This window comes from Ornithorhynchus anatinus, chromosome X2, assembly GCF_004115215.2.
Source record: "Ornithorhynchus anatinus isolate Pmale09 chromosome X2, mOrnAna1.pri.v4, whole genome shotgun sequence".
Classification (NCBI taxonomy): domain Eukaryota; kingdom Metazoa; phylum Chordata; class Mammalia; order Monotremata; family Ornithorhynchidae; genus Ornithorhynchus; species Ornithorhynchus anatinus.
In genome coordinates this window covers 21,965,497-22,105,176 of record NC_041750.1, presented here as the reverse complement: position 1 = coordinate 22,105,176, position 139,680 = coordinate 21,965,497, and the positions used below count along the sequence as shown (strand labels likewise).

The 139,680-nt window shown below is 43.9% G+C and overlaps 3 protein-coding genes across 4 annotated transcripts; 1 reads left to right on the top strand and 2 right to left on the bottom strand.

Moving 5' to 3' along the window:
- Window positions 1-9,363: 9,363 nt before the first annotated feature.
- SMIM13 (small integral membrane protein 13) lies at window positions 9,364-29,671 on the bottom strand. The gene is made up of 2 exons (XM_029052917.2): window positions 29,180-29,671; window positions 9,364-13,204 (listed from the first exon to the last, which is right to left on the bottom strand). Exons 1-2 carry the CDS (start codon window positions 29,253-29,255, stop codon window positions 13,011-13,013), a joined length of 270 nt encoding a protein of 89 aa, XP_028908750.1. The 5' UTR covers window positions 29,256-29,671; the 3' UTR covers window positions 9,364-13,010.
- Window positions 29,672-72,050: 42,379 nt separating this feature from the next.
- ELOVL2 (ELOVL fatty acid elongase 2) lies at window positions 72,051-91,128 on the top strand. Of its 2 annotated transcripts, none has more exons than XM_029053170.2 (7): window positions 72,051-72,112; window positions 75,628-75,815; window positions 79,154-79,231; window positions 81,318-81,489; window positions 84,896-85,020; window positions 85,919-86,053; window positions 88,131-91,128. In XM_029053170.2, the coding sequence occupies exons 2-7, from the start codon at window positions 75,651-75,653 to the stop codon at window positions 88,254-88,256; spliced, it is 801 nt and encodes a 266-aa protein (XP_028909003.2). In that variant the 5' UTR covers window positions 72,051-72,112; window positions 75,628-75,650; the 3' UTR covers window positions 88,257-91,128. The 2 variants fall into 2 exon arrangements, with proteins under 2 accessions (XP_028909003.2, XP_028909004.1); XM_029053171.2 differs by lacking the exon at window positions 72,051-72,112 and adding an exon at window positions 72,453-72,528.
- A 4,360-nt stretch (window positions 91,129-95,488) lies between these two features.
- Window positions 95,489-139,328, bottom strand: SYCP2L (synaptonemal complex protein 2 like). The gene is made up of 36 exons (XM_007670596.2): window positions 139,245-139,328; window positions 138,037-138,111; window positions 137,152-137,289; window positions 136,938-137,057; window positions 135,860-135,964; window positions 134,576-134,600; window positions 133,702-133,787; window positions 133,509-133,597; window positions 132,683-132,717; window positions 132,010-132,152; window positions 129,830-129,882; window positions 126,730-126,775; window positions 125,326-125,418; window positions 125,181-125,241; window positions 123,682-123,830; window positions 122,548-122,614; window positions 120,644-120,759; window positions 118,984-119,056; window positions 118,832-118,886; window positions 118,412-118,469; window positions 116,780-116,841; window positions 115,985-116,036; window positions 114,675-114,730; window positions 114,023-114,059; window positions 113,005-113,155; window positions 112,521-112,570; window positions 110,891-111,014; window positions 110,553-110,644; window positions 108,382-108,448; window positions 104,323-104,448; window positions 103,317-103,435; window positions 101,415-101,506; window positions 100,657-100,756; window positions 100,511-100,569; window positions 98,655-98,715; window positions 95,489-96,434 (listed from the first exon to the last, which is right to left on the bottom strand). Exons 1-36 carry the CDS (start codon window positions 139,251-139,253, stop codon window positions 96,366-96,368), a joined length of 2,913 nt encoding a protein of 970 aa, XP_007668786.2. The 5' UTR covers window positions 139,254-139,328; the 3' UTR covers window positions 95,489-96,365.
- Between the last annotated feature and the right edge of the window lie 352 nt (window positions 139,329-139,680).

Here is a 139,680-nt window from a genome sequence, read left to right as displayed (position 1 = left end):
CCCAGAAAAAAGCTCTTCTCAAACGATAGAACTTTGAATCATTTGTTCCCAGAAGTGGACCAAAGAGTGTTAAGAACAGTGCTTGACACAAATAAGGACCTAACAAACACCAGAAATATAAATAAATAATGAAGTGGAGCACATGGATACCTTTCTTCCTTTCACAGCCTGAATCTGGGAGAGGGTTAGGCACCGGAAACCCGGGGCTGTTGGAAGCAAAGGGATAAGAGCCATGTTCTTGGGAGAGATAGGGTCATGGGTCACCAAGAATATATTTCCACGTGACTGCAAGCTCTTTGAGGGGATTGTGTCTACCCACTGTCCTGTACTCTTCCAAATGCTTAGTATGTCTTTCAAACAGTAAGTGTTCAATAAATACCACTGATTGATCGACTGATATTCACAGGCTCTGGGCTCTTAGCTGGGCCACCTAATTTAGATTTGTCAAGTCCAGGTGGTCTCCGGGAGGAAATCCAGTGAAATGGTATTTGTTAAGCACTTACTATGTGCCAGGCACTGTACTAAGCACTGGAGTGAAGACAAGAAAATCGAGTTGGACACATTCCCTGTCCCATGTGGGGTACACAGTCTCAATCCCCATTTTACAATTGAGGTAACTGAGCCCCAGAGAAGTGAAGTGACTTGCCCAAGGTCACACAGCAGACAAGTGGTGGAGGCAGGATTAGAACCCATGACCTTCTGATTCTCAGGCCCATGATCTATCGACTACACCTTGCTGAGTGTCACAATTGTGATTTCCCACCTTTCATCTTTCAATCAACAAAAGTTCAAATCTTATCTTGAGCTCAGAATGATTCTTTGGAAGTTGGATAAAGTCTACCAACAGGAACAGAATTCATGATCAACTCTGACCCACAGCCAACGTCATCACACAATGGCAGTAAAATTAGTATATGGGCCAGTGGATAGACCACAGGCCTGAACTCAGAAGGACACGAGTTCCAATCCTGGCTCCGCCACGTGTCTGCTGTGTGACCTAGGGCAAGTCATTTTACTTCTCTGTGTTTCAGTTAATTCATCTGTAAAATGGGGATTATAACTGTGAGCTCCGTGTGGGACAGGGACTTTGTCCAATCTGATTACCTTGTACCTACCCCAGGGCTCAGAACAATGCTTAGCATATAGCAAGCACTTAAATACCATAATAATTATTATTATTTCCCTGGAACATGAGAAAGAACCATAACTATCCAGGTCTTGACTTGATTGTTATTACACAACCACTGCTCCAGACATCTCAACTTTAGCAGAGTGGGCAGTCAGGCTCTTAGCCACATCCCCTGAGTCTAAAATCTATTGTTTGGCCTAGACTCTTTCTACTGCTCGGGTAACAAAGAAAGTATTATAGTCTTCTTGACTTTTGCCCTTATTTTATTCTTTCAACTGACCTTTCCTTCATATGAGAACTCAATCATAAAAAGGAAAATCACTGCCTGCAAACAGGAACCGGGATGGAGGCTGGATCGAACATTGAAAAGGTAGCAGGTTGCAGGAAATCAGCTTGAGTGACAACAGATTGAAACTTCATAATGAGAAGGTGGAGGGGAGCTTAGTGTAAAACCCCAGGGAAAGACAGTCCACCAGAAGCCCCTTCTAATCAGCCCCCAACTTTTTAAGGATTACGTTGCAATCACTTGGGTTTTGTTTATTTGTATACTTAGGTCTTTGTGTTTGTTCTGTCTTCTAGTCTGAATGGTGAGATTCTCCTGATCAGGGTCTGAGTTTTGTTCTTCTTTTGTGAGTCCCCTCAGTCCATACTCAATTCTGGGGGAGGATGCGATGCCCTGAAATAGTGGTAGAAGATACAAAGAATACACGCATGGCAACTTTGACTTCTACACCAAGTAAATCTGTCACGGTGCCCTATGCTGACATCCTTGGCAGAAGCTCTAGTGTGGGTCTTTTCCTGACCCCTCTTTCTCTCTCCCCTCCGCCTCCCAGCCCGGTGTGGATCATTTTGTTGAGCTGCCCTCGTTGCCCTGCTGTGGCCAATTCCTGTTCCCTCCGGAAGCTCGGATGCCCTGGGCCATCAAAACGTCAGTTACGGGGGTTAGGTTGGAACGGGACGGGGAAAGATTTATGCATGTATATCAGTGTCCGATCTAAAATAAGCTTGCAATCAATCCATCTGACAATGACTGATTGATTGCTGTAAAAAAATCCCTTCCAGACCTCCTTCCCAATGTGACCAGACCAGTCTTTCCTGCTCTGGGGGGTGGTCCCCAAAAGTAGGGGTTTGCAAGTCAGGGAGAGAGCTGGCCACAACTGTGAAGCAAGAACTTGGGGGTGGGGAATGACCAGGAAGGGGGGGGGCAGATTATTTTAAAGGACAGTGATGAGAATGGTGGGGATGAGAAGTGAGGGGAATTTACCAGGTCACCAACTAAAGAGGACACAGCAAGGGATAACTGGACATATTCAGCTCATGTAAAAGTCATAGTCACCTCACTACCAAGGAACTGACTTAAGCCTGGGACCAATCTGATTTCAATAGCTCAACAGAAATGAAGAAATGACACTTCTTCAAACAGAGAACGAGGGGTTTTCTGTCACTTTCCCTTTTCTTTCCTTAAGGATCACATCCTCTGACCTACACTAAAATGGACAAGGCTTTCTTTCCAGGAAATTGTTCTGCAAACCACATTACTGTCAGTCAGAAGGAATAATAATAATTTTAGCATTTGTTAAAAGCTTACTATGTGCCAGCATTGCACTATGCACTGGGGGAGATACAAGCAAATTCATTCATTCAGTAGCATTTATTGAGCACTATGTGCAGAGCACTGTACTAAGCGCTTAGAATGTACAATTCGGCAACAGATAGAGACAATCCCTGCCCAGTGACGGGCTCATCGGGTTGGACACAATCCCTGTCCCTCCTGGGGATCACGGTCTTAATCCCCATTTTACAGTTGAGGGAACGGAAGCACAGAAAAGTTAAGTAACTCCCCCAAAGTCACACAGTAGACAAGTGCCAGAACTGGGAATAGAATCCAGGTCCTTCTGACTCCCAGGTCTGGGCTTTATCCCCTAAGCCATGCTGCTTCTCCAAGGAAAGATGTGGAAGAGCCTGGGTGGCCTGATCTTTGGGCACCAGCACCTCGTCATTAATCTAGGGCTCGGAAGAGGATTTGGGCTTAATCGATCAATGGTATTAAGCGCTTGGGAGAGTACTACACAATAGAACTGGTAGACATATTTCCTGTCCACAAAGAGCTTTCAGTCTAGAGGGGAGACAGACATTGAAATAAATTACAGTCAGTGGAAATAGCAGGGTATAAGAATAGATCCATAAAGTGCTCGGGGTCAAGGGAGGGGTGAATAACAAAGTACTTAAGAGGGCCAGACCCAAGTGTGTAGATAACACAGATGGGAAGGTGCATAGGATGGGGAAATGAGCAGTTATTCTGGGAAAGCTTCTTGGAGATATGATTTTAGTAAGACTTTGAAGATGGGGGAGGGTGGTGGTCTGTCAGATATGGAGGGGGAGGGAGTTCCAAGTAGAAGGGAGGATGTAAGCGAGGAGCTGATGGTGAGAGAGATTATATCGAGGTACAGTAAGTAGGTTGGTCTTAAAAGAGGGAAGCGTGTGGGCCGGGTCGCAGTTGGAGACAAACAAGGTGAGGTAGTACGAGGAGAGCTGACTGAGTGCCTTAAATGCCAACGGTCAGGAGTTTCCGTTAGCTATGGAGATGGATGGGCAACCATTGGAGGTTTCTGAGGAGCAGGGGAATGTGTACAGAATTTATTTTTTTTAGAAAAATGAACCAGGTAGCAGAGTGAAATATGGGCTAGAGGGGGGGAGAGGCTGGAGTCAGGAAGGTCGGCGAGAAGACATGCAGGAGGTGAAGTAGAAAATGACATTGCTCACTTAACCCTCATTTCCCTTCATCTTGCCAGAAACGTAGTCGAAGACACACTCTGTCTCTGTGTCATTCTTTCTCCTTCTCCCGCTTTTCAAGTCAGTAAACAAGGGGAGAACCGCCATCTGTAGGATGTCACATTTCCTCCAGGAAGCCTTCCCTGAGTAATCTCTAGTTTTCCCACCTCGTAACCCCATCCGACACTTTGGCCTTTAGCGTCTCCTCAGCACTCTTACCGAGACCCCTCCCGTTGCAATTCTGTTTATATCTTACATATTCCATTAATCCCCCCAAATTGTAATTTATTTTAATGTCTCCCTCTTTTGACTCTAAGTTACTTGAGGGCAGGGATAATGCCTAACTTTCTGTGAACTCCCAAACGCCTAGAATAGTGGTCCGCACACTGTAGGCACACAAAATCATTACTGACTATGGTGACGGTGATAATGATAGTATTTGTTAACCCTTACTAGTGCCAAGCACTGTGCTAACGACTGGGTAGATACAAGACAATCAGGTTCGACACAATCCATGTCCCACATGGAGCTCATAGTCTAAGGAGGAGGGACAACAGGTACTGAATCCCTCATTTTACAGATGAAGAAACTGAGGCACAGAGAAGTTATGTGACATGCCCAAGGTGACATAGCAAGCGAGTGCAGACCTCTAAGTCCCAGGTCCATGCTCTTTAGGTAGGTCACGGTGCTTCTCATGATACTGATGGATGCATGACCAATCCCTCAAATTCTCTGGGTGTTCCTTTGTCCAACTACTTACTTTCATTCATACGTATGGGCTTGGAGGGTTTTGAGCAGAGGGGAGAAGTGAGAGAAGCGATGCTTCAAGAAGTTGACAAAAAAGAGCTTAGAGAAAAACGATGAGAAAGTAAGCACATAAATGCATCTATTTAGCAGTCTATTTTCAAGACAGTACAGGAGCAGGAGTAGTAACTAAGCATCCACTTGGTGTGTGCACTACATTAGGCTCTTGAGAGGCACAAACCATAATGAAATGTTCCTTGCTATCGGGCGGAGACGACATAAAATTGTTTACAGCTAGAGTGGCCAAAATAAGCAATTTGAGCATACGCCTCTATAGGAGTGCCGAGGGTATAAGCTAATTCACAACAGTGAGCTCCTGCCCATTCGCGTGAGAGTGCTGGGTGAGACCCAATGTGCGAACGACACACCCTTTCGCAGTATTTGCTTGTGTAGATTGTCTATTATCACCGTTCAGCAAGGTTAGAGTTCACAAGGCGCAGCGCTCTGGGGAGCCGGTTTTGAGTGTGATGAGAGGAGCAGCGTGGTCCGGTGGTAGGAGCACGGATCTGGGAGCCAGAGGACCTGGGTTCCAATCCCGGCTACTCTACCTGCCGTGTGACCTTGAGCAAGTCCCTTCACTAGGCCTCAGTAATAGCATCTGGAAATCGATCAGTCAGTGGTATTTACTGAGTGCCTATTATGTGCAGACCACTGTACTAAGCGCTTGAGAGAGTACAACAGAATTAACAGATTCCCGGCCCATAACGGGTTTATAGGCTAAAGGGGATGGGGATGACGGAAATGGGGATTAAGACCGCGAACCCCGCGGGGGACGACCTGATGAGCTGGGGAGTCGCAGGACATGGGTTCAAATCCCGGGTCCACCATCTGTCTGCTTGTGGGCAAGCCACTTAGCTTCTCTGTGCCTCAGTGACCTCATCTGTAAAATGGGGATTACCACCGTGAACCCCACGCGGGACAATCTGATGACCCTGTATCTACCCCAGCGCTTAGAACGGTGCTCGGCACATAGTAAGCGCTTAACAGAGACCGTAATTATTATTACTGTTATCGTCCGAACGGGCAAGGCTTCAGAGTGAGGTCGAAAAAGGCAGCAACGCTGCGGACGGGTGCCTGGCTTTCTCAACTAGGAGATAGACATTGTGCCATGTGGATCGCCATAGATCACCTTAGATTCCAAGCATGAGAGGAACATCCGAATAACACAGTAATTACAATAATAATCCCTCCACAAACCAAACCCTATCCGCCCGGGCAGAAAAGGGAAGGATGCGCAGGATGGGTCAAAACTTAGAACCAAATGCCATCTAGTGGACCAAAAACTCATAAGGCGGTTCTAATCAGCTGCTACTCTGCAGGGACAAGTCCGAGAGAAATCAGGAAAATGCCAGGCCTTTCAATCAATCGGAAAACAATAAATCGGTCCGAGCTTTGGCACCGATTAATGGAAAAAGTGGAGACGTTCGCCGGGGAAGCATGTCACGGGGAAGGCGGTCTGGAGCCCCGCAGAGCGGTTACGGTAGGCGGCCCATTGAGTGTCTTACTCCTTGACCTCCACTCACCTATCCTGACCTGGAACAGAGCGTGACCCTGTGGCCAGTCATTTGACTTTTCTGTGCACGGGGTCCGTTACCCCTTGCGGATCATTCCCTCGCCCTCGAGAAGTCCGGTGGGGAACAGGCTAGATCCTGAAAATTTAGTTCCGCCCAACCGATCCTCCTCGCTGGGCCTCAGTCACAATTCTCCCGCCTCCGATCCCTGGCCAAAACCATTCTTTCTGCCCAGAATTCCTTCCTCTAACTGTGCCATCTTCAAAGTACTCTTCAAATCCCACCTCCTCCGGGAGGCATTTCCTGTTTTCCTTGACTCCAGTCATTTTCTCCCAACTATCACTTCAGCACTCGTGTCCTCACTGCAACCCATCGTATTTTGGTTGATATTGATTCGCATGTTCTACGTAAGTACTTACCCATCCCCTTCCATTATCTCTCCTCTAAATTTATCTTGTGCTACATTCCCCGTTTCCCTCTCAGGGTCGCACCCGGAGAGTTCCCAGTACTCTACCGGTCTCGCCTATGGAACGGGGAGTCAAGCGGGGGCCTACCCATTCCTAGCTTGGGCAGCGGCTAACGAGTGGAAGGCAATCCGCTACAAGTCAAAACTCACCTGTGCTGGGTAGCAGCGGCACGGGACGGAGTCAAGGGCGGAGACTCCAGTTTACTGCATGGAAGGAGGCAACGGTAAACCACTTCCGTATTTTTACCAAGAAAACTCTCCGGACCCATTACCGGAAAGATTGCAGATGGAAGTGGGGCTTCCTGGGAGACGAGCGTCCACGCTGTCGCTATGGGTCGGAGACGACTCGACGGCATAAGACAAGATATTCCCTGTTAGATTGTAAGATACCTGTGGGAAGAGATTGGGTCTTCTCTCTATCGCTACTGAATTGTACTTTCCAAGTGCTTAGTAGTGCTCTGCTCTCAGTGAGCACTCAAAAATACGATTGAATGAATAGCTATTATAATTGGTAAGTACATACTATGTCAACCCCGTTCTAAGTGCTATGGTAGATGCATATTAATCAAGTGAGACATACTTCCTATCCCAGGGGAACCCCAGTCTAAGTGGGAGACAGAACAGCCACACTTCATTTCTCAGTGCCTCAGTTACCTCATCTGTAAAATGGAATTGAGACTGTGAGCCCCGCATCAGACAGGGACTGCGTCCATCTACCCCACCGCTTAGTACAGTGCCTGGCACATAGCGCTTAATAAATACCATCGTTATCATTTCACAGATGAGGGAAATGAGGCTGAGGGAAGTTAGATGATTTGCCCAAACTTATAGAGCGGGCAACTGGCAGAATGAAGATTAGAACCCAGGTCCTCTGACTCCCAGGCCCGTGCTCTTTCCACTAGTGACCCTGTTCCTCCAGTTTCCTGGGCCATACACTCGGTTCAGTGCTCTAAACACTACAGGGGTTGATCAATCATATTTATCGAGCACTTATTGTGTGCTTTTGGGCACTAATTGATTGGAAGGGTGGCTCCCTCTGAACCTGTTTCTTGGCAATTTGGGGGACACCCTACAATACTAACTCCACCTCTGCCACCCATTCTTGGAAGGAGGTTTGTGGGGGAGAAAGGAAGGGAGAGAGGAAGTGGCCTTGGGGGCAGGGAACTTGTTTGCCAACTCTGCTGCATTGTACTCTCCCACGCATTTGGTACTGTGCTCTACATAAAGTGCTCACTAATTACAATTGATCGACCGATTGCGCGTCCCAAGCTGGGGTCATCCGAGAGCGCTCATACCAACCCACTGTAGAGCTCAGTTGCCTCGGACAGTGCCAAATTGTCATAGAACTGCATCTTTTAGCTCTCATGATAATAATGGCATGTGTAAGTGCTTACTACGTGTCAAGCACTGTGCTAAACACCGGAGGTGGATAAAACACAGTCCGATCAGGCACTCTTCTCCTATTCCTCATCTAATGTCTGTCTAACCCTTTGGACTGTAAGTTCCTTGTGGGCAAGGATCATGTCTACCGACACTAACCCATTGTGCTTTCCCAAGCGTTGAGTACAGTGCTCTGCTCACAGCTTGTGCTCAATTAAAACTACTGATGGACTGATTCTCTGTCCCATCGAATCCCCATTTTACAGGTGAGGAAACTGAGGTCACACAAAGTCACACAGCAGGCAAGTGGCGCAAAGCGGGAGTTAGAAGCCAGGTCCTCTCGTTCCCAAGCCCGTGCCTTTTCCATTAGGTCACGCTGCTTCTCCCAGATTCACGCTAGAGTTATGGCAGCGAAATGTCTGTGTTCAGAACCCAGGCAACTTCAGACACTTAAGTTGTGGGTGTCTCACTGATCAGGTCAGCCAAAATCTCTAGTTGCCCAGCTGATCAAATAGATAACACAGGAGCAGCTTTGGTCTCAAGTAGGTCAGATCATCTGTTTTCTATTGCCCGTCTCTGGACCCAGAAATGGGTTTCTGGACCTGCAGTTCAAGCTGTAGACCCTGGAATCGGTGCCCACCATTTCCACCTTTGCCCTTACTTACTGTCCTATCCAAATACAAACGCAAAAGGCAAAACAATCCGCCACTTCAGCTGACAGGAAACCCTTGCAAAATTCCTTTACTTGTGCAAGCGATAATCCAAAAAGTAAACAGTGAAGATGCCCTAAGGAATCCTAGCAGCTCCAACAATACACGATGTCAGGTAGGCGAGAATCAAAATCATTGTGCATGTGGGCTTTAAGAAGATGGCTACTTGATTCTTCCTTCAAAACTGAGAAGCTTGATCTTACAATAAAGTTTTATCAAAACTCCAAATCATTTTAAGCCCATATTTCTATTTCTTAAAGTTATTAAGTAAAAGATGTAACGCACCACTGAGTAGAACTGCAGGCCTCTTTCTAGCAGAAATACAATATTACTAAGAATAACTAAAACACTTGTTACCAGAAAGAACCAGCTGCACACTGATGCTGCACTCTGAGGTTAATCCAATTTCTTTGCCTTCTGGTAAAACTCAATTATCAGCACCTGGTCCCCCAATCATTAGTGCCTATTAGTAAACTTCTACCGCACAAGGCAGAAAAGGTAAACAGATTAAGCTAAGGGAGCTTTAAGATTATTCTAGAGGCCACCGCACCCTTAGGATATAAAAAGAAAAGAATTACGCACAACAGCTCATAACTTTTGGGGTTTTTTTATTTTTTAGTATCTGTGCAGTCAGTTTAAAACGAAACAGTTAAAACATGATGATACAGACAAACCACAGAAGCATTAGGTACAGTATCTAACAGCTTGGTTTTTGTTTTGTTTTTAACACTGAAGAGGCAAATGATCACTTACACGCATTCCTCGTCATCTCCGAACAACTTCACATCTTTTTGAACATAAGAACTGTCGGACACATACAAATCTAATTCAGTGTAAACCTAATGTTTAAGCAGCATGTTGACGGATGTTTTGCAGCACGGCCCACGGAATTTACTGGTAAGTAGCTACAGCAGCAATAGTAGAATGAACTGCATAGAATTAACTTGATGGGTAAATGTTATACATCCACCATTATAATACAGAAGGAAATCAGCAAGTCCCTCATAACAGAAACAAATAATGTAATCTCTATTAAAATAGAGTTTTGAAAAGGATGCAACTTCATTTTTCCTAGGTTTTAAACCATAATTTACTATTATTTCAACACAGACAGAAGTCTGTGCTTATGCTAATCTCTTCAGCACAATCTCCCCTTCCTGCTTTATACAGGACCCACTGGGATTTTTGTTTATTCATTTTTCAAGTCAACTTCAAGTAAATGATAAGTATTTGAAGTTAACAAAGACAAAAATATATACTTTTATTCTCCAGACAAGTTGCAACACTAAGGCATACCTTTTAAGACAAATGCAATTCTAAAAAAGATCGTATCATTGATTTAAATGATTTCTATTTAGGAATTTCTTTTCTTTAGTTGAAAAAAAAACCTGTGAATTACACTTCAAATCTCTGAGCCGTGTTTGGTGAAGAAAAAAAAAACCTCTAAACAATGTGACCCCGCAAACTTCTGGGAAACCTGAAACCTGTTTGAAGTCTCCCAAACCTTCCTAGATAAAGCCTTGAGATTTTAACTGAGCCCAGCAGTCCATTTTTGAAAAGTGCTCCTTGAAACACCTGCAATTCTTCTCGTCTGAATAGCTCAATCTCCTGGTGCCCATCCTCATCCAGATGAATTTAAAAATTACTAATAGGAAACCCATGATTTGATTACAATAAGGATTAGGAATCCAATTTTCAGTAACAACAAAATTTAGTGTTATTGGTATCTAGGTTAGAGCAGCATTATCCCTCGAATGCAATCGGCTAAACCTTCAAAAAACGTCCCTTCGCTTCTCCTACAGAGAAGCTCAGAACCTTTGACGCAGCTTGAAAAGGAGAGCAGTGTTTGAGAATGGGCAGTGTTTAGAAGGGTTGAGTGGGAAAATAGGAACACGCACAAACTTCCCAGAGATGGGTACTCTTCGGGTTATTTTCCAGAGAGCTTCACTGTTTATTCAAATGCATTTTCAGTTCTTAGAAAGCAGCAGCTTGCTTGTACAGCCTTAAGTATAGTTCAAAGTCACTGCCTCACTCTGATACTCAAGCCCTCAGATTATGAACATATGCTCCAATGTACAGATTTTCCAAGCTTTAGAGCTATACCCATTATATCTCTTGAGATCATCAATGGGGCATTCCAACTGGATGCATTTCTGCTGCATTTCACAATATATGAAGCATCTCTATAGTAGAAAAATCCCTTGAACATCTACGATTTAGTAGACTGCTCTTCCTTTTCCCCCCATATGGCCACAGAAGGCACAGTCAAAAGAAAATAAGTTTATTTACAATAGGAAGAGGGGAAATTGACTCCTGACTGGGGTAGTCTGGGAAGCAAGGTGCACTAAACAAGAATTTGGGGCACAAAAATCCAACACCTATCACCACTAAATGAAGAAAGGATTTGATGCTTGTCAGTTTATATCTAGAGACACTTAATGACCTTAGCATTTTTCTCCCGCAAGGGAGATGGTTAATGGCTAGAGGCAGAGTGAGCTGGTCAGTCTTTATGACTTTGCGGGTATTTTACAATACCGAATGGTGGGCTAAAGTGACTCTGTACTTTTCCTGAAAACTAGAACCCGGCCAACATGAAACACGCTCATGACAATTAGGCCAATAAACAAGGCTGGACCTATATCTTTGTAAAGGAAGCATTCGTGTTGGGGAGAATTTTCAGAGGAGGGTCGATAGCCATTTAATTTCAATGGGTAATGATGTAGCTGTAAAGACAGCAAGCTGTCTACCATGTCATTCGGGGAGACTCCTGGCAGCATTACATCTCAAGTCTTACGTTCTGAAGCCCCACCTTCAGCAAACACTTGGTGGTTAAGACCGTACAAATGTGCAACTTATTCTTCCCCCATAATCAAGAACCTAGTCAAACATTACACAGAAAAGTAACCCAGCTGATCAATCCAGCTACCGTTTCCATGGGTTCTTCATAAAAGTCAGTTCTGTAGATGCCACAATTAGAGTTCAGCTATTGGGGGAGCTATAAGAGTTTCGGGAACTCACTTTAATCTGTTCTAGAAACACCTTTTGTTAATGACTTAAAAACTTCAGCAAAATGGAATCCAGCAGCTAAAATTAGATACCCACTGACTCCTTTCTCCTCACATCTTGGGTTAAACATTAAAAGGGATGTTCTTTGGATTCATTTTTACTACCTCAATTCAGCTCTCAGGCAGGATTTTGATTTTAGTCGCTCTGGGCAGTGGGGAGATGATTTTAGTAAGATGAGGTACCAAACATCACATCGCACCCTAAAGCAGGTAGCAGTGGTCTGCACCAAGTTTGTGAAAACTTTAAATTAGCTACTTCTAGAGAAACAAATAAAACCTCTGGTACCAAACAGGATATGAAAATAGTTAGGCTTTTTAATGTGAGCTAGGTGTGGGATTAGTACCTGAACAAAGTAGGTAACAGAGGAAACTCAATAGTGAGGTTTCTTGACCCATATGCCTCTTTACCGCTAATAAATACTGAATCTGAAGATCAGTCAAACAAGATGAACATCACCACGAGTCACCTTCCAGTTAAACTGGTACTTTCCACCATCTCTCACTCCGTGTTTCTCTCACAAGCAAGAACCTTAGAGGTCTTTTCACTCTAATTTTTGTGTGTGAAGTATTATCGCCTCCACACGGCAAGTGTCTTTAGCACACAGACTTCCCATTGAAAGGGAGGAGAAACAACCCCAGTCTAAAGCCGGTATCTGAGAAATATTTCTCAAGTTCGCATGGGTTCTTCAACAGTTGGCAGATAAAAACAGGTGCTTGATTAAAGGAAAATGATTTTAACAACAACACAAAGGTCAAACAACTCCCTTATAAATAACTGCTGGATTGTAATGAAAAAAAAAAAACGACGACGACAAGAATACAAACCATTTCAAGTCTGTAATGATCACCACGTTCAGACCAGTGCAAGGAGGGAAATAGATCAAAAGGCCAGGGACTGGCCTACGCTGACTAAGCACGCTAGAGAAGCACACAAGCATCTTTAACCTTGCAGTGGCCTCGCTTGGTTTTTATTCCCTTTATTTCTATATGGCTTAGACTCAAGCCCCTTCCGAACCCCTCGGGGTGTTCTGCATTGGCATCCCAAGAGTACGGATTCACAGCAATTTTGTTTGCTAAGTCAGCATTTTAGGATGAAAACCATTGAGTCATACAGTGCGGATAGAGGCTCCCTACAGCCTCAAGAAGATTGCCCTCTGGCCCCAAAGTGCTCTGTTAAGTCGCTTCTTCTGCAGGGGTTCTCCGCTGCCGGACGGATTTGGGCCTAGCCCTCTGGGGAGTAGCCGGGATGTCCTGTTCTGCTTCAGATTCTGAAGGCTCATTATCTCCCTGCTGGGATCCTGTGTCTCCTATGAGCTCTCTGAGGAACTTGAACTTGGACAAAAACAGATGCCAAACGACATACCAACCTGAAAGGAGACAAACGACATCCATTAGGTTATTTCACAAGATGTTAACGGAAGCGAACACACACGAGATCGGATACAACCCATGGGCCTGTGGCCGAGGTGCCAGACCACAAAGATGGGACCTGACATGCGACCTGGGCCTCAGTTCTACTATCTGTGAAATGGGGAAAAGATACATGCTTCCTCATCTCCTTAGATTGTGAGCCCCAGGTGGGACAGGGATTTTGCCGAATCGGACGATCCTGTCTCTACACGTAGCACAGTGGGCTGGCACTTAGTAAACACTTGAAACCATAATAATAATTATAAACAGCAGCGAGACATTGATGTTTTAAAACTGGTGGAAACTACAATACACGATACAACCTCATGAAAAAGAATATGGCCGCAGTTTGCATATCTCTTTCCTTAAAAAAAATCACAACTGTAACGCAGCTTCCTAACAGGACTTTTCCTTCCCACCAGATGGTTTAATTTCACTTGGAAGACTTGGAGTTGAAGAGTATGTTAGAATTAATTTCTCCTACAACAGGAAGTTGAAAATTGTCTCAGAATAGCTACTACTCACCATAGTGGATAGAGTAGATATTCGATTTTTCAGAGGACTAAATCTTTGTCATAAAGGTTGCTTCAAACTTTAAATCTGGCCAGTAGAGTCCTGATGGTAAGGAGTTTGTTTGATGTGGAGGTGTATGGGTAACCACTAGAGGTTGTTGAGGAGTGGGGAAACACGGGCTGAATGGTTTTGTTTACAAAATGATCCAGGCAGCAAAGTGTAGTATGGACTGGAGTGGGGAGATACAGGAGGCAGGGAGGTCAGGATGGAGGCTGATACAGTAATCAAGGTGGGATATGGTTAACTTGGTAGCAATTTGGAAGGACAGAAAAGGGTGGATTCTGGCGAAGGTTGAACTGATAGGATTTAGCGACAGAATGAACATCTGGGATGAATGAGAGAGATGAGTCAAGGATAATGCCAAGGTTACGAGCCGGTGAGACAGGAAGGATGGTGGTACTGTCTGCAAGTGATGGGAAAGTTAAAGGGAGGACAGGGTTTGGGTGGGAAGATAAGGAGTTCTGTTTTGGACACATTATGTTTGAGGTGTCAACGGGACATCCAAGTAGACATGTCTTGATGGCAGGAGGAAATGCAAGACTGCAGAGAGGGAGAGAAATCAGAGCTAATAATAATAATAATAATAATAATGTTGGTATTTGTTAAGCGCTTACTATGTGCAGAGCACTGTTCTAAGCGCTGGGGTAGACACAGGGGAATCTGGTTGTCCCACGTGGGGCTCACAGTCTTAATCCCCATTTTACAGATGAGGCAACTGAGGCACAGAGAAGTGAAGTGACTTGCCCACAGTCACACAGCTGACAAGTGGCAGAGCCGGGATTCAAACCCATGACCTCTGACTCCAAAGCCCAGGTTCTTTCCACTGAGCCACGCTGCTTCTCCAGCTGAGAGATGCAGATTTGGGAATCATCCGCATATAGGTAGAAGCTGAAGCCATGGGAGCAAATGAGTTCTCCACGGGAGTGGATGCAGATGGAGAATAGAAGGGGACCCAGAACTGATTTATCGTATTTGTTTAATCTACTTATTTAATGTCTGTCTCCCCTTCTAAACTGTAAGCTCATTGTGGGCAAGAATGCGTCTGTTTCTTGTTACATTGTATTCTCCCAAGCACTTAGTATGAATGAATGAAACTCGAGGGACTCCCACAGCCCCTCAATAATAAGTGTGGTATTTTTTTAAGTACTTACTATTGTGCCAGGCACCGTACTGAGCTCCAGGGTGGATACAAGTGGTGCCGACTTGTTCATTCCAAGCGCTTAGTACAGTGCTCTGCACATAGTAAGCGCTCAATAAATACTATTGAATGAATGAATGAATACAAGCAAATCAGGTTGGACATGCTCTCTGCTCCATGTGGGGCTCACAGTCCCTATCCCCATTTTACAGATCAGATAACTGAAGCCCAGAGAAGTGAAGGGACTTACACAAGGTCACAGCAGACAAGTGGAGAAGCTGGGATTAGAACCCATGACCCTCTGACTCCCAGATCTGTGCTCTATCCATTACGCCATGCAAGCTAACCTACTCATTGTGTCTCCTTCTCTCCCCTCTCTCCCCACTGACCTCTTGCTCACACCTTTCCTCCCTTCAAATCCGACAGCTCTCCCCATCTTCCGGAAGAAATGTGGCCTGAGAGTCAAAGGACCTGGGTTCTAATCCCAGCTCCGCCACTTGGCTGCTGTGAGACCTTGGACAAGTCACTTAACTTTCTTGGGCCTCAGTTCCCTCAACTGCAAAATGTAGATCCAATACCTGCTCTCCCTCCAATTTAGACTGTAAGCCCCATGAGGGACCTGATTATTTTGTATCTACCTCAGAAACTTAGTACAGAAACTTGACAGGGAGTAAGCACTTATATATCACAATCATTATTATCTTCAAAATGTTTCTGAAATATCACCTCTTTCAAGAGACCTTCCCTGACTAATACCTGAACTCTCCAAATTATATCTCCAACTCAACTGCCTCTTCTGCCCCTTCTAGGGACTCAGGTACTCACAACTGCCCAAAGCACTACTGTGCATATCTTATTTTATACCGTATTACTTAACCACTGACTCTGATGCATATCCCTTTTTCCTTCTTCCTCTATCTGTAAATTACTTCAGTTGACTGTCTACTCCCCTGGATTGCAAACTCCTTGAGGGCATGGATCAGGTCTACTGTCCGACTCCCTCATGCGCCTCTGATACAGTAGGCGCTCAATAAACCCTACTGATTGATCAACAACGATGATGGGTGTTACCACCCCCTTCACTTTACCCTCTCCCCTTTTAACTCTCCTCAGCAATCAGGCTGCCCCCAGACCATTGGCTTGGGGGGGCTCTCTAGCTCTCTCTTTCTCCCACCCCTGCTCTTAGGTGGCAGCCAATCAAGCCGAGCACCTGCAATCGCCACCAAAGGTGGATCGGGTAACTGGTGTCATTCCCCCGAAGTAAAGAATCAGTCTGGTTTTGATCATGAGAAAAATCCAGGCTGCTTTCTCCAAAGGCTCAGGCCTGGGCAGTGAAATCTGGGAGCAGATGGGGTATTTCCCAGTCCTCAGCACTGGCTTAGTTCCTTGGAGAGAGGGATGGGGGTAGTGGGGTACATTTTTTTTGTGTGTGTGTGCGCGCACAGGCATGCACACCATCTGCTATTTCAGCTTAGCATATGTAGTAGAGTGTTTGAATTACTCCAGTGTTTTTAACCTTCCTCCCACAGCTGAAAATTTGGAAAACGCGCCAGAAGCTCAGGATTGAAAATGTTCATGTCCCAATTACAAATGAACACTGAAACGGTGAACTGCGCAGGAAAGACACTTCAACGACGATTTGTTTTAGAAACTGAATGTAGGTCAAGCCATATGCCATCTATCAAAAGTTCACTAAGAATCATTTTGCTAAGCATATATATGCCAATGCTTGACTCCACTAAAACAAATATGCCTTATGATAGCAAGGTTGTTGTATAGTAATTAATTTTGTTTATTCGAGTATGCCTTTTAAAAAAATATCCAAGGGGTAAGTGAGGCTCAACCAGAATGAGTTTTTTCCCCACACTTAAATTGAGCAGTTTTAATGAGGGTGCATTTGGCACAAGAGGGAAGAAGAAAGATGGAGCAAGATACTAATCAGAAAAGGCAGAGACTGTGGCTGTCTGCATTACAAATTTGGGGCACAAATGTCAATTGGTGGGGCTCTCCCTCTTGGCCTATCTACAGCTAGGAAAGAGCCAAAAAAAGAAATATGTTAAATGCAAAAATCATAGGAGCTCAAGAAATGTTCTCCTGGGCTGGAAACGAGGTCCATCCACATCCGCATTCTGTCCTTCTCAAAAACACACACCCTCACTTCTGCCAGAGCAAGCGTATCCTAACTACGTGTTATGACGGGAGCACTGTTAGGGAAATACCACACGTTGTTCTAACAACTACAGCATGGCTCAGACACACTGCATCATCGAAGAAATCATATGTGCACAGGCACCTGATATCAGATGCGTGACTACTACAGCTGTCTTCTCCAATGTGGGGTTTGGCTTGCTGTGTGGCCTTGGGCAAGTCACTTCATTCTTCTGTGCCTCAGTTCCCTCATCTGCGAAATGAGGATTCAATACCTGTTCTCCCTCTTATTTGAACTGTGAGCCCCATGTGGGACCTATCTTGTATCTACCCCAGAGCTAAGTACAGTGCTTGGCACACAGTAAATGCTTAATAAATACAAGAACTATTACTACTGGCTGTGCTCCAGGTGGAAGCACCTGACAGGTTACTGGCAGTTGGAACAATTGATCTCCCCTAAGGGAGGGGTCCCAGAAGTGAGTTTCTGCTTCCTCCTCTGCTTTGAGTTTCTCTTCTCCCTTGCTCTGAAAGTTGGGCTAGCATGGGTGTCTACCACACCCACTTGGAAAGGCCAAATACAAGGAGAGCAAACTGGGTCTTTTGACAAGGAATTCATACTTTGAGGTATTAATGACCTGGAGTGATAATGTAAGGGATGATTCCCTAGTGACCTGAAAGAATAAATAGGCCTCTAGATAGAGGCTTCATGTGGGGGGACCAAAATGCTAGACCAAGTATTAGAATCAAAGCCCCTGATTATAGCCTTGTGTTAATTTTTTTCTTCAGTTCTGCCTAGCTTTCCAGATTCCTGCCTAGATTCCCAAAATTAGAGATGAGTTGATTGCAAATGTACTGAGGCTGAATATTCATTAAGCCAACAAATCTCTTCTGAGTATCAAAAAATAAAAAAAAACATGCGTTTTTCATAAGCAAAAGCAAAACCTACAAGAAATACAATCACTGAGCTCGAGGGACAGAAGTGCGAGGATGGAGCTGGCCCAGCAATGGACCCGTGGGCTCCGGTGGAGCTGCCCAAACCGGAGTTTAGATACGGAGGATCCCAGGCACTCCAGAAGAGAAGAGAGTCAACCAGAAGCTAGAAAGTAAAACCACATATTATTGCTTAGTAATAGTGAAGCCAGCCCCATCCTGGAAGGGAAGTAACTAAGGGGGCGGTGGGGGGGGCAGAAATAGTGGGGGAGAAGAAACTGGAATGAATGAAGGAAGCTGGATGCAAAAGGGAGAAATAGAATGGGCATGAAAAAAAAAGGGAGGTAGGCTAGGAAATGGACAAGGAGGGAGATAGGAGGAGATTTAAGAACGAAAATTCCATGCTAGCTTCCAAGTAATTTGGTTAACACCAGTTGGTTTAGCTTGTGCTAAACCAGTTTAAGTCACAGAATCTAGTATTATCATATCGCTATGTTTGTTCATCTGGTCTTCACCCAAAGTGGCATATATTACAAATTATTTATTTGCAGTAACAAAATGAAAAGACATCAAAGAGTTACAGGAAAAGAAAAAGGATCTGCAAGCAAGAAGTTATTCTTTTTTTCAAAAAAAGCCATGTAACAGAAAATGCACAATATTGGAAGAATATTGCAGGATATAGGAAAAGGTTCACAAAATGATGCCATATGTCATGACTTTTGAGGGGTCTAGAAAATCAGATGGTTTGCCTTGTCTAAAACTCCTGCAACTTTACTCTAGTTAACTGTAGTTTTGAAGATACTCATTATGTGCAGGTTAAAGTTAGAGCTGTTATTTGACTTGCAATTTTAGAGATATGGTGTTTACCCAAGCACCTAACTACAATTTATATGAAATGCAAAAATGTCAGTGCTTCATACTAAGCTTAACTGAAGGGGATAGCAGTAAAAATATGGTAAACTTAAAAAGTAATCTTATGTCTTAACTATTTTAATTTGAAAAGAATAGCTGCATGCAAGAAAAAATGCCAAAAAAAAAAAAGGCACAATATAGAAGCAAAAGGGAATGCCGCTTTTGATTTGGGCACTGACTCACAATATCAGAATCCAGTGTAGATGAGTGTTCTGTAGCACTGGACTAATTTCAGTGCTGAGTCCAGGGTACAAAATATGGATGTGCTGGTAATTGCTACTGTTACTCTTAAGTGAAAATAATAATAATAATAATGGTTTTTGTTAAGCACTTACTATACGCCAGGCACCATACTAAGCTCTGGAATATATTTCAAAGCAGGTGATGCCGAAACCACCACTGAGCTACTGATGGATTTTTTTTTTTCCAAACCAAACAAAATTACAGGTTGCTCTGTCCCCACAGGCATATATAAAAGTTGAGTCATCCAAAACCTGTTGTGTGGGCATGGAGTCCTTCACAAGGCTGAGGTAGAAGACCCAACAGCTCAAAAAGGATCCTTAGGCTCTGTCCAAAACCAAAAATTGGGGTCAGTCACTTGCAGCACCAGCAAGCCCAGAAACTGGCCAAATGAAGGTCATATGGCTAACAACAAAGATGCTATAGTTGCTCAGTTCCCTACCCACAAGGCGCTTACTGTCTCGGTGGGGCTCGGGGGGAAGGCATGAATATAAGTAAAAGATACATACTTAAGTGCTCAGATGACCTACAACAATCACTGGTATTTACTGAGCACTTGCTGTGTTCAGAGCACTGTACTCACTGCTTGGGAGAGTACGATACGAGTTGGTAGGCATGATCCCTGCCCACAAGGAGGGTACAGTCTAGCTGAGGAGACAGATATTAAAATAAATTAGAGAGGGTTGAAATAGCAGGGTATAAGGCTAGATACAAAAGAGTTGTGAGGTTGAGGTGAATATCAAGTGTCGACGGGGTTGCCAAGTGCAGAGGCAACGCAGAAGAGAGAGCGAGAAAGAGAAATGAAGGCTTAGTCAGGGAAGGGCTTCTGGAGGAGATGAGATATAAGTGAGCTACCCAAGTTGCCGGAACTTCCATTTTGGGGCCCCAGAAAAGTCAGGGTGTTTCAGAAGCTAGAGGAAGGCTTCTGATTGCTTTGTGGAACAGTGGACTTGAAAAGAAGCCCATCTGCTGCCACTTTATAAGGGATGGGTGGAGCAAAACTATTCTCTGCTGGGTTGAGCAGTATGACACCTAAAGTAGGGAAGGTGGAAGTTAGGAGTGTGTGGGCGTGGGGTGTGGTGTGTGCATGGAAGGGAAGTGTCAGGGCCAATCAAACAATGGCTTTATTGTACGCTTACTGTGTGCGCCGCCCTATAAGAGGCATTTGGAGGAGAACAACAGTCACGCTGATACACATGTTCCCTGCCCACGAGGAGCTTACAGTCAAGTGGGGTGGAGCAAGGTAAGTAGAGGTGACATACAACGTACGGTGAATGCGGTCCTGCGATTTTTCAACATACTACATTTTTAACTATTTCATTCATTCATTCATTCAATAGTATTTATTGAGCGCTTACTATGTGCAGAGCACTGTACTAAGCACTTGGAATGAACAAGTCGGCAACAGATAGAGACAGTCCCTGCCGTTTGACGGGCTTACGGTCTAATCGGGGGAGATGGACAGACGAGAACAATGGCAATAAATAGAGTCGAGGGGAAGAACATCTCGTAAAAACAATGGCAACTAAATAGAATCAAGGCGATGTACAATTCATTAACAAAATAAATAGGGTAATGAAAATATATACAGTTGAGCGGACGAGTACGGCGCTGTGGGGATGGGAAGGGAGAGGTGGAGGAGCAGAGGGAAAAGGGGAAAAAGAGGGTTTAGCTGCGGAGAGGTAAAGGGGGGGTGGCAGAGGGAGTAGAGGGAGAAGAGGAGCTCAGTCTGGGAAGGTCTCTCGGAGGAGGTGAGTTTTAAGTAGGGTTTTGAAGAGGGGAAGAGAATCAGTTTGGCGGAGGTGAGGAGGGAGGGCGTTCCGGGACCGCGGGAGGACGTGGCCCGGGGGTCGACGGCGGGATGGGCGAGACCGAGGGACGGTGAGGAGGTGGGCGGCGGAGGAGCGGAGCGTGCGGGGTGGGCGGTAGAAAGAGAGAAGGGAGGAGAGGTAGGAAGGGGCAAGGTGACGGAGAGCCTCGAAGCCTAGAGTGAGGAGTTTTTGTTTGGAGCGGAGGTCGATAGGCAACCACTGGAGTTGTTTAAGAAGGGGAGTGACGTGCCCAGATCGTTTCTGCAGGAAGATGAACCGGGCAGCGGAGTGAAGAATAGACCAGAGCGGGGCGAGAGAGGAGGAAGGGAGGTCAGAGAGAAGGCTGACACAGTAGTCTAGCCGGGATATAACGAGAGCCCCTAACAGTAAGGTAGCCGTTTGGGTGGAGAGGAAAGGGCGGATCTTGGCGATATCATAAAGGTGAAACCGGCAGGTCTCGGCAACGGATAGGATGCGTGGGGTGAACGAGAGAGATGAGTCAAGGATGACACCGAGATCGTGCCATCGACGGTGACAGAGAAGTCTGGGAGGGGACCGGGTTTGGGAGGGAAGATGAGGAGCTCAGTCTTGCTCATTGATTTATATCCAGATGATTGGGAATGTGACTACCTACTCTGTTACACTGCACTCTCCCAAGCACTTAGTACAGTGCTCTGCACACAGTAAGCGCTCAATATAATTGACTGCTATTTACAATATAAAATACATTAGCATAGCTATATCACCCATCTAGAGTTGATTTTACGATGCAAAAACACTAGTTTTTCACAAGTTTGTCATAGCATCAAACCTTCAAACATGACCATCAAAAAAAAAACCACCCAGATCCTCTAGAAATCTGTTCTCTTGCACATGTGTGGCACACGTGCATTCCCTATCCAACAAAGCTCAAAGTAATCATGTTAATGGATAAATCATCCTACTGAGATGGGAACAGGACTCTTCTTTTCTCCCCCCAAATAAATGGTCCTCTGGAAGGTTACATTTTAGAAAGATTTTATTAGGTTTTTTGGTTGAAAATAAAATGGTTTGAAGTTGCAGCTTAGCGGCCCAAGTTTTAAATGGTGCTGCCAAAATTTGAGTTGATCGCTGCATTATTAGTACCAGAAAAATATTCTTTGAGAAGCACTGATCTACTCCAAATGTTCTCGGAGAACTTCTGAAGATGTGACAACCCTAAAATTTATTCCGAAAATCCACCAAAATGTGGTCTAGGCTAGACTAACTCCAACCGACTAGACTAGAAATAGGCAATGCAAAACAGCTGACTTGTTCCAGTCTGAAAAATAAAAAGGAGACATCTACCCTTGGGGCCTTGTTCTTATCTCTTTGGCCACTGACCTCTTGCTCACACCATCTCTCCCACCTGGAACACCCTGCCCCCTTCATATCTAACTGACCATGGCTCTCCCCAGTTTCAAAGCCCCTCTAAAATGACAACTCCTCCAGAAGATCTTCCCCACTTAACTCCCATCTGCCCACCTTATACCCCCCAACTTCATCTGCACTTCCATGTCACTTTAGGACTTGGGGACTCAAACTCCTCCAGAGCATCTGCAGAAGTATCTTATGTACTCTATTACTTCCACTTATCTCTAAGGTGTTTAACGGTCAACCTTGCCTCCTAGACTGTAAGCTGCTCGAGGGCAGAGATGGCGTCTACTAACGCCACAGTATTCTCCTATGTATTTGGTGCAGTGCTCTGTCCATAAAAGGGGCTCAATAAATACAATTGTTTAATGGGGCCATCCACGGGGACGTGGATGTCGTGCAGTTACAGATCAGTTTATCGATGCCCCTGTGCATCCGTGTGCCATTTCAGAAAGATCTGGTACGAGACAAACACAAACTCCTTACCACTGACTTAAAGGCGGTCAATCAGCTCTCCTCCACCTTCCACAAGCCAGCCCTCCCACTTAGCTCCTCAAATGCCAATCTACTCACTGTAACCTCACTCTCGTCTCTCTCACCACCAACCCCTCGCTCACGTCCTCCCTCTGGCCTAGAACTCCCTCCCCCTTCACATCCAACAAAGCACCGTTCTTCCCATTTTCAAAGGCCTCCTAAAAATCACATCTCTTCCAAGAAGCCTTCCCTAAGCCCTCATTACTCCTATTTGCCCTTCCCTCTGCATCACCTATGCACTGAATCTATAACCCTTAAGCATTTGGTATTCACCCAACCTTCAGCTCCACATCACTTAAATACACATCCTCAAACGCTGCCACATCCGCTTTAGGTAATTTTTTAAAAATGCCCTCTAGATCATAAGCTTCTTGTGGGCAGATAACGACTCTACAATATTGCACTCTCCCAAGGGCTTGGTATAATGTTCTGCACACAGTAAGCACTCAATAAATGCCACGGCTTGATTGATACTTATCGAACACTTTATTAAGAAATGGAAAACATTTTCCCTATCCTAAGGACCTCATTCAGGAGCTAACAGGTCAGAAGAGCAGGAGCTCCAGGGTAATGTCAGGAATCTCCAGAGCAGATATTCCAAATCTGGAAACATTTACTGATCCTATCGATCAACGGTAACCACTGAGCGCCGTGTGCTTGGGAGAATACAGTACAATGGAGTTGGTAGGCACAACTCCTTTCCCACAAGCGGCTATGTGCTTGTGTGTCACCCCTGGGGCCTATGCTGGGAGCTAGTGATCTAAGCAGCACTAGAAGCCAGTAGTGTCGCTCACAACACAATCACTTTCCTGAAGGGACCTGTACTTTCACTGCATGTTTTGGCCAGATCACGACAGCAGAAATATGGAGCATCCTTCTGTCAATTCAAGGCTGATGGATGGAGCCTACACAGTCCTAAGAAACGGTTTTTGCGCGTGGCCTTGGGCACGGTGGGAGCCCCACCAACGTGAGTTTTCTTGGGACTCTGCAAGAATGCAATACCTTCATTGTACAACTAGCTGTACTTATTTAAAGGTTGTGCCACAACTCCAGGCTTCTGAGATCACTCTAACCACTTAAGAAGTTTCACTATGAATGCAAGGAGGGAGAATGCAAATGGATAGAACCATGGGCTCTCAAAAATGCTTCATTTTACTGCCAACAGTGACTTATTCTAAAGAGATCATCCAATGTGTAGTAGAAATAGAATTTTTTGTTTTCCTTTCCTTCTTTTGCTGATGGCTACTAAGCAATTTCTGTGCTTACTAGCACCTTTCATCAGTGGTGGTAGAGGCAAGACAAACTCATGAATCACTTTTACTCCTTTTCCAAAACAGCTCTGGCAAAGAGAGGTTTTTTGGGGGGGAGGGGTGGAGGTGGTAAAACTTGCAGCTCTTGGCCAAAATGAGATTTTTTTCATTCTATTTTCGTCTCATTGCCATGGATAAACAAGTTATTTATATCTAGGTCTACATCTCTATTCTTCTATACCCTGTCAAAAAACAAGAACTGGAAGCAGTTCAAGAAATGTGGTGCGAGGATCTATATTTTTATAGGAGTGTCTAAACATGTTACTGCCTGTGTCACTCCACTCCTGAAAAGAATCCATACTTGGTGAGCACTCATGGGAATAGCAGGAGATTTTAAGAGCTCTCTCCTGGTAGTGGAAAAGGTGATTTATACACAAACTTCGCTGCAATTTAAACACCCAACTGCTCGCACACCTGGCATATTTAATCCCAGCCAGTGGAGTATTCTCTGGATTGTTGGGGATGAACGAGGCGAATTCCATCTCCCTCCAAGCACACCCACAAGTTCCCACACATAAAGCCAAAATGACCTACTTCTAGGCCACGGCTTCAAATCCCAGGAGGAGGGTACCTTCCTTGACCGCTCGGATCCCTAGATATTTAGGGATTCCAGAAAATGGCTAGGCATTTGCCTAGGTCTGGCAGAGAGGCACGGTCCCAAAGAGGGATGTAAATCCCTCACCTGCCCTCATCGGTGAAGTTGGCATCGCCTCACCTGCTCTCCTCAGTCCACAGATGTGATAAACAAGGGAGTATCCCATTCAGTTTGTTAGTTAATACTTTTTATTGAGTGCCTACTGGGTGCAAAGGACTAGAACACAGCAGAATTAGTAGACCAGTTCCCTGCCCTCAAAGAGTTGGCGATCTATCTCATGATGGGTGAGGAGGAGATGAAAGAACTACTGATCAACTGATGGTCTTTTCTGAGGTCTTACTGTGTGCAAAGCAATGAATTGAGTGCTTGGGAGACTACAATAGAGTTGGTAGACAAGATCTGCACCCACAGAGTTTACCATCTAGTGGCAGCACGGGACTCTATGCTCTAGTGGAAAAGACACTGAACTGAGAATCATGAGACCTGAGTTTCACTACTTGCCTTTTCTGGGCCTGTTTCCTTACCTGTAAAATGGGGATTAAACACTGCCTGGAACAGAGACTGTGTCTGTTCTGATTTCACACTACCTACCTCAAGGCTCAGTACAGTACTTAACAAATATCACAATTATTACTATCATGTGGAAGAGACAGTAGAAGACAATGGGTGATGTTGGCAGTGTCACAGCAAAAGCATTACCACACCTGGCCTACTTATCAGGAGCTCCTTCAGCCAAAGGAGGCTTCAAAATGGGAGCCCTGAGACACCCTGCCCTACTTTTCCACTGTCCAAGCCCAAACAGGCCCATGCAGGATTTCTACTACTAGGTAGGACTGAGTGGATCCCTATATCAGACAATTTTTTACATCACCCTTTTAGCATCTTGAGTGGTTTAAACACAAAATGGAGTGGGGAAAAAAACCCCACTTTAATGGCCGTTTTGAAGAGAAATTAAAGATCCCCAATTTGAATTCCAGATTCCAGAGTAAGAAAAATCGGCATCCACAGAACTTTCCATGGAAAAACTACACAATAGTTCATTTATGCCACCCCTAAAGAAATGGGATTTTTCTTTCATAAAAAATAATCATGTTGCCTGTTGACAATTCTCTACTAGCACTACAAAATTATTTTAAAATATTACATATCGCACAAGGGCAAAATCAATTACCTGATTCTCAATCATCTGAATGACAGATTACCTGACTTGAAAATTACTTAAATAATTCCCTCCCTCCAAAAACAGTTTGACAATTAAACAAAACTGGTCAAACACCTCCGCACTTTAAAAAAAAAAATGGGGTCTGGCTAAATAAACTCTCAATTATTTATACTAACCTTAGTCCCAAAGGGTACAAACTTATTACCAAGCTACGTTATTAATTGGAATTATCTGAACAACTCTCAAATTCTTCATCAGATTTGCTCCTCCATAGATAAGATACAATTTAATGGAAGTCTGAAGAGGAATTTGAGTTTCGTTCTGATAAGTGTGAGGAAACTAATTCTTCATTCTTACTCTAAAAATCCCAGCGGCAAACAATTTGAACCAATTCTGGGGAAAATGAACGAAAAATTGTATCACCCTGATTCGAAAATGCGTCGTAGGCTCAGAAATTTCAACAGTCTATTCTCCAACCAACAGTATTTATGGAGCACTTACGCTGTGCAGAGCACTGTTCACAATCTTGCTGTGGTTGTGTTTATATGACAAATTCTGCAAAACCATCTTTTCTGGGGAGAGTCCCTTGGTACTGGTCACTAAATTATAGATTTGAAGAATAGCCCAAATGTCCTATTCTTCTTTTAATATGTTTTCGATGTTCCCCAAATCTGTTTAGTTTGTACATACATATTTTTCCAAGGTTGTGTTCATTAAATAATTTCTGGCACTTTAGAACAATTTACTATTACTAAAAAACTTTCACCTTCACTCGTGCAAATCTAGCAAGCGACTGAGTGCAGGCACCATGCATCCATCCTTACACAATGATTTTTCTATTCTTCAGTGCTCCACCTGTCTTTGCTAAAGAATTCGTGTCTCCAATATCAGTCTTATAAAAAGGAGTCTACCCTTGTCTGAAATTGAGCTAATATTGCCCTGAGACAAGTTTCTTCCAGCGCCAAGATGAAAATATCTGAAACAATACCGAGATTCTAGCCCTGGGAGCTAAACCTATTTTCTTACAAGGTGACTTAATCTCACCTTCATTTTCAATATCTGACCGCTAATATGGACCTCGACTTGAGTCTACATTCAAAGGCTTCGCCATCATGCTAAAACTGATTTAAAAGCAATTTAAAAGATAACTAACCAGAAGTCCAATGTAAATAAGCTTGCTCTGAATTTGTAAGAAACGACTGGGAGAGATAATCGCTTTAAGCTTTAGAAAATAGTTCATGGTTTAAAAAAAAATGTGCATGGACTCTGGCAGACTGAAGGAGTGGACAGCTACTGGTAATTTGGGCAGGGACTAGAGGCAGCCATGGCCCAATTATAGATTTCCTCCTGACAGTCTGTCCACCAGATGGTCACTTCCCTCGCCTCAACGGCAGATAATGCTATGTCTCACCTGGAATGGAAGAAATCACTTTCTTTTTTTGACATGACTTAATTTAGCCTTGGAAGCCGCATTGGCCTAGTAAAAAAAAAAAAAAAAAGCACAGGGCTGGGAATCAGGAGACCTGGGTTCTAATCCCGGCTTCACTACTGCCTGCTGGGTGACCTTGGACAAGTCAAACAACTTCTCTGTGCCTCCTTATCCTCAACTGTAAAACTGGGGATTAGCTACCTGTTCTCTCTCCGTCTTACATTTTGCGCCCACCTGGGGAAGGATCCGTGTCTGGTTGCATGTTACCTTACCCCAGTGTTGAGCACAGTGTTTGCATGGTGGAGCGAACAGAGCATGGGCCTAGAAGTCAGAAAGTCACGGGTTCTAATCCCGGCTGCTGTGTGACCTTGATCGAGTCGCTTCACTGTGCCTCAGTTACTTCATCTGTAAAATGGGGATTGAGACCGTGAGCCCCCCAGAGGACAGGGAAGTGCGCCCAACCTGATTTGCTTGTATCCACCCCAGCGCTTAGTGCAGTGCTTGGCACACAGTAAGCACTCAAATACCACAATTAGTATTACAGAGGATGAGCTGAACAAGTACCATCCTTATAATAATAATAATGATGATGATGGTATCTGTTCATCACTTATGCAACTGACAAGTGGCAGAGCAGGATTAGAACCCACATCCTCTGACTCCCAAGCCCGGGCTCTTTCCACTGAGCCACGTTGCTCGCCGAGACTTCCAATCTAGTACTACCTTTCCCCCCAACAATATTCCTATTAGTAACCCGGCACCTTCGAGGGCAGAAAAAAACCCGATTTACTGCAAAATGCCAGGTCGCTGGGGGCAGTTTCCACCCACCCGTCCTGCCCGTGGTTTCTGGGGGCAAACCCCAAAGGCAGAAAGTGGGGGGTGGGGGACGTAGGGGTTTGGGGGCTGCGGTGGGGGGGATGAAGACTTTGGGGGTGCAGTGGGAGAAGGCGGGGGTTTGGAGGGTACAATGCGGGTGGAAAGGGTTTTGAGGGTGCTGTGGGGGGTGGAGGAGAGTTTGGGGGTGTGGTGGAGAGGATAAGGGTTTGGGGGGTGTGATGGGGTGCAGGAAGTGGGGTTTGGGGGTGCTGTAGGGAGTGGAGGGGGTTTGAGAGTGTAATCGGGGTGGAGGGGGTTTGGGGCGTGCAGTGGGGGTGGGGGGAGACTTTGGGGTGTGGTGGGGGATAGAGGGAGTTTTGAGGGTGCACTGGGGATGGAAGGGGGCTTGGGGGTGCAGTGGGGATGGAAGGGGGTTTAGGATGCAATGGGGATGGAAGGGGATTTGGGGGTGCAGTGGGGATGGAAGGGGGTGCAGTGGGGCTGGAAAGGGGATTGGGGGTGCAGTAGGGAGTGGAGGGGAATTTGGGGGTGCGGTGGGAGAAGGAAGGGTTTTGGGGGATGAAGTGGGGGAGGGAAATGGGTTTTGTGGGTACGGTGGGGGGCGGAGGAGGGGTTGGGGGTGCGGTGGGGGGGTGGAGGGGAGTTGGGGTTTGGGGGGTGAGGTGGGGGATAGAGAAAGGGCCGTTTTGGGGGTGCAGTGAGGGTGGAGGGAGACTTTGGGGATGCGCTGTGGGATGGGGGGGGGGTTGAGGGTGCGGGGGGTGGTGGTGGAAGGAGTTTGAGGGTGCGGTGGAGGGGATGAGGGGTTTGGGGTGTGATGGGGGTGGAGGAAGTGGGGTTTGTGGGGGTGCGGTAGGGAGCGGAGGGGAGTTTTGGGGGGGGGTTCATCGGGGATGCCCCGGGGCGGGGGGCGGCACTCACCGCACAGCATGAAGAGGAGGACGCAGAGCAGCGTGGCCACGATCACCAGCAGGGTCAGCCCCACGCTCTGCCACATTTTGGGGGGGCGAAGGCGGGGGACGGGACGGCGGACGGGCCCCGCGTCTCCGCGGGCTGCCGCCCTACAGGGTCCTCGGGCCTGTCCCGGGGCTGCCTCGGGCGGAGGGAAGGAGGGAGGCAGGACGAGAGGGCGAGAGGGAGAGAGAGAGGGAGGGAGGGAGGGAGGGAGGGAGGGAGGGAGGCCCGCGGGCCCGCAGGCCCCTACCCTCCCGCCCGGGGCAGGCTGGGGACAGCCCGGGGCCCCGACGCCCGACAAGGCGCCATGGAGGGGGGCGGCTGCACGGAGGAAAGAAGAAGGAAAGAAAGAAGGGGGAAGCGGCGGCGGCGGGGGGCAGGACAGGACGTTAAGGGGGCGGCGGGCGAGCGGACAGAAGGAGCCCCCCTTCCCCGTCCCTCCCCGGCTCCGCCGCGGCAGGGACTGCGCCCGCCGCTGCCGCCGCTCCTCCTCCTCCTCCTCCCCACCCCCCCCCGCGGCCGCGCCGCCCGCCGGGAGTTGTAGTCCTCCGCCCCGACGACCCCCCTCCTCTCCCGGCGGCCCCCGCGCCGCGCGGACTACGACTCCCAGGAGGCCGCGCGCCGCCCCCTCCCAGCCCCCGCCCTCACCCGGCGGCCGTCCGCGCGCGCCCTGCCAGCGCGCCTGCGCCGGGACCTTTCCCAGCCTGAGGCTGCTTGCTCTGCACGCCTCGGCCTGAGAGTGATAGTGATGTTGCTATGTGTTAAGCGCCTACTCTGTGCAGAGCACTGTTCTAAGCGCTGGGGGAGAGGCAGGGTCATCAGGTGGTCCCACGTGGGGCTCCCAGTCTTCATCCCCACTTTTTAATGATAATGTTGGTATTTGTTAAGCGCCTACTCTGTGCAGAGCACTGTTCTAAGCGCTGGGGGAGAGGCAGGGTCATCAGGTGGTCCCACGTGGGGCTCCCAGTCTTCATCCCCACTTTTATAATAATGTTGGTATTTGTTAAGTGCTTACTATTTGTTAAGTGCTTGCAGCGTGGTTCAGTGGAAAGAGCCTGGGCTTTGGAGTCAGAGGTCATGGGTTCGAATTCCGGCTCTGCCACTTGTCAGCTGGGTGACTGTGGCCGAGTCACTTCACTTCTCTGGGCCTCAGTTTCCTCATCTGTAAAATGAGGATTAAGACCGGGAGCCCCACGTGGGACAACTTGATTCTCTTGTGTGTACCCCAGCGCTTAGAATAGTGCTCTGCACATAGTAAGCGCTTAACAAATACCAACATTATTACCATCTGCAGAGCACTGTTCTAAGCGCTGGGGGAGATACAGGGTCATCAGGTTGTCCCACGGGAGGCTCACAGTCTTCATCCCCATTTTACAGATGAGGCAGCTGAGGCCCAGAGAAGTGAAGTGACTTGCCCACGGTCACACAGCTGACATGTGGCAGAGTGGGGATTCGAACCCGTGACCTCTGACTCCCAAGCCCGGTCTCTTTCCACTGAGCCACACTGCTTCTCTATGACAATCCTAATAATAACCACATCTACCACTTCTATGCAGATGAGTCCCAGGTCTTCATCTCCAGCCCCCTTCTCTCTCCTCCTCTGCAGTCTCGCATTTCCTCCTGCCAGAAGCAACGTGGCTGGAGAATAGTGTTGGTTTTTCTTAAGCGCTTACTATGTGCAGAGCACTGTTCTAAGCGCTTGGAAAGTACAATACGGCAATAAAGAGAGACAATCCCTGCCCACAATGAGCTCACAGTCCAGAAGGTGGGAGACAGACATCAGTACAAGTAAACAGGCATCAATGAGATTGGAAACTGATGCTTCTTAACCGCCCAGTTAGCCTGTTATATTCGGGCTCATCCACCTATCAGCCAATCAGTAGTATTTTGAGTGTGTACTGAGCCCAGAGCTACTAAGCGCACGGGAGAATATAATATAAGAGAGTAGGCAGGCACGGTCCCTGTCCTTGAAGAGCTTACAGTGGAGATACCCCGGGTGGTTTGTTTCTTCGTGAAAGATTTTTCCCCCAGATGGCCCAACCCACTAGGCATTCCCCTATTTCTGTGAACACTGCTCAGACTTTAGGAATAAGAATTTGGGGTAGATAGCAGTTGAAGAATAAAGTCTCTTTAGACATATCCGGGGGCAGGTTTGAGTTAAATTTTGCCCTTTTTCAAAGCAAGAAAAATTAAATATGCTAAACCAAATGTTTCTTGTAATTTTCCACTTCATCATGAATGTGTCAATTTCACACAGTCCCTTGGATGAGCGGCGAGACAGGGGAAGTGTTCTAGAAAAACCTTTAAACTGCCTCCAGAGATTCCAAGATTCGTCAGGATCAGCCATCCACACAGGCTGCAGACAGAAAGGAGGCAATGACCCACAAAAATAGCATGTTGACTCTGAAAGACACCCAAACAAGCAAGATACGCCTGTCCTTGATCTGTCTCCCTTGACTCTTCAATGGAAGCCTACACGCTAACAGTCCATCTCTCTCAGGCCAATCCCAAGGGAGCTCTGAACACAAAATACCCTCTCAAGTGGTTTTTCACAGAGGGATATTCCCATGATGTGCTTGGAAAGGACTCACCAAAGACATTCAGTCTAGTTCTCTTGTTTAAATCAAGCACACCAGAGAAACCTATGTAAGCTCACTTGGTGACTCTCCTGCTCCTTTAGAATCCTCCTTCTGCACTCCGTACCTTCTCTATTAAACCCAATTCACCTCTCTGGTAAATGTATTGAGATACAAGATTTCATCCCCAATTTCTGATGAACTTGCCGGATTGTTCTTTCCCCTCAGAGGGCAAAAGATGGATTTGAGGTGTACAGACACCCGGACAATGGAACGGAATTAATAGCTGTAGAGTTGTCAGTTTTGCTGATTTAAACCCAGCTCTGCCACTTGTCTGTTGTATGATCTTGGGCAAGTTACTTCACTTCTCTGTGCTTCAGTTTCCTCATCTGTAAAATGGGGATTAAATACCTGTTCTCCCTCTCCTTTAAACTGTCAGATCCAGTGCTGTGCATGACATAATGATTTGGGATCTACCACAGGCTTATTACAGTGCTTGATATTTAGGAAGCACTTAATACATATAACAATCACTATTATTAGGTGAGGAGCAAAAGCCTCCCGGTCTCTAGTAGAATAAATGGAAACAGGACTGCATTCCCACTTTTTCCTTCTGGTGATGGGGGAAAGAATCCGTCACCTCCTACTCTCCCCTCAAAAATCAGCCATGCTGTCATGGAACAGTTTCAAAATCTTCATGAACTTTTCAAGGCAGCCAAATGTACTAAGCAATTTCCCAAATCCAGATCTACTGATGGACCAGCTGCTTCAGTAAAGTCTTTGGCAACAGGCTGTTGGACTTGGGGCAGCTCCCAGCTCCTCCGCTATATCTGGAGGGCTGCATTCATTCGTTCATTCATTTAATCGTATTTATTGAGCATTTACTGTGTGCAGAGCATTGTATTTGGGAAAGTACAATATAACAGAGTTGGTAGACACATTCCCTGCCCACAGCGAACTTACAGACTGGGGCGGGGGGGGGGGGAACAGACATTAATATAAATCCATAAATTACGGATCTGTATAGAAGTGCTGAGGGGCTGAGGGACGGGTAACTAAAGGGTGCAAATCTAAGAACAAGGGCAACACAGAAAGGAGTGGGAGAAGAGGCAATAAGGGCTTAGCCAGAAAGGCCTCTTGGAGGAGATTCATTCATCCGATCATATTCACTGAGCACTTACTCTGTACAAAGCACTGTTGCGCTTTTAATAAGGCTTTGAAGATGGGGAGAGAGATCGTCTGTCGGATGTGAAAAGGAAAGACGTTCCAGGACAGGGGCGGAACGTGGCTGATGGGTCGTTGGCAAGATAGGAAAGATTGAGGTACAGTGAGCAGGTTGGAGCCCGAGAAGCCGACATCTCCTTCAGGAAGCCCACCCGGACTAATCTCTCCTCTCCCTACTCCCCACCCCATTTCCCACCCTATTGCTTCATCTATTCGCTGGGATCTTACCCTCTAACCACTTAGGAAATCCTCCTTACAGCACTTCTGTGTCTATCTTTAAGTTCAGTTGCTTCCAACTATCTGTTATTTATATTAGTGGTTGCTTCCCCTGCTAGAATATAAACTCCTTGAGGACAAGGATCCTTGTCTACTAACTCTACTGTGCTGCTGCTGCTGTTGATGATGGTATTTGTTAAGCGCTTTCTATGTGCCAGGCACTGTTGGAAGGGCTGGGTTAGATACAAGATAATAGGGTTGGACACAGTCCAGGTCCCACAGAGGGTGCTCTGCATAGAGTAAGTGCCGAGTAAATACCATTGATCGATTGTTGGACTGAAAATCTAAATCGAAACCAACATCTTCTTCTCTCAGAAAGCACTAGAGATTCGGATTTCATTTTTACGGATTTACTTTGGAAAGAAAATGTAGGCCGGCACCGTTGTTCATATGTCGGGTAACCCCGAGCTCCATTATTTCAGAAGAGGGCGCTAAAATCTAAATTTTCAATGTCGAAGCATTAAAACAGTTATCCGTTCAATTAGCAGAAACCTGTTGCCTATTCCATCACTTCATCATGAGGTCTTTCATTGTGTTTTGGTTATTCTGGAATTTGGGGCTTCTTAACTCCCACTAAAAAGTCCATCTAATGAAAATAGACTGTTTGCCCCATTATGGGCACGGGTTGTGCCTGATCTGATTAAACTGTAGCTACCCCAGTGCTCCGAACGGCGCTCGACACATAGCGCTTAATAAAGACTTTTAAAAAATCAAATAGTGTATTTATATTACCTAAAAATACATCAAAATAAAAGGTCTTAAAATACTGTGGAGAGAAGGATTTGCAAATAACGTGTAGAGAATCAGCATGGCATAGCGGATAGAGCACAGCCCTGGGAGTCAGAAGGTCATGGGTGCTAATCCCGGCTCTGCCACTTGTCTATCGTGGGACCTTGGGCAAGCCAATTCAATACTCCTGGACTCAGTTAACTCATCTGTAAAATGAGGATTGAGACTGTGAGCCCCACATGCGGCGGGGACTAAGCACTGGGGTAGATATAAAGTTCATTTTGGACACAGAACATGTCTGTGGGGCTCACAGTCTTACTGCCCATTTTACAGGTGAGGTAACTGAGGCACAGAGAAGTTAAGGGACTTGCCCAAGGCCACAGAGCAGACAAGTGGTGGAGCTAGGATTAGAACTAGATCCTTTTGACTTCCAAGCCTGCGTTCTATCCGCTAGGCCAGGTTGCTCCTATTAAACAAGGATTAAATCGAACAGTGTTATCTCCTACGCAAGTAGAATTAATGTTTAATAACAAGCCAACTCAGCTATTTCAAAGGTGGAGTTTAGCTTGGGAGGAAAGGTAAAACCAGCTACATTCCCCTAGTAAATAACATAACTTGCTCTGTGTAAATAAAAGAAAGCCATAGGATTTTGACTGCAAATATGGCCTTTTATTTTCTTCCCTTCCTTCCTTTCTCTCTTCTTCTGCCTCAGCCACTCTCTCTTAAGATGTTTCTCCCTCTTTTCCCCCAACCCCTGGCTCCCTCCAGTCACGACCACGGCTGCAAATGTAGCCCTATTTTCTTGCTCCCCGTCCTTCGCCATTTCTATGCCCTTTTCCCCTATTCCTCTCTCGCTTCTGGGGGTCAGGAATGTGTTGGTCAGAGGAGAGGGGAAGCCAGATGACAAGTGTCCTTGGGAGCAGCCAGGATGGGGGGTAGGTGTGGGATGAGCCGGGCATGTTATGATTGGCTTGGGGACTGTGGTGCAAGTCTCTGAACCAATCAAACATCTCCCAGCTCAGGAGAAGATAGCAGGAGATATATGACCCAGAACTAAAATGAAATGTTTTTGTACTTTAAAATCTTCTTTGTTTTCAAGTCCACCAACTGCTGTTGCAAGATCAGAGACTAGCTTCTGTTGGGGTCACAGTGACTTACCGACATGACCTGTTTCTTAATAATGAGGCATACACTTCGTATATGAGGTTACAGATGATCAGCTGTGCCTAGCTCAGTACCATGCCTCAGTGGGTGACTACAAAATCCCCCAGCCCCAAGGTTGGTGGGGCTTGGGGGTGGGTAAGAGGAGATTAGGGTGGGAGGGAAATGGGTCGGGGGGGGAGGATGGAAATGGAGCAGAAAAAAGGCAAAGGAGAGAAGGGGAATGGGGAAATTAAAAAAAAAAGGAGGAAAATTATAAATGGATATCCTTGCCTTCCTTTTTCATCTCAATTTTTTAAGTAATTAGTCTAATATTTCTATTTGCATAGGAGCAGCTCAGCTGAGTGGAAAGAGTACACAACAGAGTCAGAGGACCTGAGTTCTACTGCCACTTGCTTCAACTGATCAATCAATCAATCAATCGGTGGTGTCTATTGAGCATTTACTGTATTCAGAACGCTATAATAAGCCTTTGCGAGAGTACAATACAACAGAGTTGGTAGATATATTCCCAGTCCATAATGAGTTCACAGTCTAGAAGGGAAATAGACAATATAATCCAATTATGGATATGTATATAAGTGCTGCCTGCTGTATGACCTTGGGCAAGGCAGTTAACTTTTCTGTGCTCCAGTTTCTACATCTGGAAAATGGGGATTAAATGCCTGTCCTCCTTCCCCGTTAGACTGAGAACTCCATCTGGGACAGAGACTGTTTCTGATCCATTCATATTGATCTATCCCAGAGCTGAATACAATGCTTTACATATAGTGTTTAACAAATGCTACAATTATTATTATTCATTCACTTGTATTTATTGAGCACTTACTGTGTTCAAAGCACTGTATTATGCCACTTGGGAGAGTACAATATAACAATAAACAGAGAGAGATTCCCTGTGACTCGGAAGCATTCACCGGGCCCTCTGAATTATGTTCTGCTGCATGTACCTGTGGTGTAGTATAAAACAATCTCTGCATACAATAAGCGCTCACTAAATATCATTGAGTAATTGACCCCAGGCACAACAGTTTGTGCCATTACATTCGAAGTGCACTTATCTCTCTCCCCAGTCCCACATCACCTCTGCGGCTGTCCAGCTCCTGCCCTGATACACCAACTCCCAGACTAAATACCCTGCTTACTGAGCTCCGAGACCTTGACTTCCCCACTTGCAGATCACCTTTGACCTTAACATCAGTCAACCCTGCTGCTGGCATCTTGCTGAGGGGCAGAGACATGAATCATTTTTCTAAAAAATTACTCTGTGCTTGCCTCCCCCTTCCTCCAAGACTTCTGCCCATCCATGTCTACATCAAACAGAATTCCTCACCCTCTACTTTAAGGCACTTCTTTCCTGTTATAGACCACCTTGCACACTATTATCACTCTGTTATTATTATTATGGTGTTTATCAAGTGCTTACTATGTGTCAAGGACTGTTCTTCATGCTAGGGTAGTTATAAGTTATTCAGGCTGGACACGGGCCCTTTCTCACATAGGTTTCACAGTCTAAATTGCGGGGAGTAGGATTTAATCCCCATTTTACAGATGAAGAATACGAGGCCCAGAGAAGTCAAGTGACTTGCCCAAGGTCATACAGCAGTCAACTGGAAGAGCCAGGATTTAAACCTAGGTTCTTCGACTCCAGGGCCAGGCTTTTTCCATTAGGCCTCGCTGATCCTTTTAAAACCAATCTACTTACTGGGCCTCACTCCTGTGTCTCTAGCTACTGACCTCTTTCCTATGTCCTCCCTCCTGCCTGGAACTCTCTCCCCCTTCCCACTCCTCCCGTGCTGTGTCACTGCCCCCGGACACTGCGCCCTGGCACGACTGCTTACTTCACAATCAGCCCTGTGCAAGAGTGAAGTTGGCAGGTTGGTTGTATATCTCTCTCTCCACTTCTCTATTTCTCCCTCTCTTTCCCTCTCTCTCTCTGCTCAGTCAATCAAATTTATTGAGGACTTATGGTATGCAGAATACTGTTCTAAGCGCTTGGAAGACCATTCATTTAATCGTATTTACTGAGTGCTTACTATGTGTAGAGCACTGTACTAAGCGGTTGGAAAATACAATTCAGCAATAAAGAGAGACAATCCCTGCCCACACAGGGCTTACAGTTTAGAAGGGGGGAGGCAGACATGAAAACAAGTAAACAGGGATTAATATAAATAGAATTACAGATATATGCACATATATACACAAGACTACAATATAAGAGAATTGATAGACATGTTCCCTGCCTACAGTGAGCTTTCCTCCTCTCTCCCATCTGTAACTCTTTCTGAGAAAAGAAAAAAACCCTCTTTGTGTCATTTTCTCTTTGACCTACTTCTCCCTCACCCACCGTCTTCTGTCTTTTCTCTGAGTCTCTTCTCCAACCTCTCTCTTTTCTCTGGGTTTCCATCTTTCTCTCTCCTGGTCTCTTTACTTTAAAGTAGGACTGCTGAGGTACACATCTTTCCTAAAAAAAGAAGAGAGTGGCCAGGATGTACCCACTACTATCACTTTCCTGGTAACTGCTTAGCAAAGGGATTTAGTGTCTTCTAAGGTGAAGCTGCTTCTAAAAGATCACTAGCAGGCTTTAGAAGGCATCAGTTTCCAAATATGGAAACAAAAAACATTCTTTTTTGTCCTTGACAAATTGTACAAAGAAGGAATTTTTACAAAAAGACACTATTGTTTCATTCTTTGTCCCACTAAACTGAATGTTCAGATTGTGGAGTATTTCATCTTGTGTTTGTCTCTCTTGCTATTCTGAGGCGAGTAACCATGTGAGACTAATTTGTTGAGACTAGATTGGCAGAGGTAGACTAAAATATTTTCTTTTTTAATACCTTGAACCACAGGCAGAAACCCTAGAAGGTGCTTTGCATCACTTGCTGACCCTCTAAGATGTGTTAGGACTATTGTTTTAACCATAATAATTCTGGTATTTTTAGTGACTATTAGTGAAATATTCTCTAGTAAAATGTGTATATAAAAAGGGAGAAGATATGGGCTCGTCCTTGCAGAGTTCACAAATGAACCTAGCTAAGAAAGACAAATATTCCAACTAAACATAGAAGCTAAGGATGGAAACCGATAGTCATAGATTAAATAAGCTTATTTGGAGAAGCACTGTAGCCTAGTGAAAAAGACTGGGACTTGGAGCTGGGTGACTTGGCATCTAATCCTAGGTCTGCCATTGGCCTGTTATGTGACCTTGAGCACCTCACCTGTAAAATGGGAATTAAATAGCTCTTCTCCCTGCCCCTTAGACTGTGAGATCCATCAGGGTACATATCTATCTGATTATACCTACCCCAGCACTTAGCCCTGTTCTTGCTACATAGTTTTACAATTATTATTGTTGCATAGCCACTTAGGGGAAAGTTCAATATCTCCCTTCAACCAAGACTGTGAGCCCCATGTAGGATGGGGACTGTGTCCAACCTGATTATTTTGTATCTACCCCAGCACTTAGTAAGGTGCCTGGCACATAGTAAGCTCTTAAATACCATTTTTTTTAAAAAAAGCTAGTACGTATAGAAAGAAAGCTAAATGTTACAATCAAGACATTTGAGATATTTACACAATTTGGAGCCAGCAGAAACGTTTTTGCAACCAAAATGATTTCTCCCTCATTCCTTACTCACCTCATCCCCAATAAAAGAAGTCACCAAACTTTCCACCCACAATCATACTATAGGGAAGAAAAATATAAGCCCTCAGTAAATATGATTGATTGATTAATCTGACATGAGATCATACAAACCCTTCCAAAACTATTTCTGGAAGAAGTTATAAACTAACACAAGGGAGCATTGAAAACAACTCAATGAAATATCACTAGCAAGGTATTACAATTTCTTGGTATCACATCTATTAAAGCAAGTAAGACTAAATGCAAAACAAGGTATTCTTGCTATCGCTATCTAGACCACAATGCTATTTGTATGACCTTATAGCCAGACCCAAATTTTAGAAAAGATATTTTATTAGAAGCCTAAAGGCAGACTTGAAAAAGGCAAGCTCTCTTCTGCCCTCCTACAGCAAATTCAAAAGTCTTAGAACCATCCACTTGTATTTCTTCCTCATTTCCCATTCGAGCATGTTTCTGAAGACCAAAATACTATGAATTAATCAATCAGTCAACCAATCAGTGGTATTTATTAGGTCCTTACTGCATGCAAAGCACTCTTCTAAGCACTTGGGAGAATACATGATCCCTGCTCTCAAGGATTTTACAATCTAGAGGTTCACATTCAAAGTTCATATTTTCATCATCGAGAGTCATGCTGTTAAACACTTGCTCCCGCTAGCTACTATCCTGGCACTTGAGTGAGGGAGAGATCACTTTTCCTACAAAAAATGCTCAGGACATTTTTCTCCACTCCTCAAGAAACACCCACCTCTGCTCCTGACATGCTTTATTCCTTTGAGTAAACTGTAACATCTCTCTGGACCTCAAGTTCCTCATCTGGAATAAAATATCTCCTCTCTCTACCTCTTAGATTTTGCAAGCCTCAGGTGGGATGGAACTGTTTCTCTCCCTTCTATTGTTGTTTCCCAAGTCCTCCATGCAGTAAATCCTCAGTGAATTAATTTCCCACTCCCATCTCTCCTGCTTTGTCCTCGTTCTTGCCCTTCTGTTCCTTTTACTCCGGCACTGTGGAAGTCTTCATGAAATAACCATCCTCACCTGGCTGTCCCATTTTCCCCCCTCCCCCCACCAGTTCCTTCTACTTCTCCTCCCTAAAAAGGAGATATAACTGTTCACAATTCTGTGGCAAGCAAATCTTTTCATTTGTCCTCAAAACTGTGGGTGGAGTTATATGACTAAATGTGGTGTTAAAGCTCATGGAAGAACTTTAATGATACCCTATTTACTCACAAAATCATGGTTGTCTATTAGGTAAATGTATCTAACCTGAAGCTTGAAAGTCTACTTAATTGCCCTCCTTTTTCTTGCTTTTTGATGATGTTGATAGACTCACAATCCATACTTAAGTGAATTAATGTAGTTTATTAAACTTCCAGTTTGTGTGACACTAAAAAGATCAAGAAGATAGTTGGAGCAGATTGAAGACACCTAATTGTCAGACGTCTTTCAACCCATCTAACCAGAAGGGGGCTGTCCCTAGGAAGAGTAGAGCATTTTCTTCACTATGGTGTCATTAAATGGTGTCATATTGTGGATCAAGCTTCCTTATAACTTAGATACCCAAGAAGGGTAAAAGGGGAGTGGGAGTGTACCTATAAAAAAGGGGGAAAACCTCACATGATTAAAATAACACAGAAAGATTTCAGCCTGACTTCATCAGAAAACCCCTTTGCATTTTGGCAAATAAGAGTTTGTCACGGTTTAACTGTCATAACTGCAGAAGGCATGAGTGACTTAAAAGATGATCCAGCTCCCTAATATACATGGAAACTAAACTGAAGAGAGTAATAGAGACTACAGCAAAGACAGAGACTACAAATAGGTTGAGGAAAGGGTGAAATTTTAATTTTTTTAATGGTATCTGTTAAGCACTTACTATATGCCAGGCACTGTACTAAGCTCTGGAGAGAAACAAGCTAATCAGGTTGGACATAGTCACCGTCCCCCATGGGGCTCACACTCTTAATCACCATTTTACGGATGGGGTAACTGAGGCCCAGAGAAGTGAAGCCAAGTGACTTACCCAAGGTCACACAACGGACAAGTGACGGAGCTAGGATTAGAACCCAGGTCCTTCAGTCTTCCAGGCCATTGCTCTATCCACAAGGCCAGGCTGTTTCTATTCACTGGTCTTGAATTCACAGCATGCCACTTACTACATTCAATCAAGGGCAGTCACCCTGCTCTCTTTAACACCCACATCGGAGTCAACTCACTCATTTGTAATGACCAAATAAAGTGGTTGCCCTTTCAAACATATTCACGTGTAAAAAAACATTCAGAGATAAAGAACAAATAATTCTTCTAGTTATGTGACCCCTGAAAAATTTTTCTACAGAACCACTCCACCTTTGTTTCCCAACTCCTCACAAACCACCAAGTGGCTGCCCATCCACCTCTGCCACAGAAATTCCGTACTGATGGTTTTAAAGCACTCAATCACCTTGCCCCTTCGTTCTTCACCTCTCTGATTTCCTACTACAACTCAGGCCACACACTTCACTTCTCTAATGTCAACTGCATCTCAATCTCTCCACCAACCCCTTGCCCACATTTTGCCTCTGGCCGCAACTTCCTCGCCCTTTGTATCAGACAGCAGATCCTTCTCCCCACCCTTAAAGCCTTATTGAAAGCCTATCTCCTCCAAGAAGCCTTCCCCGATTAAGCCCCCATTTCCTCTTCTCCTATTTGGTCTTCATTGCCCTTCCACTTAGATCTGTACCCTTTATTCATCCCGCCCTTAGCCCCATAGCACTTATGTACAGATGTGTAATGTATTTATATTAATGTCTGTCTAGTTATGGAGACAGGTTCCTCATGAGCAGGGAACATGTCCATTCATTCGTTCATTCATTGGTATTTATTGAGCGCTTACTATGTGCAGAGCATGTACTAAGCGCTTGGAATGTACAATTCAACAACAGCTAAGAGACAATCCCTGCCCACTGATGGGCTTACAGTCTAATCGGGGGAGACAGATGGACAAAAGCAAACGATAAATAGAATCAAGGGGATGGACACCTCATTAACAAAATAAAAGGAGAAATAAAAATATATACAAATGAGCACAGTGCTGTGGGGAGGGGAAGGGAGAGGGGGAGTAGCAGAGGGAAAGGGGAGAAAGGGGGCTTAGCTGAGGGGAGGTGAAGGGGGAGCAGAGAGGGAGCAGAGGGAGCAGAGGGAAAAGGGGAAGCCCAGTCTGGGAAGGCCTCCTGGAGGAGGTGAGCTCTCAGTAGGGCTTTGAAGAGGGGAAGAGAGGTGGTTTGGTGGAGGTGAGGAGGGAGGGCATTCCAAGACAGCGGGAGGACGTGGGCCAGGGGTCGAAGGCAGGATAAGCGTGAACGGGGCACGGTGAGGAGGTGGGCGGCAGAGGAGCGGAGCGTGCGAGGTGGGCGGTAGAAAGAGAGAAGGGAGGAGAGGTAGGAAGGGGCAAGGGGATGGAGAGCCTTGAAGCCCAAAGTGAGTCCACCAACCCTGTTGTGCTGCACTCTTCCAAGTGCTTTAGTACAGTGCTCAATATGACTGATTATGCTCGGTCTTGTGTACATATGCCTAGTTTTATTGCTATACTTATCTGTCCATTCAGTTATTCCCTCCTCGTGTGTTTACACTCTATCCTTGTTCTTTCCCTTTCACTATCTATAAGTCTTCCCCCACTGAAATTCTAAAGCCCTCGATGGATGGAAATGTGTCTGCTCTAGACTATAAACTCGCTGGAGGCAGGGAATGTCTGTTACGCTGTACTCGCCCAAACGCTTAGCACAGTGCTCTGCATCCAGTAGGCGCTCAATAAACACGATCCACTGACTGCTCTTCTACTTTCCCAAGTATCTAGTCCAGTGTCCAGCGTCCAGATGCCATTCATTACATAGCAAGACTGAAAGATCGTCATCATCTGAGAAGCAGTGTGGCCCGGGGGACAGAGCACGGGTTTGGGAGTTAGAAGACGAGGGTTCTAATCCTGGTTCTTCCACTTGTCTGCTGTGTGACCTTGGGCAAGCCACCTAACTCCTCTGTGTCTCAGTGACCTCGTCTGTAAAAGGGGGATTAAGACTGGGAGCCCCACATAGGACAAACCGATTAGGTTGTCCCAGTGCTTAGAACAGTGCCTGGCGCATAGTAAGTGCTCATAATTATTATTATTCATAGTGAGCTCTTAAATACCATTATTATTATTACTAATATGAATAATCGTTAATGTAGGTAGGGGTGTGACCGGGCTCTCACGACTGAAAAGCAGACAAAAATCGAGGCATCATTTGAGATGATGTCTATCTACCCCATCTCAAGCTGTTACTGCTTTTCCCTTTGCACGACCTCTACCTCATCCCAGAGAAGGCTACCAGATTAGAAATGAGAAGCATTCAGTACAAAGAGGCCGGGCTTGGGAGTCAGAGGTCGTGGGTTCCAATCCCGGCTCCGCCACTGGCCAGCCGTGTGACTGTGGGCCAGTCCCTTCACTTCTCTGGGCCTCAGTTCCCTCATCTGTAAAGTGGGGATTAAAGCTGTGAGCCCTCCAACTTGATCACCCGGAACCCTCCCCCCCACCCAGCGATTAGAACAGTGCTTGGCACATAGTAAGCGCTTAACAAATATCACCGTTATGGCTCAGTGGAACGAGCCCGGGCTTGGAAGTCAGAGGTCATGGGTTCGAATCACTTGTCAGCTGTGTGACTGTGGGCAACAGTCATTTCACTTCTCTGGGCCTCAGTGACCTCATCTGTAAAACGGGGATTAAAGCTGTGAGCCCCCCAACTTGATCACCTGGTACCCCCCCCCTCAGCGTTTAGAACAGTGCTTGGCACATAGTAAGCGCTTAACAAATATCACCGTTATGGCTCAGTGGAACGAGCCCGGGCTTGGAAGTCAGAGGTCATGGGTTCGAATCACTTGTCAGCTGTGTGACTGTGGGCAACAGTCACTTCACCTCTCTGGGCCTCAATGACCTCATCTGTCAAATGGGGATGAAGACTGTGAGCCTCACGTGGGACAACCTGATGACCCTGAATCTCCCCCAGCGCTTAGAACAGTGCTCTGCACCTAGTAAGCGCTTACCAAATACCAACATTATTATTATTATTATTAAATGATGTGAAATTCGATTTCAGCCAAGTCTTCAACGGAGGCCTCGGGCAGGGGAGGCTTCAATCCCCGGGGATATTCTTGGAGTTTGGGGTTTTTTTGGTTGTCGTTTATTTTAATGATGTTGGGCTTGGGACTTTATTTGCATCCCCCTCTGGGGAAATATGCGGGGTGGTCAGCTCCCTCCCTCCCACAGCCGTGCAGCCCCCATCCTCTCGTGGGAGCCGGCCCAAACGGCCGGCCGTGCCCCTCGGCGTGTCCCCCCCCCCCCCGGGGTCCCGATGGTCTCCCCCACTCCCGCACCCCGTCCCCGCCGCTGGACGTCACCATCCCGCTCCCGGGGGGGGGGGCCGGGGGAGGGCGGCGGAGGGGAGCGGTGCCCGCGGTGGTCGGGCTGGCGGCCCCCCCCGCCGAGGGCGATGGGGCGGGCCGGCGGAGGGAGGGGGCCGGGGCCGGGCCGGGAGCCGGAGCCGGGGGCGCCCGGGCGAGACCACGGGGGACGGGGAAGGCGGGGGGGGCCGATACCCTGGACAGCGCAGCGCCATCGCCGCCGCACAACCAACGCCGCCGCCGCCGCCGCCGCCGCCGCCGTCGCCGGCCATGGTGAGTGACCGGGCCCGACCACCCACCCACCCACCGACCGACCGACCGACAGGTGTGTCCCCACGCACGCACACACCTAGACGCCCAGACGCCCCCCTCCCTCCCCCACTCTCGCACGAGATCGCCTGTCTTTACCCCTGCTTTCTCCTGGCCAAGCGCTCAGTACACTGCTCCGCGCCCAGCAGGCGCTCAGTAAAGACGACTGGATGAGTACGAAGCCCCCCAGGCGCCACCACATTCCTCCCAGACAGCGGACACCCCACACCTCGCCATACACCCCACGCCCCCGTGCGCGCACACCCCAACTCTCACAAACGCCCCAGACGGCCCCACATTCCTTCCAGACCCCCCTACACCCCCCACAAGCACGCACACACACACACACACACCCTACAGGTGACACCCCAGACGCCACCAGATTCCTTCCAGACCCCCCCCCCACCCCCCTACAAACACACACACACAAATACCCGCACACCCCACGGAGGACACCCCAGACGCCACCAGATTCCTTCCAGACACCCCTAACCCCCCCAAACAAACACACACAAATACACCCCCCCCCAGATGCCACCCCAACTCTCTCATGCAGACACCAGATTTCTTCCAGACCCCCCCACACCCCCCAACAAATACACACAAATACACCCCCCCACACACAGATGCCACCCTAACTCTCTCATGCAAACACCCCAGAGGCTACCAGATTCCTTCCAGACACCCCTACACCCCCCTACACACACCCCCCCCACAGACGCCAACCCATCTCTTACATACAACACCCCAGACGCCACCAGATTCCTTCCAGACACCCCTAAGCACCCCCCAAACAAACACACACAAATACACCCCCCCCCCCCGATGCCACCCCAACTCTCTCATGTAGACACCCCAGACGCCACCAGATTCCTTCCAGACACCCCTACATGCCCCCCCCAACAAACACACACAAATACACCCCCCCACACACAGATGCCACCCTAACTCTCTCATGCAAACACCCCAGACGCCAACCAGATTTCTTCCAGACCCCCCCACACCCCCCAACAAATACACACAAATACACCCCCCCACACACAGATGCCACCCTAACTCTCTCATGCAAACACCCCAGAGGCTACCAGATTCCTTCCAGACACCCCTACACCCCCCTACACACACCCCCCCCACAGACGCCAACCCATCTCTTACATACAACACCCCAGACGCCACCAGATTCCTTCCAGACACCCCTAAGCACCCCCCAAACAAACACACACAAATCCACCCCCCCCCCCGATGCCACCCCAACTCTCTCATGTAGACACCCCAGACGCCACCAGATTCCTTCCAGACACCCCTACATGCCCCCCCCCCAACAAACACACACAAATACACCCCCCCACACACAGATGCCACCCTAACTCTCTCATGCAAACACCCCAGACGCCAACCAGATTTCTTCCAGACCCCCCCACACCCCCCAACAAATACACACAAATACACCCCCCCACACACAGATGCCACCCTAACTCTCTCATGCAAACACCCCAGAGGCTACCAGATTCCTTCCAGACACCCCTACACCCCCCTACACACACCCCCCCCACAGACGCCAACCCATCTCTTACATACAACACCCCAGACGCCACCAGATTCCTTCCAGACACCCCTAAGCACCCCCCAAACAAACACACACAAATACCCCCCCCCCCCCGATGCCACCCCAACTCTCTCATGTAGACACCCCAGACGCCACCAGATTCCTTCCAGACACCCCTACATGCCCCCCCCCAACAAACACACACAAATACACCCCCCCACACACAGATGCCACCCTAACTCTCTCATGCAAACACCCCAGACGCCAACCAGATTTCTTCCAGACCCCCCCACACCCCCCAACAAATACACACAAATACACCCCCCACACACAGATGCCACCCTAACTCTCTCATGCAAACACCCCAGAGGCTACCAGATTCCTTCCAGACACCCCTACACCCCCCCACACACCCCCCCCCACAGACGCCAACCCATCTCTTACATACAACACCCCAGACGCTACCAGATTCCTTCCAGACACCCCTACACCCCCATACAAACACACACACACACAAATACACACAGACGCCACCCCATCTCTCACATACAAACACCCCAGATTCCTTCCAGGCACCAGACATCCCCACCCCCCACCCCTTTCTGCCTTGACTTGGAAGGAGGTGAGGGGAGGTCACATTGGGGACGGGTGGGATGGAGGAGGGGATGGGGAAGACTCCGACCACGATGGGCTCTTGAGTCGGGACTCCGGGGTGAGACTAGTGGTGTGTGTGTTTGTGTGTGTGTAACAGGTTGGCACGAGAAGTGTCCTCCCCCACCCCGCACACACAAACGCATTGGCTTTTCCAGCCAGCCACCCTTCAACCGTCACTTTCCCTGTGGACTTCACTTCCCGCCCCGACCAGACGCTTCTAATAGTCGGAACGAGATTCTCACACTTCAATTCCTCTTCCAGGGATTGGGGGAAGGCCAAGGAAAGAGTATCTGGTTCACTCATACTCCCCGTACCACCCCTTCGCCCCGCCCCCCCCCCCCCCCCCCCCCAATCTCTGATCGCTTGCTAGGTCCTTTCTTCCACTCTTGCATTTTGGGAATAATGCTACGTTTGAATGGAAAATAGGGTGAACTCTCTGGTTGAAAAAACGGGTTCTCTCTCCCTTTCCTCGCTGTCTCTGTCTCCCCTTAACTCCCCTCTTCTCTTTCCCTCTGTCTCCTCCCCACCCATGTTACCACTTTGGCTCCAGTGTAACTGTTGTGACTTGGAGAAGTTCAGGGAAGATGAAAAGGGCAAGATAAGCTCTCCTCGAACCCCCTTCCTACCCCTCCCTCTCCTTTCACCTCACGGCCTTCCGGATTAGTGTGAGCTGCCTAATCTAACCTGGGGAGATGCTGCATTTGGGATATGGGGATTGTTGGAAACGTTTGTCAGTGCGCCCCTCCGCCATCTCCGCGGGTCCACGTTGGTCCGTGCACGTTGATGTCTTTGACAGTGCGTCAGGATGTCTCTGGGCTGCCAGCTGAAGGTTTAGTATTTCCATCTTGGCAACGGCTCGACACGCATGTGGAAACAGTACTTAATGTGTCCTCAGCTCCCCTGCTCGGTGTCAGCGTCGGTTCAGCAATCGTATTTATTGAGTGCTCACTGCATGCAGAGCACTGTACTAAACACCTGGGAGAGTACTGTATAACAGGGGTGGTAGACACGTTCCCTGCCCACAAGGAACTGACAGTCCTGTGTGAGGGGACGGGGAGAGATATTAATAAAAATTACAGATATGTACATAAGTGCCGTGGGGTGAATAAAGGGTACAAATCCAAGTGCAAGAGTGACTCGAAAGGGAGTCGGAGAAGAGGAACTGAGGGCATTAGTTGGGGAAGGCCTCTTGGAGGAGGTGTGCTTTTAATAAGGTTTGAAGGTGGGGAGAGTGATCGTTTTTCAGATATGAAGGGGGCGATTGTTCCGGGCCAGATAGTTGGAGTATTAAGTGGGATGGGCTGTCTTGGAACCGTCGGTTGAGTCGAGCAAAGTGGGTACCCGGAAAGTGAGCCAGCTATGGCATACTGTTCTGTGCTTCCTGCAACTTGTGAATTTGAAGTGTCTGATCTGTCTTCTGAGGATCTAGCCCCAGATAAAAATCTTTTCTTCAGCGTGGAGGGTCGGAGTAGAAAGTGCAGGTGTTGACCTGCTAGATTTTCCTTCAATTGCAAGGAAGGCCTGTGGGAAACTCAGACTTGCCAAGAAAAAGCTAAGTATAACTTCTTAGTTGTAAATGAAATGGTTTGGGAATTCTGAGCTTCACTGCTTCCACCTCACACAAAGTAACACAGATATATCCCTAAGAAAGAGATCTCCCCAAGACTGTTTCAGAGTTATCCTGCAAATGAAGTTTTTGAATAACTTATCACACTTAGATCTTAATTTGCTTTCCCCTTTCACAATGAAAGACTGCGTATTTCCCAAAATAGTAATAATGATGATTGATCATGCCAAACACTGTGCTAAGTGCTGGGGTGGTTACAAGGGAATCAGGTTGGACACAGTCCCTGTCTTCCATGGAGCAACTCAGTCCCTGACTCCCATAATCTGAGCAGGTGAGGGAACATGAGTTGAATCCCCATTTTGCAGAAGAGGAAACTGAGGCACAGAGAAGTTAAGTAACTTGCCTAAGGTCACCACAGCAGGCAGGTAGCAGAGGCCAGATTAGAACCCAGGTCCTCTGATTCCCAGGCCCACACTCGATCCACTCATCCCTGCTGCTTCTCAATCTCTTTGATTAATGTTTAGGTGTTTTGAGATTATCATCTTCTAGTATTTCTCCTTTCAGATCCAACTGAATTACAGCACTACGGTAATAATGATAGTAATAATCAAGACATTTTATTAGCAGCTGACTCTATCCCATAGTGTCCTGTGTGATTGGGATAGATACTAAGTTATCAGATCAGCTTTTGTGCTACACAGGGCGCCCTGTCAGAAATGGAAGGGGTAACAGGTATGTTATTCTCATTTTACAGATGAGGAAACTGGGACCCCGAGAGGTTAGTTAGTTTGGCTGAAATCACACTGTAGGCCAGTGGCAGAGCTAGGATTAAAACCCTGACTTCCAGCCCCATGCTCTTTCCTCTAGGGTACACTGACAACTGACCCATTGCTGCGGTGTATTTAATTTTAGGAAAGTTGGAAGTTTACAAATTTCCTGGTGAATGTAAACTCCCTGTGGGCAGGGGCAATATGTACCGACTATATTGCGCTCTCCCAGGGTGCTTAGTACAGTGCTCTGCCCACAGTAAGTGCTCAAATACCCTTGGTTTAACTCCTGGTCTTTCCACCCAAATGATATTTCTGTCTCCCCCACTAAATCGTAAGCTGCAGAAGGGAAGGGATCATGTCTACCAACTCGGTTTTTCTCCATTTATTCAGCTTTCTTTACAAACCATATTGGGAGAAAGGAAGAGGGGAGAAAAGTGAAGGTTCAGAGCCAACGTGACACCTGGTCAGATTTGGTTACCTGTCACTGTCCAACGTGAAAAGCCAAGTTTATGCACAGCTGTGGGTTATCATTTTTCCGCTAACCAATGGATCTTAAAAGCCATTGCATTTGCTGGCAGTGAAATATTCAGGTGTTTAGAGTATCAGTAGTTTTCTATATTTTAATATTCTGTGTAAGAAGTTTGATCTACTCGGGCTTGGCTTTTTAAAGAAAGGTTAATGTTCTGCAAGTCTTTCAAGTTAATTACATTGATGAACATTTCCATAAAAAACTTTCTATCTGACATTCATTAAGTTCCCCCAGTATGTTTAATGGAATGTCGAACATGCTTATCGTCACTGTTGCCCCAAAGTTCACGTAAACGTTTGTATTTGTCTAAATAGCATAGTTCCTGACTCTAATCAATTGTGATTATGGAGCCATTTTGGTGTATATGGTAAAAATAATCAAGTTTCAAACATCAATAAATAAGAACCTTTCTGGGAAGAGTTTAATCAGTGAGAATAAATTTCTCCTGAGACCTCTTTATTGCAGCTTCTGGTTTCTTTTTCCCAGCCATTTTTCTCTCAGCAAATACTGGGTCATTGACTTCTCATTTGCTTCTCAGACCCCCTATGGTTTATCCTTGGGTAACCTCTATAAAATAGGATTCATCTGAAAAGGTGACTTCCAAATTTATCTCTGTACTGGACCTCTCCTCTCCACTCTACAAACTGACTATCTTAGTTCGAATATCCTGGGTACTTCAGTGACACCTTAACTTTAGCATCACAAAAGCTCCTCACCTTTCAGACTCTTGACCATCTCTGTTCGTAATTCCACCAGCACTCCCTTCTCTAATGTCTGAAATTGGATTCTTCTTTCTGTCCTTCCAATCAAAGCATTGCCAAATATTATTAATTTATTGGTGTTTAAATCACAGTTTTTGTGGCATTAAGGGTCTGGAAGAGTGAATGGCCTCCCTAAGCAACTAATTCAGGGACTGAATTAGCACTGAGAATTATTTTGCTTGTCACCTGTAACTCTTTAAATGCCATCTTCCTTCATAATTGAAATTGCTCAGACACAGATTGTGTCATCACAGTCATTGTCTTATTCATGAAGATCTTACTTTGTGCAAGAATAAAATAAAGCTTTGGAGAATTTTTAGTCTTGCATTTACTCTTTCTCATCTGCTGGCTTATCTCCTTGTACGTCTCTAATTCTTTCAAAATACTGAGGCTCAAGTCATCATTTTCTTTTGTAATGCTAAGTTAGTGTGCTTAAAGAAAATGTTGCTCCAGTGGCAGATATGTCCTTCAGAGGAGAGAGTCTGGAATGGGAAACCAGAAGGGAAGAAAGAAGAAAAGACTGATCAGAGAGAGAAAAGAGAAAGATGCTGATAAGGGGACCGCGTCTGCCAATTCTGTTATAGAGTGCTTTCCTAATAATAATAATAATAATAATAATGTTGGTATTGGTTAAGCGCTTACTATGTGCCGAGCACTGTTCTAAGCGCTGGGGTAGATACAAGGTAATTAGGTTGTCCCACATGTGGCTCACAGTCTTAATCCCCATTTTCCAGATGAGGTCACTGAGGCACCGAGAAGTGAAGTGACTTGCCCAAAGTCACACAGCTGACAAGTGGCAGAGCCGGGATTAGTACCCACGACCTCTGACTCCCAAGCCCGTGCTCTTTCCACTGAGCCACGCTGCTTCTCAAGCGCCTAGCACAGTGCTCTGCACACAGTAAGCACTCAATAAATACGAGTGATTGATACAGTCTCACACATAGACACAATGAGAAACTGAAAGGCAGAAGTCAGAGTCAGGGGAGACAGAGGAAAGGGAGAGCTCCGTTGGGGAGGCTTTCACTCCATCCTACCCACATTTGTGCCCACCCCACCTTTCTATTCCACTCAACTTCCTCTACTTTCTTTTCAGAAGCAGTAGTAGCCACTTATCGATGCCTGAGGTTGCTGCAGCCTCTCGGTTGTGTGGTCCTGCTCTGCTGTATGGCCAATAATTGAGACTATAACGCTCATCATCAACGCTATAACGATCATCAAGCAGACCAGCCTTCTCTCACCTAAAATGATGGCGGTACCAGCAGAGGTGGGGTAGTGGAAGCAGCTACTGAGGGTACAAAGAAATTCACCAGTGACCGCACAAGGGCACAGGCCTTGAGAGACATGATCCAAAACCACGCCACTGCTTCCTCTACCTTTCTCATGTTGGTGACTCCCTTCTCTATTCACGTTCATTGTAAAGTTTAGTCTCTTCTTCTGAGATACTTTGTGTTCTCAGAGTCATGATTCCCTTTTCCATGCTGACTCTTAAGTTTTAATTACTCTCCATTTTCTTTTTGATATTATCCTCAAACTCTCTCCTCTCCTTTTTAAAAGATCTTTTCAAAACATCCTTGAATTTTAAGTAGAAGTCAGACACGGAAAAGGAGATGGGATATAGAAATAGAAAGGAAAATTCACTGAGCAGAGTTAGCAATCACATACCTCATAAGATTTGCCCAACTTCTGAATTGATGCCAGTGAGTATATTTTAATATTCACCAAGTACCTTGCACTTAGGAAGCATAATAATAATAAGTATAAATCTCTGTTACTGACCTCTAGGCAAATACTATCTTAATATTATAGTGAATGAAAAGTAGTGTTAACTCTAGTTGCCAAACAAGTTGTGAGAGGTGAAAGAGGTGCCTGTGAAACAGCCTGAGAACAAGCGACAAGTGATGATAGAAATAGTAGCTGTATTTATCGAGCATCTACATGGTAAGTACAGAAAGCTGAAGTGGCATGTTCCCCGAGAGGCAGCAGAACCTAATGGAAAGACAGCAGGCTTGGAAGGTAGAGGGCCTGTCTTCCAAACCCAGCCCTACCACTTGCCTGCTGAGGGAACTCTTTTTGTTTGTTTTTTTTTTAAATGATATTTGTTAATCGCTTATTATGCGTCAAACACTGTTCTAAGTACTGGGGAGGGTACATGTTACTTAGTTCAGACCCAACCTTATCATTCCTGTATATATGTGTTCTCGTTTATTTTGACCATTCTAATCATAAATATTTTTACATTTGTCTCCTCTAGTAGAGGATAAGATTATTGGGGGCAAATGATAACAGTAACAGTAACAACAACGAATGTTTGTTAAACATTTACCATGTGCCAAGCTTCCCTGCTCTAGACTATAAGCTCACTGTGGGCAGGAAATGGGTCTGTTTATTGTTGAACTGTACTCTCCCAAATGCTTAGTAGAGTGCTCTGCACACAGTAAATGCTCAATAAATATGATTAATTGAATTAATGAATGAATGAATGACTATTAAACACTGGGTAGATACAAGATAATCAGGTCAGAAATAGTCCCGGTCCCTCATGGGGCTCACAGTCTAAGTAGGAGGGAGAACAGATATTTAATCCCCATTTTACAGTTGGGGAAACCGAGAGACAGAGAAGTTAAGTGATTACCCATAGTCACACAGCAAGCGGTCGACAGAGCCAGAATTAGAACTCTGATCCTCTGACTCATATGCTTGTTTCCCTCACTTGGACAGATTTTTTTTTGCAAAATTCTGTACACACTTTCCTAGCAGAAGTGGTCCAATTATATCATGGCTTCTTTTCTCTTTCTGAGTGAACTAAGATGATTAATATTTTAGCTGTTACATCTCAGAACAGCTGCTGTTTACCAAATAACAACTAAAATTGGTCTCACAGAGAAGTGGATGTGTAAGGAAACGTAGCTTAGCTTTCTTGATAATAAAGACATTCAGATTAAACATGACAGGAATTAAAGGAAGATTGAATGGCAGACAGTACAGAGTTCCAAACTGAGAAGTTCTAGCTTGTAGGATTTACGATGGTTTAAAATGCAACGGCCCATTAGTTGGGAATGTGAATTATACCCCCAAGACATAACAATTTGAGAAAGAAAGAAGGATAATTCAATTTGTGAGATGGAGAACTGTAGTTAGTAGGCACAGGGTAGGAAATCCTTTGTGATCCTTCCCGGCTGTAAGAGAGGGCCAGTCACTTGTACGTTTAATCCCAGTCTTGGGGACACAGTGTTAACATTACAGGCAGCTGGGACTGCAACCAAGAAACCTAGTTCTTAAACATAAAGTCTCCTTTGTCTCATTAGGCGTACAGGAATTGTGGGAAAATTGAAGCTGCTTATTATTTTTTATGGACCATTGTCTAGCTAGTATAGGGGTCCTGTGTCTACTTTGAACTTTGTCAGAAATGAGTGGAGAAAGGAAATCAGAAAGAAATTCTGGCAAGGCCAGTGTGCGTTCTCTCCATCTCCTCTAGCCCACCCCTACAAATAAGTGGCCTGAATGATAAGTCATTTTTTTTCCTTTTGAAGTTTTTTTAAGGAATTTGTTAAGTGCTGATGTATAGGTAAGTGCTGGGATAGATACAAGATGATCGATCAGATTGGACACAGTCCATGTCCCACAAGGGGTACACAGTATTAATCCTTATTTTACAGATGAAGTAACTGAGGCACAGAGAAGTGAAGAGGCTTGCCCAAGGTCACAAAGCACACAAGTGGCCAAGCTGGTGTTAGAGTACTGGTCCTTCTGACTCCCAAGCCTGTGTTCTATCCTCTTTGCCATTCTGCTTTTCACCCAATTAACAATGCTGAGCTGTTATCCACTCCCGTGAAATTCCCAAATGTATTTAGTATAATATTGTTATCCCCACAACCAATATTCCCCAAATGGTTGTCTCACCATACCATAACAGCGATATTCACCAGATAGCAAATCCACCTAATGCGACATTTAGTAAAGCAATTTCAGAATCTCCTCAGAAATCCCAGTGAACTCAATGTAATTCCACATCAAAATAATCAATTTTAATATTTGTCCTATCTAAATTTAGTGACTTTCTGCAAATCATTATATCACCGGTCTAAGTAGGCCTTCTCAACTTTGAAAGAATTAGCTTCTGTACCCTTTCATGAACTAGATTTAGCTTCCAGTTTCCAAATTTTTCATGTACACCCAGGTCTACCATAACAATTTCCGGATAGAACATTGCTAGGAAATTATGCAACGTCTCTCTCTGGCAGCGTGAGCCGGTGTGTATCACGACACTGCTGTGCTAGAAGAAAGATCAGTGAGCACGCACATGATGTTGGAAACCATGAATTCGTTAGCATGAGTTTTCCTTAATGTGGGGTGACACAAAAACCCAAACCCTGAGTTCTAGAAGAACTCTTGGAGGTTAGGACACTCACACTCATCAAGCTCCTTGAGGGAAGGGAACATGTCTGATAACTCTATTTTAACTCTCTTGTACACCCCCGAGTACTTGCTACAGTCAATTACTGTAGCGTAACATCTAATACCAATGTGGCTGAGGGGTATATGTGTATAGGTGCCCCAAACCGACCCCTTCACTCTAACATTTCCTAAATGAACCATTCTTTCTAAGGCAGAGAGTTGTGACTTTTAGGTTGTCTCTTGATAACTAGAGCTAGTCCCCTTATGGTCAGCGCCGTGTCTGCCAGGTCCCTTGCTTTTAGGTCTTTCTTACTTTGGCCTTTCTTAACACTTTTGGGGCATTCCCTCCCTTTCCTTGCTTTAGGTTCTACCCTGGTGACTGGCTCACTATGGCATTGCTCCACAGTGTTCAGCAGCAGATGTCGTAGTGGGCACAACGGAGTGAATTTACAGACAACCCCATTCATAACCTCCTCTCTGCAAATCGATCTTTGTTTTCACTGGCCTATGGTACACAGGCCAGTGTACCATACTTTCCACCTACTGCCCTTGGATTTGGTTTCTCTTCTTGCCTGCCAGGCTGCTCTGTTTGGCAGAGTCCCAGGTGAACTTCTTTTCATGTCGGACAGAGGTTGGGGTGAGTGACCAAGCTGACCTCAGATTGGTTGACTTTTAGTTTTCATCCAGGACCAGGTGAAAGGTCTTTAAACTGCAGGGGTGGATCTGTATTGTAAATGTATCTGCCTCCTAGAAAACAAAAAAAGCAGAATTTAAAGGTGCAAAAGAGAAGTATTTTTTTGATGGCCCTCACAGTCCAGCCACATTTCCAAGTGCCATTTTGTAGTTATCTGAAATAGATTGTACCATATGGGATAGCTTTTGATTAAATGGATTTTATGGATCACTGGAAGCTGATATATTGAATTCAAAGTGATATTCTATTTCAGCAGAGGTGAAGATGATTTTAAATAATTGAGGCATCCTTTTTTTAAAATACAGTACTGTAGAATTCAAAGGAACACCCATACACTAGAGTAAAAAGAAGAAATAGTGCTTTGATTTCAACAGTGGAATGACAGAACACTAGGTTGGAGGAACACCTTGAGAGATCATCAACTCATCATCATTTCTAAAGATAACATAAAAAAATCACGCTTGGTGATCCAGGAAGTTCTCCATGTCTGATCACTTTTAGGGAATGGGAGAATGGGAGATTGGGGAGAGGTTATGCAGCAGAAAGCTCTCTGTCCTTTTCTAATACGCTCAGGTTCACCAGCATATATTTTCCCTACATGTTTTGGATAGAACATTTGCTCTGCACATAGTAAGGCTCAGTAAATACCATTTATTGATAAAGGGTTTAGAGAAAGTTCTTTTGCCAGCACAAATCTGGTAGGATATAGCTCACTGCAGTGTTGGAAGAAACAGCTTAGGCACATGTGTGCCCGCATGCAGTATCAGAATGGGTGAATGTTACCTCCAGGGTTGCCAATAGCTGAGTGGTTTCTTTTTTTGTTGCTTTTTGCAAATAGTCTAACAATACCTGACTTTCAAAGTCTCCAGTGACAGATGAAGAGCAGAAAAGAGTGTGCATGCCTCGGGCCGAGGGAGTTGATGGTGGCTGTTCACATGGGAGCTGCCGGTCAGACTCAAAACAAACTCCATTTGTCAAAAGCATCCCCTCAGTGGGCAACCCTGACAGTGAGACACCTGCTGCTGTGAATGAGAAGGAGGCGTTGAAACAGCAGTCTGTGGCTGTGGTGGCCGGGATGAACCTCCCTCCTGCTCCTACTCCGATCTGGCTATTGCCCTTACTTGTGGACATCAAAATATTTTTGTATGCTAAATAGAGATGATCAGTTGCTTTTACAGCCTGCCTATGAATTTATGGACAGGTGACACTACGCCAATTGTATTTATTGAGCAATTACTGTGTGCAGAGCACTGTACTAAGTGCTTGGGAGAGTCCAGTATAGCAATAAACAGACCCATTCCCTGCCCATACGAGCCCACATTTTAGGAAGTCTGGGTGCCCGCTCCTCTCACTTTTGCACTTGTACATTCTCATTTACCCTCAGCATTGCGGTTCTGTGTTCAGTCTAAGTTTTAGAGAGCCGGGAGAGCCTCAGAGGAGACTCTTCATGGGAGGAAAACCTCTCCCAGTATTTCTATCTGGAATGTAAACAGAATAATCATTTTCTCTATACCTTCCCTCACAGGGATAGTACTATGGAAAGTTAAACCGTATCTTTAAAGAAAGACTCGATATATAAATTCAGGATCTTGTTCCCATAAGAATCCACAGGGCCGAAAACTAGTCAGGATGAACTCTTTAATGAGCTTTTCAGATCACTGAGTGTTGTAAGTGTTGGTCTCCTAAACTGCCAATTTCATGAAACTTTTCAGTGGTAAGAATCAGAAAGTGACCTTCAAATGGTTACGTAGTGTTCCAGGCCTGCTTGCTACCAGCAAGCTGACCTTCATTATTACTTTGCCAAGGAAGAGAACTTGGAAACTCCTGAGTAAATGTCATTAATGGCTAGTAGTAGAAAAAAGACTGGAAAGGCATTTTAAAACGTGCATCTGATCTATCCTAGACTCCACTGTGCTCATTAAGGATGCAGTTTTAGGATGTATTTTTTCAATTTTTGAAACATAAATTCCACTGAATTTCTGGGGATTGTTAACACTGTTTCATGTGCATGGGATGCAGTGTGGCCTAGTGGAAAAAGCGCAGGCCTGAAAGTCAGAGGACTTGGGGTCTAATCCCAGCCCTGCCACTGGCATGCTGTGTGATCTTGGGCAAGTCACTTAATTTCTCTGTGTCTTGGTACCTTCACCTACAAAATGGGGATTCAATATCTGTTCTCCCTCCTACTTACTCTGTGAGTCCCATGTGGGAACTGATTATCATAAATACAGCCTAGCATGTGCTTGGCTAGAGTAAGCACTTAACAAATACCACAATTATGTTAAATTATTTTAGCACACTCTTCTAGAGCAAGAAGAAACAGAAATCCCCAGTTTGCACTTGGGTATTTGTGCCCTTTCCTCTATATTCACCCTTGGTCCTTCCCCTCTACCTGCCAGGGCTCGTGCATCTATTTCCTCTAAGCCAGACTTTCTCCTCAGCAGCAGGCTCAATGGCTCTTTGTCCCCAACTATGCCACGGTTCTAACCCTCTAACCCTTCCGGGTCCTTTCCCACAGTTTTATTTTTTCTCCATTTTTTTCCTTCTTGCCACTACTTCTGTTGTAGTTCCTGCTTCTGTCCATCCCTTGACCAAACCAGTTTTGCTTGGGAATCATCCTGAGCCAATGAGAACACCTGGTGGTGTCCTTCAGACTATAAATTAGATGATCTAGACCCCCTGGAAAAGTATTATGACAGTATTTCACAGGCCATACTGTGATGTGGTATTTACTAAGTGTTTAATATGTTTTAAGCACTGGGGCGGATACAATGCAATCAGATCACACTGCCCCTATCCCACATGGGGCTCGTAGTCTACTGGAGATAGAGAACAAGAATTTAATCCCCATTTTACACACGAATAAACGGAGAAACAGGTAGGTTGTGACTTGCCCAAGGTCACACTGCAGGATTAATAATAATAATAATAATAATGTTTGTATTTGTTAAGCGCTTACTATGTGCCAAGCACTGTTCTAAGCGCTGGGGTAGACATAGGGGAATCAGGTTGTCCCACGTGGGGCTCACAGTCTTAATCCCTATTTTCCAGATGAGGGAACTGAGGCCCAGAGAAGTTAAGTGACTCGCCCACAGTCACACAGCCGACAAGTGGCAGAGCTGGGATTCGAACTCATGAGCCCTGACTCCAAAGCCCGTGCTCTTTCCACTGAGCCACGCTGCTTCTCCTGATTAGAACCCAGGTCCCAGGCCTGTGCGCTTTTCACTGGGCTATGCTACTTTTACATTATAAAGTAATTCAAACTACAGCATTACAACTTTAAAGAAACAAGGAGTTGTATATGACGAGTCTTTTCAGGAGGCTGCAGTAATAGAAGCTCGCTCTGCCAACTAAAATGGTTTTTCACCGATAGTGAGTTTTTCTTGTTTAGATTGACTAGCAGACTAATGCCTTGTGGATATCTCTGCACACCTTTGAACTCCTCTCTCCGTTAAGCTTCTCTTGAATCATATTTATAAATCCATTGGAAAATTATTCCCAGGCTTTTAGCCAGTGGTGGATAAACTGTAACTTCATCTGTTCCTGCATTTTATAATGTTGGATTGGGCTGTTGGAGTTCAGTAAGGTCCTCACTGGACAAAACCTCCACTAAATGATATGCAATTTCTTCATCGACATCTCTGTCTTACACCTAGATCAAGTTGCCGCCCCAGTTCAACAGTTTCTTTGATTGTCTGCTCAGGATTCTCTTCTGCCCCCTTGAAAACCCGACCCAAAGCATTCACAGAGCTCCCAAATCCAGACATTGTTGAGTGCTTGATCGCAGCTCACACTAGAGAGGAAGGGAGGGATTTACTCAAACACAGAAGGAACATCAGAGCTTGTCAAACTCATGGAGGAGGTATAGCCTTGAATCATGCAGGATGAATCCCCGGAGTGGCTGTAACCTGAGTATACCTGTATACATTGGGCACTCAGTGATTACTGTATTTTTTTACTGTATCTGTTAAGTGCTTACTAATTGTCAAACACTGTTCTAAGCACTGAGGTAGATTCAAGTTAACTAGGTTGGAGCTCACAGTCTAAGTAAGAGAGAGAACAAGATAACTGAGGCACAGACAAATTAAGTGACTTGCCCAAGGTCATACAGCAAGCAATTGGCAGAGCTGGGATTAGAAGCCAGGTCCTCTGACTCCCAGACCCATGCTCTTTTCACTAGGACACACTGCTTCCATGATGATGTTGACTTTCATATGTGAGGAGCATGCCGGGACAATCCTTTGTGTCTTTGTAACTTTCAGGGTAGCACTTCCTTTGATTTCCATACACTGACTCTGACTGGAATCTACTGCAGAAGTAATTTTGTTCTTTTGGGGAGGATGAACTGGGAACCTTCGAGGTGCACTGACTTGGATCCCCTTTGAAGGACCCATAAATATTCAGTTGATATGAATGCAGGAGTTCTGCTGGCTTAAGAGTCCGAATGGCACAGATTCCAGGATACTGGACTCTGAAATCTCCCCTGAAACTCTGGTTGATGAGGGGGAAAGCTTTCTGGTGACTCCTTATCACTTTTGGGGTGAAATGCACATAGATTATTCACCCTTTTCCACCTGCCCTGGGAGGCTTGATTCCTACCAGGCTGCTTGAAATCTATGCCGTTTCCTAAGGTGAAACGAAGTATTATTGCTCTTGGATCTTGCCAGGTCAGAAACAGGAGGAAATGGTGTGGAACTTTGTCATTTCCTCACAGGTGGGGATGGAAGAAGGGAAATCTTGGCAGTGAAGTTTAGAAGTCATTTTTCATGCCTTCCCATAGATTACACTTAGAGTAACCAAGCAGTCCCTTGCCTCTTTCTCAGTCTCCCATCATCTTGACTCTTAATACCGATTTTGGAGGTTTGGAAGCAATGTACATGTTCAGAGAAACCAGAGAAAATAGTGCAAAGTCTGGAGTGTGTTGGGGATAACATTAATGAATTGTAGTTCAGACCAACTAAGGGTCTGTGGAGGAACCTGAGGTCTTTACTCCTCTACCTCTGCATTTGCACTCAGGTCTGTTTTCCTTTCCTATTTGGGGTTTTATTGCCAGCTCTCAATTTTTTGGTTTACCCAGCCCCTCAGGAACTACTGCCTCAACTGTCTTTTATCATTTTTGCCCTGAGGATCTTCAGTATTCCTTCTTTCTGAGCCTTTTTTTTTGTTATTATTCTGGGCAGTTCCCAAGCTTTCTCCTGTTTCTGTCTTTAAAAACCTCTCTACCTTTGTTGTTTACTCTCTCAGCCTTTATACTTTCCATTGTACTAATTGGCCTCCAATACTTTCCCTTCTCACATTCTGTTTCTGGTGTTTGGTTTGCCTAACTGGGTACGTGCTCACTTTCATTCATTCTCTCTCTCTCTCTCTCCCTCCCCTACCATTCCCCCCATGCATCTTTGCCAACTAAAATTTAACATGTTGAGTACAGAACTTTGTATCTACCCCTCCTTACCCCTGTCCGTGCCCCAGTTTTCTTGAGGCAGTATACAACACTCCCATATCACCAACTTTCCAAGCAAGAGAATTTTAAATTGTTTTGAAGGAATCACACACAGGTGAGTTCTTCCTTCGGTGCTATGTAGCAGTGTTATAATCAGTTAACAACCATTGTTCATTTATGGTCACATAAAAATGCTATGTACATCTGTTTTGTAATCATAAGATGTGGGAAATTAATGGCCATGATATTTTTGTGATATTTATATGTGCATGGAATTTCCTTAAAAGGAAGGCCCTAAAACCACACTATTTTACTCTCCTTCCCTATATTCTCTGTAACTAATTCAAAACATCTCTAGATATGACTGTGCAATTATCGGGTTCAAATGAAAGGTTTAGAAATGAAAATAGAGTCCCTTATTTTATCCAATAACACACTAAAAGCCCGCCTTTGTTACGAGTACTCAAACAAACACCATTGCTGGTTGCAAACTAGCCAACCTGGTTTCCCTCTGGTCTGCACTTGATAACCACAGCACATACAGACAAAATCTCTTTTCATCTCCATTCTTAATTGTGAAAGAATCGCATTCTCTACCATGCCTGATAATTCAAAGTCTGGTTTAGATCCAAGATCTCCTGGAATACAGACATTCTGGCTTTTCCAGAAGAAATGCATGTTCACTCACTACTGTTTAGTAAAGAGTGCTAATCATTTCCAGAATCTCAAATGCCAAGTTTCTTAGATTGTTTAGCTGTTTTTTCTCCTTGGATAAACTGCATATCTTGTTCAAACTGTTTTGTTATAAATAAAATGCTTTATCTACTACTAATAATAGTAATAAATAATAATGGTATTTGTTAAGCGCTTACTATGTGGCAAGCACTGTCCTAAGCACTGGGGTAGATGCAAGGTAATCAGGTTGTCCCAAGTGGGGCTCACAGATTTAATCCCTATTTTACAGATGAGGGAACTGAGGCACACAGAAGTTAAGTGGCTTGCCCAAGGTCACACCGCAGAAAAATGTCAGAGCCAGGATTAGAACCCACATCCTCTGAATCCCAAGTCCATGCTTTTTTCACTAAGCCACGCTCTAAAGTGGTATGCTGTTCAAATAGCTCTCATGAATACACTGAAAATTTAGATCTTTGGATTTGAGTTCCTTAGAATCGGATAAGGTGGTAAGCTGCCGAACCAAATGGCTCATAGGCACCTAGCATTATGATTTTTATTATCAGTAACACATAGTATTCTTGCAAAGACCTATCTATTTCACATACTAAAACAAAGATTAGTGTTGGTTATCAGAAGTTCTGGCTTTATTTCCAAAGCTACTCAAGACCCTGCATGGAGATGAAGTCATTTCACCTCACTGGCATCATCATCAATGCAATTTGAGTTTTTCCTGTGTGCAGAGCACTGTGCTAGGCCCTGGGAAATACACTAGAGGATCAAATGAGCCCGTCTCTGCCTCGGGGACCATTTGGACTTTTTTCAGCTTCCCCATCTTTCAAACAATTGAAATTGAAATCTGGCATGCCCCCCCGAGATGCTAAGTACTATCCCAATCCCCCTAGCCTCCTACAATGTGAAGGGCTGCTTAGGAAGCAGGATGGAGGCAGCATGAAAAACTGAGCTCTGGCAGTATTTCAGCTGCCTATACAGCAATTTGCACTTTGGGGGAGGTGATAGTGGTGAGGTTTGATAAAGTTTAACTGCAAATGGGCAGGGATCATGTCTACCACCTGTTATAGTCTCCCAAGCACTTAGAACAATGCTCTGCACACAGTAAGTCCCCAAGAAATTTCATTGATTGATCACACTGCAGAGACCTAGTTTGTACATTAAGTCCTCGTCACTCATCCAATTCAGCTTCTTTCCCCACAAGTTATCCCATCTACAGACTCATGAATCACTAAGTCCCACAGTGACATAGTGCTTCAGTAAAGAGGTGTCTAAATGTAAATACCAAGACTAATTATTCCCTTGCCAAGTTCCTTCATTCTTTTTCAGGCTTCTAGGGTACCATTGAGTTCATTCATACAGTGAACTGGAAAAGTAAGTGTGTGTCAAAAGTTCCTAACTTGCTCTCAGGGAATAACTCAGGTAACAGGATTCATTAATTGCTGCCACAAAAAAACATAGGGCTCAATAGTAACACATGCTGAAACCAATTTTTCTGTTGTCCAAATGACATTTCTTGCTGTGAAAGTCAACCATCCTCATTTTCTAAGCTACTGAAAAAAAAATGAGCTTAAGCTAAATCATTTGGAGATTCCTAAGTCGAAGGGGAATCAACAAATTTTCCATTGAATTCCATAGTCCTACACTAGTTCGGTGTAGGTTGTTTCTGAATTTTGGATTGCCACTGTTAAAATTACAAATATTTGATTTAAAGAACAAATGCATTCCAAAGATAAGGCTGTTATGTCAGAGGGCCAAAGTTCACTTTTATAGCAATGATAAGATATTTAGTAACTGAATTTAAAACACAAATAAAGATTCAACTTCAATTAAGTGCATTGAGGAGGGACCGTGTCTTCCACGAAACTCTCAGCGCTAGATCAAAGGCGATGCGGAGGCTGAGCAACACTTGTGTGGTGAACCCACAAACCTCCTGACGGCCCCTCCTTTCCGCATCCCCATTCTCATAAGATTGCTTACTGTCTCCCCCTCCCTCCAAGCTTTGCTAATAGGCCAAGACAGTAGTGGGTGGAAGGTTGGGAGGGAGACCTCTGTTGCTTCAGTAACTTAGAGATAGGCAGTCTCCATAGCCCCAGAAATGGGAAGTATTGGGAAGAGAGGTAGAGCAGCCATTGACCCAGAAACAATGGAGCTGCCATGGGTTTCTCTTCCAAGAGTCACCACCCCCGCCCCGACCGAGGGTCGCCAGCTGTCCGAACATTAACGGGTAGTCTGTAAAAGCGAGCTAAAATTGATATCTAGAAATCCATAAACACGGTGTCTGCTGTTCTGAGGCAGCGGCGGCAGGAATCCTTGGAGTGTCATCGCATCACTGCCACAGCCACCACGGCTTTTCCTCACCATGCAGTCTCATTGAAAGAGACAGATGCTTGGATGTCAGGGTTGCCAGTTGCCGAGAATGGTTTGTACAGAGCTTGTTGTGAGAGTCCGGCCTGCCTCTCCCATGTGCACAGCTGTCACCACCTCTCCTCTCCACCGCTTTTGATCTGTCTGCCAAAAAAAGAAAAAAAAGCTTGAAAGTCAGTCATTTTTATTCATTCTGTTTGTAAAGATCATTCTCAGCAGTTGGCAACCTTGCTTTCCCTCTCCCTCTTTGGCCAAAACGGCAGAGCTCTTCACTGTGCCGACTCTCCTATGCTCTGCGGACCTTGGCCTGATGAGTCTGGCGCTTCATTTGGGGCGGGGCCTGAAGCAATTTCCTTCTTGAGATTTATTTGAAAGAAAAAAATGAGGAAGGAGTGTAAGCATATTCCTTGCCTGATAGAGTCCTGTTACTACAGATCACAAAGAGTGCCATTTTATCCAACCAATCACAGGACTGTAAAAACTCTTGAGAGGTCACCTAGTCCCTCCCAAGTAAGTGAGTTTTTGGGGGGTTTTTTGGTAATTGTTAAGTAAGCACTGGGGCAAATACAAGCTAATTAGGTTGGACACAGTCCATGTTCCTCATGGGGCTCTCAGTCTGAATCCCCATTTTACTATTGAGATAACTGAGGCCCAGAGAGTTAAGTAACTTCCCCAAGGTCACACAGCAGACAAGAGGCAGATCCAGGATTTGAACCCAGGTCCTTCTGACTTCCAGGCCCATGTCTATCCACTAGGCCAAGTTGCGTCTTTTAAAAACCTCTAATGGAGATCCCAAACCTCTCCATAATCCATTTCAATATTTAAACCCTCACTCTCGGGAAGTTCTTTTCTCTGCCTGATCTAAACCCCTCATTTGCAGTTTAAATTCCTTTCCTTAAGTAACTTCATCATCATCATTATTAGCATTTTTCAATGTGCAAATCCATATATGAGAATATAAAACTAACAAACGTTAATATTCAACAAAATAAAAATGTCAACAGTAAAGCAATTGAAAGAGTACATCAGAGGGCCATTTGGGGGCACCTCACTACTTCAGGGAAAATCATTCTGCGTGAGAGCCTGTCACAGTCTTCTCAACATTCTAAATCTTTCAAGGTTAGGAAACCAAAGTCCTGTAAAATAACATTTTTTTAATTAGAGGGGAAATGAGCAAAAATTAGTGACTCCCTTAAAACGAATTTTAAATTTATTCTGAGAACAATTCTAAAAATAGAAAAATATGGATCAAGGGAAGACTTACTTAAAACTGTCCCAAGATCAAGTGCCCTTTTCATTGGGGTCCAGCATGCTTGCAAAGAACAAAATGTATCTACCATCTCCGTCATATTGTACTCTTCCAAACACTCAGTACAGTGCCCAGCACACAGTTAAGCACACAATAAATAGCGTTGATTGAAAAGTATCAGTACCACCGAAGCTTTACACTACAGACCGCATCAATCCAGCTTGTCGGCTGATGGCTAAAGTGCTTTAATTCTTCAATTGATGGCTATATCTCTTTAACTCCATTAGCTCATTAAAAGCATAGAGTCTTACTGCATTCTCTCTACTGGGACCATCCAAATAATGATTTCCTAAGGGACAGCTCTTACAATAAGAGGAAGTTTTGCCTCCTCATCATCATTGGTTGTCCATACTACCTTTAGCAGTAAATAAGCGAGGCAATCAGCAGTTTGGCTTCCTATCTGGGAGAGTATAAAGCTATTAGTATCTTGGGCAAAACTATCCAGATATACATCTGCATCATCATCAGTGGTATTTATTGAGCTGGATTCTCCTTTTCTTGATGGGGATAGTTGGTGATGGGAGATGCAGGAGAAGTTGGAGCAGGACCCTGAGATTTGTTCAGGATGAGGAGGACTAATAACTACCACTGATTGATGGTAACCATTTTGTTCTGCTTAGCCACCTCATCTACCAACAAGCCCTTCTCCAACACGTGCCAACCTCAGTAAACTGAATCCTCCTCAACCCCTGACTTCTCCTTTCCCCTGTGGATAAGCCTGCAAGGGTTTCCATCCAGCTGACAGGGAATTGACAGGAAAAAAAGCATAAGCATTATAGGTATGCACTTCGTAGGGTCATTTGGCCCAAAGTGAGGTCTGAGATGTAACAGGACCAAATTAGAGACATTTACTTGGATTCCCTGGGGTGTGCTCCTTTCTACCACTCTCTGACTTGCTCCCTTTATTCATCTCCCCCGGCCCAACCCCACAGCACTTATGTACATATCTGTAATTTTGTTTATATTAATGTCCATCTTCCCCTCTAGACTGCAAACTTGTTGTGGGCAGGGAATGGATCTGTTAGATTGTTAGATTGTACTCTCCTAAGCGTTTAGTAGAGTGCTCTGCACACAGTAAGCACTCGATTCCTTAAGCCTTTAGCTTTGTAGCCTGTATTTTACTTTTCAGGTTCATCTGAGTCCAGAGAATAGTCCTGAGGCTCTTCTCCCTCTCCACCCGGGAGAACACATTTCTAGTATCCTCCTGTGTACTAGAAACAAAATTGAACACAATGCGCATTTATTGGAGACTAGATTACATGATATCTATTCTCCCTTCCTTAAATTGTGAAGCCCATGTTGAACAGGGGCTGTGCCCACCCTAACTCTCATATCTACAGTTCTTAGCACATAGTGCTTAACCAAGTGCTTAGCAGGGAAGATAAGTTCAGTCTTATATGCGTTGAGTTTGAAGTGCCAGCAGGGAAATGGAAATGTTCTGGAGGCAAGAGGAATTGCAGAATTACAGATAAAATATAGACGTTGCATACTGATAAGGAAATTATTAAGATTTGTTATAGTTCAATCCCTGGGAAACTATAGCTGATAATTCTAAAGAGGCCTTACCACTTTGAAGGTGCCATTTGATATTCATTTTAACTCCTCTAACATTGGACTCTCCCATTTCTTAACTGAGCTTTTTTTCCCTTTTCAAACATCAGTAAGAATCATTATTTAGATGGAAGCAGCGTGGCGCAGTGGAAAGAGCACGGGCTTGGGAGTCAGAGGTCATAGGTTTGAATCCCAGCTCTGCCACCTGTCAGCTGTGTGACTGTGGGCAAGTCACCTCACTTCTCTGTGCCTCAGTTACCTCATCTGTAAAATGAGGATGAAGACTGTGAGCCTCGCGTGGGACAACCTAATTACCCTGTGTCTACCCCAGCGCTTAGAACAGTGCTGTGCACATAGTAAGCGCTTAACAAATACCAACATTATTATTATCATTATTATTAATAATCTGTAGAGTTTAAGCTCTAAAACTGTCAGCTCCTTATAGGCGGGGTATGTGTCTAACCAACTCTGTTATACTGTATTCTCCCAAATGCCTATTTAGTACAGTGCTCTGCACACAATACGTGGTCAATAAATACAATTGATTGATTATTTGCTAGCCTTGCAAGTACTTCCTTCAACTGAGATTATCCCTTTTTCAGTTGTGGGCAATCAAATTATTAAACAGTTGTTTTCCTGCACAGTGCTGACAGTTTTAGCAGAGATCCATTGCCTAGGCAGAAGATTGATATGGGATCTTAGGAGAATGTTATTACAAGCCCCATCCCCCATGGGGCCCTTCAGAAGATTCTTCTCCCTGCCTGAAACTGGTCTGCTTTGTGACTTTGAGTAAGTTATTTAACCAATCTGGGTCTCAGCCTCCTCATCTCTAAAGGGAAATTAATAATACCTGCCTCTCCTTCCTTCAAGGGGATGTTATGAGGACCAAGTAAGATGAGCAGTGTGGAAGTGCTTTGGGAAAACCAAAGCATTATGGCTGTTCCACCACTTCCTCCCTGACCTGGCAGAGCTGCTGACCACTGGGGACTGAAGTGCAAGCCTTATTATGCTAAGGAGGGGTCCCACGCACCTTGGGGAGCCCACATCTTGCTGGCTCAGGAATGGCTAGTAATAATAAATAATAAAGATATTTGCTAAGCACTTACTATGTACCAAGTAGTTCTAAGTACTGGGGTAAATACAAGATTATCAGGTTGTCCCAGAGGGGCTCACAGTCTTAATCTCCATTTTACAGATGAGGTAACTGACGCACAGAGAAGTTAAGTGACTTTCCCAAAATCACAGAGCAGGCAAGTGGCAGATCCGGAATTAGAACCCATGACCTCTGACTCCCAAACTCGTTCTCTTTCCACTAAGCCGCACTGCTTCTTAAGAAGTGGAACACATTCCCTGTCCATGTGGACTTGTTTTCATCAGTTTGCTCATGGTCCTACTTGTCCAAAGGCCTAGAGCACCCTCTTAGTCAGTCTTTAGTATTTATTGAGCACTAACTCTGTGTGGAGCACTGTACTAAGTGCTTAGGAGAGTACAATAGAGCAGTAAACACACATGTTCCCTGCCCACCTACTCTAGTCAATCCCCCTAGTATATCCAGCCCTGGTCTAGAGAATGTTTTGAATATATATATATTTTTTTACAATCTGTGTTCCCAACAGAAATATAAACAATTCACATTTCACTTGGGTCCTACACACCCTAATATTTCTTCTGTTGGTAGTTGAACTAAAACAGGGTCACTCTTAAGAGATTCCAAACTTCAGAGAACAGACCTGGGTATCTTTTCAATAGGTCAGACTCTTCAGGGTTCCCTTTCTCCTACAGTACAATGGGACCCTGGATAAGCATTCAAGGATCTTATTATAGTCTTAGTTTCTCAAATGATAAAGGAAATAAAGCCCTTCTTGACTGAAAATAGATATTATTGCAAACCTGTAGCCTAGGATTGTTTATCTTTTGAAACAGTAGCATATATTTAAATCATTTCCCCAAATTAAAAAAATAAGCCAAGGAGTCCTGGAGTTATTTTTATGACACTGTTGAAGGATATGGCAACTTGACAAATTCCTAGCATCAAATAGTCAACTGCGTCATCATGTAAGGCAGCCACTTGAAGCGTGGGACTTTGGCTACTCACTGTGGCACACCCTGGCCTTCTGCCACCACCTCATCAATTGGCCAGAATGGGTGTTTTCAAGCCACTGGATTGAGGGGTGGGAGCGGCACTGGAGAAAAAGAAGAATAAAAGTTCAAACATCCCCAAAATAAACACACCTGTTCTTCCAAAAAATGGTTGGCGATGAAAAGCTCCCAGTTGGATCCCACTCCTCCTCCTCTCTGGGTCCACTCCCGGATTGGAGCCCAGAGTGACCTGGTTGCCTTCCTCAAAAAGGGTTGGGGGTCTTGGTTCATCCTTCAGTTGGGGAGGCAGCCTAGACGGTGCATTCCCAGTCCTGGTTCCACTTTGGATGCAACGTTTTCAGCCATGTTTCTCACACAGAAGCCTAAAGGGAACAGTCCACTGCCCCATAGTTGGTGTCCCTCTCTCTTTCCCCTCCTCCCCCCCCTCAAATAAATCTGTAAATAGGTAGTGGGAGAGTGTGAGCCTAAATGACTCTGGTCCATGTTAATGAGTTTATTAACTCAGCTGCCTGTGGCCCTAAAAATAGAACCCAAAGATGCCTCAGGCAGGGAGAAAAGTTGTCAAAGACAACTGATCATTTGTCTTCCTCAAACTAGACATTTAATTAATAGGCCAGGCAAATTTTTTGTTTTGTGGTGGCTGAAAACAGTCAGAAGTTTCCCCCATTCGAATTCCCCAGTTGTAAGATGCCTCAGGCCTCTCCTTGGCCCTTTCTTGGTTTACTTAACAGTTAAGCAAAAGACTTATTTTTCCAGCACCTGTTGCTGACAGGGGCCAACCATCTGCCTTCAGTGACTATTTCCTACCCACCAGGAGGCAAATTAGTGCTGGCTCATTAGTTGCCCTCTCCCCACTCATAGCATTCCCCTGCATTGTCCAGTTACCTACCTACTTTTCTAACTGGGGATATGAATCTAAGTGTAGAGGCTAACTGTACATGAATGTACACTTATGTACATATCTGTAATTTATTTATATTAATATCCGTCTCCCCCTCCAGATTGTAAGTTTATTATGGGCAGATAATGAGTCTGTTATATTGTACTCTCCCAAGAGCGTAGTACAATCTCTGCGGACAATAAGTGCTCAATAAATACGATGTTATATTGTATTCTCCCAAGAGCTTAGCAGAGTCTCCGCTGACAGTAAGCAGTCAATAAATACGATTGCCTGGCTAAGGACAGATGTTCTAATCCCAGCTGTGCCAACTGCTTGTTGTGTGACCTTGGATGAGTCACAACTTCTCTTTACCTCAGCTTCCTCACCTGTGAAATGGGGATACCTGTTCTCCCTCCTACTTAGACTGTGAGCCCCATGTGGGACAGGGACAGTGTCTGACCTAATTAACTTGAACCTACCCCAGCGCTTAGAACGGGGTTTGACACATAGTGAGAGCTCAGCAGATACCATAAACAAACACAGTAGGGTCTGCCACTTGTCAGCTGTGTGACTGTGGGCAAGTCACTTAACTTCTCTGGGCCTCAGTTACCTCATCTGTAAAATGGGGATTAACTGTGAGAATCACATGGGACAACCTGATTACCCTGCATCTACCCCAGCGCTTAGAACAGTGCTCTGCACATAGTAAGCGCTTAACAAATACCAACATTATTATTATTTACAAATATCGTCAAAAAAAGGTATGTGTCTCACTGGTATGCCTTTGTGCCTAACAGTGCTCCACAGTGCTCCATTTCAAGTGCTATACCATTTCCTAGACATACTTCCAGGACACATAGTTTTGTTGCGATATTTTTCTGGGTACAACTAAAATGACAGTTGTCAGGTTGTATGAGGTAATGATAACCCTACTCAACCGAGTTAAGACTATGTATTAAAAGATGAGCAATGACAGTGAAGGATAATGGAGCAAAAATGGACACAGGGCCAAGAGCCATTCCTGAATAAAAATATCCCCCTGCAGTGATTCAGATTAATCATCATCAAATGTTCTTGAGCACCTTGGGGGGTACTCAGTCGTACTAGTCATTAGATTTTCTTTCACGTGGGTCACTTGAGTTAAAAATCTTGTGTTGTGATTGTGCCCATTGCCTAAGACATCCTGTCCTTCTTGACTTCCAACACCCATTAAAAATAATGTTATTTGCTAAGTACTTACTCCGTGCCAGGCACTGTACTAAGCACTGGGCAAGCAAGTCGGGTTGGACACAGTCCCTGTCCCACGTGGAGCTCACAGTCTCAATCTCCATTTTACAGATGAGGTAACTGAGGCATAGAGAAGTAAAGTGACTTGCCCAGGGTCACACAACAGACAAATGGGGAAGCCGGGATTAGGATCCCTGACCTCGTGACTCCCCGGCCTGTGTTCTATCCACTACACCAAGCTGCTTTAGCAACAAGAGACGTTAGTTGTGGAGCTGAAGCAGGCTATACCTCTGAGCATTCCAGAGGGCTCCTGTTTAGCGCATGAGATTGTTATGAATATCCTGGAATGTTCATTTGGGTCAGAGGCTTTTTGAGGCCACTGCCGCTTTTTCAGAACCTCAGTGGTTGAGACTTAGGATAATAATAATGCAGCCTTCTGTCAAAAATGATGGATGAGCCTGGGTGCAGTCTTGAAGCCTTCAGGATCTCCCGATGAAGGAATTGATTGGAGTGTTGGTGGTTTCCACAGTGTCCTTCACATTCTCTCATCCCTCTCATCGTGTTCCCCTGCAACTTTCAAGTAGGAGGGCAGGAATGTAGCACATCGTGAAGTGGGCAAAAGAATCTTGTTTACAAAACCCATTTTTGGCCCAAGTAGCCTGACCATAGTTTCGATGCTGGGCTGTAGCATTAAAAAGTAACGGTGACTGCCAGGGGAGTTGCTGCTATCTTCATTGCACATGTTTGCTGGCTATTTTTCGAGACTCCTTCTGAACTTCTCCTTCGTGCTCGATATCCTGGATAGTTCTTCCATCAACAACCTTGACCACTGTTGGCAGAGCCCCAGCAGTCACTCTCCTTCTCTGAGCTGTTTCACAGTAGGGCAATGAAATTAAGGAAGTACCGAGCAAGCACTTTGTCCCCATCCAGCCAGCCAAGGGTGCTCACTGTGCCTAATAGTCAAAGGTTTTGGATCCTGAGAGATTCAGTCAAATTTTAAAATCCCCAGTGATCACACCTTTATCTTTTCAGGAGCAGCTAAAAGCCTTAGACCATGAAGTCAGTGCTTTTGTGGACAACCTGTTTGGCCCTCGGGGTAAGTGAGTGAGTGATTTAAAGATTCCCATGGGCTCTTCATTGGTTTCCTGGCTTCCTCTCCTCCCCTTTTCCAGCCCATGTTTCTCTCTGCTACCTGTTTCATTTTTCTAAAACACTGGCCCACTCTCCCAAACCTCCAGAGATCCCCCATTCTTCACCACATCAAAGAGAAACTCCTATCCAACAGCTCTCTCAAATACCATTGATTGACTGATTAATTACTTGTCTGGAAGGTGAGAGATCTTAATTACCAACCTTTCTTGATTCCTGCAGAATGAACACTTAGCCATTTCAGACAAATGGGTTTCTATCCTGTTCTTACAAATGTCCAGGAAAGGAGAAGTCACCGGCATGGACGCCAACTCCAAGGGGATGATGGGAAATCACTGATTTCATGAGTTCCCAGCGGTGAAGGTGAAGTCCTTATTTCCATCCCCACAGCCTTTTGGGCTGAACTCCCACCATCACTCACTTCAGGTTGCAAGACTTGGGTCTTGCTATTTTAGCTCTTCTATCTTTCTCGGTCTCTCCCAAATCCCTGTCTCATTTTACCCCTATAATCAAAATTAAAAATTGGTCCCAAAATTTAAAGTTCATTTTAAACCTGAACCAGTGGTACATGAATATTTAATAATGAAATAATAATTGTGGTATTTGTTAAGTGCTTACTATTTGCCAGGCATTATATTAAGCATTGGGCTGAATACAAACACATCGGGTTGGACACAGTCCCTGTCCCACATGGAGCCTTAATCCTCATTTTACAGATGCCGTAACTGAGACGCAGAGAAATGAAGCGAGTTGCCCAAAGTCACACACAGCGGACAAGTGGCGGAGCCAGGATTAGAACCCGGGTCTTTCTGATTCCCAGGCCCAGGCTCTATCCACTAGGTCAGGCTGCTTCTCACGATAGTGCTATATCTCACGCTGGTGCTGTTTGACCGAAGCCTGGTAAGGTTTCAGGTAAACTGCCCCAAGCGAGACGCTTCCAGTTCATGGCTGAAAGCATACAGTGGATTTTCAACCTTTGAATTCCACCCTTGCAATAAAGAGTTAAACAAAATTCCTATAACCCCAGCTCCAGCTGAACTTTGGCCACAAGCAATATCGATGTGGCATTCTCACAATGTGGTGTCAGTTAAGAATGGAGCTATGTCTATTTACTAGACTTCTATTAATCCCCTTAGTGGAAATTCCCTTTGAAAGGGATAGATGGATAGATAACATCAGTATCATTTAATATGTACAGAAGTGCTGTACTTTCCTGGACTGACATGCTTCCCCTTGAGTATTTAGTAATCAGAAATGTGCTAGGTATTTTGGAGTCGGATACTTAAAGAAGTTAGTCAGTGGTATTTGAGTGCTTACTGTGTGCATTGAATCGGTCCATCAGCGGTAGATACCGAGCTGACCGTGTGCTGAGCACTGTACTGAGCACTTGGGAAAATACGACAGAGATGGTAGATGTGTTCCCTCTCACAAGGAACTCACAGTCTAAAGGGGGAGACAGGCATTAAAATAAATTACAGATTATATAAATAAGTGCTGTGAGGATGGGGTGAATATCAAGGGCTTAAAAGGTATAGATCCAAATGCACAGGCAACACAAAAGGGAGAGGGAGTAGGGGAAATAAGGGCTTAGGCAAGGCCTCTTGGAGAAAATGTGATTTTTTTAGTAAGGCTCTGAATGGGGGAAGGGTGGTGGTCTGTTGTACAAAAAGCAGGGTGGCCTAGTGGGAAGAGCATGGGCCTGGGATTCAGAGGACCTGCATTCTAATCCCGTCTCTGCCTCTTGCCTGCTCTGTGACCTTTGGCAAGTCACTTAATATCTCTGTGCCTCAGTTCCCTTACCTGCAGAATGGGGGTTCAAAACTTGTTCTCCCTCCTACTTAGACTGTGAGCCTCACGTGGAACCTGATTATCTCATATTTACCCCCGGCACTTAGTACAGTGGTTAACACTAGTAAGTGCGTAAATACTATTATTATTATCATCATCATCATCATTAGGGAAGGAGTTCCAGGCCAGAGGGAGGATGTGGTCCAGGGGTCAGTGGCAAGATAAAATGAGATGGAGGTACAGTGAGTAGGTTGATCTTAGAGGACTGAAGTGAGGGCTGGATTTTAGTAAGAAATCAATGATTTAAGTGTTTTAAAGCCAATAGTAAGGAGAGGACTAGCTGACAATCTAGTGAGGGAGAAAGGACAATAAAATAACTTACAGTCAGGGAAAGTGCAGAGTATAAGGTCAGGTACATAAGTGCCATAGGGCTGGAGGTGGAGCAAGTATCAAAGTAAGTAGGAGGTGCTGAAAGCAAAACCAAAAAGTCACATGTCAGTCTGACCCGGGACAAATGCCTCCCTACCCTCTCCCCAAATGAGTAATGTAAATAGAAGTAAATCATTTCACTCTCACAATAATTTATGCTTACTCTGTGCCCATTTATAGACAGGGTGATTTCTTATTTTGGCTTCCCAGCAATCCCAGTGATAACACCCCCAGTCTCTATCTTTGCCTGTTGCTTTTATTCTATTTCCAGAAACCTCTGAGCCCTTGCCTACTCCTTTCTATTCTCTGGACTGACTCCAGACTCACTTTGCTAGTCCATTGTTCCCCTGATGCCCCAGCCCTGTTCCCATGCTGGTTCCAGACTTCGAGGCTCCCTCCCTTCCATTTCCAATCTCTTCTGGAGTTAGCTCACTTCCAACTCCTTGTCACTTTCTAAGCCAGTTTCTGGCTCCAATTAGTCAATCAATGATGTTTATTGAGCTCCTACTGTGTGCAGAGCACTGTACTAAGCACTTAGCGTGGCTTAGTGGAAAGAGCACAGGCTTGGGAGTCAGAGGTCTTGGGTTCTAATCCCAGCTCTGCCACTTGTCTGCTGTGTGACTTTGGGTAAGTCACTTTACTTCTCTGTGCCTCAGTTACCTCATCTGCAAAATGGGGATGAAGACTGTGAGCCCCACGTGGGACAACCTGATTACCTTGTATCTACCCCAGCGCTTAGAACAGTGCTTGGCACATAGTAAATGCTTAACAAATACCATTATTATTATTATTACAACACAACAGAGTTGTTAGATGCAATCCCTGCACCCATGGAGCAAACACACAATACCACTTATAGATGAACAATAATTTTACGATGCATTTAGAAGAAAGATTAAACAAATTACTAGCTTAATCTGCCAATTTGCAACAGCTAACACTTAACATCTCTGTGCCTCAGTTTCCTTAACTGGAAAAAGGGGGATAAAGTACCTGTTCTCCTCCCTCTTAGACTGAGAATCCCTTGTGGGACAGGGACTCTGTGCAATCTGATTATGTTGTATCTTCCACAATTGCTTATTACAATGCTTGGCATATAACGAGCACTTAATATATGCCATTATTATTGATTTCTAGAATATGGTACTTTCCTACTTGTAACGCAAATATTTTTCAGGAAATGGATTGGTGTTAAATCCTCCTTCCCTGAACCATTCACTGTTAAGACAGTATCTTTCTTTTCAGATCCCCGAGTCCAAGGATGGTTCATGTTGGACTCATATCTACCTACCTTTTTCCTTACTGTAACTTACCTGCTTTCCATCTGGTTGGGCTCTAAGTATATGAAGAACAGACCTGCATTTTCTCTCAGAAGTTACCTCATTGTGTATAATCTTGGAATCACACTACTCTCCTTTTACATGCTTCTGGAGGTAAGTCTGTGCACGGCCAACACTACTATTAAATTGTAAAAGGTTTTCCAGAGGTTATTGGTTTCTACATTCACCCACCAAAGAATTTGCTGTGGCCCATCAGTGCTCGTTCCAGAAGAAACTCCCAAGAGAGTCCTAAGATTTTGCTGCTCTGCCGTCTTTCATTGTACCTCACAGGTGTCGGTGCAGCGTACCCGTGTTGGCACTGAAAAATACAGATGTGGAGTTGTATATGGTATCACCTATGTTAGCCAGGCTTGCAGCCTAAGGTAGTCAGTCAGTGCGGCGTGGAGACATGGAGGGCTTCTGGCTTAGATGAGGATGAGGATACTACCAAGAAAGGCAATATTTTTTGGTGGAGAGAGTAAGGGTAGAGCAAAGTTTGGACCAGAACAAGGGGTAATGAAATAATAAGGCTCAGCTATTGAATGCTTACTGTGTGCAGAGCACTGTACTAAGCGCTTGGGTGAGTACAAAGCAACAAAGTTCTTAGACAGGTTCCCTGCCCACAAGGAGCTTGCAATCCATGATGGATTTATACAGTTCTGTCAGAATGCATGTTTTCATTACACATCGTGGATACAACACAATGACAGAATTGGGGAACATTCTCTACAGGTGCACATCTGGCTGGATAGTGAGCCGTGAGATGTCAGAAAAAAAACAGTCATGTGTGGTGTCAGACACAGCGAATGGTACATTTTCCTTGATACAGTGCTCTGCAAGAATGCAGAACAAGCATTATGGAAAAAGTAGGTGTACTTGATACATCTGTATTTTCCCTGGGTTCAAGCTCCCTTCTTCCTGAAAACAGTCAGCTAGTACGAGGGCTATTCCTGGGGGAGGTGGTCCTCATGAGCAAAACTACCTCCCCTGAGAAGGGACTGAAGTTTATCTCCCGAGCTATTTTTTTAATTGCAATTACTAAGTGTTTGAAGTGGGCTAAACCCTGGGGGTAGATACAAGATAATCAGTTTGGACACTATCCCTGTCCCACAAGGGGTTTCTGATTTTAACTAATGGTTAAAGTGAGGCTGTTAGATTATCGTTACGATTCCTTCTCCCAAGCTACCTCTGTGCCCTTAAAATAGGTGACTGAGAGGTGGCTGTAACTGGTTTGGGTGGAGGTGTGCTCAAAGAGAAGTTATTTTTTCTTGAGAAACAGTCTCGAAATCTTAAATTTGGTTCATGGTGTCACTGATTTGGAGGCGTGACTCCTGGAGGTGTGAAATGGCATTTTGACTTGTTTCCCACAGCCCTCATAGTATTCCACGCCTCCCATTCCTCTGTAGGGCCCCAGTATGCAGAGATTTACAAGAGGAAAAACAAGTACTTATTGTCCTGCCAGCAGAAGCGGACGTTATTTTATTCATGTGCCCCAGAAGACTTCAAATAAGAGCCTTGAATGAACAAATACCATTTAACAGAAATACTAGAGGGTATGTCCCTGTTCTGTCCAAACAGGAGACGGAGAGACTCGTAAACAGCACATCTGAGAGCTTCTCCCTCAAATTTTCATTTTCCCATTTTTTCACGGGGAGTTGGAGGGGAGTAGAAAGCCGAACTTCATGCCTGTCAGTCAGCCAGCTTGAAAGGTAGTTATTTTGTGGGATTTACCTCCCATCTTAGTAGCAGAATGGCATCACTGTTGAATTTGCTCTCCGTCCATTTGGGTGCAGTATGATATGCTGCTCTTTTAGTTAATGAAAATGGTCCATCATACTGGGAAGATTGAGTGATGCAAAAAGCCACAGAATTTACGGTCACTAATTCCTAGTGTTTAGAGATGGGAAGTCAGAAGGACATGGGTTGCCCCTCTGGAACCTATAATTTAATAGGAAGACAAGAAACACCACTAGGTCACCTGCTTTGACAATTCTAAAGCAAGAAGCAGGTAAAGCATCGGAGTGGAGTATCGGCATCTCACAAGTCGAGTTTCTACAAATGAGTAGTTAGTTAGATGTTTTCCTGACCCAGACAATTTCAGTAGCTTAGAAAAGCACTTTACTGACTTCTTTCCTTCTGTTTTCATGAAGCAGGAAATTCTGAGGGTCTGGACTCCAGCCAGGGAATCTAAATGAGACTCTGCAGGAGATGCGAGAAAAGCAGAATGTCTCTCTTTCTTGGCCTGACCATGTGATTAATCCTGAAACTACAAAGCAAGGACTGTTAGAGATTTTTGCAGATTAAGATTTATCATAAAATAATGTGTTATGAATAGGAAGAGATTTGGACAGGGAATGTATCTACCAATTCTGTTATCTTGTACTCTCCCAAGCACTTAGTACAGTGTTCTGCAAGCAGTAATCACCTAATAAATGATTGATGATTCAATAATTGCTCTAGGTATGCCAACGAAAATCGATTGCATCTTTTCCCAAGTTTTAGCAGTAGAGTGGTCACTTTTTTTGAAGGAATATTCATTAATCGATACATAGTGTATCAAAATCCGCTTGCCAACCTGAAAATTCTAGTATATCAGAGGCATGTCTTTTAAGAACAGGTTTACAAAGAGCTTCAAACTGAATTGTTGTGCAATATTTGTGGTTTCTAGGTTTTTACTGGGAGAAGAAAATACATTTATTGCAGCATTTACTACATTCCCCCACTAAATTTCTCCTAAATTTCACCACGTAGGTCCACTTAGAAATCTAGATTCCCAGTGTGTAAGTCAGCAGATAGTAAGCATCTGTAGGATGCAAAATTCTGCAGTGAGAATTGTGAAAAGGAAATAGACATAACTTCCATCAAGAAGCATACAATTTTATCCGAAGAGTTAGGGCAAAACCAAATATAGACATAAAAACAAAAATGACAGAAATGAGCCAAGCTCAGTGCCTAATAATTTATTCCAGGATGGTAAGGAAGTGTATGGATCCTAGTGGGATATGTATGAAAAGGCTTCATGGATGAGGTGAGGTGAATTCCCCATTGGGAAAAAGACATGTGCCTTTAGAGCTCAAAGATGGAAAGGAGTTCAGCACGTGTTGTGGAATCCTAGAACTGTATCATCTGTGCACATATATCAAATGTAGGTTCTTAGGAGGGTATATATAAATGGTTATAACTCCTCATTTGGTAGATAAACTGTGGAACAATCAATAGACCTCAAGCCTGAATGCAGACAGATAAAGCTTGTAATTGTATTTTATTGCACTGCACCTTCCAGCCATCATCGAGAATCAAAACCCATAATAATATCCACTCTAGGAATACACTGGCACTAGTCCAAGGATTTAGCCGTTTCCACAATGCCCTGAACGAGTGCCACAGGAAAGATGAATGAATGTTTTTGTCTGACTTGTTCGCTGTGTTTTCTCCTTTTGTTGTAATACCAGCTTATCCTCTCTTCTTGGGAAGGAGGCTACAACTTACAGTGCCAGAATCTCAACAGTGCAGGGAAAAGTGACATTCGGGTAAGCACAGATAATGCACTGACAGCTGCAGCTGAATCTCACTGAAACGGGTAGGGGAATATTCTGCCTTCCAAAGCCACGTTTGATAGGGGGAAGGGTGGCAAAGAGAAAAATCCACATCTTCCAAGGCAACAAAATGGGAAGTCCTGGTTTAGAGATGGGAGAGTGAAGCTCTTGGTTATTAGCATGAGGTAGGAAAAAACACCTGGGGCGCATTCTATCGAGTCACCTGCATTAAGGGGAAGCAGGTAGGGGTTCAGACAGGAGCATCGGCTGGATTTCTCTGGGACTTTACCTTCTCACTGATTTTAGAAATGCTGGGGGAATATCACCGAGTTCATCCCCCAGTTTTAGGCAGGCTCCTACTTAATCTATTTCAGACAGAGACGATTATATTAATTTTTTAAAGATCTCCCAAATAAGAGATTCCTTAACAATCATGCTAACCTACCTGTTCAAAACAATCTGCTGGTGGGAAGATTTTTCCTTATACAGTATCTAGCAAGTCTATCAGGTTGCTGTTAAAGCCCATTTGCTTCTGTTCTGTATATGAGATGGACAATAGTTCATCACTTTTTTGTGTAGTACCTGAAGACTCAATCACCTTGCAGTCACACCAGTTTCAGGCTTCCCCTCACACCCCGCCCCTGTCTTTTGGGCTCAGAAATTAATCTCCTGTGGCTTTTAACTGAGGGCTCAGATGGAGGACCGAGTGACTCCATCATAGCTGCAACTTGGTCAGGTGAAAACCCCATGGCTAAATGTAACCTCTCCACATTGGGCTGCATGGATTTCAGCCACACTCTCAGTCCGCTGCCATTTTATGGAATGGATCCATTTTCAAGGAACAGGATACATTTGGAAAGAGGTCCAATGGAAAACAAATTCTCTAGGGACAAAGACCCTTCTAATCGTAAACCAACCCCATTCTGCCCTTCTCCAACTAGAGAGCGTCTCTTACGATAGAGACTTTGACATAACAACCAGTAATGATAATGATAGCACTTAAGTGCTTACTATGTGCTACGTGCTGGGGTAGATACAAGTGGTCAGTTTGGATCTCTGGCCGGAAGGGGCTCACAGGCCAGGTAGGAGGGAGAAGGATTGCATTGTTTTTATGAGATGTTCTTCCCCTTGACTCTATTTATTGCCATTGTTCCTGTCTGCCTGTCTCCCCCGATTAGACCGTAAGCCCGTCAAAGGGCAGGGACTGTCTCTATCTGTTGCCGATTTGTACATTCCAAGCGCTTAGTACAGTGCTCTGCACATAGTAAGCGCTCAATAAATACTATTGAATGAATGAATGGAGAGTTGATCCAATCAGATAGATGCCAACCATCGGTCTTGCTACAATTGCATTACTGTCTCTGATCAGAGATACTCCGTCCAACTGGGAAATAACTCCTCAGATGGCTTGTCCAAGTGGAACCAGTGATCTGTCAGATAGAATTTGTCAGTCAGTTGCTCCCTACTGTTGTTGCAGATCAATAATAGACACCTTGCTTGACTCGGTAAATAAAAGCAAGATTGTGAAACTTGTGACTGTCCAAGTTTGAAGAGATTCTTTTAAACACCTGATTAATAAACATCTCTAGGGAAGAAGAGTCCACAATTTTTACAGATAACCCATTCTACTGTCTTATCTCTAAGTGAAACTACATGCCTCTCCCTGAAATTTGAGGGGGTTTTTAATGGCATGTAAGTACTTACTATGTGCCAAGCACTGTTCTAAGTGCTAGGATAAATACAAGTTAATCAGGCCAAATACAGTCCCTGTCTCACATGGGGCTTACAGACAAGTAAGAGGGAGAACGGCTATCAAATCCCCCTTTGCAGTTGAGGAAGCTATTGCATAGGGAAGTTAAGTGACTTGCCCAAGGTCACACAGCAGACAAGTGGAGGAACCAGGACTAGAACCCAGGTCTTCTGACTCCCAGGCCCGTACTTTATCCACTAAGCTATGCTGCTTCCCCTATTAGGTGTTTGATCCAGTAAGATGTTTTATGGTCCAAAATGCTTCATTTCCCACTGGGAATCAACATAGGAGGAACTCACTGACTCGTACTTTTTCTCTTCTCACTTTTAGGTGGCCAAAGTGTTGTGGTGGTACTACTTCTCCAAATCGATAGAGTTCATGGACACGATTTTCTTTGTTTTGCGGAAGAAAAACAGTCAGATCACTTTTCTTCATGTATACCATCATGCCTCCATGTTTAATATTTGGTGGTGTGTTATGAACTGGATACCTTGTGGACAGAGTAAGTTTGGATTCGTTTCTCGGCTTATGAGAAGTTCCCTTAACAATTCACTCTTTGGCAAATTGAATTGGAACTGGAGCAGCATAAATGAGAAAGGACCACAATTTTTGACTTTTTTATGGGATTTCTTAAGCACTTTCTATGCATCAAACCCCGTTCTAAGCACTGGGTTAGATACGTTGAGTAGGCCAGACACAGACCCTTTTCCGCATGGGGCTCGCAGTCTAAGTAGGAGGGAAAACAGGTATTGAATCTCCATTTTACAGTTGAGGAAACTGGGCACAGAGAAGTTAAGTGAAATTATCCAAAATCACACATTTAGCAACTGGAAGAGCTTGGATTAGAACTCAGGTCCTCAGACTCCCGGACCCAGGCTCGCTCTAAGCCACCCTGCTTCCCTGGCACAAGCCTCAGTGGTCTTTGTCCCTTCCACTTTTCCAAAATGGCAATTGGAAAGGTGGCCCAGTTGGGCCTAGATTATTAGCCACTGCTGGGCTGTTGCGTTACCTACACTGGCTCATTCTTTCCCTTCACTGCTTTGTGCTTTTCCCAGCTTCCTAAATAGAGCATACTTCTGGGTTGTCACTGAAAGTGATTAATAGTATTTTACATAGCCTCCTTCGTCCAAAGGTCTAATCGGAGTTGGCCAGATTTTTGAAAAGTAGCTTTACCAGAGGCTTGGGGTTTGCCAGAGACAGCTTACTGAGAAGCCCAAGGACAGTCGGCTTCTGCTTCTCCCATCAGTGACAGTCAATGCAAATCAGAGTCTCAGTGGTAGGAAAAAAGGTCTCTTGGCAGCACTCCCAGATTGATTTGGATCCAGTCCCTTAGCTCCAATTGCTGATGGAAGGACAATTATCAAGTTGAACAGTTTTGTTTCAGCTTTCAATGGATGCATTTCATTCACTGAAGAATTCAAAAATAAATCGGAAGTAATTTATCTGCCACTGCCTCCATGTTAATCGAGTGGTTTGAGGATGACAGATTCCATACAGGGTTGAATACTATAGCAACTTTAAGCATTAGACTCAAATGACTAATTTCTCTTTGTCCATGATAAGGCGAGGAAGCTCAGGAGAGTTGAAAATATTCAAATAAATTCCTCCAGAGCTGTGATGCCAAGCACCTAGCTGTAGTTTGGGGTAAACGTATTAGGCATAGACTGATTAGCTTCTTATTGCTACCCATGCATCTAATCCAGGTTCAGGCATGCTCAGAAAGATGTTTTTCTGTAGTTATGCTAGAGTGCCAGGTTCCTTTGAGGTTACAAGAGTTGATCCGGATAAACTAGACACCCTGCAGTTGTCTCCAGTTTCCAATTTACCGCTGAAGTAAATAATAATTATAATAATTATTATTAAGGTATTTTAAAAGTGCTTACTATGTGCCAGGCACTGTTCTAAGCTCTGGGGTAGATACAAGATAATTGGGTTGGACACAGTCCCTGTCCCACCTGGTATCTGTCTTAATCCCCATTTTACAGATGAGGGAACTGAGGCACAGAGACTTGCCCAAGGTCAAACAGCAGATGAGTGACGGAGCTGGAATTAGAACCTATGACCTTCTGCCTCCCAGGCCCGGGCTCTATCCCCTAGGCCACACTGCTTCTAGCGTTGGGTAGCAGATGAATGTTGAATCACTATGGGCACATGGCAAAGATTTCATGTTGTTTGCTCCCTGCATGTCTCTTGAGATGCAGAAGATCTGGTAAAATTTCTTCTGGGCTTGTGAATTTTAGCAAGCTTGCAAGAGGGGAACATGTAGGGCCCATTTCATCTTTATCACTGACTTCATCACAGCCTGGAACTTGTTGTGGGCAGAGAATTTGTCTGTTTATTCTATTGTCCTCTCCCAAGCGCTTAGTACAGTGCTCTACACACAGTAAGCACTCAGTAAATGTGACTGAATGGAGCCAGGCAATTTACTGTATAGCTTTAGAGTAAAACCTAGAAAATGAGCAGCAAATCTGCCCCCTCCCTCCCACATAGAAACTCTCTGGAAAGAACCAGTCACATTTTGAGGTCCTTTCTTCAGGTAGCTGCGAGCATTGAATGGAGCACTGGTTTGGCAACAGGAAACCTACAGCTGGGGAGAAGAACTGGGTCAATCAAGGAGCTGCTGGCTGTGCTGAGAGGAAAAATGACTGGGGAGATTTTTCGCTCACTAATTATGTCAATTTCTGGGGCCCTAACTCATTCAATAGTATTTATTGAGCGCTTACTATGTGCAGAGCACTGTACTTAGCGCTTGGAATGAACAAGTTGGCAACAGAGACAGTCCCTGCCATTTGACGGGCTTAAACTGTTAGGCTCCCTGGGAATTTCTTTAAAAGATTCTTAGTTCCTAACTGTTCAACCCACCAGATTTTTCCTTTTACTGTGGGCACCATGCAGGGAGAACTGTGAGCTGCACCCATCACCAAGACTATTCCCAACTTCCATTCTGACAACCCATTCCAGGTAGAAAAAGAACAGACTTAAGGCAGGGATCTTGGCCTTGTACCTGAAACTCCAAAGACTAGGTATGACAACTAATGCACAATGCCTTGGCCCCCAGTGAGCAAAGTGATTAAAAAATCAAAAATAACCCCCATAATGGTATTTAAGTTCTCGCTATGTGCCAAGATTTGATAGTTAATGCTGGGGGTGCTAGAGTATAGGCAGATCAAACACAGTCCGAGGGAGAAAAAGTATTCAGTCCCCCTTTTAAAGATGAAGAAACTGAAGTACAGAAGTCAAGTGACTTTCCCAAAGTTACATGTGGCAGAGCTGGGACTAAAACCCAGGTCCTGTAACTCCCAGACCTGTGCTCTTATTTTCCTATAGGCCAAAATGCTTCTCCACTGTTTTATCATTTGATTGTAGGCTCCCTGATCAGAAAAGAAACAAACCCAATAATATCAGCCCTGGGACACTCACTCACATGGACCGTCCCATTCCAATTTCATCCTCTGGCATCCTCTGGAATGTATGGAAGAGTGAGGTTTATGAAGTTGTGGTTAGGCAAAGACCCTAACTCTCAGGGAAAAAAATCATAGCAAATTGCCCTCCAAAAAGTTCACCTATTTTGGCTGCCCAGATGAATGAAAGCAGCAATCCTGCAGGACAGGAATTGTGCACAATGTGTCCTAGCCTGTGACTTGACATCAGGTTGTATGTTCTGTATAGAAAGATATTCATTGTTATTTTAGGAACTTACGTCATTGGTTGGGGTTTGCAAAATCCTGAGTTCCAAGGAAATATGCACGTTCAACTGAAAAATCATTTGACAGCATTAAGTAACTTATTCCCAGAAGATACACTCAACAAACAACCTTTGTGTCACATACACTGGTTACATCTTCAAAAACACTGGGATTGTTAGAAGAAGCAATGCTCTGTCTCTACCTTCCATTGGTTTCCCATAGGTTTCTTTGGACCAACACTGAACAGTTTTATTCATGTTCTAATGTATTCGTACTATGGACTGTCTGTGATTCCATCCATGCACAAGTACCTCTGGTGGAAAAAATACCTCACCCAGGCTCAATTGGTATGTTAGCTTTTCTTTCCATTTTCCCCCTCATTTCAGTTCAGCTTTAAACCCTCTTTGCAGCCATCTGAAGTTTGTGCATAGGGAATAATAGTAATAATAAAGATGATTAAATGCTTACAATGTGTCAAACATTGTTCTAAGCTCTGGGGCAGATACATTTTAATCAGGTTGAACAGAGTTCCTGTCCCACAGGGGGCTTATAGTGTAAGGAGGAAGGAGAACAGGTATTTAATCCCTAATTTACAGATGAGGGAACTGAGGCAGAGAGAAGTTTAAGTGACTTGCCCCTCAGAGCAGACAAGTGATAGAGCTGGGATTAGAATCCAAGTCCTCTGACTCCCAGGCCTGGGCTCCTTGCACTGAGCCATGCTTCTTCTTGCCCACTCAGGGGGAAGGGAAAGTTGGTCAGGGGTGTGGGGGGGGGAGGGAAGGGGGGAGAGAAACAGAGGATGTGGTGGACAAAGGGGAGGGGTTAGAGAAAAAAGTAGAGGACACTTGGTGGGAAGGGAGTTATGCAGGAAGAAAGGCAGAGGGAAGAAAGCATGAAGAATGGGAGGAGACCAACAGGACCGGGAGGATAGAAAAAGAAGAGAAAACTAAGGAGAAGGGAGAAAGAAAGGAGTAAGCACACAGAGTAGGTTTGCAAATTTTTTAAAAAGTTCCATTTTGCAGCCATAAACCCCTGGTGAAAATCAGTAATACTCCAGAAGCATATTTCTATTTCATTACCATTTATGCCTTGAAGACTTAAGGGAGTCGTTATCAACAGCTGCACTTCGGAAACAGTACAATTGGTTTATAGATTCCCCAAACATGTAAATAGGTTTTGTGTGACTAAAAACCTCAAGCGAACTAGCAGAGCGTTCACACTTGTGAATTTTGGGGTCTCTTTCAGGTTCAGTTTCTTCTGACCATTACACACACTATGAGTGCAGTTGTGGCACCATGTGGCTTTCCCTTCGGGTGTCTCATTTTCCAGTCTTCGTATATGCTCACACTTGTCATACTCTTCATAAATTTTTACATCCAGGTAAGTTAAATACCTGCGTGGGCTGAATATGGCATCATATTTAATTTATTTATAGTTGTATTTTCTGCCGACTTACACTGTAGTTTTATTTTGTGCACCAGTTGCATAATGCTCGTTGAAATAAAATGCCTTTCAGTAAATGAATGCTCATTGAAATAAAATGCCTTGTTTGCATGGGATAATGCTTAGTCTTCAGTAAGTAGGAGTACTCATTCTTTATGCTAAACTAATTGAACTACAGAGTTGCACATTAGAGAAAACATCAAGTATCCATGACTGTGGAAAGATCGCGTTAGCTGCTTTAAGGGGCAATGACATTTTTAAAATTTAATAATCAATCGATGATGTTTATTGAGTGTGTACAGCATGCAGAGCTCTGCACTAAGTGCTTGGGAGAGTATAACTGAGTTAATAAACCCGTTTCTAGATTCAGCTTTCAATTTCATGGTCATTTCTAGTTAAGCCCATTTGTAAGGAACTCCTTAAGAGGACTCAGAAGGATTTCAGATAGAGTTGTAAATTGCTCTGATTAGAAATCTTCTAAAATACACAAATGTGCTGAATGACTGTTGAACATGTGACCCCAGCCATGCATCATTGCCAACTATATCTGGGGTTTTTCAGTGAAACAAGAGGTCCCATTTTCTGATTTGTATTTTCCCAAAAAGGAAACCATTAATAGTTTAGACCCATGACAAACATAGAAAGTGACTTCTGGCTAACCTTTCCAGCTCCTTGACTCTCATAAAGCAGCCAGGAAGTCCCTCGGGGCACTTAATAGACTTTTGACTGAACAAAGGCTTTAAAATACAAATGTGTCCTCAGATGACATCTAAGGAAGAAAAATACTAAACAAAGGAAGTCAAAATCAAGAACAGTAAGGATAGCTAAAGTCATCACTTCAGTACTTCATAACCAGAAGAAGAAAGTGGAACCTACAGTTTCAATCCCTTCATAATGAATACCATTGTAGGAATAATAATAATTATGGTATTTGTTAAGTACTTACTATGTGCCAGGCTAGTACTGAACGCTGGGGTGGACACAAGCAAATCGAGTTGGACACGGTCACTGTCCCATGTGGGGCTCTCAGTCTCAAACCCCATTTTGCAGATAAGGTAACTGAGGCACAGAGTAGTGAAGTGACTCACCCAAGGTCACACGGCAGACAAGTGGCAGAGCCAGGACTAGAACCCACATCCTCTTATTCCCAGGCCTGTGCTCTAGCCAGTACACCATGCTGCTCCTCTAGGAAGACTCTACCTATCCAAATTTCTTCACTCCCTGCTAACCAATACATGTATAGTTCACATTTTAAATAAACCATGAACTCCGTGCAGTGAAATGTTTTCCTGTGTTTTCTGGTTCTCTCCATGTTCATCCTCCTGCAGTCACTGAACTTCTCTGTGCCTCAGTTCCCTCATCTGTAAAACGGGGATGAAGATTGTGAGCCCCATGTGGGACAGGGACTGTGTGCAACACAATTACATTGTCTCTATCCCAGGGGTTAGTACAGTGCCTGGCACATAGTAAGCGCTTAACAAATACCACAATTATCATTATTATTGAAAGCTGTTTTGGTCAGTCTGCTTCCCCCATTCAGTTGCAAACTGCTAGAGAGAGGGAGCATGCTTCTTGTTTCAGGTGTACACTCTCTTAAGTGCTTAATACAGTGCTTAACAATGATGGCTGGGGTCTCCAGTTAAGAATGGCGGGTAGAACCTAAAACTTCAGGACTGAGAATGTGCACACAGGAATTGATTCTAGGGCCAGTGATTTGTGCAGAATGACTCTCTGTCTTGTCCCTGCCAGACGTGTTTCTGGTGCAACAAGAAACACAAGCTTGCTGAGCATGAAGCATCATGCTGCTGAGGTGTCTGACCTGTAGGATCCATTTTTGAGCTCAATAAATACCACTGATGGGTTAAAGAGAAATTCTCCAGTACAAGAAAATTTTAAGTAGGTAAAAAGAAAGAACCCACAATGTAAATTAAGACTGCCTCCTAATGTAATTAAGAATATATAGAAGTGTTGTTAATTCTCACTACTCTACCCCCTTCTACACTCCCCCCCCCAGACATACCGGAACAAGCCATTAAAGAAAGATCTGAAGGAGATCCCAGCTGGGAAGGAAATCAAGAATGGTTTTCCCAAAGACAACTTGTCTGCAGGCAATGGCATAGTGAACAAGAAAGAGCAATAGACCGGGTGAAGCAGAATGGGTTCACAGCAACCCGAGAAAATGTTCCTGATAATACAAACTGGGTCCAATGTTCTATGTTTTAGTGCAACTGACAGCTGTTAAAATGTATAAGCCATTTGTCCTCAATTAGAAAAATGTATTTCTATTAAGGTTAATCATTAACTCATTGTTTGTTAACCTTTGGTGCTGAAAATGACATTATCCCTTACACACATACATACACACACACACACACACACACACACTTTCTTACGATGCCTTATTCACTGACTGTTTCACATGCAAATCCAATCTATATGGAGCAGCATAAAACGTTAGGGCTTTTTTAATTAATATGTTTCTACTAAATTAGTAAGTCTCTTGCAGCACAGGGTATGTTCTATTCTGTTAAGCAAAATTCATGGGAAGAATCCACTGGACTCCTTTGGTCCAGGCTTCAGGGGAGTGGAGGAAGAGGTAGGAGAGAGATTCTCACATATTGCCTCTCTCCCAAACCACATAATATTGGCCCTACTGGATTGATTTTTTAAAAAAAGATGTGCCTCGCACAATGCCAAATCCCCTTAACCAGGGGGTTTGGATTGAAATCAGGGTCTTGAACATTTGCAGCTTCAAGTTCCCTCTGCTATTTGCACATCTGGTCAGCCTCTGCTTTAGTTCATTGATGGACAGCCTGGCATATACGCAGGACATTTAATGCTGTCTGTCCCCTTCTTCCCTGGGCCAGGACTGGAGTCCGACAGGATTCTTCTGCCTGAGCCATACCCCTCACCCAAATGTGTCCAGAAATCCAAAATGGAATTTGCAGCATACTGAAATTCAACCCGAGGGTGAAGCTGCACCAATACCCTGGGTCACAATGAAGTTCATTGAGATTTTTGAGCACAGAAAGGAGAAAAAGAAATCTAGAAGAACTCTGTGGAAAACATTCCCATGGGAAATATTGGGGTGATGGTGAACCTCCTTACCAGGTTCAAACTCTGTGGTTGAATTGCTTCCAGAAGCAACCAATCTTGGGCCCAGAGGAAGGTCTGACGACAGCCTCTCACTCCTCCTTGAGATTCAACAATACTGCCACACCAAACCCTCATATGGCTTGGAACAAAATAGATTTTGGAGAATACAACGGCAATCAATTTATGCCCTAAACAGTGACTACTGGCTACTTTTGTAACTACATCTTAGCTAGAGAAATCTGCGGCAATCACTCATGTCAAACAAAAAAATAGCTTGTTTTCAGTTCATTTAATTGGCGAGAGTTGGCTATGTGAGGCAGAAAAAGAGTATTTTGCCTTTTACCCATTCCTCCAGCTCTTTCCTTCTTGGTGAGGACAGAGTAAACTGGCCAACTTTTATCTGGGCTAGCTCATTTTCCTGCAAAGCAATACTGTACTAGCATGTTCCTTCTAAAGGAAAACCTGCTGGCACCTGAATTCTTTTCCATCAGCATTGTCCTTTTCAAGGCCCAGTGTCCTTAGAGAGGAGGGGACCAAAACTGAAGAATTCAGTGTTAAACTATTGAAGCATTCCTGCTCTAGACCTACTCGGAAATTGTTATAATGCTCTCTTTTCTGGCACTTGACATTTAAAGCAGGGCCTTTCTGGGTTCCGAGAAGCTTCCAGTGCTACAGTAGATGGCTGTACTGGAGCAGTTCCTATTTCTTAGGGTTTGTGCGTGCTTGTGCACCACATTAAACCAAGAACAGCTGTTGAGACTGTGTTTTTGCCACAAGTAGCTCAAGGCCGCAGTTGATTTGACACTTCCTGTGGTTTGGCTGGCAGGCAGGTTAAAGCAAACTGTCTAGCTTCATTCTGTCACCGTGTCCTGAGCAGGCAGTGCCTAAGGAATAATAGCGCCTCCTCTAAGGCTGTGACTGACCTTTCCCAGGGTGTCCTGAGGTGTGGGAAGCAAGGGGAGCAAGCCAGCTCTTAAGTGAATAACAGATTCCCAAGCAACTAAGTCCGGGGGAGAAACCCAGGAGACTCTGGAGCAAAGGAAGAGCTGCAACTCAGCGGAAAGTCACTGCGTCACCCATCCTCTTTGAAAGTTTTCACAGAGCTGACAAGTCTGAGGAAATAACCCAACCTTGGTGTTCAATTTCAGGACTGTTCTTTTGTTTTTCTAAAACCTAACAAAAAAAAAAAAAAAAAGTAGCGCCTTACTTGAAACATTCAAGGGCTGGTAAATACAGACTTCATCTTTAGTGAAGTCTAAATTGCATCAGGTATGTTCCAAATACTCTTACCTGTCTCAAAACATCTTTCAACTGCTGCACTTTTGAAGAAATTGTTGACTTTTGAAAAGTGTTGTTCTTAGGACGTTTACTGCTGTACATAAAACTTTTAGATGTCTAATCTGTTGCTAGTTACAGAATAGTTGGGAACATGGATGTGCTTATGTCCTTTAACATCGTAAAAGCTGTATTTTTGTGACTATTATCAACAAAATTGTTGCTTGTTTCCCCATTCTTCTTTGGAGTAAAGTACAGTGGAATTTTTATCTGAACAGAAAGGTGATGGCTCAGTATTTCTGGTTCAGACTGGGAGAAAATCAGGCAAAAAAATGCACAAAGTCTAAAGGGATTTTCCACCCTGATGCAAAGAGGGGGAGAATATTTCTTAGTGTTTATGGATCGGGCATCAGTTTCTTGTACTCAGACGGAGAACTGATCCAATCAGGGTGGATGCCAAGGCAATAGAAGGTATTGTTCTTCCTAGAATAGGCCTTCTCGGTGAAAGTTGTGGATTTTTACTTTAAGCTGGCATGATGCCACAGTTCATCAAAGATGTTTGTAGGTGAGATGTGCAACTATTTAGAAAAGAACAAATAAATGATCGCGTCATACACAGGGATTTCAGAACTTTTACAGCATGAGGATTAATTGCTCAATTCTTTCATTTTAAAACCTTAATATTTCTCTAGTACTATTAGCTATTATGGTTGTTTCTCAGTCACCTAAAGAACAAGTAAAATAACTGAAAAAGGAAGACACCGTCAGAATCATCACGAAGACTGAATGTGGAAACATTTCCTATTCTGATATGGATGAGTTTAAGAAAAATTGTTTCAAGAGTTGGGGAAAATTGAGGAGCTCAGAAAAGAAGAAACAGGCTTCCACAGATTTCAGGAAAAGAAAAAGTGATATCTGAAACTCTGAAAGAGAGAGAGAGAGAGAGCGCTGTGGAAAATGTTGTTAAAATGGTTAAGACTTAGGAGAGATTTGGAAATACTGGAGCGTGGAGAGGCACCGTGAATTAAGAGGACAGCAGCCTAAACATGTTAGCACAAGGGCTAGAGTTTTGGCAGCATGAACAAAATCCAGTGGAATCTGGTTTGGTATCACTAAGAAAAAAGAAGACAGGATTGAGAGATAGAGAAAAATGAAAAATAATTTAACTAGATCTTAAATGTAGAACTAGAAAGACCAAGAGCATTAATCCAGTGTTTGTGCATCTGACAGATGAATTTGGGTGAAAATAGTTGTTCTGTTTGTTGTTTTTTCTTTGGGGGAAGAAGGTGGGGAAAGGAGAAATGCCACCATTCAAATATTTTGGAGTCAAATGAACTTCAATTATTTCAAACAGGATCAGGGCCCTTTTGAGGACCTGAATTTATGTTTGAAAAGGTGTACACATACATGAGACCAGCTAAGGGCTTCCTGAATTTGGTTCTTACTTATGACATCTCTTAGGTGACAGTGGGACCAATTTTGACCTCCAGAAGTTCAATATGTCACACTGCCTCATGCTGGTGTCCTTGATGGCAACCCCGCAAGATCATCCTCATTCTGCCCTCAGACCACTACTCTTTAAAACAAACAAAAAAACTTTCCTCTTCTCTGTCCCTTTATAGCTTTAAATTTTTTCCCCATTTCTCTGACTCCTGGGTGACTCTCCCCACCTCTCTCAACCTTTAACTTGTGTTCTCTTCTCACCTCGTACTGCATTTTTTAGGCCCATTTGCCGTAGCCTCTGCTGGCCCTGGGACCACCGCAGAAGTGAGAACCAGGCCAGAAGGGGGTGGGGATGAGGCCTGGGACTCTACCTTTCCCTCACTCCAGTCTGCTTTGATTCTTTTGGCAGTGGGGGTCCTGGAGGGGTGAGTCCCTGCTAAACAACGTTCCGTGAAAACCCACCAGGAGGGAGAATGGGGGAAATCATGGAGATGGGGTAGGCAGGGTGCACCAGAGCTACCAAGAAACCGAAAAACTTTTTTTTTTTTTTTAAAGTCATAGGATTGGGAAAGAACTGGGGGGAGGGAAAAGAATCGGTTTTAACAGGTCAGTGGTTTGGGACAACACCATTAAACTTCTGGTAGAACTAAAAAAATCATCCCTGCTGTTGGGGGAACTGTGACTCATACCTTTGGATAATTTGGATCAATCACATTCAGTCAGTCAGTCAATCAGTCGTATTTATGGAGCCCTTACTTTGTGCAGAGCACTGTACTACGTACTTAGGAGAGTACTATTGTATATTGTCTATTGAACAATATAACAGACACACTCCCTGCCCACAAGGAGTTTACAGTCTAGGGGGACAGCAAACTGCAACTTCATGACCACACCTAAACTCATCTGCTTATGATGGGAGACCTCTTTGACACTTCTCTATTCACCAAAGGAAAATGGATGTGTCTTCTTTCTTGGGGTGGTGGTGTATTCTGAAGTAGCTAAGAGAAGCAACATGACGTAGTGGAAAGAACAAAGGCCTGGGAGTCAAAGGACATGGGTTCTAATCCCAGATCTGCCACTTGTCTGCTGTGTGACCTTGGACAAGTCACTTCACTTCTCTGTGCCTCAATTACTTCATCTGTAAAATGGGGTGACTGTGAACTCCATGAGGGACAGGGACTGGTCCAACACAACTTGCTTGTATCCTCCCCAGTGCTTAGAACAGTGCTTGGCATATAGTAAGTGCTTAATTAATACCATAATTATTATTCATTTTTAGAAATTATATACCAACCGATTAAACCAATATTTTGGGGGAGATTCCTTTCGTCATCTCCAAGGGATGGAATAAATGGGATCTTCACCATCTATTTAATGCTGGCCTGCCCGCTCATTCCCCTATTATCAACAAGGGCCCCTTTTCAGCAAGGGCCCCTTTCTACTTCCAAAACCAACCCATGGTGTGTCACACACGGACACACATGCAGAGCAACTAAAAAGCTCTCTTAAGAGATGTTTCTTTTTTGGAATTTCATATAATAAAATGCTTTCTCTGACATAATAAAAATTAAATCCCATCAAATAAACTTTGGTGAAAATAGAGCAAGGAAAACAAGAAAACAGATGCTCCACTAGTTGAACAGTGGGAAATTTGGAAAGCACGTATATTTCAAAATAATCGACGATGGACTAATTGCAGCATTAATTATTCATTCATTCAATAGTATTTATTGAGCGCTTACTATGTGCAGAGCACTGTACTAAGCGCTTGGAATGAACAAGTCGGCAACAGATAGAGACGGGCTTACAGTCTAATCGAACAATTAGAACAAGATTAATTAGAACAAGAGATAATTAAAAGCTCAGAGTAATATTATTTTTCCTTATTCTCCTGAAAAAGTCAAACTTCTACAGTGATATGCATGCAAACTAATACTAGTTTTTTTTTTGTTTGGGTTTTTTTTTTCTCAATGAGTTAAACAAAAGCGAAGAAATTCACACACTGTAAAGCTCTGGTGACTGATTTGGGTGGCTTGCTTGTTAGCGTCCCCTTGTGGACTATAAACTAAGTCAAAGTAGGGAGAGGAACCTCTTCAGGTTCCACTGCATAAGAACACCTTGGGGAACGATTTAGTTCACCACATTGTAATGTTGGTATTTGTTAAGCGCTTACTATGTGCAGAGCACTGTTCTAAGCGCTGGGGTAGACACAGGGGAATCGGGTTGTCCCACGTGGGGCTCACAATCTTAATCCCCATTTTACGGATGAGGTAACTGAGGCCCAGAGAAGTGAAGTGACTTGCCCACAGTCACACAGCTGACAAGTGGCAGAGCCGGGATTCGAACCCATGACCTCTGACTCCAAAGCCCGTGCTCTTTCCACTGAGCCACGTAGCCAACACTGGGTTTCCCCTATGCTAAATTCAACGGTCACTGAAAACATTTCCCCACTTTCCTCATTCTCTAAGCAGTCTCCTAAAGCAGCAGACTTGCTCATTTAACACACACAAATCCAATTGAAGAAATCTTATCTCCCGTAAGGAGGATGAGACCCATAAAGAATATAGCTGCTTGTTCAATCACAGGAATGAGTGCGTTCTTTTTCTATTTATCAAGGTGACATACCACATAACATTTTGTTGCAATTTCCAGAGAAACAATATGACCCTGTGGAAAGAGCACGGATCTGGGATTAGAATTGAGGACCTGGGGTCTAATCCCAGCTCCACCTTATACCGCTGCGTGACCTTGGCCAAGTCACTTAACTTTCCTGTGCCTCTGAGAATGAGGATTCGATTCCTGTTCTCCCTTCCTATTTAGACTGAACTTCATGTGGTACCTGGATTATCTTGTATCTTCCCCAGCACTTAGTACAATACTTGGCCTATAACAAGCACTTAATTATTATATGCCATCTCATAAGAACCAAACAAGGGCAAAATTTTCACCTTCACTCTTCTGTTGCTCTAAAAACAAGAGAAAACCAAACCCACAATGTGATGTCTTGCTTTCCTTCCCCCCACCCAAAAAAAACCCAACAGCTTTCTTACCACTTTTAAGAAAGAAAACCTGACACGGATCAACACCTGACCCAGGCAGCAGCCTCTCCACTAGCAGTTCCCACGACAGTCGGAACACCATTTTTAATCCCTCATTTAATTTCAAAAAACTGAAGTTCTACAGATGGAAGTTTGAGAAGGTTAACTCAAAATTTCAGCCATCACCCTTACTCAGCTGGGAGGTTTATTATGTTGTCTGTTTGCAAGAATAGCCATGGGCAGGACACAATACAGCCAGCATATACCTTTCCTTATATAAGTCTTTCGCCAGCAGGAAGTGAAAACTTGTTACAAATGTAGTTATCTCTATCCCCAAAATTCACTTTTTAAAGGGAAAAAATGAGTTAGGTAGCAAAAAACTGCACAAAGAACACTCTGCTCATTAAATGACATTTGGGGTGGTGGTCTTTTCCCAGTGCAGTTTTCCTGCAACTAAGATGTTACATTGCTTCTCTTAGTAACGGAGACGACAAAAGAAACTCTCTGCAGAAAACTGCGATAATCTCAATTTTTTTTAGTCCAAAGAAAAATAAACAAAGCATTTCAGCAAAAAGCTCAAGATCTGTAACTCCTGTGTTTTATAAGGGCAATTCATTTAGATTAATCAAAACCCATGAACACAAAAGGAAAGCAACGAAGGATTTCTTTAAACAATTACTGCCTTGAATTTGAAACACAGGTTATTAGTACATTCATAATCATCGATTGATGGATGGATAACGCCTGAATGGCTTAATCCACAGATCACTCACTTCCCCAAAGTAGCACATGTATTAATGACTTTTCCTTGTTCAGTTTGAGTTTTCTGATAAATGACTGCAATCACTTTGATAGTAATTGCAGGAAGGTCACAAACTAGTCTTAGATTTTTCATCTTTTGCATTCTATATCTTCTATCATAGAGGAAGCTTTAGTATTCAGTAAAATTCATTAAATTGGTAGGACCGCATTTTGCATGTCATCAGATTTTTGGCCTCAAAGTAAATGTCCTCTATGCCTCCCCAAAATGTAATCTGGAGAAAATAGGAACATATTTCCCAAAGAAATGCATTGCAGATGTACATCTTCCAGACGGGCCATAATCTACACAAATACAGCAGAAAGACAGAGAAGGCATTGTGTGCTTTCAGTAGTGGAAATGGAGGGCTTTCAATTACTTTTTCAATTAACTCCAAGTCACTTATCCTTGGCTGACTGACTTCAGAACTTGATCTGGGCAATTTCCCTGGAAGTATGGCTCCTGAGGAATCTGAGGCTCACTTACAAATCCACCACCATTTTGATGCTGCCAATTGGTCTGATCAAGTCAGCGATTCTCAGGAAAGAAGATGGTCCTAGTGCAAGAGTTACAGTGGGGATCACAAACTCCAAGCACGTTATTTGTTTTCACTGGCAGCTGCCTTGACCTCCTCGTCTTCACCCATATTTTCCTCTGGCAGTTCAGCCTGGAAAGGGGAGAGGAAGGGAAGGTGAGGGAGAGAGGGCAGAAAGAGAGGGGAAAATCACATAGTGAGAAGAATCCAAACAAATCTTGCTTACCCTGAATACTAGTGTTAGTTAAGCGCTTACTATGCGCCAAGCACTATACTAAGCACTGAGAGACAAAATAATCAAGTCAGACATAGTCCCTGTCCCAAAAGGGGCTCACTGTCTAACAGTCTCACAGTCCACAGGCCCCTCACCAACATCAACCATTTTACAATGCCTCCTGAGATGACAGGGGGACAAAGCTAGTGTGTGTGACTGGTTCTGTGCAAGCCATCGCCCCACAGGAAAAACAATTCATATGTCTGTTCTACTAATGGTGGTTTACCCCTAAAATAATCAGTGGTCCTGTACAAGAAGAGGCCTTAGAATAATGGTCATTTGAATGATTGCTGATGAAGCAGCACCTTCCCTCGGCGACACCTTGAGCATGTGAGCTGCACGTAGCTCAACCCAAACTGGGGAGGGACAACGAAAGCTCAGTCAGTCAATCATATTTATTGAGCATTTACTGTGTGCAGAGCAGCTTATTAAGTGCTTGGGAGAGTACAGTGTAACAGACAATTCCCCGCCCACACTGAACTTAAAGAGGAAAGGTGCCCTAAAACATTGTCTGCCTCACTGATCTCAAACCTGGCTCATCAGATGACTATGTATGGAGAAACCATCTTGCCACATGGGTAGCATCTGACCATCTGTAGCATCATCTTCAATTGGGGGCGGGCGGGGGGCGGTCCACGCTTGCTCTCATGTGCATGTGTGTGTAACAAAAGGATACTATAAAAATATATACAGATCACATAAGATGCTAGTGCTGATTTTTGGCTCTTGGCAAACCATCTCTTTTGGATTTCAGGCTAGAGACTTATGAGAAATCAGGCCAGTGTGTGTGGTGGGGATGGCCACATCCCTCTCCCCTCTAGTCCCAAGGAGGCCCGATCAGGATGGTATGGACCACCACACCCTGACCTCAGCCCTGTCTTTCTTCTCAAGACCTGGTCCAGCTCTAACTGATCCAGGTTCAGATTGGTTATAGGGTTTTAGGAGGGCTCCAAGAACACGGCTGCAACCAGCAGCAGTTAAAGACTCTCCAACGTGCTGGTTTCCCTCTGAGTTAGCTATTATTATTGTGGCTTTTGTTGAACACTATATGCTAAGTGCTGGAATAGATATGAGGGTATCAGATCAGATGAAATCCCTGTCCCACATTCAGGGATCACAATCCATTTTATCCCGATTTTACATATGGGGAAGCTGAGGCACAGATAGATCCTCCACACAGCAGGAGGATCTGAGACCAGAACCCCGGTCTCTGGACTCTTACTCCTGTGTCCTTTCCAGTAAGCCCTTTGTGGGCCTGGAATATGTGTTTATTGTTGTAGTGTACTCTCCCAAGGGCTTAGTACAGTGCTCTGCACACAGTAAGCACTCAGTAAATACGATTGAATGAATTAGGCCATGCCATTCTGCTTTGAGACTGCCCTACCCACTTATTCTCGGATTCAGCCTCCCATCCTGCCTCACTTGGCTTCTCTTTTCTCTTCCCAGCAGTGAGGTGGAGGATTTCAAGTCTGCTACCCTACTGAGTTGGCAAATGTGGCCACACTGTTCATGCTTAGGAATTTAGACAGGGAGAAAAATACAAAACACTGTCAGGATTGAACTAGCCCTTTCTTTAAGCGGAATTCTCCGACAAGGAGTCAAAATTCACTGGATCCATTAGGACTAGTTCATTCATGTGGAGATCTCAGATCGTGCAGTCCCTGGACAAGGGTGGCATAATTTTAGGGGAACTTTTGCTGTTCCTGGGCTTTAGGAAAGCCAACATTTGTGGAAGAATTCCCTCCTTTAGATTGCAAGCTCATTTTATATGCAGGGAACGTGTCTGCTACTTCTGTTGTACTGTATTCTCACAAGCACTTAGTACAGTGCTCTGCACATAGCAACTTCTCAATAAATACCACTGATTGATTGATCGAGATTATACCAGTATGTGCCCCAGAAAACAATGCCCTTCGATCTTCATCCCAAGAAGCCCATTGACTACTATATTTTTAATGGTTATCCACTGACTTGGGTGGCCTGGGCACCGATAGATCATTTTCCTACCAAATACTCATTTTGATAATGGGTATTCTTATTTGTAGACAATTCCCAAACTAAGCAATTTGTGGACATACCTGTGTGTCCTGCACAAAACCTGGAGCTGGGGGTCCTAATGTCGAACTCATGGACTGGAGTCTGAAAGAAAGTTGGAAATTGTATTCCTTTTAGTAACTGAAATAAATTCACCCCAAGCAAAAATATTTTCAGGAGCACTCTGGAATAGGAACAGTCAACATAGAGCCAATTCCAACCTCGAAACATCATTACTGCAGAAAAAAAAATAGCAATAACAGTACCCAAAAATAGCCCTTGAAGTAGTCAAATTCCAGCTAGTCATTGGCCAATATGCAAGATTTGAAGTTCTCCTAAGGGTTGGCTCACTATGGGATGAAGGTTGCCAACTTTAATTAAAAGAGTTCTTCAGCAAAGCAAGATGCATTAGGGATTAGAAAGTCCTCTGGAGACCGTGTTTTTCCAGTCTTCCTTCATTTGTGTTAGGAGAAAGCTAAACAGCTCAGTGTGGTCTTCATTCTTTCCTTCTTACGCCTTCATCTGTGGACATGTGACAGTCCAGCTATATATTCAGGGACATTTCGGCTCACCAAAGTCATTAGTGCCTCTATGGACAAGGAAAGCACTGAGCTAGCTGCCGAACTGTGCCAAGTCAACACCCCTAGACTCTTTCTAGGAGTAACTGGGCAAACACATAAAAAGACTTGTCCAAACCCCAGTCCAGTTTCCACATTATGTCCAAGCAAAGGAGTGAATAAAGTGGGAGAGGGAGGGAGGAACGAGTCATGGGAAAATCCAGACTGAGCAGGTCTGGGAGGCGAGGGTCCCCTCTCTTTGGTGTACTGTGTCCCTGAACTGGGTCTGCCCACCCACCACAAAAAATTGATCAGGATGCCAGCAAGAGAGGCTCGGGTGGTTGAAAGTTACAAATGGGTACAATTTTCCAGAGGTTGAATTTGGTGAACTGCTTAAAGCGGGAGCCAAAGTTTAGTGTAACATAACTAAAATATGCAGACAATACCAAGGCTTAAGAGAAATATCCTTCATGCCAGAGCTATAGCAAAGATAAAGGCATTTTAAATCAAGAATCCATTAGGGGTACAAAAAGGCCTGAATCCATTTTATTTTCAAATAAGAAATTAGTTTAAAGTCACATAAAGGGAATCTGAACTGTCCCATAAATACGGGAAAAGTGGTTTAATTTTTATTTTAAGTTTTCAGTTCTTAGGGCAATAAAATTAGTTTACCTTTTTAAATGAAGTTTCATAGCACAAATGGCTTCCAGGTTCTCAAACTATCTCCAACCAACCTTTTTGCTTTCTTCACTCTCTACTCCCCAACTTGCTTTCTTTGTAACTTCTAAGGAAACTGTCTCACTGTATTTGCCTCTTGGCTCTTATATTTCCGTTCCCTTGTTAGTGTTGTCCTCCCCAGCCTGGAACTCCCTCCAAACCACAAATCTCATGTTCAAAATCCTCCTCCAATCCTATTTCCTCCAAGAAGCCTTCCCTTGGTTAGTTCCCCGTGCCCTATTTCCAACACCAGTCATCTCCAACACTTCTAAATGTATGTTTTCCCATCCTCGGGACTTGCGCATAGATGCATATTCAATTACTCTGATTATTCTATTTCTAGAAATTTTTACGTCTGTCCCTTTGGCGTGTAAGTTCCAGATGGGCACAGAACATGATCTTCATTCTGTTGTATGTTCCCAAGTGCACTGATGCCAGTGACCATTTAATAAATACCACTTTGAAGATTAGAATGTAGGAATACTGCAGTGATCATTTTCATTGGAATTATTTAGCCCCAAGTGAGGTTTGCAATAATATTAACAATGCTTTAGCCACACAGTTGAAACACCTCCCTGAGCAATGTATCGAAAGGGCTTGGGAAGTTACTTCAGATGAAGAAATACCTCTGCTCTTGCAGATCACAGAAGGAGTTCAGTTCTTCAGACTGCTTCTTCCAAAACTCCTAAAAGTGGCGCACAAAAAGAGGAGGGATGAGATAGCCAGTTACAGACAAGGGGAAAATAAAATCTGCAAGTCACAAGACTCTTACCAATATGTCCCCCTCAAGGTCTGTAAGCGTTTGAGCATCCCTCTCAAGATTAGCCAGTTCTTGAAGAACAATCTTGTGGAACTGTTCAAGTTTATCCAGTCTGATTCATGCCAAAAATAGATAGTGATTCACATGTATAGTGTTTTGAAATTCTTATTCACTTACAAGAAAACTTCCCCAATTCGTTTCTCAACTTTCCACCCTATAGCTTCCCAACTGACGCAGCTGTACTTCTATAAAGCCAAAGCACTGAAACGCTGAGACTCTCCAATCACACAAATATGTGTCTCATACACTAAACCTCTTCCTACGTAGAATTTGTTTCAATGTTGTCTCCCCCACTAGATTGTAAGGCCTTGAGGTCAGGGATCATATCTACTAATTCTACTGTTCTCTCCCAAACACTTTGTCCACAGTAGACAATCAATATTGCCTTTGATTTTCCAAGCAGAGCCCTTGACAACTGTCCTTGACTAGGGGACAGTGGAAAGAGCAAAGAAGAACATAGAATGTGCAGTGGAAGGGAATTAAGTCAAACAGCAATAGCTGGTGGTGAGTTTCACTCCTTTGAGGTCGTACATATTCAGGTAGACCTGTATTTGCTCCTTCGCACAATCCTAGTGGGCAGGAATTGAGGGCTTCTGTTTCCCTTCTAGGAGCCCACAATATATAGGGCTTATCTTCTAGCCGCTGTTCAAAATGTGATTAACAGACATTAAAATATATTTTCTGGGTTTTGAGCATCAGAAATTACTCACCTGCACTGGTGTATTTGGTTCAGTAGCATGATTATATTCTCAGATGCTGCCGTAGCATTTTTTGCACAAAGTTCCTCCTTCCTGTACCTAGACTGAGCCGCAAGATATATTCCTCCAATCAGAATCAATCATATTTACTGAGCTCTTCCTGTGTGCAGAGCACCGGACTAGCACTTGGGACAGTACAATAAAACAGAGGTGGTAGACACAGTCCCTGCACACAGTGAGCTTACAGAACATTAATGATAGCCATGTTAACTGGAACTCTTCACATCAAACATTCACCCTGTTTCTCTAAAGGCAGAATTCGTTCATTCATATTCATTGGACACTTACTGTGTGCAGAGTACTGTCCTAAGCACTTGGAAAATACAATTGGGCAACAGAGGCAATACCTACCCAACAACGGGCTATTAGACTACGGGGGGGAGACAAATGAACAGTAGTATATTGGCAAATAATAATAACGATGGTATGTGTTAAGCACTTACTATGTGCCAGGTACTGTACTGAGCATACCGTACTCATCGCTGTAAGCAAATGTAAGACTAAGATCAGAGAACGTCGACAGGGAGCTCGACTCCCGGTTCTGCCACACACCTACTGTGGAACTTTAGGCAGATCACTTAACGGCTTTGTGCCTCACTTTCTTCACCTGTAAAATGGGTATGATAATTGCTCTACTTCATATTGTGGAACAGAAACCGGGTCCTATCTGATTACCTTGAGCTTAGCTTGAGCCCCAGAGCTTTGCACAATCCTTCACCAATCAATCAATGGTATTTATTGGGCATTTATCACGCGCAGAGCACTAAACCAAGTACTTGGGAGATTACAGTACAGTTGCTAGACACTATTCTGGCCCACAAGGAACTTTCAATCTAACGCAACTCTGAGAAAGCACTTAATGCCAATATACGACGTGGGTAAGAACTAGCGTATGGCAGGATTCTGTACATGTGCAAATGATCAACCCTGAAGCCACTGGTGGTAAATATGTACGTGCTTTTTTCTCTCCCCTTAGTGTAAGCTCCATTTGGGAAAACTGGGACGTTGTTCTACACTCAGCTCTTTCAAGGATGAGGATTCTTTGAAAGGAGGTCTGTCGCTATTTAAAAAAAAAAAGTTTTGAAAGATGTATTGTTGTGGCTGAAAAGATCAGTGTGCACAATCCTTTCGTGTCCACTTGATGCCTTGTGCAGAAGCTCTAACGTGAAGCATTTAGGAGACACTCAGAGGTGTAAGCCTATCCCCTGCTCCTAAGTGCCAAAGTGTCAAATTAGATCAAGAGAAAAAAATATTGAACTGCTAGAGGGCAAGTGATCACTCTTTCAGAAGGTGCGAGTAAAGTATAGGGCATTATGGGTGCAGTCAAATCATTGTAATTATGGAAAATGCTTTATAATAGTTGAGATTGTGTTACTGAAAAGGTTTCTGCTTCTTTAAACTAAGCATAACATATGGCAGATTCCAAGTTTTTAAATGTATATAAAAAAATTAAAGTAAAAAAAAAAAAGATTTTTTTCTTCAATGAGAAATATTAAATTCTTAACATTGGACCATAAAGCAACATGATCACTTTCAATAATAATAGCTGTTATTGCTATGATGTAATAATGATTACTATTATAGTATTTTTTAAGTGCTTACTACGTGCCAGACACTGAACTAAGTGCTAGAATGGATGCAAGGTAAGTCGGATACAGTCCCTGGTCCACATGAAGTTCCCAGGTTAAGGAAGAAGGAAAACAGGTATTTAATCCCCATTTTACAGATGAGGAAACTGAAGTCCAGAGAAGTTTAGTGACTTGTCCAAGGACACAAAACAGGTTAGTGGCCGTAAGTTGTTTTACAATATTCATGCCACGATTACCCCCAAACATATTTACGTTGCTTGATTACCCAAAACTTTTTCTTCAGTTCTGTAGTGAAAGTTTCAAATGTACAGATAATAGGTGATTCTGCTAAACTCTTTGTGGAATCATCTGGAACCAAGATGTCGCCCGGATCAGCTTCCTGTTCTGCAAGAGAAAGAGATCTGAAATTGAGAACCCATCACTGAAGTTTGATGTTTTAAGAAATTCTCTTTCAGTGTAAACTGCCAGGAAAAAGTTGAGCAAATTTTAATAATGAAAGCTTACCTAAAACCTTTAGGATACAAATTCATTCAATATAGAGTCTTTGAACAGTAACAGAACTCAGGAAAAATGTAGTTTGAGGAATAGTCAACTCCCAACAGCCAGGCTGATGATCTATGTATGAAAATCCCATCTAACACTTTCTGCCACCAAGAGCAGGCTTCAAAAGTAGGTTTCCCTTCCCGCTCCCGGGAATGCCTCCTAGAGTGCTCCGCTCCCCTTCCTTCCAGAAGAGCAGAAGAGTTACATGTTCTTGGGTCTCCATGAACTTCAGCATCGCTAATTTGACTAATTTGAGGTGAGGCAGATTGATTCTAGGGTGGGTCTTTTTTTAATGGTATTTAAGTGCACAGAGTAAACTATGTGCCAGACACTGTACTGAGCGTTGGGGTAGATACAGGTTAATTGGGTTGGAGACGGTCGACGTCCCACATGGGGCTCACAATCTTAATCCCCATTTTACAGATGAGGGAACTGAGGCACACAGAAGGCCAACACATATTTGAAATAAGACTGGTTTAGACTGCTGCAGTGCTGACTCCGGTTCACAGGGCTCTGCAGTGAGGAGGAAGCGCATAACTCTTTATGGCATATGGTTTGTTCATGGACACTCTGGGGAAAGCAATGGGAAGTCTTGTTCCCCTATTTTCTCATCAGAGCAGCAGAACTCCACACTTGAAGACATGTAATTGCTCTCAGTGTTTGTTGGCTTAGGATTTCTAAACATTTGTAAGTCCATTTAACACTACTGACCTGCAGTGAGGAATTACCTGCGAAAGGTTCTTTTTCTTTCTGTATCAAGGTAAAAAGTTCTTTCTGTTGGATGGTAGCAGGAAAATGGGAGAGTATGCTGGAAGGTTCTAATTTTGAATGTTTCAGCTTTATTAAATCATTACCTAAAAAGAAAAACAGCACATTCAACATGGACTCAGAGGAATCTTACCTTAAACCAGCCTTTCACCTCTAAAAAACCATTAGGGGTCTCTTCCTCTTGAAGTTATCCAAATGTCTTGAATTTGCCCAACTTCCTGTGGTGGAGAATTTCACCAGTTTATGCCTGCAGGAGAACACCACCTTGCCTTTTACTTTGATGGACCCTCCTAAAAACTTCAACATGTCCCCTCATCCTGATGCTGTGGGTTTAGGGAAATCCTACATGATTTTGTAAACATCGATCATGACTCTTCTTGGCGTTCAATTTTCTACACCGAAGGGTGCTAAGGATGACGACGATGGCATTTGTAAAGTACTTGCTAAGTGCTAGTGCTCACCCCATTAAGTGCTTATAGCCTACATGGGAGGGAGAACAGGTATTGAATCCATCCCCATTTTACAGATGAGGTAACAGGCACAAGTTAAGTGATTTGCCCAAGATCACACACCTGGCATGTGGTAGAGCCAGGATTCGAACCCTGATCTTCTGACTCCTCTGCCTCTCCTACTCCACGGCCCTGTTCCCTTTTGTTGCCCTTCTGTGAAAATTCTTCAGGAGTGTGTATGTGTATACTGTGTCCTGTGTGATGTTAACTTTTTTGGGGTGGGTATGTGGTGCCGAAAAAGCCAATGCAGTCCTGAGTACACTTTGCACATACGAACACCATCCTTTGTGTACTGTTGTGTTTCCTGTTTGAACTGGCATTCGGTTCACATTTGCCATTTAAAACACTGTTACAAGGCATACATTTTGAGATTGAATACGCTGGGAGCATGTGTGTATGCATGCCTCCCCAACACAATACATACACACAGATTTTTATTCTCCAGATCTCCATTAAAGAGAATGAAGCGGCTTCTGGTCCTCCACAAAAGGTTGTAAACGTAGCCTCCTTCTGACCCATTGCAAGCAAAAGCCATAGTAGTAAAATGCATTTTATCTATGGATCTCTGAAAAAAAGCAAAACCCAGCTATCCTGATGCATTAAACTCATAAACAAGGTCCAGACTATTGCCAGAAGCAACAAACTCTGATGTCAAACTCAATAACCTGCAACATAGTCCCTGGTTTCAGGAAATTCATCTGTAACTGCTTTTTGCTTTTGCTAATCCCGGCTCAGCCACTTGTCAGCTGGGTGACTGTGGGCAAGTCACTTCACTTCTCTGGGCCTCAGTTCCCTCATCTGTAAAATGGGGATGAAGACTGTGAGCCTCACGTGGGACAACCAGATTACCCTGTATCTACCCCAGAGCTTAGAACAGTGCTCTGCACATAGTAAACGTTTAGCAAATACCAACATTGTTATTATTATTATTTTCTTCCAGTAAGAAATTAGTAATCCAGAAATGCAAGCAACCTATTCACCTCAATCATGAGGTCTTAAATCCATTTCTAATCTATATGCTGAGTGGATGGTAGTGTGGCTCAGTGGAAAGAGCCTGGGCTTCGGAGTCAGAGGTCATGGGTTCGACTCCCGGCTCTGCCACTTGTCAGCGGTGTGACTGTGGGCATGTCACTTAACTTCTCTGTGCCTCAGTGACCTCATCTGTAAAATCGGGATTAAGTGTGAGCCTCACGTGGGACAACCTGATTACCCAGTATCTGCCCCAGCGCTTAGAACAGTGTTCTGCACATAGTAAGCGCTTAACAAATACCAACCTTATTATTATTAGTCAACACCAGAAGAGATTTAAATAGCAGGGAACAGGCCAGACTTGTTTACCTTCTCTCACTGGGTTAGACCAGTTGTCTTCAGTTTTGCTTAAACTAAATAGGAAGAAGCGCAAAGATAAAGAGCCACACACCAATAAATCTTATATCTATTTTGTCATTTCCAGCACTACCAGACCATTATGACCCATCGCTGGCTTGGGCTGGCAGGATTGGGGTGCCACTGACCTCCTCCATGTGAGCGAGACCGAGAGCAACTTAGAAGCCCGCAGCCTTCCAACTCTCATCACAACCTGGGAGAACACCATGGGGAATTCCTGCAGTGCTATCTTGGGCCATCACTCCCAGCCCGCTTTAGATGAGCGGGACCGGGAGGGACTCAATCAAAACACCTGCAGCCCTTTCCTCCACAAATCAAATCTTAGGATGTTGGGAAGTCTGTGGCTGTCCTTGCATCTGGGACTGTGGTGAATGTTGAACTCTTAGTCACAAGGAGTCTGAATCTCTGCTCCTCTGGCCACAGTACTCAAGTCTTCCTGAACTTGTTTTCCTGGTCTTGTATTGTATTGGTATATCTGTTTAAGTCAAATCGGTGGGATTTATTGAGCACCTATTTGTGCAGAGCACTTTACTGAGCACTGTGAGAATACAATACCAATTGGTAGACAATCCCTGCTCTCTAAGAATTTACAGTCTAGTGGGCAAGACAGAAAAAATAAATTACAGATCTATGTGTCCAGTTGTTCTCCTTATTCTTAGGTGTGAACCCCTTGCAATCCAGGGTCCAAGTCAAATCGGTATATTTTTCCCCAGAACTCAGTACAGTTCTTTTTACACAATAAGAGCTTAGTAAATATCCTTTACAACTCCACAGCTATTTCTTAAGAAATATTCTGCCTGCTTTCAAAGTCTACCCGCCTCTACTTGGGCTTTCTCCCATTTTTCTTCCCTCCGTGGTTGCTATCTTCACCTGCCCTAGACCGTAAGATACTGGTGGGCAGGGAATGTGTCTCTCTGATGTATGGTGCTCTCCCAAACACTTAGTACAGTGCTCTGCACACCGTAAGCTCCCAATAATTACGATTGACTGACAGTGGCGGGCAAGGTACATGTCTACCAAGTCTGCTGTATTGTACTCTCCCAAGTGCTTAGTACAGTGATCTCTACACAGTAAGCGCTTAATAAATACCAGTGATTGATTGTTTGGGGCTTTCTCTGCACAGAGAACACTGCATTCATAAATCTATCACTGCAATCTGGCCATAAGTGAAAAAAATCCCAACATTCTCTGAGTGCCACCTCGTGGCTTCGAAAAGACTAACATCCAAGCGAAAACTGAGAATTTACTTCCATGACTTAAATATGTTTACAAGAAGCTGGGTAAATTTGGACCAAGTCTAATTCAGATTCAATAGTCAAAATCTAGTAGAGAAAATCCAGATCCCACAGACAGATCCAAGCCCCATTTTTAGTTTTCCAATTATCTGTCTTAGCCTTCCACCAGAGAACAGACATGCAGATAATCAGCTTTCTTCTCTATTAGATGAAGCAAGGACCCCATCTCCTAGCTACTGAACTGTTCCAGAGGCTTGGCGTCAAGCACAAATACTATGGGTTGAATGAATCTTATATTTTTTAAATTCCACAAATTTTTAATCAATCAAGACCTGATGTTCCAATTGTATGACAGTGAAGCTATATTTCCTTTTAATCCTTTCCCAAACACATTTTGACCATTTTATGGCTGATCAGTATCTCCACTGGAGCCAGGGAAGGATGACTGAAGGGGTGAGGGGCAAAGGTGAAATTCAAATCAGTCCGTTTTGCTCCCTTCTTTGCTATGGTAAAAAATCTGATGGAAAAATGAAGTAAGGAGTGGAATGGGGAGAAAAAGAGACAGGGAGATCAACAAGGAGGCTGATGCAGTAGTCAAAACGGGATATTATAACTGCTTGGATCAGTGCAGTAGCAGCTGTGGATAGAGAGAAAAGGGTGGATTTTAGTGATGTTATAAAGGTAGAATCAACAGGCTTTAGTGACAGACTGAATGTGTGTGTTGAATGGGAGAGATGAGGATAATGCCAAGGATTTAGGCTTGTGAGACAGCAAGGAACAGTCATAGATAGTAGCAATGAGTAAAAAAAAGCACCAAAGAATCTAAATGATCAAAATGAGAAAAATGGACTGATGCAATTTACCATTTCGAGGGTTTTATTTCTCTCACCTACAAATCCCAAAGTCTTTAGTTTCCGCTTGGAGGGGGAATCTTTCTCTGATTTGTGATCTGCAGACTTAAAAAAAAAAAAAGTTAATTTACTATCCAGAAGCAAATTCAACCTTTCTAGCCTCTGCTTCTCAATCCCTTTCTCCTTTTCTCTGCCTGCCACCCATTCATGAACTGTGGGGGGTCCCTTAAGGCTTGGTCCTAGATCCCCTTTGTACTCACTCTTCACTCACTTCCTTAAGACAACTCATCTTCTTGAATGGTTTCAAGTAGCAGATTGATGCAGATGACTTCCAACCTACGTCACTAGCCCCCACCTCTCTGGTTTCATGAGATTGACAACTCAAGCCTCTCTCACTTCCAGACCATACTTCACTCTGCTGCCCAGATAATTTTCCCAAAACATCATCCAGAAAACCTCCAATGGTTGCCCATTCTTCTCTGTATCCATTAGAAATGCGTAACTATTGGCTTTAGATGGGAGAACAATGATTGAGTGCTTTGCTTACCCACTATTTTCCCACTGTATCCTGATTTACGGTCTTTGTTGTTTCCAGCTAACCTACACATTGTACGTCATTCCAACCTCCTGCTCAAGCACCATCCCCCACCCTTCCAACTTCGTATCCAATAGACTACCGCTTTCTCATCCTCAAAATCCCTTTTGAAATCCCACCTCTTCTAGGGGGCCTTGGTTAATCTTCAATCTCCCCATTTTACATCCCATCCCAACTAATAATTCAATCCTTCCACACCACCTAAACCTAGAAGTGTATTTCAGTATCTTGTAAACTCCATTACTTCCTCTTATAGGCAGTGCATTTAAGTACCTTTCTCCCCTGATAGATGGTATTGATTGATTGTTTACTGTATGCTAAGCACTGTACTAAACAGTTGGGAGAGAATAATACAATAGAGTAGGTATTGGTATTCGCTGCCCACAGATAATTTACGGTCTAAAATTTCTTCAGCGCAGGATGTGTTTAGTACAATGTTCTGTTCACAGACGGCACTCACATCCCATTAATACACCATTCTCTCTCAAAACCTTTATGCTAAAATTATGTTGTAATTATGGTCCCATCTCCCCCAAGAGGTGTTCCTCAAGTAAACCCTATTTTCCACCACTTCTTCTCCCTTCTGCATCAGTCAATCCACTGAGCACTTACTGTGTGCCGAACACAATAAGCAGCTCTAGGGAGAGTACAATATAGCAATGTAATAGAAATTTCCTTCCTATTTACAGTCTAGAGGGGAAGACAGACACTAATATGAATTACAGGCACATACAAAAGTGCTGTGGGGCTTGGAGGGGGGATGAATAAAGGGAGCAAGTCAGAGCAATGCGGAAGGGAGTGGAAGAAATGGAATAGAGGGCTTAGTCAGGAGAGACTTCTTGGAGAAGATATGCCTTCAGTAAGGCTTTGAGGGGGGCGGTGGAGCAGAAGAGAATAATTACAGGATATGGGAGGAAGGGCATTGCAGACCAGAAGTAGGATGTAGGCAAGAGGTTGATGATGACACAGACAAGATCGGGGTACAGTGAGATCTTAGCATTTGAGGAGTGAAGTGTGCGGGCTGGGTTGTAGTAGGAGAGTAACCAGGTGAGGTAAGAGGGGGCAAGGTGATTGACTGCTCTAAAGTCAATGGTAAGGAGTTCCTGTTTGATGCTGAGGTGGATGGAAACCACTGGAGATTGAGGAGTGGAAAAATGTGGCCTGAATATCTTCATAAAAAAATGATCTGGGAAGCATAATGAAGTATGGACTGGAGTGGGGAGAGACAGGAGGCTAGCAAGTCAGCAAGGAGGCTGATACAGTAATCAAGGTGGGATATAATAAGTGCTTGGATTTACATGGTGGCAGTTTGGATGGAGAGGAAAGGTCTAAGCACTTAGATCTTTGACCTTTGGGCATTTAATATGTGCCCCACCATCAGCCCCATAACACTTGGGTACATATCTCTAAGTCATATAAATAATGTATTTATGTCACTGTCTATCTCCCCTTATAGACTGTTAAACTCACTGTGGGCAGGGAACACCTCCCAAGCACTTAGTACAGTGTAGTAAGTGTTCAATAAATACCACTATTATTATTAGTCTTCTACTATCAAAATACTGACGACGAAAGGCATGCTTTAGTTAAAATTTTTAAAAATGTGGACCATACCTGTAATTTCTCCTCTGCAGAATCAGAGTGCTCTGGGTAAGGTGCAACGCCTAACAAGGAGAGAGCAGAAGCTTCGGAATCATCAGGAAGGACTGCTTTAGAGGGTTCAAAGAGTACGCGATCAGGCACACATCCAGCGAATATTTCACTAATCCAATATGCATTACATTGCCTCATCAAAAAAATCTAGTCTTGGCAACAGAAAATAAAGTACATTTTCACTTGTGGAAGAGGCACCCCTCTCCCTTGGCCGCCTTTACTTATTTCATACCTTCAGCTAATTCGCTTCACTTTTGCCACAAGAGACGGACAGAGAATGGAAGAGAAAAAAAACATACGTGATGGTTTTTGAACGGAATCTTCAGGAGTTAAAAAGCCTGCTAGGCCTTCGACTGTTGCTTCAGCAGATGCGGCGTTAGGCTTTTTTCTTGGCGCTTCCTTCCCCCTCGATCTTAGTCTAGACTAAAAGATATTCTTTTTTTAAAGTGATAGATGGAATTAGAAGCATCTTATTAAACCTATGCCGAATCCTGAACAAAATGTTTACAAAAGTCTGATCGAGTAGCTTGATTTATCTGTTTGTGAAGAAACCAAGAATGTAAGGTATGCCATAAACGTTGGGAGTAAATGATTCAGGCTTTTACCAAAAAAAATGCAAATGATACCTTTGAAACTTGCAGTAACCTTTCTAAAATCCATCTGCTTATTGAAGATGAGAAATGCATTCTCAACTTTTGTACCTCAGTTTTCTCACATAAAAATTAACCAATGGTATATATTGAGCCCTGACTGTGTGCAGAACACTGTACAAAACGTGTGAGACAGTACACTATAACAGAGTTGGGAGACATGGTCCCTGCTCTCCAGAAGCTTACAGGCTGGAGGACTGATAATAGATACCCATCTCCTTCTGCCTTAGACTGTGAGCCCCTTGTAAAGACAGGGATTATGATCTCTTCGCATTATATCTACCCAGTGCTTAGTATAGTGCTTGGAACATAAGCACTTAGCAAATATCACAGTCATTATTATTAGTCAAGCTCATATACATGAATTATTATTAAATATACATATGACCTTGTAATGATAATATTATAATAATAAAGCCTAAGCCATAACAAATTTCCTGATATCACAGTTGTCTTAGTTTCATTTAGGGTTCATCTCTGATTAAGAGAGATTGCTCTATCTTGAACTTTGTTAAAATCACATTTCACTGGAGATAATCTTTCACACAGTATTTATAAAGGCCATAGGGTGTGAAGACAGATTTGGGACCACAGACAGATTCTCGAACACAGACTTTCTCCAGGGAATTCTGACCCCTACTTGTTCCAGATGTGGAAGCGGGTAAAAGAAGCCTTGGTAGAGGGGGTCTAGGTGTTGAAATCCATGATAGAAGTAGAGGCATCCAATGCCAAATCCAAACCAGACAGGGGACAGACCAGTTGAAAAAAAATCAAACTGTCCAGTATAAAACTAAACCACTGGCTACTCTACCAGCAAAACAAAGGAATGGCCAATAGCAATTAAGGCTTTTGGAAAAAATGACTTCATAACAGCACTAAATATTCTACCAGCTATTTGTGTTCAACTAATATCTGAAGCATCACTATGACATTAATAAAGGGAAGGCTGATATATCCTGGACACTAATCAAACATTATAAGTGTGGGGAATTTTTGGTTGATCTGCAGCATCAGACTAAAACCCAATACTTACAAGTTCCTAGCAGCTTGTACAGTCAAAATCATTCTTATGAAAGAAAAATAAAATAACTAATTAGAGGAGCATTTTTACTTTCCTGCAAATAGACTGTTAGATTGCTTTCCTTTTAAATTTACAAGAAATTCAGAATGTTCTTAAAAAGTCTCCTCCAATGTTTCAATCAAATAACACTGACTTTTACTGTTTCTTATTTGAATAAATATCGTATATCACATGCATTTATGATGTCTGGCTACTTACTTTGGTCTTCTGATGATCACTGCCACTACTTGCCGATGACAATGGCAAAACTTAAATAAAAAGAGATTTTATTTATAGTTTCATCACATAGGTTGTTTCCCAGAAACTTTGCTTATATCTTTTTAATGTTATCACGCTAACCGTGATGGGCTAATTCCTCTTCCCCAAATTTACTGAATGATAGCTAGAAATTGCAGGGGTAAATCAATGGTAGTTATCGAGTGCTTACTCTGTGCAGAGCACTGTAAAATAAGCACTGGAAAGAGTATAAAGGATCAAATGAGCAGGTGCTATAGGAATGATTACTGTCACCCCCATCTGGACTCTCCATGGGCTGGGGAGCAGGATGGGGAGATTGCTGGAGAAGAGGGAGGTGGAGAGAAAAGAAGGCAGAAGAGCAGGGGTGGAGGAGAATAACTAAGGAAGTGAGGATTTGCCATCTGCTCCTACAGACACTTGCAACAAGGAAACCTTTCACACATACCTTTTAATTTACTTCTGACCCTTGGTCTTTTCTTGCTAGGATATGATTTTACACTCTTTTCCTTCTGCTCATTAATCCAAGATCTTTCACTGGTACCATTGCTGGTTTCAAAATTACTCTCAGAGAATAGGTGTTTCCTAAGGCTGCCAGACTAACACACAGAGACATGTTGTCAGGTGGAACTCTGGCTAAACTAATCTAGAATAGCCCATCATCTTTTAGTTCAGAATCAGTGTTAAAGTCTGGTATCTCCCAAATCAGTCATTTCCTCGATTTAATCCCAGTCTGTCACTAGCTGGGGCATTTGAATGCTTTGCCTTTCTGTAAAATGGAGGTAACCACAGCCCAGAGAAGCTGTGAGGAATAAATCAGACAGGAGTGACAGCTGACAAAGTTCTTTGATATCTAGGCAATACAAGTTTTGCAGATTTAAGGTATTATCAGTGGCTTCGTTGAGAAGTTGCAATTTTTCTTTTTGCAGCTTCCCAAGGCTTATAGAGTCCCCGCTCAAATCAGGATTTTAAGCCTTCTAACTAATGTTTATTCCATTCTTAATCAACAACAAAGGAAAGAAACAGGGGTTTAAAATACAGCCTTGTTAAGGAAAGAAATAATTCTCCAAAAGCTATCAGAACTCCAGCCTGACTCTCCGACTGGCTCCTCTAAGTGATGACTGGTTTATTCTGGGACATGTAGCCTTCAAGACCACAAATGTTGGCTCCGATAAGTCATCAGAGAAGGACACCTCCAGACACCTTCCTAGGTTTTAACGCAATAAGGTGTTTGCAGAGGTGGAAACTAAGATCTATACTAACAAAATAAAAAGAAGAATTACAGAGGCGATTCTCTACTGCATTCGGACATAGCCTCATTATGAGGAAATAACAAGATACATTTTTATAAGTGCCCATTTTCAAAGATCCTTCCTTCCCCACTTAAGTATTTCCAGGTGAAGAAAAACATTCATTATAAATAAGCTTGTAACTACTACACAACATACAATAAAGTTATACATTACCGAAGTCTCCAATTTCGTGTCTTGTTTTTTATTACCCCTGGAATACAAAACTATGTAGTTTACTTAATCTTAAAAGGAAGTTTCCATTCCACACTGCATTACAAATAACTGGGAGCTAGAGAAATAAAGGAATTCAGGGAACAGTGAAAGAAAATTTAAAGTCTGCTATGTTAGCTGATTCCTGAGGCAACAAATTTTGGATCATTCTGACACTTTGATTCATTAGAAAATGTGGGGAGCAGAAGTGTAAGGATTTCAGGTATAAGAAAAAAAATTCAAGAATTTAGAGTTGCCAGATTTTTAAGTGTAGCTAAGGGAGTAAATGCTATTTCTTTCTCCCACCATTTTTCAAATGATCAGTTCCTGTCTTCTCTCAAAACGTCACCTACTTCCTTTCTTAGACCTGTTTCTTTAAAGGGCAATTCCCAGACCTGATCTTCCTAAATGGGAATGAAAGTTAAGGATTTCTACTTTAAGAAGTACCGCCTTATCCAAGACTATATAAATAACAGAATTGTATACAATAATAGAAAGCGCTTTTGCACCTTTCTTTGAACTCCTACATAAAAGTAGCAGCAGTCAACCTATTCTAAGGCTAAATGACAGTTCCTTAAAGAGTTGCATTAAAGACCTAAGCTTATACAGGACATACCTTGTTTTCAGTTGGGGATTGTTTTTGCTTAAATATTTTTGCTTTGCAGTAGTGACCTACAAATGAAATCAAGGCAAATCAATTTGGGTAACCCACTCTTAAGGCTATTGCAGTGAGTATTTTAGCACTTCTTAGATAGCAAAGATTAAGTTTAACAGGGCTCTTCTTAAAAAGTTTAAGACTTAAAAATCTAGACACAAGAAAATAACTATTTGAATAACAGAACCTTAAATTTCACATGTGGCTGGGTACCAGTCATCAGGATTATGTACAAAAAAAAAATTAAATATTTCTAAGGTAAATTAGATTGAACAGTAATCCCATTATCTGAGATTTTGGAATGTTCATAACTAGTATAGTTCAGAGAATTTCTTTTAGCACTTTCAACAGAAGAAAAGTCGGGGGTAGGGGCGGTTTCAAATATTGATGGAAATTCAGCTTCCCAATAAATCAATGATATTTACTGAGCACTTACTATGTGCAGAGACCTGTAATAATAGTAATAATTATGATGTTTGTTGAGTGCTTACCACGTGCCAGGCACTATACTAAGCCCTGGGATGGATAGAAGCAAATCGGGTTGGACATAGTCCCTGCCCCAGACGGGGCTCAAAGTTTCAACCCTCATTTTACAGATGGGGTAACTGAGGCACAGAGAAGTTAAGTGACTTGCCCCAGGTCACATAGAAGAAAGGTGGTGGAGCTGTGGTCAGAACCCATGACCTTCTGACTCCCAGTCCCATTCTCTATCCACTAAACCATTCTGTTTCACATGTACTAAGCACGTGGGAGAGCATAATTAAATAGAGTTGGTAGATATGCTCCCTGCCCCCAAGAGAAGCAACATAGACTAGTGTAAAGAACAGGGCCTGGAAGTCAGAAAGGACCTGGTCCCTGCTCCATCACTTGCCTGCTGTGTGTCCTTTTGCAAGGCACTTAACTTCTCTGTGCCTCAGTTAGCTCATCTGTAAAATGGGGATTAAGACTGTGAGCCTCAGGTGGATGGACTGTGTCTAATCCGATTACCTTGAATCTACCCTGGTGCTTAGTACAGTGTCTGGCACATAGTAAGCACTTAAATACCATAAGAAAAGGAGCTTCCCAGGTCCCAACATGTTGAAGTAAGAGACCTTAAGGTCAAATAGAGCTGATGATGTTTCTAAAGACATTCCTGTTTCCTTGCAGAACAATAGGAAAACAAAGAAAGAGCACCAAACTACTTATTAACCTCTCGATATAGAGCCTCACCTAGGCTTTTCTACACTGTACTATCGGAGAGGTCAAGAGGGTGACTTTCAACATTAACTTACCAACTGATGAGACAAAGAATCAGAAGAATGTCCAAAGTCATAAATATTCTCTCTGAAAAGGAAAGGGAAATTGATTTTAGTAAGCCAAAGTCTTATGACATAAGAAAAAAATCTATACTTTCTCCTCTGTATGCAAACAGCCCAGTAAACACTGCTGGCTAGTGTGATTCAGAGACAGGAACTGAAGATAAAGAAACTAAACCAACTAATCCTCCCACCAACATACATAAAGTGGCCACAGGGCATTTCGAACTGTAAAGACAGGAGAGACTGACAAATAATCTAGCCTGTTTTAAACTACCTATTCCGGCTGAGATAATTGGGAGAGTCTGAGCTCTTGGCTAATATTCGACAGGGTTAATGGGACAGACGTAGGAGTTAGTGGCGGTAAGCACAGTTCTTTCCAACCTCCCACCTCCATGGCTCAGACGCTGCCTTTTCCGCAATTTCCTTGCAGGTCCAGTTCCAAACCTTTGCCATCAACCAACCTTGCAGCAGTGCTCCGATTGGATCACTGGGGAGGAACTCAACCTCTCCCAGGGAGATTATCCAACTGTGAATTCACAGGGGTTCTGCCTCCACCTCTGCACCTGTGTTCCTCCACCTCCTGGATTCCTATCTGCCACTCTGCCTCTCCACATCCTCGATCCTCACCCAGTGGCCTCCAGTTGCATTCATACAGGACTTTCTCCATGGGTGCAAATATGATCATTTCAAAATGTACCTTTTCACCACAACTATTCTCAATGAAAGATCTAACCATTAAAAGAAGGCTCTAAGACTTTTATACTGTACTTTGTTTCAGAAATTGTCTGGTTTGGATTTGTTGCTTGACTGGTCTTCTCTGAAACATCTTCCTGAAAGAATTCAAAGGGCAAAGAGTTCAGATGGAGAGAAAACAGATTGAGGCTAAACTGTAGAGACATTCACCAATTACACTCAAGGGGTAAGCAAGACCCAACAAGAGTCGACAATAAAATGAGGAAAGATGAAGAATAAAATGTTGTGGGCCTACTTTATTCTCAGTAGAAACCCTTTAGAGGTTGCCCTAGGGATCATTTTCTGCCCTAGGAGGCCAAAGATGCATCTTATCATTACATATATCATCCAAGACCTCAAGGTTTTGGGGTTTATTTCGTTGGGGGGGGGCGGTTTCAATAGTATTTAAATGTCTACATGTGCCAAGCACTGTACTAAATGTGAGGGTAAATACAACAGGTTGGACACAGTATATGTACTACATGGGGCTCGCAGTGTTAATCCTCATTTTACAGATGAGGTGACTGAGGCAGAGAAAAGTGAACTGACTTGCCCGAGGTCACACAGCAGACAGGTGGCAGGCAGAGTCGGGATTAGAACCCAGATCTCCCCAACTCCCAGATCTATGCTCTCTCCACTAGGCCATGCTGCTTTTCACTATGCCACCCTTTTTTTCTTGCTCCTCAATAACTAAGGATCCATTTCTTAGCTCTGCTCCCTGCATCTGTCATGAACAAGTGCTAAGAAATCCTGGATAATTAAAGCCTTGAAAGAAAACCTAGAAATACCTGGTGCCCTACAGGAAATGGCACCATTAGCAGGCCTGAAACGTAGAAGTCTAATGAATGTAGTATTGTAGAAAGCTCAGGTTCCCTCATTCTTCTCCCCCACCCATCGAACCTCCTCAGAGATGTGCCGTTCTGAGAGAACTATGCCAATACCAAAGTAAAACAGAACTTTTGAGAAACACACTGGTCCAGTGGAAAAATCACGGGCTTGGGATTCATAAGACGTGGGTTCCTTTCCAGACTCTGCCACTCACCTGATTTGGTGACCTAAGGTAAGTCACACTTCTCTGTGCCTCAGTTACCTTAATTGTAAAATCGGAACAAAATGCCTGTTCTCTCCCTCCCTCAGAGACTGAGAGTGCTATGGGGGACAGGGACTGTGTCCAATCTGATTGCAGTATATCCCGGCTCTGCCACTCATCTGCTGTGTGACCTTGGGTAAGACCCTTCACTTCTCTGTGCCTCATTTATCTCATCTGCAAAATGGGGATTGAGACTGTGAGCCCAATGTGGGACAGGGACTGTGTCCAACCTTATTTGCTTGTACCCATCCCAGTGATTAGTACAGAACCTGGCACATAGTAAAGCCCTTTAATTCCACAATTATTATTATTATTACTACTGTCAACTTTGCAATGCTTTTTCCCCAAGTCAAAAATCCAGGAAGAGCTCTGTTCATTAAAAATGTCTGAAAATATTATATGAACAGTTTCCTTGCTCAGGCGTGAATGCAGAGATTTTCACAATCAAAACATTTTTATCCATGAAAAAGTATTTACTGGGCTATGGGTTCCTAATTTTTGAAGATGAATTTAAGGAAAGAATGTGTGAACAGATAGGGGCCGCTTGAGAAGATATCCAATGGGCCAGTAACACATACCTCGGAGGAATGAACCTCTACAACCAAGACCTCCAATGACTTCATCTCAGGTGTTTGGCTATGACCAGTACAAAAAGAAAAACAAAAAGCACTCAGAATACTGTAGTTGCTCTTGCCGATTCACTAAGGAAGATGAACCTAATGCAAAATAGACCTGTTTCAGATATGAAATGCATGGATAAGAGCTTTTCTGGGGTTAGGAGATCATACTTGTGAAAAAAAAAATTGGAGGACCCCTAGTAATCTCATTTCAAAAGTATTTATGCCCCATGACATATGGAGAAACGGAAATCCCATGTTCAGGCTTGCTGGTACAGAAATTATCTTGGCAGTTTTATTGAAGTGCACACTCCTTCTCTTTACTCAACCATCAAACCCATAGTGACAAACATCAAATTTCCTATTTCAGAAATCACTCACCTGGGTTGGCCATTAAATTGGGAAGTGTCCGAGTTGTCCTGTTGGGGGGCTACTTCTAAAGGAGGAATTTTAAGCACAAAATTCTTAAGCATCTACAAGGTAAGCATTTTTTAAAATACCATTTTTTGTAGTTCAAAGCTATTCCTGCTGACCTTGATCTAATCCGGTATCTTCAAATTTAGATATTTGATGCATCTCAGCTGAAGGATCAGTGTCGTTCATTTTCTGCAGGACAGGAAGTTGAAATCATTACAAAGTTCAAATAAACCAACCAAGAATCGATATGACTCACCCCAGTAGAGTTTAGCAATGCTAGGTGGAAAGGAGCAACTGCGTAAATGGAACGAATTGGCAAGGGGAAGAGAGGGACTGAAAGAGCCAGGACCATAGCCACCTCCCAGCAGATCTGGGAGGGCCGGTTCCTCCTGGACCAATGCAGCCTCTTCTCCTTTGGCGCACACAGCTGACCTCAGGAGAATTCATTCAATCATATTTATTGAATGCTTACTGTTCAGAGCACTGCATTAAGCACTTCAGAGAGTAGGGAAGCAGCATAATGTAGTGGATAGAGCCCGGGCCTGGGAGTCTAAAGGTCTAAGGTTCTAATCCCAGCTCCGCCACCTGTCTCCTGTGTGGTCTTGGGCAAGTGCATTCCCTTCTCTGGGCCTCAGTTACCTCATCTGTAGAATGGGAATTAAGACTAGGAGCCCCAAGTGGGACACAGTCCAACCCGATTTTGCTGGTATCCACCTCAGTGCTTAGTGCCTGGCACAGAGTAAGCACTTAAATACCATCATTATTATAATATAACAATAAACAGACACATTCCCTACCCACACTGAGCTTACAGTCTAGAGGGGCGGCGATTACAGTCTAGAACTGGCCCAACCTGGGCTAGCTCACCCCTGGATCCCTAGATCCACTGACCCAGAAAAGACGATCAGACTTTCCTCGCAAAGAACCTCAAGTAGGAGGTAGGATGTGCCAGCTAAATTGGAATGTCTGGTCACCTCACTCTGCCTTTCCTCCCTCCTTACCCATGACCACCAGTTTGGCCGTGACCAGGCCAGAGCCCTGCTTCCCAGAGTACTGAAACAGCATGGCCCACCTCATCACTGATGCTACTGCCTCTGCTTGTCATCCTGCTCCTCGGGGTGTTGGACAATGGAGCAGTTCACCCTCCTCATCCTTCCCACTGGCCCTGCTAAAATTCTCCCAAAACATAAAAAAACCCCACTTTTATTCTTATTAAAAATAAGTGATATTTGTTAAACATTTACTACAGGCCAAGCACTGTATGAAGCACTGGGGCAGATTGAATATAATCAATCACTCAGTAGTATTTATTGAGTGCTTACTGTGTGCAGAGGACTGTACTAAACGCTTGAGAGAATACAATGGAACAGAGTTGTTAGACACGATCCCTGCCCAAAGGAATCTTAAACAGGTTAGATACCATTCTGTCCCACATGGGGATCGAAGTCTAAGTATGAGGGAGAGCAAGTATTGAATCCTCATTTTACAGATGGGGAAACTGAGGTACAGAGAAGTTAAGTGACTTGTCCAAAGTCATACAGCAAGTAAGAGGCAGAGCAGGGGTTAGAACCCAGGTCTTCTGACTCCCAGGATTGTGTTCTTTCGCCTAAACCACATTGCTTCCCCAATCTCTACCCCTGCGACCTAACTCAAAATATCTGCATGATCCTCCTCCGCTTCCTGGACGACTCCATGAGCAGGATTCCTCTGTGGTGCAGCTCAGCTCGATTGCTCTGCCTAGGCTAGAGGACACTGAGCGCTACCCAGAACACTTACTTCTCCTTCAGATGGATCACGAATATCAGAGGCCAACAGGTCCGACGCCGAGCTCGTTTTTTCATTTTGTGAAGGATCTTGCTTGAACTGCAGGAATGTGGATTCAGACATCTCAACTGTAAAATAGTCAAGGAAAAGTTAACAGTTTTCCTCCCCTCCCACCCACCCCCCTCGGAAAGATAGTTTAATAACTAAAATGACTCTCTTCCCTTGCCTTCTATTAAGAATCTTAGAGACTTCATCATTTGAATCGATATCTTTGCTTCCATTTCCGCCTCAAACCTATAATGTCCTGCCCCAGTGACCGTGAGACTAGATTTCTTTCACTAACGTGAAATTCTCACAGTTAAGTATAGCCAATTTTCTAGGAGCATTAGCGTGAACAAGTGAATGAGTGTTTGAGAGTCAGATAAGAGAGGGGGAGGGCAAAGTCCTTGGAAAATCTTTCATTTGCACCATTTATACAAACAACTGGGTTTGGCTACTTAATATACACTGTCACGTATTAGGTGGCACAGCCTTTATAGGACGTATTCCAATCCAGCCAGGTCTCGGAAACTGAAATTTTAAATGAGCTGTTGGATTTTGAGGGATCATGATCTGGGATGTCCCTGTTTTTTGAGTGGGCAACCTAAAAAGGTAAAGTTTGCATGTTTCTGCTAGAATCTTGAATTTCTAGAGGGTCAGGCCCAGCATTCAGCTGAACTTGTTGAAATTAATTTGCTAAACTCAGACTTGAATAAAGCTGAACCTAAAACTCTGCCCCATCTCCCCACCCGATGCCAGTATGTTGTTTTTGTGAGCGTTTGTTTTCAACTAGCCATAATGACAGAGTCAATGTTGCAAGCACAGGTTCTTTTTTTTTAATGGTATTTGTTAAGCACTTACTATGTGCCAGACATTGTTCTAAGCGCTGGGGTAGATACGAGGTAATCAGGTTGGATCCAGTCCATATCCCACGTGGGGCTCACAGTCATAACCCCTATTTTACAGGTGAGGTAACTGAGGCACAGAGAAGTGAAGTGACTTGTCCAAGGTCTCACAACAGGCAAGAGGCGGTGCCGAGATTAGAACCCCTGTCCTTCCGACTCCCAGACTCTATCTTCCTACTTGAAGCCCCATCTCCCTGCCCAGGCGAAAGTCACAGGGACAGAAGGAGAGAAAGGTAGTGGCAAGGGTTTGGGATGGGACACTGTTGTCCTTCTCCCCCAACCCGCTGTGTCCCCATAGCTTTGGCTGAGACACGGAGGCAAGGTGGGAAGGGAGGTAGTGGCTATGCTTAACCTTTAGCAGCTGTTTCTTTGACTAAGTTGATCCTGGGGTTAGGGAAGGGAGGTGAGGAGATAGGAGGAAAACTTATTTCACATCACGGTAGAGGAAGGAGTGGGATATGGAAAGGCCAGGAGTCACCTGCAGTGATTGGACAGAGCATTTCGGCAGGGGCTTATTTATGGGGCAGTAAGCTAATAGCGCAGGATTCATACTGTGAGATGGTCATTAAGAAGCAGTGTGGCTTAGTGGGTAGAGCGCAGGCCTGGGAGTCAAAAGGACCTGGGTTCTAATCTTGGAAATGCCATCTGCTGTGTGACCTTGAACAAGTCAGTTCACTTTTCTGAGTCTCGGTTACCTCATCTGGGAAATGGAGAGTTAGAGAATAAACCCCATTTGGGAGTGGGACTGTGTTCAATCTAATTAACTTGGCTCTAACCCAGCGATTAGAACAGGATTGGCACAAAGTAAGCGACTAACAAGGACCATAGTTATTATTATGACCCTGCTGGTCCCTTGTATGTTTGTCTTTTACCTTTAACTTCTTCATGTCTATAGGAGTTTCTTGCAATCTAACTTTGATACTACCGTTGTTAGGAAAATCCCCAGTAATACTTCAGAGTTTACAGCTGTACCTGTTTGGTTCTCCAAGTTACTGGAAACGACTGGTGATGACTGTTGCTTTCTCTCAGTGGAGGTGCTCTAAACAAACAAAAATGACTTTTTAAAGCATTTATTTTTACCCAAGGTTCTGTTTCCTCTTAAAGAGTAGGAAAAGCAATCCTATTAACCCTCATTCCTATCCAGTAGTTCAGGGAGTGGGTAGAAGGGAGAGGAGGGAGGAAGAGGGTGACAATCCCCAAATTTTCCTCCCAACAAGTAGGGAGGGGAGGGTAGTGAAATGCCCAAGGCCTCTGAAGAAGTCTGGAAGAGGCCAGGAATGGTACAAGGTGGTAGAGACCCCACGTAAGTGGGACCTCCAGGTGGACACAGATGCTACCCTCTTCCTGACCCTGTTCAGGCTTGTCTAAAAGCTGTTCTGCCTTCTCCTGATGCTAGATGGAGGAGAAAGAGGGGTGCTGGTGCTCTTAGAGTGGGAGTCATCTAGAGGTCCCCACGGCTTCCAGGGACCCCACATGGCATTAGCCCCGCTGAGCTGACACAGCCAGGGCATCAGTGGAGGGGAAGGAGGAGCTGGCATGGAGTCAGTCCTTCAAAAGAAGGGCCTGATTGGCCTTCGCATCACAGTCTCTGTCCTGCCCTACATGGGCAAGGAGAAGCAGCATGGTCTAGTGAATACAGCACAAGCTTGGGAGTCAGAAGGACCTAGGTTTTAGTCCCAGCTCTGCCTCTTGTGTCCAACCCGATCATCTTATATCTACCCCAGTGCTTAGAACAGTGCCTGGCACATAGAAAGTGCTTAACAAATATTACAATTGCTATTACCAGCCCCGTCCAGCCAAAACTGCTTCTAGCACCACCACTACAGCTGCAAATAGTTTTCAGGCCAGAACAGCCATTCTTGGGCCTTTTCTTTTACCAGAACGGAATTCCAGCCCCTGGATTTAGCTAAAATGACCCAGATAATACTAGATTTTGAATTGGGATTCAAATCCAGCTCCCTGACACGGGTAAGTAGCATTCAAAAAACATACACTAAAATTTTTTCACCTTAACTACCAATTTCCATTTTTCAACTGAGCTAAAACCATCATTTTACTACATGCTAAAAAGGTACCAAAACATTAAGCAAAAAAAAATAAACTTACCAATATTTTATCTTCTCCTAGAACTTTAATGCTAGAATCGAAGATACTGAATTGAGAATCAAAGTGTATTTCTATTTTCTTTACTTCTTTTTTGCCAATCGTGAGACGATTCTTCAGATTCACATGAAACACTATTTTCCCTTGGGATTCTATTTGGGGGGTGGAGGGCAAAAAGCAGAAATAACTGACAATGAAGATGAAATTTTGTAGTTTTAGGTAACACCACTGCTACTTGTCTGGGGTTTTCTAGAACAAGAATTTGAATACAGCTCCTTCCCACTCTATCTCCCTGTCTTCCCTTTACCCTCATAAACATTACTACTACTACTAATAATAATAATTATGGTCCTTGTTAAGTGCTTATTATGTGCTAACCACTGATCTAAGCGCTGGGGTAGATACAAGTTAATCGGGTTGGACACAGTCCCTGTCCCACGTGGGCCTCTCGCTCTCATCCTCATTTTATAGATGAGATAACTAAGGCACAGAAAAGTGAAGTGACTGCCCAATGGATTAAAAATAAAATCAGCATCCAAGACTCGTCATGGCCCCCTCCCAGTATTTACCATGGAATTGCTTCTTTTTCCCTTGGGGTCTACCTGACCCTTCTACCAACATCAAGAAGCCTAAAACACAAGCATGTGACCACAAACCAATTCAAGAGTCTCCCAGACAATAGTTTCCAAGAAGGCCCAACCAGAAGGACTTTTGAGTATAGTCAAGTTATCCAAAGTTTAGTTGCCTGTCTACCCTAAAGTCAGCCGGATACCTTCAGGACTCATGTGTTGACTGGAAATCATTTCTTCAGTGTAGGCAAAAACTTACTTCGGATGGCCAATGCAACTCCCCTCCCTGCTCCAAACCCTGAAAATCAGCAGCCACTAGTATTAGTGCCCCTGGGGCAGTTTGGCCTTAAATGCGTCAGAAATAACTGACAATGAAGATGAAATTTTGTAGTTTTAGATAACACCACTGCTACTTGTCTGGAGTTTTCTAGAACAAGAAAACAGTTATTTGACTTGGAGCAAATGTTCTTGGAAACTTTAAAACAAAGCCCTGGACGTGCCTACAATTGTTTACCGAAATGAAAATAAAAAGATTGCATTTGGATTCATGAAGATTTTTGTTAAATTCAAAGAAACAGAAATTTTATGTTCAGCCCAAGGAAAGTTCATTACAATTGTTTCCATGTTTTTAGATTATTTCAATGCAAAAGCAAAATTCAGTTGTTTCCTAATTGTACTTGAAAGAGCTAACACTATTTGTTATGTATCTATCCCAGTGTTTAAAACAGTGCTTGACACATAGTAAGCACTTACATACCACAATTATTATTATATTTCTAAACCACAGTTGACATTTACTACTAAAAGTATTGATCATTTGAAAATAGCTTAACTATAGCTCCCTTCCCTCCTAGCTCTGTTTCCCTGCCTCTTTGTTCAGCCCCACCCATCCACAGTTAGGTTAGAAAGCACACATTAATGCCTTGTTCTTACCTTTTACACCGTAACTTTTCACTGCTTCCTTTTCAAGTCTTACTGAATCCCATAGAAGTCCCTTTCAAAAGAACACATACATCCACTTGCACATAACTACTCTTTAAGGATTTTTATATAAGCAAATGGCCAGAAAGATTTTTACCTCCGGATTATTGATGTAAAAAGTTACACTCTGGCTTCCAACATTAAAATCAATCCAAAACTTCTCCAGCTTTTCGTCGGTTGGTTTCCTCATCTGAAAGACACATTTCATATACTCAAACCTCCTCCCCTGCTTCCCCCCAGGTCTCAAATGTGTCATAGCTCCAGTAGGCATTAATCTTTTGTGGAACCATTCAGAACGCTTCACAGAGCCAGAAGGAAGGAAGTGCTTTCTGGAGCTAGGCCATCACTGCTGAAGGCTTCTGACCGAAGAAGTTACTAGGGTGTCTCAGGTGGAGAACGGAAGCAATAAGGATCCTGGAAACAGCTGGAAAAAGTGGGCAAAGGCTGCAGCGGCTACCAAGGTGACTGGCCATACATCCCGCCGGTCTGTGGTGCTACAAAATAGTCGCTTAGCCACACGAGTGCTGTATGTAAATTCTGGCACACAGGTCACAGTGTGTTGCTCCTCTGCCTGCCTATCTGCTTGTTGTACCCACTGCCCTGACCGGAATTCAGCTGCCTAGCACGACAGTGTGCAAGTGTCACCGGGCAAACCACTAGCACTGTAATTTCCCCTTTCTTTGAGAAGCAGCATGGCCTAGTGGAAAGGGCACAGGCCTGGAAGTCAGAGGGTCTGGGTTCTAATCACAGCTACTCCATTTCCCCTCTGTGTAACCTCAGGCAAGTCACTCAAACTTTTCTGTGCCTCACTTTCCCCATCCTTAAAATGGAGATTTAGTTCCTCTTCACCCTCCCCCTTAGATTGTGAGCTCCGTCTGGGACTGTGTCCAACCCAATTACCTTGTATCTCCCCCACTGTTTAGTACAGTGCTTGGCACATAATAAGTGCTTAGCAAATGCCCCAAAGTGTTATTACAAGTAGTACTAGCAGTGTTGTTCCTGCAGAATCTCAATCCCCAAATCTTTGTAAGTGGACCAAGTCTTGTCCACTGTTCACAAGAGATTCAGTGATTATTGCTTATTCAGAATTGTTATAAAAACATGTGCACTCACAAGAACTGTTCCCTAGCTAAGCCCGTTTGTTCAACTAGAATGGCATAAATATCAGAGTTGTAATTTATTTACACTCTTTGGGCCATTCTACATGAAATTTCTTCCTCAAAGTACTTTCCCAAGGTCTTAGTACAGTGCTCTGCACTTAGTAAGCTCTAAGTAAACACGAATGAATGAATGAATAACTCTAGGTTTAGATTTGCTCCTGCAAGACCTGACATTTGTTTTCAAGGAACTGCCTGTCCCTCAAAAGTGTTCATTTGATAGATTTTTCCTTCTGATAACTTTCTAACAATACAGAGCCCTAGTAGTTCCCCATAACCCTATAAGGGGACAAAAGTCATCATTAAAAATACAGCACACACACCAACCAAAGGGTGCAGGATACCTCATTCTCATCAGCAAAGGCAGCGATGCAAGGAAAGGAATACACTCTGAAAAATACAAACACGAATTAATATTTACAAGCATTAAGATGTGTTGTACACATAAAAGAGAGCATGCATAAACTCTAACCAGAGACAACGTTCTCTCAAGTCTAAAGGATTCAAGGAAAGAAAGGATCCTTCTGCCATGATGGCTGTAAGAACCTACTCATCTCTAGACTGTAAGCTCACTGTGGGCAGGGAATGTGTCTGTTTATTGTCATATTATACTCTCCCAAGTGTGTAGTACAGTGGTCTGCATACAATAAGCACTCAATAAATACGATTGAATGAACCCATCTCCCCAAGACTCCTGGAACTACAGACCTACTTCTGTACTAGCTACTTCTCAACTCTAGTACGATTCCAGCGCCTAAATCTCCATGATCCCACAGGATAAATCTAAGTGGTGCGAGACCCTTCTTAAAAGAGAAGATAAATGATGTTGATGCTTCATTTCTGCAGCCTTTTTTGGCAATGGCCTTCAGTAAGGATACATTTAAATTTTTTGCTACCCCTAGAGCTAGACTAGACAAATACCATAAAGCACTTGGAAAAAACAACAAAAGCACAGAACATGTTCCCTGCCCATAAAGACCTTACCTTCTGAGGGAGCACACATAACGATAACATAAGCAGAATACATAAATGAATGCACAACTCAGTGAGTATACACTTATACACAAGTGCTGAGGACGGTATACACAAATGCTAGCTGTTGGGTTGAAGCAGTGTGGCTTAGTGGATAGAGTATGAGTCTGGGAGTCAGAAGGACCTGGGTTCTAATCCTGGCTCCGCCACTTGTCTGCTATGTGACCTTGGACAAGTCACTTCACTTCTCTGTGCCTCAGATACCTCACCTGCAAAATGGGGACAAAGACTGTGAGCCCCATATGGGACATGAACTGTTTCCAACCTGATAACTTTTTTCTACCTCAGCACTTAGTACAGTGCCCGACACACAGTAAGTGCTTAATGAATATTATTAAAAAGAATATGATTCAGGGTGTTGGGAATTAAATCAAAAAAGGAAAAGAGGGCTAAGGTCTGGTTATAGGATAAGGATGTGTATATCTACCCCAGTCCCAGGCACCAGGGATTAGCCAGGGTTTTAACAGATATTGGCTGAGAATAGGTTGTGTAAAACAAAGAAACTAAATTCCTCTCCGCTCCCAGCTTAGAGTCCAATATTTGCTTCTCTCCAAGAATGCAGAACCCCCTCCCCTCCCCATTGCCCCGACTCACTCCCTTTGCTCTACCCCCACCCCACAGCATTTGTCTATATATGTACATATCTATAATTCTATTTATAATTCATTCATTCAATAGTATTTATTGAGCGCTTACTATGTGCAGAGCACTGTACTAAGCGCTTGGGATGAACAAGTCGGCAACAGATAGAGACGGTCCCTGCCGTTTGACGGGCTTACGGTCTAATCGGGGGAGACGGACAGACGAGAACGATGGCACTAAACAGCGTCAAGGGGAAGAACATCTCGTAAAAACCGATGGCAACTAAATAGAATCAAGGCGATGTACAATTCATTAACAAAATAAATAGGGTAACGAAAATATATACAGTTGAGCGGACGAGTACGGTGCTGTGGGGATGGGAAGGGAGAGGTGGAGGAGCAGAGGGAAAAGGGGAAAATGAGGCTTTAGCTGCGGAGAGGTGAAGGGGGGATGGCAGAGGGAGTAGAGGGGGAAGAGGAGCTCAGTCTGGGAAGGCCTCTTGGAGGAGGTGAGTTTTAAGTAGGGTTTTGAAGAGGGAAAGAGAATCGGTTTGGCGGAGGTGAGGAGGAAGGGCGTTCCAGGACCGCGGGAGGACGTGACCCAGGGGTCGACGGCGGGATAGGCGAGACCGAGGGACGGCGAGGAGGTGGGCGGCAGAGGAGCGGAGCGTGCGGGGTGGGCGGTAGAAAGAGAGAAGGGAGGAGAGGTAGGAAGGGGCGAGGTGATGGAGAGCCTCGAAGCCTAGAGTGAGGAGTTTTTGTTTGGAGCGGAGGTCGATAGGCAACCACTGGAGTTGTTTAAGAAGGGGAGTGACATGCCCAGATCGTTTCTGCAGGAAGATGAGCCGGGCAGCGGAGTGAAGAATAGACCGGAGCGGGGCGAGAGAGGAGGAAGGGAGGTCAGAGAGAAGGCTGACACAGTAGTCTAGCCGGGATATAACGAGAGCCCGTAATAGTAAGGTAGCCGTTTGGGTGGAGAGGAAAGGGCGGATCTTGGCGATATTGTAGAGGTGAAACCGGCAGGTCTCGGTAACGGATCGGATGTGTGGGGTGAACGAGAGGGACGAGCCAAGGATGACACCGAGATCGCGGGCCCGAGAGACGGGAAGGATGGTCGTGCCATCCACGGTGATAGAGAAGTCCGGGAGAGGACCGGATTTGGGAGGGAAGATGAGGAGCTCAGTCTCGCTCATGTTGAGTTTTAGGTGGCGGGCCGACATCCAGGTGGAGACGTCCCGGAGGCAGGAGGAGATGCGAGCCTGAAGGGAGGGGGAGATGTAGATCTGCGTGTCATCTGTGTAGAGATGGTAGTCGAAGCCGTGAGAGCGGATGAGTTCACCGAGGGAGTGAGTGTAAATGGAGAACAGAAGAGGGCCGAGAACTGACCCTTGAGGAACTCCAACAGTTCAAGGATGGGAGGGGGAGGAGGCTCCAGCGAAGGAGACCGAGAATGACCGGCCAGAGAGGTGAGAGGAGAACCGGGAGAGGACAGAGTCCGTGAAGCCAAGGTGAGATAAGGTATGGAGGTATGGAGGAGATAAGGTATTTATAATGATGCCTGTTTACTTGTTTTGATGTCTGCCTCCCCCTTCTAGATCGTAAGCCCGTTGTGGGCAGGGATTGTGTCTCTCTATTGCTGAATTGTACTTTCTAAGAGCTTAGTACAGTGCTCTGCAAATAGTAAGTGCTCAATAAACACGATTGAAAGAGAGATTGAGATACCCTCTGCAAAAATTAATACTCCCTCCTCTTTGGATCTTAGGAATAGTGTAGTGTGGGCTTAGAGACAACAAACATTGCAAATACAGTGGGAATAAGACTTAACTCTTACCTTCTTTGATCACCAAGTCTGCTATTTAGAAGATTAAGAAATTTTCTGCTATCCTTAAAGACAAAGAATGTTCACTTGGTGCTGGTTTCGAGGGTTCAAACAATATTAAACCAAATTCTTATTGACTTAAATATTACAATGGTTGAGTTTAAAACATTTAGACAGAATTACACATTTCTGCTAGATCATGGATGTGATTACTGTTGGTTTGTGTGTGGGGGTGGGGGCATGAGGTATGACCCAGTACAACACTACTAGTTTTCCTTACGACAGGGTTTTGGAAGAACACGAGCCCAGTGGTATAGGATAACTCTGTGCAATACATTTCTTTTTTCCAAAGGGGCCTTAGCCCAGGTAAACATGGAAATCATAATGCATTATAAAGTCCAAAAAATTCAAAATAGCCATATCAGATATAACGACTGTAAAACACTTCTTTTAGCAAAGTGTACATTTACAGTATTACACGGGTGCTTTAATTCTACGTGTTCGATAGAGGAAAGAAACACTTCAATTTCAACATGTCTGTTCTGCTTGGATTGCTAAATCAATAATTGCCTAGACATCCCTGTATGGACTGTGTATACATGGGCAATTCTCTGGGGCCAGACCATGTGGTATTCATCCAGGCTTCCCAGTGGACTGGGCCAAAGGCTGACTGAGCCAAAGAATAGCCTCCAATCATGACACTTGAACTGAAGCCATCAAGTGGTCTGAGCACCAGAGGCCATCCGAATGGGAGCAAGAAATGGAAGGAGGAGAGGGAGAGGCATAAAAACGGGAGGAAGTTGGAGAATGGGACAAAGGAGAAAGAAATAAGAAACACAGAAGAGCATGAGAGGGTGATGGGGCATGAGAGGAATAACAGGGAGGCATGAAATAGGGGTAAATATCAGGAGGGGGACAGAGAGAGACAAATAGGAAGACTAAAAAATCCAAAAATATTTCCCAGTTTTCAGTTCATTTAAATTGCTTGACTTAAATTTAAGTCAACTCATTTAAATTGCTCACAGTCTTAATTTCCATTTTATAGATGAGGTACTTGAGGCACAGAAGTGCCTTGCCCAAGGCACTTAAATGACTTGCCCAAGGTCATATGGCAACAAGTGGTGGAGCTGGAATTAGAACCCAGGTCCTTCTGACTCCCAGGCTTATGCTTTATCCACTAGGCCAAGCTACTTCTCACGTACTTCTAAAAGGCCTTCATTTTTACGTGGAAACAATGTTCAGTTTCATTAATAAGCAGTAAATATGTTAAATAGGGTTCAAAAATTTTCCCTACTTTTACTGATTGATTTCAATATCATCATCTTAGTCACCTGATCAGCGGGTTAAGAGTTTTCATTTTCCCATTATCCCTAATAGGCTCACAGATTAAGTGGGTGAGAAGCAGTGTGTCTTAGTGGACAGAGCACTGGCCTGGGAGACAGAAGGACCTGGGTTCTAATCCCAACTCCACCACTTGTCTGCTGTGTAACCTTGGGCAAATCACTACAATTCTCTGTGCTTCAGTTTCCTCATCTGTAAAATTGGGATTAAGACAGAACCCCATGTGGGGTTCTGCATCACCCTAACTTGCTCCCTTTGTTCTTCGCATCTCCCAGCCCCAAGGCACTTATGTACGTAACTGTAATTTATTTATATTAATGTCCGTCTCCCCCCTCCCAGACTATAAGCTCCTTATGGGCAGAGAATGTGTCTGTTTATTGTTGCATTGTACTCTCCCAAGCGCTTAGTTCAGTGCTCTGCACACAGTAAGTGCTCAATAAATAAGATTGAATGACTGAAATAATGAAATATTATTTACTGAGACTTCAACAGGGCCCCTTTACCACCAGACTTGGACTCTGAGTTTTATCTTATGCTGATTTTGTATTTATATTATCTCATCTTTTCTATTATACCTGTTCCTGCTTTATTGTAAGATTGAGAGTCCCTAGAGGGACAGATACTGTAATTCTCACACCTATATTTTCCCCACCAAAGCATAGTGCCCTACACATAGTAGGTGTTCAATATGTACTATTATTACTAGACAGAAAGAGAATAGTGGCATCATTGATAAGAACTGGAATCTTTCCAAAGGATTTCAAGTTCTCAGATTGCATTTCAGTTGCTCATTTAAAAAAAAAAAAAAACACCAAACTTTACAAAACTTGATTTTCTGAAAGCGTTCTCACCGTCTCAAAGTCTCTGTCCTTTATCTCTTTGAAAGCTAGAGCAATAAAGCTATCTTCAAACCATTTATGAACAAGGTTGTCCCTGGATTTCTTGGCCATCAACCTGCACAGAGCTTCAGAAATGGCAGCCTGGACGTCATAGTCTACGACAACAAGCGATCGACATGAATACAGGCTTACAAAAAGGCTTTGGGCACAGCGCAAGGAAAACCAACAGCTTCTCAGATCAACACAAAGTGGGAACTGAATATTCAACCTTGGACGACCACCATTACTTCCATGCAGTCAATAAGCATATTATTAAATGACATTTGAATGATGGGAATGGCTTGGGATGGTTTAATCATGAACACGATAGCTTTAAGCACTACGGGGAAAGAAAATATCAGAAAATAATACGAAAATTTGACACCCTCTTAAGTTATGACCCATATGAAGGAAGCTCTTGAATAAATAAGATGGATGGAGGCACTATATTATACCAGCCCAGGTTATTTAAAATCCATTAAAAAGGAGGAGTGATTAGATAGCAAAAGCTGATGAATACTTTTGGTTCCTGGATTTTTTAAGATAAACTTCTCTCTCTAAAATGTGCAAGTGTCAAAACTGAATATTGTAACGTGTGTGCACAGTTTTCACAATAAAAGTTCAATAATACTTCTAAATGTCTTACCCCCTATTTCCAGAATTGTCCTTGCAAGGTCTTGACTGAAAAAAAAATAAATCACAGTTTTCCAAAAATGTGATTAGATCATTTTATGTTAAGGACATACAGCAATTGGTAAACAATGTGACTTGTGTTGGGTCAGTTACCCCCATTTCTAAATCAGGTTAAACTTTAATAACTTTAATTTATGCTTCTCATTAAAGTACTGAACTCAATCTAATTCCTAAACCAAGTTTTAATTGCTGTAAGATCTTAACCAAGACTATGTCCTTTCATGGAGATTTCAAACTGGGCTGAAAAACACTACGCAGACCAGACTTTTTTTTATAAATGAGGCCAACAGAAATTCCAAATCACAAGAATTTTCAATGGAATCGTCAAATCTACGATCAAAATAAAACTGAGTCAGTTCTCAGCACATGGCAGCTCAGAATACAGAATTTATAGAACCCAGATCAAAACTGCGGTGTAATTTCAGTATCAGTTTTTAAAAATGGAGACAGATTTAGAGTAATTGTCCCTAATCCATGAATTTTAAATTAAATTTATATTTCGAGAATACTAAATTTAGAGAAATTACTGGATTTGTCAATTCACTTGATCCAAAATTCAAGTTTCTACAACATTGTTACATTGTTGAAGCTCACTGACTAAATGATGCCCCAGTGGCCTGAAAAAGTCAATGGTTCTTGCTAAAGCCATACTACCAAGGTGAGACTTTAGAGAGAATAAAGCCTAATACGTATCACTATTATACACGTATAACAATATTATACTATTATACGTATCATTATTAATGTCTTCCCACTCAATGGGTTTGAAGTTCACTCACGTAAGCACATGTATATCTTCTGACAAAGATAATTTCTTTCTTTCTTCACGGGGTAATGTGTCCAGAATGGAGTTTAGGGTCCTCAAGGCCTTTTAAACAGAGTACATCTCAAAAAATGAGGAACTACAGCCCAGAAATCCACTTTAATTTTCTTCATTATTTCTTAGACACTTAGCTCCTTGGTTGCACATACCTCTTGCCGAATGATAAAACTGATTTTCTTCTCTGTAACTACCAGTCCTATGCTGAGTAAGAATGAATCCAACAACTGGATTTTTCCTGAAAACATTAAAAAAAAAAGTCAAGTTTCAGCTGAAGAATTTTCAATACATCAACCCAATTCTGGCAATATAAGTAGACTTCCTCAGGGCTCTGTCTACCCTCTTTCTCAGGTTTGTACCATTTCATCCCAGCTCCCAAACCCACATCTCTCTCTCTCTCTCTCTCTCTCTCTCACACACACACACACACACACACACAGAGCCTTTCCCACCCCCAAAGCCCCTACATTTCAGCAAATCAAGCCAGCTTCTGAACGGGATATACCAAGCAACAACAGAAGAGGAAAAGTGGCACAACAAACATCACGTCAAACGGTGAACAAATCACTCATTTGTCTCTGCCTGAACTTTTCAAATCCCGCTCTGAATGGGACTAATACTGATTCCATTTTCCCCTGCGCTCTAGCACAAACACAAACAGGACAGCTCACGAAGGGTATCCTCTCTGGCCTTGTGCAGTGAATGGAAAGGGCACGGAGCAGACTGTGATGCGCCTTTGGGTAGAGTAGCTCAGTGACTCACCCCCCTCCAATGCAGACTGTCCTCCCATTCACTCCTAACAGCAATTTAGGTAGAAGAGCCATGCGACATGCCAGCAGTCATCCACGATGTTTTAAATAGTACTTATCCCAAGTGCTTAACTACTGTGCTCTGTACTCAGTAAGTGCTCAATAAATACCATTGATTGATTAATTATACCTGTCCCCCTAAGCCACATCACTGGCAGGGAGGTGCTGTCCCTCTATAAGGCACTTTTAGCTTACAAGTAGCTAGTAATTTACTCACCTTCACTACTGCGTTTCAAAATGACCTAGTCAAAGAGAAACCCAAAATTAACTAGAAAACAAAAAGGCCAGTGGACTTAAAAATGTGAATTGTTTAACTCAGAAACATCAATTATGTTGGACTTCCATAACAGCTTTTTTCTCCTTAAAATACAATAAAATGTCAATTAGCTAAGTTGAGACTGAGACGGTCTTTTAGAAAAATCCTTAAATTCTGTATATTACATCCTTTACCTATCCATCAGGTGAGTCGAGAAGAAACAGATCCCCAATTTCTAGGGAGAGGGGCAGTCCGAGGGGCAGGAGAGAGTCCTCACCCTCCTGGAGGAACAAGCACCATCCTTCAGCTGCCTGCCCATATCTTGGGCTGGGTCACATGCAGTCATTACTATGGCTGGTCTCATTCCCCTCCCACAGAAATATTACTGAAGCAGACCTGCTCCCATCAGCCTGCCCATTTCCTTGCCAACTACCTGATCTGGGCCAGGAGCAGTTACCTCCCTCATATCAATGACATTTATTGATCACTTACTGTGTGCAGAGTACTGTACTAAACACCAAGAGAAAGTACAAAATATATACCTGGTCCCTACTACACATTTGTCCTCCACTGTGTCATTTACCCATCCAGTTCTGACACCTATCATGGCTCCTGTACCGAACTGCCTCTTTGGCATGGCTTGGTGTGTAATTATCCATTAATGGGAAAAAAGAGGATAGTGCTACCTTCTGCTATATCTTCATATTTATCCTTGTAAATAATGTATTAAGTATCCCCCATTAGACTGAAAGATCTTAAGGGGCAGGAACCATTAGATTGCAAGCTGCTCCCTAGTAGATGGTAAGCTTTTTGACTGGATGGATCGTGTCTAGCAACCCTATTGTATAGTACTCTCCCCAGCACTTAGTATTGTGTTTTGCACCCAGTAAGCACTCAATAAATACCTCTGATCGACTGATTCGTTCGCTTCTGGTGGACACCTAAGTACTTAGGGCTCTGCACACGGTAGGAACTCAATAAATGGCACTGATAATGATGACAGTGAAGAGATTCTTCACTTTTTTCCCATCCTACCCCTCAAATTGGATGGCCATGAGAGAATTATGATGATTCCCACAGAAAATGGAGCCTTCAAATTTAAATTAAGATGATCTTCAATACTGTTCAATATCTCATAAAAATCCAAATTTTCACAGATGCTCTCAAGATACCTACAGGGAAGAACTGATAAACAGACTTGTGACAGAACAAATTGCCCCCACTCCCATGTACTAATATACTTACCAATGCAATGTCAAAAAAATCCTCTGTCACATTAATTAAGGACGGAGTTAAGGCCAGCTCTTTGATGGTCAGAAATCCTATTGTTCTTTCAAACCAGGAAACCATGTACAAATAGAAAGAAATACAAGGTCACACCTCCTACAAGGTGCTCAGATACTGCTATTACTTCTCTGGGCTGCTTTATTCATTCACTCGTATTTATTGAGCACTTACTGTGTGCAGAGCACTGTACTAAGCATTTTGTTCACTGGCCATTTGCTCAAGGGTCCAGGGCCCGTAAATGCTCAACAGCATTTTCCCTCTCACCAACCTACTCTGTCTTGCCGCTGGTCCCCTCTAAAAATCAGTCCTATACATTCTTGAGAGGGAAAGACACATTCCCATTTTGGGGAGATGAATAAACTCTGACATGGTCTCATCAGAACCTTAATCTTGTATGTGTGTGTCACACTACAGAATCGATTGTTAGGGCCAGCTAAAATTCTGCACAGACCTCCCTCAAGTGGAATCTACATAATTCATCCCTTTGGAGGTGAGAAAAATCAGATTGAGGGGATGGGATTTGGTCTAGCTGCCAGTTATTAATTTTGTAAATTGTCATGAAATTGGGAAAACTTCAAAAATATAACAGTTATATAGCCAACTCCATCTCCACAGATCAAACTACATTATCCTAGTTATACATTTTGAAGCACTGGTAATTTTTTTTAATAGCATTTGTTAAGCATTTACTATGTAAATGTACTGCTGTACTGTACTGCCACTGTACTGCTGGCACTTTTTAGAGCTGGCAAACAGAGCCTCTTCTGGTGGGGACCCGTGAATAGCTCATTGTGGGGAGGGAACATGTCTGCCAACTCTGTTAGTTGTACTCTCCCAAGTGCTCAGCACAGTGCTCTGCACATAGTAAGTGCTCAAAAAATACTATTGATGATGTTGATGATTGGAGGAGACACTGTCATTCTTCTTCAATGTTGTGGCAAGACAGCCCCAATCTCACGAAGCCTATGCTCCCATATCGTATAGTCACCTCAGTTCAATTAAGGAAGGTTAATGAACATGCAAATAGGATACTTATCTTTGAAATAAATCCATAACGGATTAACAAATGTTCATCTTCTTCAAGATCACCTTTGAAGAACTGTTTAATGCATTTCAGCAACAGTGAGACATTGTGGAATTCATTCTTATCCAATTCCTATAAAATAGGTGATGCCCAGCATTAACATTGAAGAAAATGGGTACCTTCTGGCATCATTTTTAAATACAAAATCAAAAGTTAAATTGCTTGCCTTATTTATCAGCCTGTCGAGATGATTCAGTAGCGGTTTGTCACATTTTTGAGGAACATAGGTCACTTTTAGAGGAAATAGTTCATTTATTTTCTGAAATCCTTTGCCATTAAATACATCAGTTATAAGTGACTGAAACTGGAAATAAAAATACAGGTTGTAAGGTATATACTTTTAAGAGCCTTCCATTACTATTCAAAACAATAAATGTGATTTAGACTGGGGAGTTGAGCAGGGGAGTGCTCCTAATAAAGGAGAGAAGAAGTGTAACATAATGTACTTTAGTTTTTATTTGGGTGTAGAGAGGAAAGCAAGGAGGAGGGAGAGAAGGTGGGGTGGAGGGTGAGGAAGAGAAAGGTATTAAAAGTCAGAAAAACATAGTATTTCAAAATTTTTGCAACCATGACACAAACAGAAAAATCTGGGATTGTTTTTTCCAGTAAATTAATACTATAGAGAAAACTACCTTATCCTTATTGTTCACCCAGGCACATAATATAAAGAATAATTTGTAAAACTCAGATGCAGAAATGTAGCATTCCTTTTATGGAATAATGTTTTTCCATCCTAAATAATAAGTTCTACTATTTTAGAATTCAGTAGCATAGATTTTCCTGGCCAAATCTCACAATTCAATTTCTTTTTAGCAAAGAAGAAAGTTGTAAAGACATTCTTTTTTGTCTCAAATGAAGTACTCCAGTCACCTTCATTTTTGAAACTACACACACGGTAAGGCAGTTTAAGTTCCTACAACTGATTTTAAAGGGTTTTTCCAAGCACATATTGGTAAAGAACTCATCCTTAGTTCATTGCTGTTTGGGGGATAAATCAGAAACAGGGTTAATCAAAGAAATTAGGAAAACAAAAGATGAGGTGGATATTTACATAGAATTCTTCTGGTTCTGTCTTAGTGTCCTTATCTCCTTTGGCCATTGATGAAGTGGTTTCTCTTTCCTCTATCTGGACACAGTGAGAAATTGCTTTGCATTTTTATTAGAGAAACATTCCAGAGAGACAAAGAAAACACAACGCCTTTTGAAGACATGTGAAGGTATGAAATTAATGATGAAAGTTGAGCACTACTCTGCACATAGTAAGCACTCAAATCCCACTAATTGATCGCAATCGGTCTGTTCATGGCTCTTCAGCAGAAACTCCAAGCAACACTCAAAAATGCTACAGACTCAGCCAGGTTTCATCTCAGTTTGGAAAAGAATCATTTTCAAGAAGCGAGTGCCGAAATAACCTGGGGTCTGCAAGTATTTGAGAGAACGTAACCTTTTTGAGCATGGAGGCCCTGGATGTTTGGCGGGGGGGGGGAGTTGCAGAAGTATTTGTTGAGCGCTTAGCGTGTGCAGAGCACTGAACTAAGCGCTTGGGAGAGACCAATACGAGAATAGACACAGTCCCTGCCCACAACGATGGTCCTCGGAGGGGCGGGGCGGGGGGAGAGACAGGCCCTGAAAGGGGGGGGAGACAGGGGCTGGAGAATGGGGGACAAGGGTCCTGCGGGGGCTGGAGAATGGGAGAGAGGGGTCCTGCGGGGGCTGGAGAATGGGAGAGAGGGGTCCTGCGGGGGCTGGAGAATGGGAGAGAGGGGTCCTGCGGGGGCTGGAGAATGAGGGAAATGGGTCCTGCGGGGGCTGGAGAATGGGGGAGAAGGGTCCTGCGGGGGGCTGGAGAATGGGGGAGAAGGGTCCTGCGGGGGGCTGGAGAATGGGGGAGAAGGGATCTAGAGGGCTGGGGAAAACCGCCCTTACTTACAGGGGAAGGGAAAGCGCTCCCCTTGCTGTGGCCTCAGTCAAATACCTAACGTGTCCTCTTCAGTCCGATCCCACCTCCTCGGCCAGAGGCTGGCCACAACTCGCTAGCCCAAAGCCAACCGTGGAGCCGCGGGGAGATCAGCCGGCAGGCTGGTCCTGTGGTGCCGGGCGGTGCTCTGCGCCGCGCTGCTCCCTCCGACCCCCCGGATTCTCACCCCTCAGGCCCGGGCCTGGGGCCCCCCGGGATGGTCCGGTCCTCCATCCCCCCCTCCCTCGGGCTCTGTCCGGCCAAGGGACAGCCAGGAGGCCCCGAGCCCCGCTCCCACTCACCGCCTGCATCTCGCTGCTCCCGGGCCGGGAGGCTCCTCCCTGGTCCAGCTGGGCCGAGCCGCGCTAACGAAGCACGGGGATCCAGGAGGCTCCTCCCTGGTCCAGGTGGGCCGAGCCGGGCTAACGAAGCACGGGAAACCAGGAGGCTCCTCCCTGATCCAGGTGGGCCGAGCCGCGCTAACGAAGCATGGGAAACCGGGATGCTTCTCCTGGTCCGGTGGGCCCAGTCGCGCTAACGAAGCACGAGGATCCAGGATGCTCCTCCTCGATCCCGGTGGTCCGAGCCGCGCTAACCCAACACGGGGATCCAGGATGCGTCTCCTGGTCCAGGGGGACCGAGCCGCGCTAACCAAACACGGGGATCCAGGAGGCTTCTCCTGGTCCGGGTGGACCGAGCCGCGCTAACGAAGCACGAGGATCCAGGATGCTCCTCCCT

Coding starts and splice junctions, on each gene's coding strand:
- SMIM13 (XM_029052917.2), bottom strand. CDS start 29,255: ATGTGGCAGAGCGTGGGGCTGACCCTGCTGGTGATCGTGGCCACGCTG. Junction 13,205..29,179: donor CCTCCTCTTCATGCTGTGCG/GTGAGTGCCGCC, acceptor GTCTCCTTTCAG/GTTGGTATGTCGTTTGGCAT.
- SYCP2L (XM_007670596.2), bottom strand. Junction 133,598..133,701: donor GTTTTATCATTCGGCAAGAG/GTATGTGCAACC, acceptor TCTGTTTAAAAG/GCCTTGAGGACCCTAAACTC. Junction 123,831..125,180: donor GAAAAGTTACGGTGTAAAAG/GTAAGAACAAGG, acceptor CCCCCCAAATAG/AATCCCAAGGGAAAATAGTG.
- ELOVL2 (XM_029053170.2), top strand. CDS start 75,651: ATGTTGGACTCATATCTACCTACCTTTTTCCTTACTGTAACTTACCTG. Junction 75,816..79,153: donor CCTTTTACATGCTTCTGGAG/GTAAGTCTGTGC, acceptor TTGTAATACCAG/CTTATCCTCTCTTCTTGGGA. Junction 81,490..84,895: donor CTGGATACCTTGTGGACAGA/GTAAGTTTGGAT, acceptor GGTTTCCCATAG/GTTTCTTTGGACCAACACTG.